This window comes from Oryzias latipes, chromosome 3, assembly GCF_002234675.1.
Source record: "Oryzias latipes chromosome 3, ASM223467v1".
NCBI classification, from domain to species: Eukaryota; Metazoa; Chordata; class Actinopteri; order Beloniformes; family Adrianichthyidae; genus Oryzias; species Oryzias latipes.
In genome coordinates, this window is record NC_019861.2 from 12,536,975 (window position 1) to 12,673,111 (window position 136,137).

Genomic DNA, 136,137 nt, shown 5'->3' on the forward strand with positions numbered 1-136,137 from the left:
ATTACATCTGAGCCGGGGGTGTTGGTGTCCCTGGGGGGTGGGTTCTGGTCCTTGCTCCTGAGCGCTGGGCCCCGCCTAACTTCCAACTGTGGCCGAGCCTGGTCGGGCCATATTTACAACACCCCTTGTGGGCCCTCTTTTTTCCCCGGGGTTCCCCCCTCCTGGGCGGGGGCGGCGGGCCCCTGCCTTGCTCCTCCCTGGACCAACCGTGGGCCGGGCGGATGGCTGCCTGGAGTGCGGGGCGGGTCTCCCTTGGGGGGTCCTGGCTCGTACCTGGGGTTGGGGCGGGGGGATGCCCGGAACTCCTGGGTGGTGGTGGGGTGCTCGTCTGGGGCTGTGGGCGTCCCTCTCCGGTGGGGCCCTGCGTTGGGCTCTCCCGGCGCGGCGGGGGGGCTGTTCTCCTGGTTGGGCTGGGGCGGCCCTCTCTTTCCCTCTGTGCCTCCCTGCTCTCTGGCTCTGGGGGGCCTTGCGGCGGTCCTGCTGGCCCTGGCCTGGGTGGCGGGCTTGGTCGCCCGGGCGGCGGTTGTTCCCTGCCGGTTTCCGTGTGGCGTGGGGGGGATTCCGGCTGCCGCTGCTGCTGCGGTGGGGGTCTTGGGGTGGGGATGGCTGGGCGCTCTCCTTCCTTCTTTACACATTCCACCATCCATATTAGAAGAACATGAGCACTCACCTGAGCACGGGTGTTGGCTCACCTTTGCACTGGCGGTTTGCGTGACTGAATGACTGAAATGTTTCACACTAGTTGGTTTTAAGGCATAAGTATGCGTGTGAGCACTATCTGTTTTGTGTACATGTCGACAGATGGACATTTTTGCAACTAGCAGGTGTGTTTGACACTTGGGTGTGTGTGTGGACAGGCTCCGCCCTTTTTGTACTGCATTTGAGCCTTACCATGGTGATTAACAACCAGTAAACTTGTTGCTCTATGCTGCTTCATGGTCTTATCCCCCTTCCCCTCCTACTATCACCCTCCTTCCCCCCCTCTTTCTAACGTCCCTCTCTCTTCTTCCCCTCTTTCCTTTTCCGTCCGGTCCAACACCAAAGATCTTCAAACATGTTTGAAATTAATAAAGTTTGGCCTCAATTACAAAAGGGGTTTATTCAGACATACCTTTGGTTTGTCTGAAGATTAATAACCCCTCTTGTTAAAGTAAAATATGTCCAACACAAGAGGCCCTCAGCTCTCATCTGTTTGCCCAGCTGTTGGACAGGACAAGGTAAAAAAAAAAAAAAAAAAAAAAAAAAAAAAAAAAAAAAAAAAAAAAAAAGAAAAAGCAGAGAATGAAATCGCCTGGGTGCGCATAGACACGCACACACACACAAACATCAAACACACACAAGTAGTTAGTCAATCAGGCTACCTGTCAATAGACATTCAGGTGCATTCCTGCACAAAAGCTGCAGGGAATGTGTCTCTTCACGTTGGTTTGAAGGGCACTTTCACACTGGGCTGTTTGGTCCACACTGAAGGTATTTCAAAGATTGACTTCTCCATGTGAAAAAGTGGGAAAACTCACCTGAACTTCAGGGAGAATGGGTTGAAATGCCGAATTTAACCTCAAAGAGGCAAATTAAGCTAAACTTTGAACAAACTTAAAATCTAGGGACACGTCAACCATTTTTCTGCTCACTCTAATAGAATTTGAATGCTTTTTGCATTTGCTAAAATTGTATTGCCTTTTGCTAAAGAGAGGCTAGAAAACAACAACAGCTTTCATAATGTCCATGTCAGGCCGGAGAGAAGAATCGATCTGACTCAAAAACAAAGCATCCACCTTCAGTCAGCTGTTGAAAGGAAGCAGTGATCAACCTGAGAGGACTTTAGGTGAAACTTCCATCTTCTTCCTCCTTTAGGTGTTAAAGTAAAATAACAAGCTTAAAAAAATGTAGATCTTGCTCTTTTACCCTTCTTCATGCAGATGGGTCATATAATCATCTAACCAGGAATCCTTCATGGTGCTCAAGCCAAATTTGTAAAAGAAATTCACCAGTCTTCCTCCAAAACTTGATTCCCAAATAAAAGACACACTTTCCTTCAGCAGAAAATAGGATCTTGATCAACAGTCCAATCTTCTCCTTCTCCTTGGTCCAGTTGAGACGTTTCCTCCATTGGCTCAGGCTCTGTTTTGGGCTTTGAAGCTGTTCCTCCACCTCATTCCACTCTTTCTGGATGTCTTCGGGTTCTTAAGTCTTGTCCTTTTGATGATCCTCTGAAGCCCATCGTCGTCTCTTTTGCTTGTGCATCTCCTCCTGTCATGTTTTGTCCTTCCATTAGTCTTTCAGTTGATCTGCTTGGACACGGCGCTCCGTGAACAGCCAGCTTCCTTAGCTAAGAACTTTTGGGGCTTACCAAAACTATGGAGGAGATCAATGATGGTCTTCTGGCTAGTTATCAAGTCGGAAGTCTTCCCCATATTGAACCAAACAGACAATGCTGCTTCTTCTTCTTCTGTGGTTTATTGGCAGTTGGCAAACAGCTTATTGTTGCATTACCGCCACCACACAGTCTGGAGTGTCCTGCAGAATTTGGGCAGATTTCTCCAGAGTATTTTACTTTTTTTAAATTCGGTTTTTGTGGATTTTATGAGCTGGAACCCCAATTTGTGTAAAAAAATAAGCAGATAAATACTGTAAATCAATGACGCTGTGAGCCCTTAATCTATATTCTATAAAAGTTTAATTCTTTTGAATGGAATTACAGGAATGAATTCACTTTTCCATGACATTCTATGGGGGGGGGGGGGGGGGGGGTTATGTATATTCATCTGGAGTGTACTCAAGGCTGATTTCAGTATCAGTTTAAAATCTCAGCATTGTTTGAGCTGAAGTCTTCTTTATGTGAATGAAGTTGCGTCTTTAAAATGCCTGGAGATGCATGTTGAGTGCTGCTTCAGAGGCACATCTTTGTGCTCCGTTCAGACAGAGAAGCATCGGCGAGGTCTTTTCACAGAGATGGAGCGTCTCAGGTCGCTTCCCTTTAAAAAGCAGGTTCATATATTATATTTGCTGCTTTAATAAACTCACGTGCACTTTAAATTTAGGAGTGGTTGAGGTTCAACATCATGAGGTGAGAGTCAGGTTGTGGCCTATAAGCAGAGTTTTAATGAAGCTTCTCTGTTCAAGGCTCCCTAGAGTTGAGAATGCAGAATTGGCCTTGACGCTCACAGAGTGTCTGGGCTCCTCTTCAGTGAACGAGGGTGTTGATGGCTCAGTGTCTTCATCAAGGACAGTGTTGAGGTGTCCTTGATGAAGACTCTGGACCCTCACATGGCTCCCGGTATGCGATGGTGACCATGAGAGTGCTGCATATGTATAGTGTGTTTAATAAGATAATAAGAAGTGCTGCAGAAGTGTGTGTGTGTGTGTGTGTAAAGAAGTGACACAGTGTGTATCAAGTGTAGACAAATTAATTTACCATTTATTTTTCAAGAGCTTTTCACAGGTTAAAGCACAAATTAATAACAAAGGACGAAGCAGATGTTAATTAAAAGTTGACTGGAAATAATTATGAAATGCAAATATGAGTGAACCCAGGACAGGAAGGTGCTAACAGGTTTGGGTCATTCGACAACACGGCGTGTAAATGTCAAAGGGTTAATGAAGAAAGCATCAATTTTCTCTGCTTTTAAGGCCGCGTGAGGAGTTGAGGCTGTGCCCTGAGGGCTGGATCCCATTTGTTAGGAAGCATCATCTGCATAGTTCCCTTATAGCTTCTGGAGTGGAGCCTTCACGCTAAGATTGGTTTCAGTTTCACACAGCACGTCCAGGGTTTGGTTTCGTTCATGGATCTGTAGACTGAAGTGGTGTTGCTCAGGCTTTGAGGAGTGACAGTCCATTTTGGCCCAAAATGTTTTTTTTTTATCATTCTGCAGTGGTGTCCTTTCATGCAATGATCATCAAAATCTTAAATAAACTCACTTTTTGTTATACAACTTGAAATTATTGAATAGAATAAAATAGAATTTAATAATTCCCACGAAGGGGAAACTATATCGTTACCATAGCTCTGTTAAAAAACCGCAAATAGTTAATAAACAACATATATTAATAATGGATTTGATTTATCTGCGCTTTTTCTTGTTGCTCAAAGCTCTTACAAATGTGTCCATTATTCATTCACTCCTCATTCATACTTGGTAAGTTACTACTGTAGCCTCAGCTGCCCTGGGGCAGACTGACAGTCGTGGCTGCCAGTTTGCACCTACGGCCCCTCTGACCATCGCCGGGACATTCATGCACATTCACACAGCAGTGGAGCCACTGGAGGCTGGGAGGGTGAGGTGTCTTGCACAAAGATGGCTGGCTGGGGGGAGCGGGGATCGACCCTTCGGCCATTAGACGACCTGCTCTACCGCCACCAGTTGTTGTCCAGTGTGTATGAGGTGTTGTAGAGTCTCAGTGAAGCCATGGTCTGACGCCAAGATGATGATGGAGACGACTGTCCATCCTTCACTAAAGTACTTCAAAATGTTCTGTGCCAGTGAGTTTACATACCAAGTCAGCTGGTTTTAAAATTCTTACGTTTGGGGTTTCATACGCTGTGCCTGGTCCAGAGTTCATCAGAGCGATGGCTCAGGGGAGGAAGCAGTCTTTGTGGCAGGGGGGGTGCCGTACAGAGCTCTGACGTACCGGCTCAAGGAGAGGAGTCTATAAAAGAATTTAGCCGGGGTCCGAGGGGTCCATGGGGATTTTACCAGCCTGCTTCCCAACCCTTGACCAGCACAGATCCTGGATGGAGGGTAGGTTGGACCCTATAATCCTCTCTGCAGACCTGATGGTTCCCTGCGGTCTTTCCTTGTCGCGTCTGGTTGCAGATCATGATTGATGAGGTCAGGACAGACGGGATTATCACAGAGTAGAAGATGATCAGAATATGCTGGACGTACAATCTTTGCTGGGTCTTCTTCTGGATGGAGTCTATGTGGGAGGTTCACTTCAGGTCCCCTGAGATGGTGGGGGGCCATAGGAACCTCTGTTGAGGGTTGTAAGTGGGGGTGGGGTTCCTCCCTGAAGTCCACCGTCATCCCCGGAAGATTTTGGGTAGAGAATCGGATGAACTGCCACATTTTCCAGTCGACAGACTGATGCACGTTCTTGCACTTCTTTTACTATCGTTGCTCCCTCCATCATCAGTCTGTGGTCTTTTATTATTGTAAAATATGTAACAGATAATAATAACAGTTTCTTTTTAACAAAAAGTCTAGACGGAAACAGTTTTTTCCTAAATAATCGACACACCTTTAAACCTCGACTGTGAACGTTTGTTCAAATAACTTTTATTTAACATGTTTTGTGCCAACAGACATAAAAAAAACGTTAAAAAAGGGGCGGCCTGTTCAGTCAGTCATTTCACAGCACTGAGGCTTCTGCTGCGCATCATTACTAAACAGAGACTCTGTGGTTTGAACAAGAACAAAATACGAGCAGGACACCAGACATGCTGTCATCAAGCTGAGCATTAAAAAAGACACACAAATGAGTCCCTCGTTCATAGCAGAATCATAACATAAACAATAATTCCTTATATTTTTTGAGCTAAATATATTGTAAATCTGTAACATTTAAGGCTAACGTGTTCAGGTCCACAAATCACATTTCAAGTTCACTTAAAAATGTTGTATTTGAAGTTTTAACCACAACCAGCAGAAGCAGAGTTCCCTGATGAGCTTCTGAAAGAGCACAGGACTGAAGTGCTCGACTTTGCAGTCTACAGCACACACACACTGTGTACCATTGCTGGATGGATCTCTGAAAAACATCATCGTTACAACTTCTATGTAATCAAATGATTAAAAGTGCAGAGAAAAGAAGTAGCAGATGTGAAATTTAAAAAACTTTGCTTGTTTTTCAATAAGGAAAGTCCTTCAAAAACAAAAAAAAAGTGTCATGATCATCTTCACACATCTAGCCTGTGTTTGGGTCTGAGACACATTTGGAAATTTCGTCCATCTTTTGAGTGATTCTGTTTTAGTTCTTAAGAGCTAGAAATGTTGAGATAGCATTTCAGCTAGTCAAAAGATGCAGTTCTGGGTTTACCTGAATTTAAATCTATTTCACAGATTAGATAATTCTTTATGTGCCAGCAGTTTACAACAAAAATGTGTCTCTTGATTCTTACACTACATATCATACCCCTCCGTTTTCTTTGTGAACCACATAAGTAATGGGATTACATTTGAATGAATTAGATTTCATTGGATGCAAATAAAGACCATTGAGATCTGTCAGAGTTTTGAATTTCCTGTAGCTATTTCAGCATTTAGCTCCTCTTTGGTGTACCAAGAATTTGAATTTTTGTTTTCGTTCTATTATCTGAAGGTATTTCAATGATTATCTATTTGCTTTACTTTCTTAGATATTTTGGGCACACTGTGAATGTGAAATATAAAAAAAATAAATATATGATTTTGGTTTTTCTAAACTGTCCTGTCTTTTTCTTTTATATTTAAAATGTTTTCATTTTCAAGGAAGAAATGAAGAGAGAAAAAAAACAGTTAATCTGCAAAAACAACAAAACAAAGTGCAACCCAACTGTAAACTGACTCAAAGCACATAAAAACCTCTTTTCATGACAACAATATACCAAGTGGAAGTTTTCCGTTGCGGAGTTCAGAAATGACACACTGCAGGTTTACTGGGCATCACACTGATGGTAAAAAAAAAAATGTAGAATTAGTCTAATTTTAGCCCTGTTGATGAGAAATCTCATAACTTTGATATTAAATATTTGCTCTGGTCCAGATGTGCAATATAATATCCCAATAGAAAACAGGAAAGCACAGGCTGATCATGTTGGATTGTCAGGTTTTGAAGTTGTGCACTCTTTTGGACCATAAATATTTATCTTCCTTCATCAAAATGTTCAGAACATTTCCGGGTTTGCAGGGTGGTACTGAAAATAATACTTTGTGCTAAAAAAAAATAAAAAGAATAGTTGATATATCGCATGTAATAACCCAATTTCTTGTCCAAAAAATACAGTTCTGTGAGGGTTTCATACAAGGAAACATTCTTGACTGTACAGGCTTTTGCAGACGTTTAAAGTCAAACGTTTGTGTCCATCAGAGGACGGTTGGAGGCATTAATGAGCCTGCTGAGTGCGCCTCTCCTCCAGAGAGCGGCAAACCCACATGGACACCACCTCTGCATTTCCATCATTAAACTGGATGATGAAGGGATGATCCTGCATAAAAAAGATAAAGAAAAGTTTGTCTTAAAAAAAAAGACAACCCTCCAAAATATTGTATTAGAATACTAGAAGTAGCAAAAACATTTCAATAACATTTGCTTTAAACAGATATTTTGTTTCAAGCCCAACTTTCTTTTGAATAGAGTTGGAGAATTAAAGGTTGTGTTAGAAATAAACATGAAATTCCCCATTTCAATAAATGTCATCTCCTCTTTATCTCTTTATATAATTGTATAAACAGCCATTATGTTGTAATGAACTTAATTGGTCATAAAAAAGCAAGAAAAAATTGGTTTTCTTAATAAAACAGAAAGTCCAAACAGCTATCAGTACTATCTCTATTCAACTTTAATATTTCGGTTTATTACCAAACAGATTGGAGCCACAAAAAAAGATGATACCTTTATGTTAAGAGCATAATCAACTCTACTTTTGAAAATAAATTTTAAAAATGAGTCACAAAATGACAATAAAATATTAATGAACCTAACAAGAATGATGTTAAAACTGGTTAAATATCCATTATAAACATATTTTGAACTATGATTTGTCGGAATTTTAAAGAAAAACAGAAAGCTTAATCATCTGCATGTATTAAGTACTAAATTTAAAGTAACCTTGATGATCTATTTTCCTCATAAATGAATGAATGAATGAATGATTGTGACTGATTTTGATTAGTTAGGTCCATAAATGAAACATGTCTCCATTTTGATGCTTGTCAGCATTGACTCGATGCAGAGATGGCTGTGCCAATCAAAGCAGCTATCTGACTGATTCCCAGGCCTGAGCAGGAGGTCAGAGGGCACACAGAGATCAAGGGTGAGCCAAGAGGAGGTTGTAAATGAGATGAAGCCATTCAGGCCAACAAGTATTTTTATTTAAGGTGTCTAGATGTCCAATTGGGGAACAAATCAAGTTTAAATGAACTTGTCAACACTAATTTCTGCAACAGCACGACAACGCCCCACAGTTTGGATCTGAGCGAGATCACAGGAGGAGAAACCATGTGTTTTTTGAGGTCACTTAACTACAGATGAAACAGTCTTTTGGCTAATTCTGGTTAGTTTATCATGTTTTTTTTTTTAAATAAAATGGCATGGTCCCCTTTTAATAAAGACATTTAATCTCAAAGAGCTACTCCCATGAAAACTGTGTTTCTATCATGTTTTTGTGGCTTTTATCTGATGAGGGAGGACATAATAATAATAATAATAATGGATTGGATTTATCTGCGCTTTTCAAGACACTCAAAGCGCTTACAGTGTGTCCATTATTCATTCACTCCTCTTTCATACTTGGTGACGGTAAGCTACGGTTGTAGCCACAGCTGCCTTGGGGCAGACTGACAGAGGCGTGGCTGCCATTTCGCGCCTACGGCCCCTCTGACCATCACCGGGATCATTCATGCACATTCACACACCAGTGGAGCCACACTGGAGGCAAGGAGGGTGAAGTGTCTTGCCCAAGGACACAACGACATTTTGGCTGGTGGGAGCGGGGATCGAACCGCCAACCCTTCGGTCATTGGACGACCCGCTCAACCACCTGAGCCACTGTCGCCCCAAATATATAAAGAATATATAAAGAAAATATAAAGAAAATGTCTGAATATTTCTTTGTTTAAAACATTGTGAATCAGGAGCAGACAAAAAGAAATGCTGTTGAGAAAAACTTGTAGTTGTGACACAGAAGCAATAATCTACAAAGTGGGGGCGGGCTTACTCCGTGCAAAAGGTCCCGTCCACACCTCAGAGGTGAGTTTTTAACAAACTCCTGCCGCTCTGCAGTAACTATGTCTTAGAAAATGACACAGGTTTTTTTTTATTTTGGCTAAAAACATCATAATCATAATTAAAAGACCACTGGGAAAGCTTTTGCAATAGATCAAAAGATGAACGGAGTGGGACTTTAACTCTTGGTCTCAGAGAGAACACTTCTTACTTTGATGCTTGCATGGTCATTTGTTAATCAAAAGGCCACACCCCCATCTGTGAGCAATTCCAGATCTCCAGAGAGTAAAACCAGTCACATGATGCAAATTCCCTGCCTGGAAGTTCCATCCTAACCACATAGATGACAGAACCTTTTAGAACCAGACCATGTACGGGTCTACTAGTTCTGTTGTACAGTTGCTTGTTGACTTGCTTGTATAAAACTGCCCTAAATGGCTAACTACTGCCTTCCTGGTGACCGAACCTGGCTTTAGTTCTGCTTTCAAACAAGCCTCAAACCAGATCAGGTGCTACCTGGTAAACTAATAAGAGCGATGTAAACTTGCACTGTCTTTAGTCACTGTTGTTCACTATGCCCTCTACCACCTTCATTTCACAAAGAAATGGCATTACACTTTTTTTAGTGTTGCCATATAATTACCGTAAAAAGGACAAAGCACATATTTTCCTGCTTTGGTGAAACCCGCGACATCTTAGAATTAAGAATATAAACTCAAAAGAAATTTCTTATGGCTTATTTATTGAGGTTTTTAAATCAATCATGCAAAATGTGGTTGAAAAAAGGCTACAAGGACAGACACTAAGAAAAAGAAAAAGAAAACTTTCAGAAATCTAGGAATATTCTGGCTTCAAAATATTTCAGAAGACAAAAAATAATTATTCCCCAAGACCTCTGGTCAGTGCTTCGCATCATTTCAAAATGTTAAAAAATATTTAACACAAATAGCAAAGTAGAATCTAAATAGACTAAAGACCAGTTTTGAAAATGTTAGACTTTTGAAGGAATTTGCAACCATGACATTAACATAGCCAACCCTACAAAGATCTAATCCCTTTTCACTCTTGAATGCCTTCTTTTTATACATTTTTTAAAAGTTTGCTCAGATGATGCTGACAGAAATAATCTCTTTATGTTTTCCGGTCAAATAAAGTACCAGAACAATAAGAACAATTCAACAAAATTGAGTTTTTTCCCATTTAAAGTCTTTAAAGCATTTTAAACATTTGCTTTTGGTTTATTTTTACCAAATGGTGCTGTTATTTGATGGTGAACACGTAACCCCCGCTGTAGCTTTCTTCTCTTAAACAAAATGCATTTCAGCTTGCTCTAATTATGCACTAACTTTACAGAAGGACTGGGGGAGACACATCAATCCTGTTGTCCTTCCATCGGGCAGCTACGGTTAACAAAGTCTGAGGTTAATTACTCTCAAATAGGTGCAGGCATGTGCGTGTCAGTATGAGACTGGTAGAGTGGATGCTCCTGGGTGCCCCTAAGAGCCGGACACCCATCTCATCAATCATTGTTCTTTGTCTCAGTACAAGCCGTACAGAAATAAAGAGTGAAGTCCTCAGTGATGGTGTTAAAATCAAACTCTGTAACCTCTGCTCCATAAATTAACCCTGACAGGCTGAGGCATCTCTGGTTATTTGACCTGGATGAAGGTGCTTTTCATAATACAGACAACTGAAAAAGCAGGACTGCTTTCAGTGATGGTTGTTGCCATAGACTATCGTTGGCTTCATCTGCTTTAGGATTTTTCCTTTCCATTGAGCTGATTAGAGGAAAAAGCTCTGCAGAGATGTCCTTCATAGGTGTGCAACAATAACTGTGGTTACTCAAAGTACAATAGTCATTCCATTCTATGTGAATAGTACGACCAAAGGTTGATTGTTGTTTGTCTGTAGATCCGCTGAAAAATACTTTTTACAAATTGTAGCTGCACACAGCTTTTACAGACACACATACAGTAGATGTTGCTACATGGTCAAGATCAAGTATATTCTGTATATTTGGTCTCAAGGACCAGGGTTGGCCAGCCCTGGTTTAATTGCTATAAGGACAGTAGATTTCTGTTCAACCTTTTATGACTGGAGCTTCAGCTCCAGTGTTTACATTCTTCCATCGACCTTTCAGCTATTTGTGCTGTTAACATAAATCCAGCGCATTCTGAAAGTACAGAAACGCAGCTTTGTGCTGATATGCAACACTGTACAACAGGAAAGTGCTTACAAAATCAACGTATATTAGCTGATTGTGTTGCAGAGTAAAGCAGCTGTGGGTTGTTCTGCAACACTTTACGTTAGTAATCTGTTGCATAACGGTACAAAGCTGATATGAAAAGTCGCTTTTCAGCGTCAGCACCAGTAGATTCACATTTATTGTGTAAACTGAACTTTTTTACAAAGAGGGTTACATTCTGTAAGGCGAAAATGTGTGAGGGCCGATCAATTAGCCTGAATACTTTGAACCCTTACAATATTGATAAATACAAATTAACTATTCAATGAAACTTTTATTGCAGTGGGACACTTTTTATTTCTTCAAGAGAGGAGAAATATATCAAATACTTGTTTACTAAAACTACTGTGAATTTCCCGTTCCCAGCTAACTGTAAACCTTGAACCTATAAATTATGTCAACAGGAAAGTTACACCAGTAGTTACCTAATTCAGAAAAACTAACCACTGTGACTTTCATCACAACCCCCCCCCCCCCCCCCCCCCCCCCCAAAAAAAAAAAAAAAATCTGTTTTTTTGGTTTGGCCCTTTGCAGCTGTGAAGTTCAAGTAGCAACAGGTTGTTGTCACAGGTTTACAAGAGCATATAACCTAATTTAGCCGATCACAATTAATTAATCCTAGTTGTAAAAAAGTGCTGGAGGCTGCATATTATTAATTTTATGACAGGAGCCTGGGGGCCAGTAGAAGTTTGAACGTGGGCTGCATTTGGCCCAGACTTTGGACATGCTTGGTGTTAATGGTTTAAGAGTTACAACAGATCAAAGAGCTTGTACTATTTAGGTGTTGCCGGCAACATCTCTGGTGTCGAGAGTTAAATACTGTTTGTGACATACCATTGAATCACATATTTACTTATGAATTACTAGTTCTTTCTCTTGATTTTTAAACTCCTGAATCAAAGGAGATAACTTTCACAACACAATATAGGGCCACAATATAAACAAAGTAAAAACTTGTAATGTAGGAATTAATCATGCAGAGTGGTTTAGTGTATTTAAGGGGTGTGACTTTCTGTCATGGTCATGGCCATGCAAAGGTAATGCTGGGGATGGCCTAATTTGAAAGTTGCATTAATCACCTTCTAGTCCTATCAAAGTGAGATCATCACCTTCAATTATTTCGCTAAAAAAGAAACCGCCTAAACCCTTGGGAAATCCTTTTTAACTCTTTAATTGGCTGAGGCCTTTAAAGGGTCGGTTTAATCCAAGATTAATTTATGCAATTTTAAATAACACAATGTATGATTAATGTTCAGAAAAAATTAAAAGGAGTTGGAGGCAATTATAACATAGCACTGGTCGTCACCTCATTAGAATAGAGTGGGAGGAAACATGAAGAATATGCACATGTGTGTGACAAGTGCAGAGAGGTAGACAGAATAACTAGGTCTTTGCAGATTTGCATGCTAATCATTAGCTCCCACTGGAAACTGGCTGGCACAGGTGCGTATGTGTGAATACAAACTGTATTTAAAATAAAAAATTCAACAAGTTAACATTTTTTTTTGTTTTTTTAACTTGTCCTGTCCAACAGCTAAGCAAACAGATGACAGCTGAAAGCCTTTTGTGTTGGACATATTTTACTTTTACAACAGGGGTTATGAATCTTATGATACACCAGATTTATATTTAAATAACCCCCTTTTGTGATTTCAGCTATACTTTATTCATGTTAATTATATTTGGAAGTATTCTTTTGTTGGACCGGACGGAAAAGAAAAGGAGGAAAGAAGAGAGAGGGATGACTGATAAGGGGGGGAGGGGGATAGAAGGGTGATTATAGCAGCGAGGGTAAGATCATGAGCGTCAGAAAGCAACAAGTTGATGGAGCTTTATAATCACAACTGACTGGTTAAGATGCATGGAAAATCTACAAAAAATAAAAATAATTTTCACTTCTTCCAAGAAGAAATTCAAGGGGATCTTCTTTTATCTACTCCTTAGCAAGAAGTATCACACAAATGTGTTTTCAACTGAGTTTGTTTGAGCAAAGGTCACAGCTGACAGGTTGTGAAATAGCCAATTCATTTTTCTGTTTTCCCTGCATAAAAGTGACAGATGTGATGGCATGTGGACAAAGTCAGAGCTTACTAACGTATAGCATCTCTCTGGGTGCATTTAAGGGCCAATATCGTGCAAAATGTACTTTTTTGAGCTTTTAAGTGTGGAAAAACCCCCAAAGTCGTATTTTGATCTATTCACGCATTTCTGAGTATTCCTCCAAAAACCTGCTCTCTGAGCACCAGCCCCTCTCTTTCCCCGAGAACGATCGGGTCCCCAGGTTCAAATGTATATTCTGGGGGGGGTCACAGCCCCTTTCAGGAAGAGTCTGCACTGCCAGCACCGCCCCAGGATCACACACACACCAACGTTCTCGGATGAGCTAGCGCTATTTGGCATAAAAACGCTTTCCTTTTATATGCACAATATGCACATCAACTTTGCAAAAGTTTGGATGTTGTTTGATTTCGTGGGCAAAACGCAGACACGCTGCCAACCGGCTCTAGGATGACGTCATAAAAAGTGCGGCGCCCACAGGGAGAGAAAGGCGGTGCCTCAGAGATGGAGTCTTACTTATGGATAGGAAAATGAACTCCAAAATTAACTCATTGTTCATAAAAAAACGTTCTTAGTATGTCAAAGGTAATATATGATCATATACAGTATATGGGTATAGTTTACTCTGAAAGGCTTCAGAAAAACATGATAGAGACCCTTTTTGAAGAGCTCAATATGAATTGTCGTATCTGAACTTATTAACTTTATTTGGTTTTTGCTGCTTTTGAACTGGAATTTTGAGGACATGATGAAAGTAAAAATTCTAAAAGATGTTCAGAGGTTTAGAGGAGTCACATCCATTTCCTGAACCCCTCTTTCCTTGCTGAAAAACACCCCCATGAGAAGAGGGGTTTCAGTCAGTCGCCAGTGGTCTGAACCAACTGTAAAGGGGAGCAGATTGACAGAAAAAGCATTTTTCCCCCTAATTCTGCCTCAAGTTGATTCATTTTTCATGAATTCATAACAAAAAAATCTTAATCATGTTTCGGATTCTTGCCATTGACAGTAAAGATGTAGCACTCTGACGAGGGGGGGCTTTTTTTTCAGCTCAATGCCAGCTCTGTAATGTTACAAAGGCACTTCTAATAAAGTTCCATACAAAGTGAAGTCATGACCGTTATTATATTTTTAAAACACAGTTTTTATAAATTTTATATGAACTAATTTTGTTGCATTTATCCGCCATGTCTTAAAGTCTGCTCCCTGAAAATATAGTCTGACTTTAAACCGGTCCGTGATCACATGTAGGCCAAACACAGAACAGCTCATTAGCAGAGCATAATAGCATGATGGCATCGTAGCATTAACCATTGTAGCAACAGCCTTTTAGCCATCCAAGCTTATGAAGAAAAGAAAAAAAGACACTTATACATGATGTCAGTTAATTCTGGTACTGGTACTATGATTCAATAACAAAATCCTAAATGTACAGGAGCATTTTTACAAGTTTATTAAGCTCCTTAGCTCCAGCACAGACACGATTATCTTGATAGAAAAATTACCAACTATCTTTCCGGAGACAAAAAAAGAAGCTGTTGCTCAGGCTTATGATGGGGCATTCATCATAAGGAGCCACAGGTGGGGATCAGGGTGAGACCCAGGACATCAGTGGAGGTGCTTATTACAGTCACCGTTATGTCCACTTGTTAAAGTTTACAATGCAACAAGAAACATGTCAAGGATTTCTTGCTGGTATTGGGGGATTTTCTAAGTCAAGCAGGTGGGGACCCTTCCAAGTGCTTCAGGAACACATTGGAACCTCAGCAGTTGTATTGTTTACACAAGGCTGATCTGGTGAAGTAGTTTAAGACCATCCAGAACGGAGCTGAGTTTGATGGCCATACCAAGACAGAGGCTGGGAGCCACTTGAGAATCTGGAAGATGAATCTTTTATTTTGATTTAAGATAAACTTAAGGTTGCATGCATGTTCTGCAACAGAGCTAAGGTGAGCTTTTAAACATGGGGAGGTTTCTGAAGTAAACTTCAGTGTGGACCATCAGCACAGCGTAAAGTTCCTCTAAATACAAATAAACAGATACTGCTGAAACGGAGTGATTTCAGCCAAGTACCACTTTCTACTTACCCTTTTTATGGTATTATACACTCCTTAGAAAGCCTTCATGAACAAATAATGAAAAGAGGTATAAAGTACTGTATATTGTTATACAAAAGCCAATGAAATTGTACAGTGTTAAGCTTTATTGGTTATGAAAAAAGCAAATTACTTATTCTCTCAATCAGATCTACATCGCAACAAAATTATGAACCATTGTTATGAAAAAGAGTTTGAAATAATTATTTTTTAAACATGTTTTTGATGGTTCATCATTGATTTGTGCTATTTTTTTTTCAATTTAACCATTTTCAAAATGGCTGTAGCACTGCCAACTGCAGTCTGGTGTGTGTAAATGGAGTTGACATCAATGAGGACCCAAGGGTTAAATGTGAAAACATTTGGCGGCAAAAGTGCTGACAGAAGAGATTAGGGAACATAAGACACAGACGATTTGGCTTCAAAGAAGTGCGATGATACGAAAGTGAGCATGTGAAAACCCTCTTTGCACATAATTCTGTGTGAGAAGACCTGTATTTCTAGTACGGTGAAACATCTACCAAAATTGAACAACCCAATTTAATATGAAATATTTTGTTGACATGAAAAAAAAACACATTACAATAAAAAAAATAATATTGTATGAGTCTCTAAAAAATGTGAAAAGATTTAGGGACGTCATAATAAGTCATCATTACAACAGTTAACTAAACTGCAATAACAAAACAAACAATTCTTTATAATGAAGACAACTTCCTCATTATGTCACCCATTACAAAAATGTTTCTAGTAAGTGACTTCAAACGACTGAGGTCAAAGTGTGGTTAGATGTCTCAAGCCTTCAATTTTATGCCCCAACAAACATTTACTGAGCTACAGGCACCTAAATACAAGCAACAGTGGGCAAGTCATAAAATTAATATTTCCTACTTTTTTGTCTTTAGGAGTGGAAGACTTTTTGTTGTAAAGGGTCCATTAAAAAATCTAAATCAACAGGGCTTGCATAAAAGGAAAATACAGTTTAGCAAAAATACTTACCGGTAAATGCATTGAATAATGTAGTATTTATCTGGCAAGACAACAAACCTCTGACGCACTGTTTAGGGATTTTTTTGTTAAATTTCTATCAAAAGTGTAACCAGAAATACTGGTAAGTTGTTTGCAACTTTGGAAATAATTTAGTCTCTGTATAAAGATTAAAATGCACTACTTTTAAACACCACAAATACTGATCCATGCTTTCATGTTGTTGATGCTAACTCATCATCCAAACGTTGCTTCAGAAATGGAGACTTATCAGGCCAGGCTGAAAAAAAATGTACGTTAACGAGCAGTTGGACCGGTTAACCTAATAAAGTGGCCAGTAAGTGTATATAAATTACATACATTTAAAACTTTTGGATTTTCTTGTGGTAAAATTAGTTTTCTGAAAGAGGGGATACTAAAGTACATCCATGCCAAGTGTAGTGCTTGTCCCCAGAATACCAAATTATTTTAACATCCGGCTCCACTATTGTGGACTGTGGAGGGAAATTGGAGAGTTTGGAGAGAACCCATACATACACAACGAGAGCAAATGTATAGTATTGATAGTCTTTAGGCTAAGCACAATGAAAAAAGGAAGTTGCTTGGATTTACCTATGGAAAAGTATGCCAAACCATATGAGCTTAAAGGACAGAAACTTTTTCTCTTAAGAATTCAAAAGATTGGATAACAGGAAATTTAAAAATAAAATCTGTACTAATAGTCCTGAGAAATAACACCACCCAACCTGAAGCGCAAACTATGAGTACTAGTCTGCACAGCCTTACTTGATAGGTCTACATTACTGAGATATTCTAGATTTGAATCCACAGATAACAAGTTAGTGGAAATGCAGTTGTTCTGCATGGCAGCAAGTGCAGGGAGGAGAGTGATGGCGGCTGCATTAACATACAGATAGAATAGGGAAAGAGTTTTAATGTACTCAGGAGGCTGGGGGGAAATGGAGAGGTAGAGTGTGGAGTAGGAAGAAAAGGAGCAGTGAGAAAGAAAGAACGGGAAGACAATCAGAGGGCTGGTGCCACAAAGGCAGGCATCCATGACCTTATATCTCAGTTCATCATGCAAGGAAAAAATTAAAAAGCCTGGAGAAGGACAAAAAAAAATGTGTGTACAGGAAAGACGAGAAGGATGAAGAAAAAGCACGAGTCAAAAATAGAAAAGAACTGTCAAAATTTGAAGGGAGCTTCAGGATTACAATGAAAAAAGTGGGACACTGATAAAAGGAGAAAAGGAAACAAGAACAAAGACAACAAGAAAATGTGCCACTAAAGGATCTGCAACGACATGACCAAAACCTGAACAGAGAAACATACTGAATGCCAGAATCTATCAATAAGTAGTTGAGCTAAGACTGATGACAATTACAAAAAACGACAACATAATGCAACAGACCCAATGAGAAAATACTTGAGTTATACATAGTAATACATGATATTTCTAATCTTTCTGATGTGAGTGAAAGAAAAAAAATGATTTCAAGATTCTAACTCTTCTATTCTGAGGTGCAAAAGTACATTAACCCTACAATCCTATGTTGGTATAGGGAGACAGGGTTGCTAGTGTTATCCTTCTGGGATAGTCCATACTTTTTTCCATTTTTATGAGTGTACAAAAAGTATGCTAAGAGAACCCTACAAAAGCTTTTGCCAGATGTAAAAATGGTGATGGTCAAGAAATGAATTTGAATTGAGCGCAGTTGGGAGTTTGTCTGATGAGACTCGTTAGGACCTTTATTGTTCAGCTTTGGTCAAAATGCAGAAAAGAAACAAGCAAACTAGCTCTTTCAGCTCATAGGGTATGCACATGTTTAAGACCCACTTCAATGAAAACTGGGTTTTTGGTGTTTTAACATGTTCTTGTAGCATTTTCTCATGATCAATGGCACATATAAAGACCATTAAGGTTAAAATTGTATTTATGAGTATTACTTTGATCAAGTTATTGTGAATAGGGAGCAGATGAAAAAAATGCAATCTCAAAAAGCTTGTAGTTGTTACGTACAAACTATGATCAGCTGGGCACACCCTCCCTGCTATGCTCCACTTTGATGCACACACTTGCAAAACAAATAGATGCATCGTTTTCCTTGTCTGAGCTGGCATCTGGCTCAATGTTGTATGGCTGGAATCTCAGATATTTCTTGCCATTTTGTGGCACTAGTAATGTTAGGCTGGGGTTGTGTATTGGCTGTAGAGAGAGAGTGTGAACAAAGAGACAATGGAAAATGACTACTGGTTGAGTACGCGTCAGAAGTCCCACCCACTACTTAGAGGTTAATTTATCATAATTTTCTATTTTTTATCAGATGTAAATGAGATATTAAAGGTGGGAAATCCTGTGGCAGACTGGCGACCTGTCCAAGATGTCCCCTGCCTTCGGCCACAAGTAGGCAGGATAGTCTCTGGCAGCACTGTGACCCCGAAAGGGATAAAATGGATTAGAAGATGAATGAAAAAAAGAAAAGGTGGGAAATGTTTGTGTTTTTGATTAGATTATTGTTACAGGGGGAGGGGCTAATCTGTATTGAAAGATTGCTCAGGTTGAGCGAAGCGAGTCCTGTGTTTTGGGTGGCCATTCAGTTAGTCTTTAGGACATTTTTCTTTAATACTTGGCATGTAGTTTGATTAGCAAGCAACAGCCAAATCTTCAACTCAGTTACTGGCAACTCTGCATTTTTGAAAAAGGCCAGGATTCAGTGAAGTTATTTTTTGGTCAAGATGGCAAAAAACCCTGAAAAGAAAACTGGCTGAAATTTGACCCAACTTTAACCAGTAGGTTTCTTGACTATAGATTTCGTCCACCCTCTCTATCTAGTCACTAATCAGCCATAACGTTCAATTGAAGAAAAAAAATCCAGCTGGTGTTTTAAAAAAAAAAGAAGATTTTACAAGGAGCTTAAAAGCCCATCTGAACCCCTCCTTCCAGGTGTGAGACTGAGAACAGAATATCTGTTAGCAGCTATGCATTTACACTCTCCAGCCCCATGTTCCCATGGTGCAAACTCTCCCCCCTTTTCTCTCTGTGGACACATAAGCTGCTGTCCTTGGTGCTAAAACAGTATCCAGAGTGTGTTGCATCTCTTAAAAGCCAGTTGGTGTAAACGGGTGGTCTTGTGTGCTAATGCTAGAAGTGAGAAAATTGTTAAGTGCACAGTGGGACACGTCGTCAATGCGAGGACAAATCTGTGCCCAGCTCTAAGTATTGCGCTGGTTTGTAGACTAAAACTGTGAAATGTTAATAAAATTTTAGACATTTCTTTTGTTGACTGACATTTCCAAAGTCTTTAAAAGTCTTATATATTTTGCCCTATCTTTTTAAGAAGTAACCTTTATAGCACACAAATATAGTTTCTTGGTGGATTATATAACAGGTGTCAAAATATTTATTTAAAATCAACGTTATTTTGTTTTATATGGTGTGCACTCCTAGGCTATGGGTGCCTCCATTTTAAACGAGATGTAAAAGAAATGCATGGTATTACATTTGTCAAACTACATTGGAAGTAAATTTTTCATTATGTTTTTAATACGTACGTCTACATTTATCATTAACATTTTTATTTAAAGTTGGTTCTACTGATTTGCAAAACCCTTGCCACACCAACTTTCAAATAAACAGATTCATTCAATGGTTGAATGATTATGTGTAATAAAAATATAATTTAGGAATCACATTTAAATTATCGAAAAAGACAAATCTATCTTAAACAAGCCATGCTTTCAATGATACATAGACAGAGAAGTTGATTTACATATACAGCACTGTTATGTTAAAATGCTAGATAAAACATTGCAGTTACATTTGTATTAGACATTTGGCAATATTTGCAAATTCAAGAGATGGGTAAAGTGAAAAGAGATTTGTTGAATAATTACAAACAAGAAAAAGGATGGTGAAACTCTAGAGGACCTGGGTTTCTTTCCATTACACGGACAACAGGCATGTATGTACGTAACTCATTGAAATTCGTTATAATAATTTCCTTTTGTCAGTTGGAGAAATTAAACAAGGTTATGAAACATAGTTTTGTAAACCAGAAAGACCTGACTGCACAGCTCGGCATGGTTAATTCTCTTCGGCTGGAGAGAATAAATGGCTTTCTCATGAAGAGGGTCTCAATTCTACCTCAAGGTTTCTAAGTGACATTTCTGACATTTTTCATTGGTGGCATAAAGTTCATTCCTTTTATTTCCACACAGCAATATCAAATCTTAGGGTCCTTGACCCAATAAAGCTCAATCACTAAAGGATGTAAAACTGAATATTACAAATGTTAAAAAGTTAACACCAAATTTTCTTTAATTGAATCTTTAATGGAATGCGTGAATATGAAAACCATCGGTACAAATTCATTCAGAACATATTTTGAGGTCCTTGGAAAACCATTTAATGGTCGATTCTGTTCAAAACTTACCATTAGGTTGTTGGGTGCAGGTCTCTCCTTTGGGTTTCGTTGCATACTACAAGAATGAAAAAAAAAAGAAAATTATAATGACAATAAGCGCAATAATGACGTTCTTTTAAGTGCCGAAGGTGTTTCGGTCCATTTATGCATACTTTTTATTTGTAAAGAAGTATATGTAAAGAAACTGCATAAAAATCCATTATGCCACAGAAACTAAAAGAGGCTGAGTACACATGCACACTCAATTCACTCAAGATAATGGGGGATATTTGAATGTGTGTGTGCGTGTCCTCCATCATGTGGACATCCACAATCTGCTCAAAGGTATTGCACAAGGGATTATATGCAGTTAAAAGCAAACACTTTATTTTTTGCCAATTTTTGGGCCATAACCTACTTTGTCAAGTCAGAGAAGAGAGCTAACTGCATAGAAGAAGAGCACCTGGGCCTCAGTCACTACAGAGGTGCCCTGTTTAAGTAAATACAGCAGTCACCAGGGATAAACACCAGCTGGGATCGTCTACTTGACACTGCTAAACACACACTATATTTACCTATGATTTATGTTTGCTTAACTGTAAAGGTTACAAGTGGCTAATGAATCAGATGCAAGCACAGGTAAACACTGCACCTGTCCTAATGCATTAGAAAAGCCAAACGTCTTTGTAAGAAAGAAAAGCTTCCTGTTCAATACCAGCATTACAGACCATCAAAACCAATAGCTAGAACAACCGCAATGCATTCGCACACAGGAGTAAATGCACTTTAAACCCATTATATAGACGGATACCTTTGATTCTTCCACAATAATTTGGTTTATCCATATCAATTGCAGCATGTGATCTCTGTAAGTGCTCAGTCTGGCAGAGACAAGTTTGCTGGTTGCACATACATGTAGAAAGAACAAATTATGGTCTGAACATGACCTTACAAACATAAGGTCTGAAAAGATTGGTTTTTCCATTAATAAATAATCTTTTTACAGCTTTCTACTTACCAGAGAGTGATGAAGTGAACAAACATTTCACTGAACTCTCCAACAGGAAGCACTGGAGGGTCCTGAAAAAAAAGAGCCCCCTAGTATTATTGTACTCAAATGTATTTTTCTGTGGAAAAATAAAAAAACAAAATTTAAAAAAGTTCATTACACCAACAGGCACATTTTCCCTGGCCTAGAGGTTTTAAGCAGTTTTCCACTGAGCCTGGTGGATGGCCTGTAAATTCAGAGGTATTGGTGGGTAATAACATAACCCAGAATTTTTATTTTAGTAATTATCCTCCAGTAAAAACGTATTAGTTCAACACCAGTGTGAGGATATACAGTAGAGTGAAAACGTGTTTACTCCTGTTCTGATTTGTTATTTCTGTCCAAAGTAAATGTTTCAAATGTTAAAACTACAAGTAAGTACAAAACTGAGGAGTCATCCAAACACCGATGACCTCGTGTGAAGACAACAATATTATGCTTTACAGAAGAAAAGCAATGGAAAAATGTAATGACACCAAAGGACAGAGGAGCTGGTGTGATGCCATCCCTTACTGAGTGTCAATCCATTAGAATAAAGGCTACAGTTTCGGAATGGCTGTGATAATATATAAGAGTTCTTCATCAAATACAAAATGAAAGAAAATGATAAACCACTCCTAATAAATTTGCAGAAGATAAGAGTCTAGATCTGCTTAGCGTCCCTGATAAGTCGGGATAAAATTAAGGTGAAAATGACCTTAAAATGTAAATACAGAAAGAGCAAAGGGAGGTGGCTGTTGTTGAACAAATTCTTAACACTCTTAGAACCTATATATGCTTCTTTCAAACACTTCAAATAATATGAGTGTGTGTGTTTTTTGTTAATGGCAGAAAAAAAATGTATTATCTATCAAATATTTGTGCCAGTGCATCATAAAGTAACTGGGTATGACCTTGTTCTTTTATACATAGTCGCTATTTTTTACTATTTGCAAAACTAATATTTCTAAGGCCGACCTCCTTCGTTATAATACTGTTTTTATAGAAAAGTTTGAACACCATTCACAAAAGCAGGACCTGGATTTCACTCTAGATTACAACCTTGAAACAAAAACATCAAATTTAAAGACCCATGGCAATCATTTATTGATCCATTGTAAATGCATTCCCAGTGGTCTTTTAATTACAACTATGCCGTTTTTAGCCAAAATCAAAAAACCTGTGTTGTTTTCTAGGACATAGTTTCTGCAGAGCGGCACTAGCTCATTAGAAAGTCACCTCTGAGTTGTGGGCAGGGCTGTTAGCAGAGAAACCCCGCCCCACCTTCCTCTCCAAGTTGCTGAGAGCTCAGAGCAGGGTGCTTGTAGCTCGCCCATTGTATTTTCGACGTCACTATAAGCTATTTTTCAAACTGCTTCTTTTTGTCTGCTCTTGATTCAAAATGATTAAAAAAAAGAAATACTCATAAATGTATTTTTTAGCTTAATTTACATATATACTGTATGTATATATATGTCCTCAATCAGAACAATGCCACAAGAACATGTTGAAAATACCACAAACACAATTTTCATTGAATCTAAACATGTATTTATCAGATAACATGAGTAGGTGTAAAAAAAAACATGTAAAAGAAATAATAACGTCTTCTCTATCATCAATTCCTACAAATGCAAAGGATTTATGTAGGAGTGAGGCTTTGCTGTGGAAATTAAAAACACCTCTGGGCAGCGTTCTCTATTTCTTGCTGCTTGGTACGGCAAAGCATGATGCATGAACCTATTTAAATTAACAAAGGAATGGCTTCCTTTTAATCTCATTGCACTTTCCAGTGCTGCCACCGCTTGGATGAGCAATATATCATTGCGCGTAGATAAACCTGCATCCACAAACAACTGCCCTTGAGTACTGCACATTAAAAGCCTCAACAGGCACACCGTTTGGACAGAGAAAACCAACACACTTCAAACTAGTTTATAGAAATAAGCGCTGACACCCCCCCGAAGAACATCTGAAACCACAATATTTACCGTGTTGGGTACACAATTTTTTGTTCTGGAGAAATCTGCAAAGCCTGTCTGTACTTTGCTCAAATTTCAACATTTATCTTTCTCCAGAAACACGCATTGTTCATGTATTCATGATTCCAGCTGAGGGAAACACTGCTGCTTTGATGTCGCAGCAGGGGATGAGACAAAAGACAAGCGAGCTGATGAAAGTGACGAGTCTGTTTAAATTATTCCTGGGGTTGTCAATGCGCTCCACCATGAGACAGCATACACATTACAAGGCTACGAGGGTACAAGTAAATATACATGTCATTGGCATGAAGCAATTATTTGGCGGAATTAGATCAGTAATTACAGGCTTGAAAAGAGAGTAGTTCTTTCTTTGAGGCGCCACAAGCTATTCAACAAATGAAAGATATGGATCAAAGATGACAGAAGGCATTCAACAAACAGGTGGAATACATTTGAGACTTTGGCTAAACAGGTTGAATTTGGTTCTCCATGTATATCTACCAACAAATCTGTGGACCCAAATTAATAATAGTGGAAACACAAATCAAAGATGCTAACAGTTGAACTTTATTAATGTAAAAGAAGTTCTTGGTTCAAATTATTTTGTTTTCTGCAAAATAAAATTGCATTTGCTGTTTTAAAACGAACTAAAACTAAAGCTTTGTAATTATTTTTCTTGATTAAAAAAACTGTGGTGAAGCTGTTTCTTTTTGGTTTTCCAAATAATTTTTTTTTTTTTAGTATTTCCTTAGATCCTCTTCAGCAGAGTTTGTCTCTTCACTGAAACCATCAGCGGAGTTAAAAAAAGTGCAGCATTATTTCACCATCAGCGATAAAACAGTTTTCTCTTGCCTCTAGGGAACGTCGTAAAGGGCATTGGAAAAATAATTTAAATGATTGATAAATCTAGCTGACTAATGGGTCGCTCAGCCCGGGTCAATCTATTATGGCTAAAAGAATTTAATTATTAATTGTAGCCAATCTATAGCAGTTAGGGAAACGTGACACTGTATGTTTAAAGTGCAATACGGCTGACGGCAGGGCACTGCTTTGGTTGTGACAGTGGCATTTTGGTTATTTTAAAGACTTTGACAGAAACCCTTAGGAAAAACAAGAAACGACAAAGGCTGTGATTGCTGTTTGTAATTAAAAAATACAAAGTATGCGTATATTTGTGTGTAAACACCAATATATCTGGACTTAAGTCGCCACATTGGAAAGAAAATGTTAATAAAATCTTATAATAATCTTATATCTTATAATAATGAGGGAATGCAGACCATTATTTATGTTACTACAGATTATAGCTGTTCTGAAGACATATATATAAAAACCTAAGGGAAAAATGTCCTGATGTGTTTATTAGTATGTGTGTATTTCAATAAAAACAAAACAACAAACTCAGAGATTGTTAATCTCATTACACATCGATTTACCCCAATCCTAATAGTTAAAAATTAAACAAAAAAGATAAAATTAAGTGGAGGATAAAACACATTTTGGCTGTTAAGATTTCCTCTTCCTCGTGTATTACCACTGACGACAAGACAAACCTCAACGGTAATGTACATATGTGTATTGCCTGAGGCGGTTGCGTAGGGCAAAGGGTTGAGTGAATGGGGAGCAAAGCCGCCTCAGTGGTTTGCTTCATTAGGAAACAAAATATAAGCTTTCCGGGCTATTAAGACTGACTTTAGATGCAAAAGCACATAAGACGTCGACTCACCTCATCAACGATGCATTGCAGTAACTGGAGAGGCTGAGGAAGAGTTGGCAGCATGAAAAAGAAAGAGAAAAAAACATTATTTTCAATTGAACATTGTAGTTTTTCTCTGCTCCCCCATACATGAATGATTGAAAACACTTTATGGGATTTTACCTAATAAAATACAGTAAGATTTAGCTAGATTACAAGGATAAGATCGGATGACAGAATCATCAAACACAATCAACAACAACAACAAAAAACCTCCTGAAGATATGTTGCCTTGATAGTTTTTCCAGTTAACAAAATCCTTAGAAAGCTCACTGCTGCTGCATGGCGCCAAAATTTGATTCAGACCTTGATATTTGGGTCACGGTTTTGTGTCAGTTCGATATATGATTTGTGTTTTACAAAACAACAACCAAAATCCCAAACGCCGCAAATATCCTTGTTTTAATTTGCCAATAAACAAGTAAATACGAAAAACCTTTCAGTTGCCGTTTGCTTTGTCTGGTGTCATGTAATACAAATTTAGAACTACATCTTTGTTTGACACTTTCAACGTAAACACAAGCAAATGTATGCAGTAGGGATGCAATGATTCACTTTCCCTATGATTCGGTTCAACAGTGTAACAGGCAGTTTTAAACAGAGAACTGCGGCACCCTTCATATTTGCTTGCAACACTAGTTTCTAAAGTACAAATAAAACAATGAAATATTATAGTTGTACTGTAAAATATAAAGAAATAACTGATTTTTATGCTTTAAAGCCTAAATTGTTATCACTAAAAAAAAGATGATTTAATTTTTTTTTAAAGATTATTTGCAAATCTAGCAAGTTTAGGCAAAGCCGGCATTCAGCTTATAACTTGATAATGGTAGTTAACATAATATCAGCATTGTGGGCATGTTTTATTTTGTCAATTTCACATTAATTTAAGTGCAGGCTGACAACATAAGCAACAGACCATTGACAGAGCAGGAAAATCTTTTCTTTTGTTCCACTGTAACAAAACTTACTATTAAGGATCCTTGATTTTTCTGAATCTGTAGGGCAAGAAAGAAAAAAAAAGAGACAAAAGGCAGTATGTAATTAGCGTGTCAGATCAAGACAATGGACTTGGACACGTTATGATCACCACGAGAAAATTATTACTTTCCTGTTGGCAGTTTCTCAGTATATACTAACCCAATTTACATAATGAAAACACACAAATGTTAATGGCCTTCCTCTCGTTTGTGGCGAATGGCGTAAAAGATCCAATGATGATAATTTTCTGAGCAGTACTTTATTCCTGCGCCTCAGGTTGTTTAGCTGTGCGAGGATGCAGAATAACTTAACAACAATGGGGAAGCAACTTTGCAATCAACAAATGGCTCAATGTATGGCTTTTACTGGTCTAAGTGTCTTAAACAGCCACAGAAGCAACCACTTGTTTTGCTGATAAAGACACAAGCAAGGCAGTTTATGTCTATTTTTTTCCTTTTTTTTACTTTTTTCCTCACCAGCTCTGCCTTACAAAGCCTAACATAGCATGACATCATTTAAAGCATTTTGTTTACCCCTTTGTGCTACAATCACCAGCATAATACACTTTCATTTTTTAAACAACGCTAAATGATTGAAGGTTAAAAACTAGTTCAACAGATTGCAAATTTCTCCAGGTCTTTTGCATGTGCATTAGAGCACATATTGATTCACTCAATTAAATACAGATTTTCACAGTCTTTAAATACCAAGAGACTTCTAAATGGTCTCTATATCCAGCTTTGCCTGATTCAGACACATTAAAACCAACTATGGAAAACTAATTTGTTCAGAAATAATTACTAGAACAAAATTGAACGCCGTTCATGGGTTGAAATTGGATCGAGGGAGACTAACCTTTTTAAAAATAAGTCAAGATGAAAACACCTTGATAGCCTCTAACACATATTTAAAGGAAGTGTCAATCTTTGCTGGTCTTAGCAGCATTCAATCCCCGTCCGCTGATGGTCTTTAAGGATTATCTGGATAGAAACAAGTTAGCTCTGTGAACATTAAACTTTAGAACAACTTTAACATCAGGAATATCGGAATGTTTTTTGTTGCTTACTCTAAAATGTATGCATAAGTCTGTGTTTGCAAGCGATTATGTGTGTGAAATAATGGATGCATTTTCCCCCCAGAAGAGCCACTAAATTGTGAACCTCGTCTTGTGACGTGAAATTATCACACAGAGCTCAGCATGAAAACACATCACAAGTCACAAAACCTGTTTTAAAATGTAAAAGGATTTGACGTTTTTTTTTTTACCATCTTAACATATTCTAAGGTTGCTGCATTTTCTAAACATTTTAAAGATGCTCCCATAAAAGGTAAAAAAAAGAAATGGTTCCCTTTATTTTTCAAAAAGAATTTATGGGACATTAATTGTATTTGTATCAAATGGGTGGGGCCGAAGTTATCTGAAAGTCCCACTCTGGTCATCTAGGGAGTTATTTTAAAAGCGTTACCATTTGGTCTTTTATTATAATTATGCCCCTTTAGACCAAATCAATAAAGCTGAGTTATTTCCTGGGACATAGTTTCTGCAGAGCGGCAGTAGTTCCTTGGAAATTCATCTGAGTTGTGGGCAGGGCTTTTGGAACAAAGCAACCCCACCCCCCTTTCCCACCCCGTTGCTGAGGTTATTGCCTGTCCAGCGTATTTTCTACATCACAAATAAGTTCTTTTTCAAACTGCATTGATTCCTCTGCTTCTAATTTCACAATGATTTGAAAAAAGAAATATTCAGAAATGCAATTATAAGCTTAATTTACTTGATATGTGTCTTTCATCATAAATAAAGGCAATAAAAAAACATGTTAAAAACACCAAAAACCCAATTTTAAGCAGAGTGGATCTTTAAAGGCCACTGACCCACAAAATCAACTTTTTTGTTCATTCCTCACAAAACAACCCCAAAGTGGGTTGCCCCATCACTATCAGCACCGCCCCCCGAGGCTAAGACACACTTTCTCCGCTGAGCGCTCAGTGATTGGCAAAAATGCTTTTATTTTATGTGCACGATATGCACATCCATCTTTGCAAAGGCAGGATGTTGTTTGTTTTCGTAGGCAAAACGCAGACATGTAGCCGAGGCCGACTCCAGGATGACGTCATGAAATGGGCGGCACCCACAAGGAGCGAAAGGCGGTGCCTCAGAGATCGAGTCGTCTTACTTCCAGGTAGGAACTGCCAAAATAACTAGTATTTCATTAAAGAATACTAGGTAATATAGGCCAAAGATAATATATCATCATATATATAAATGTAGTTTACTCTGAAAAGGCTTAAGAAAAGCATGATATAGGCCCTTTGAGTGTAATAGATGTGCCTTATGTGGCAAAATAAATAAAAATTTCTAACAGCAGAACACGTCATCATCACCAATTTCTCTAATAGTAACTTTGAATAAAACTTTGTTTTTAATCTCTTCAGCATCAAGTAGTAGAGTAGAGCTCTATAACATTCCATCACTTCAGGAGAAAAACAAAAGAAAACAGTAAAATAGAAAAAGCATCTCTCCCTCTTGTCAGATGCAGTGATGTGTAATAAAGTTCCAGAAAGAAAGGCAAACGAAAAGAGTGACATTGGGTTTCACCCTGAAATTCAATCATATGAGAGAAAAATAACGCTTAAAAAAAAAAAAAAATCAATATAAACAAAAGAGAAGAAAACCATCAGAAACAAAAGTGCTGGCGGCTGTATACTCATTACATCAGGCCTTTGTCTTCAAAGACTTTCAGATTAAGCTACATATAACTCCATTATCGCTTCACAGATACTGCAAAGAAATCTCCACATGTGCTGAAGTGGAATTAAAGAGACCATCTCTAATTACGACAAACGCAAGGTGAAAATAAAACAAACACACAAGAATGAGATCACAGCACAAATGTCTTAAAGAAGTAACAATAATAATGTTCCTAAAATACTGACAACGTTGAAGTCTTTCGAATTTGTGTGTCAAAAAAAAATCCTCCAGTTTTGATTTTACAAATTAACAGATGACACAAAGTAAAATGAAGTTTTATTTTCATTTTATTTTTCAAACTTCCAAAGCCTGTTCTAAACTATGTTTTACATTTGTAAAGAGGTGCAGGGGGGTTTGCATGGACAGCTGTGAAAGCAAATGGAAAAAAAAAACCCCACAGCTTGGGCCTGAGGATTTTGGTAGGCCGCGCTTGACGAGCTGGATCCGAACACTTTCGCCAAACAGCTCTGAAACAGCCTGCAGGTGAACTGTCGACAGTGCCAGATGGAGTTTTGGCAAAATTAACACAGAAGACCAGGAAACACTATATGACGGAGGAAAACACAAACGTCCGGTAGATTCAAAAAGTATCAGTTTTATTTGAAAGAAAGGCAAGTGGGGAAAATGGAAAAATTACATTTCAAATGCTTTACTACAGTTTATCAGTAATAGAAACATGGAAGCACTACTTTTAATTTTCAAAATGACCCAACCGTCCTTAATTTATCTTGGCTTTGACATAAAAGAGTGAACATTAAAAATAAAATAAAGTGAAAATCGTGAGTTGGGTGTTTAGGCTAGTATATGTGATGTACAGTCATGTGAAAAAATTAGGACACCCTATGAAAGCCTGTATATTTTCTCACATTTTTTATGTAATTTCTCACATTATATACACATTTAATATCAATTTAATATCAAAAGATGATTGGGATGGGACTTTAAATCTAGTAGTCAAGTTAAAGCCACGGCTAGCAAAAGTAAAGGGTCAGTCTGTGCCCCGCTGTTAGCTCTTATGAGAACTAAAAAGAGCAACGTAACTATGAGTAGGCCTGCAAAATAAATCCCAAATTAATCGTTATCGCAATTTTATGAAGCTGTATTATATGCATATCGCAAAAGACGGTGAAATTTGCAATAAATGGTAACCTTAAATACGCTAAAATGATCTTATGGCAGCTTGCAGTATTTAACGAGTCAAATAAATCCTTTTAGGCATTTGACCAATTTAATGTTAGATGTTCGCCTCCTTTGTAGACGAGGGGGCACTAGGAGTATAATTTCAGTTATGCTGACTCTTAATTTAACTGTTGCAGTAAAATGGAAATTATGTATTTAGTTGTTTTGCTATTTGTTCATGTATTGCAAGTTATATCGTCATCATAATATTGATCATTAATATCGCATATTGTAAGTTTCCTCATATTTTATTTATCCCACAGTGGGGAAATTCTTCTCTGCATTTTGACCCATTCCCTGGGGAGAGCGGTGAGCTGCCGACTAGCCGCGCTCGGGGGGGGACAGCTGGCTGGGGAGAGCGGGGATCTATCCGCCAACCCTTTGGTTGTTTGACGACCTGCTCTACCGCCTGAGCTACACTGCCACCTAAACTGCCAGAACACCAACATTGGAACGCCTTTATTACAGACTGGTTCTGTTCTCATGCTGCTCCCTCAGACTCTTATGCAGAAGTGGTTTGACCAAAAGCAGAAAATCAATTCAACCCGCGTAAAACAAATTATATAATTAAATATTAAAATGTTGGTGATAGTTTTGAGAAAAAAGGAATTTTTGGCTAATGTGCAAAATATAAAAAAAAAACACAAATGCAAAGCTTTGGAGCTGTTCTTGCACATATAGTAGAGCAAACCTGAAGCTGCCTCTAAACATTCGGATGAGGCGTGCAGCCAGCAGGTAACCTGAGGTGATCAGAATCAGACTGCTCAACAAGGGATTAGCCAGATAAACCCATCTTAAAGTACTAATTAAGACTTGATGGGATTGAGAAGCCACTTCTGTAGAGAGCAATTACATTTGAGCAGGATTCTGATTTAAACAAAATGACGAGGAAACAGTCCATCACACAAGTTATGCATTTATGGTTAATAATCAGTATAAAACACAACATCAAAGGAGTAAAAGCGGCATTTCACAGATTTAAAGTGACTACTTACTTGTGGATAGGGGAACATTCCCAGTGCCAGCTGTGTAGAGAGTAAAACAGAAATTACCATCATAAAATATTTTGCAATGTCTACAAACAAAATGTTTCTATTCTACTCAGATAAAGGCGTGTTTGCAGTTTGGAAAAAAAAATACATTTTTTAAGTCACATTCAAACACAAACACTTTAAATCTCCCCAGAGCCTCATCAAATATCAGCCCTTATTATGAGCTATGTGTGATTATGTGTGCATGCCTAAACAGCAGCATCTTTACAGTATGAAATTTAACAAACAAAGAAGCCACTGAAGCATGCAGCACTTTAGACTTCCTGTCTTAGAGGTATGCTTAGTGCCCACCTGCTGGTAACACGTCTTTATCAAACAACATCCCCTTTCAGTTAATATCCCCTCTACACACACATTTACCACCCGCTGACAACAAGATAGACAGACGAAGACCAAGAGGATAAGACTCCAAAGTTGTATACAAAGTGTGTTTGCGTGCTATTTTCGCTACAGGGTTGTGTTAAAGTCCCTTTCCTACATTTGGCAATTGCTTTCAGATGAACGATTTTCATTCTGCTGAAGTGTTTACCTATTAGAAGCTATTTAAAGGCCCAAATCCTCACCTTACTCAAAACATAGACTTATTGGTGGAGTACATAGCAATGATCCCTAACTAAGTTAGTTATTTTATCTCATGTGGAAGCAAGAGACAAAGAAACTCTGAACTTCCATCAATTTCCATCTTTATCAAACAAAACAGCTCAATAATTTTGACATGTCTGTGTTGCTGGAAACTCATCTATTGTTATTATAACTATGATGAACATAACATTATTGATAGGTGAGATAGTTGTGTGTTAGATTGCAGGGGGAAAACTGGTGAGCAAGGTCAATCGATAATAATTAACGAATAAAATGCCACCAGAAAACAAAGTCACTGCATGGTGAGTGATGAGAGCGGGAAAAGAAATAATGTAGATTAGAGTTAAAGGTTATTGATAAATAGCTTTACCTCCATAAAAGAGATCCCAACACTCCAGACATCTGCATGTATACCATACTGTTCTCCTGATATTCTCTCTGGCTGTGGGATAAAACAAGCACTATGAATAGAAAGCAAATAATTCAAATAACACTTTCAGAAACAACAATATAAAGTTACTGGACTTCAGAATAAAAGCATAGGATAACTCACTGCCATATATGCGTTGGTTCCCACATATGTCTTTGCGATGGAGTTTACTAACTGTAAACAAAATACACGTTTTAGAAAAGGGAGATTCTGAAAGGCGATAAATATCTGAACTATAGTGAAGGATTTTAAAATCATTTTAATCTGTCGTGGGATTAATAACAACACTGCCCTATAATAAAGACACTAAATATTGGGCAACAGCAAATTTATGTGACCTATATTTACAACAATTGCTAATTTTTTAGACTTTATAAGCATTATAGTCAATGTATTTTTGCAATGTCAAGCGTGAATTATACTACGTTTCACACTGGCCGTGTGACGCGTGTTCTTGAACGTGCTTTCAGCATATAGGGTTCACAGTGGACAAGTGGGGAGGGGTTCTTCTGTTTCTTTTTCTACTGTTTACTAGCGCATGTCCGCCACCTACAGTTGGAAGAGGCTTGATGCGAAATGTAGAAGAGCTGTAAATCTCGCAAATCTAGCTCCAGGCTTTTTGCTTTCGCAGCTATTCAGGAAAGACTTGGTGTCATGTAATCCTGGCCGGGCACAAACCTCAATTATTCATTCCTCCTTCATGATCAATTTTCAAACGGTTAGCACTTCCGTAAATGAAAAAGTACGTCATCCATTCGTCACGACCAAATCTGATTCCCCGATTCATCAAAGTTTGACCTGATTTAACTTTCAACAGGCATTCAATGGCTACGTGTTTTGTACGCAGAGCCTGAAAACGGTTGTAAAAACTAGCGTAGCAGAGCACGAATGCAAGAGTTCTGAACACAGAAGCCTGAAATGTGCATATATGCGCGTTTCTGTAGACTTTTTCTTTTCAAAGAGGTCCATGAACGTGCATTGCCGAGGGGAGTTTGAACGTAGCTCAAGTCGATTGTCGTTTCCTGGCTGGATAAGAGCTGTTGTCCACGAAGAAGCATAAGTGATGAACTCATCATCCACTAATGCATTTTTTAGAATATGAACAGAAATACAAAACAGAATGTTCCTGCTGCTGCTCAACTCAAGTTAGCACTCTATAAAAATAACTTCAGAACAATTTTTAAATTTAGAATCTAGTGTGCATGTTTCTGCTAATTTTGACTAAGTGTTTTCTTATTGCTGCGCTTTTATCCCCTGAATTTTTCATAAAAGCAGATACATTTAAGAAGGACAGGCATTTGCACAATGGACAAACCAAAATTGACTGAACAAAACTCAGAAATGTCAATGAAAAGGAAAATTACCTTGAAGTTTTCAGGCAAGGGAAAGTTGCAAGTTTACACAGAAGAGATGCAGTGTGGGCATAAACGTGTGCGTGCCTTGATAAGTGTGTGTGTGTAACTATGCTTTTGGGAATGGTAAAATTCTGTTCCTACATCACAAAACACACACACAGGTGCACACACACACAGACACTGAAAAAGGGTATTGTGTCTGCCACCCACGCTGCCCTCCAATCTCCTGAATACATATCAATGAGGCTTGGCGCTCTGTGTGCAGGTCATAATTATAGTGAGTAATTTTTTGCAGGCTGCAGAACAATGGAGGAGCGGGGGGTTAATGTAAGATGAAGACCCTTGGGATAGCACTGATGCCTTGAGATGGAAATGAATATTGTGATTGACAAGCTGATCATATACACACACACACAAGCCTGCACACACAACGCCACTGCACAGGACTGTAATCAAGCAGATTTAGCAAACTGTCCTTATTCCTGCCTTTCGTCTGACATTCTTTCCCAGTGTCTCATACAAACACATCGACGTACCTGTGTGCTGACACCAAAGTCACACAGCTTGACTTGTCCTCGGGTGTTCACCAGCATATTGGAAGGCTTGACATCTGTGGAGACAAACTGCTTGAGAGAACTGCAAAATCAGCACTCTGTTGCTTGTCTTTATCAACTCTGCTTTTTTTTTTTTTTTTTTAAATAACTCAACAACCTTACTCACCTCTGTGAAGTATCTTCAGGCTCCACAGATATGTCAGGCCTTTGACTACCTGCAGACACAGACAGAAGGATAAAAGATCAAATAGTTCAGCATCAATATGAGATGGCAATAACATTGAGGATGTTATTTCTGTGCATCAGTGAGATGTTTGAAACAGCCACAAAGAATGTCTTCAAACGCTACTGAATGACCCTCAAAACTTCTGCTACAAAATATTCCTACAAATGCAAACATTTCGGTTCCAACAACCGAAGGGTTGGCGGATCGATCCTCGCTCTCCCCAGCCAGCTATCGCCCCCCCGAGCGCGGCTAGTCTGCAGTTCACCGCTCCCCCCAGGAGATAGATGGGTCAAAATGCAGAGAAGAATTTCCCCATTGTGGGCTAAATAAAGTATCAATTATTATTATGATTTCTATACATTAAAGTCCCCTATGACAATTTTTCTTACGTAATAACGTTCCCAGTGGTGTTTTAGTTATAATTATGACATTTTTAACCAAAATTCCCCCAACTTAAATGTCTATAAAGCCATATTTCCTGTCTCTGAAACCTGTTTCTAAAATCTCCTCTACATGGGGGAGGCGATTGGTGCTGAGCTGAGTAGCCCCGCCCTTGATCCTCCCTTTCTGCAAGGTGTGTCTTGCAGGAGTGAAGAGCCCGAGACAATGGGGGGTGGGGGTGGGGGGGGCGCAAACGACACCTACTGACAGTCTCTATTCTCAAAAGTTTATCTTTAGTGATAAAGAAACGGTGAAAAGTTAAACCTTTCTGGTTCGAAATTGACACATTTTGAACAATGTGCGTAATGACAAAACAAGTGTGTGTACCAGACCCTGCTGTTTAATAAAATTACACACGAAAAAGAACTTTGATAAGTCCATGAAAAAGGCTACATTGCACCATCAAGCAACACTGGTTGTGGTTCAGAACACATTACATGTGCAGATTGTGGAATGAACTTGGACAACAGCAAATAAAATGAAATGTAATAAAGAAAATCACTATACACACATAATTTTACAAATATGTGCGACCAGTGCTGAACTCTTTTCCTGGCAAAGGGTACATTTAGAATTACGGGTTACAGTTAAGCTGCGTTCACACCAAACACGATTCACGCGGCAGAGGCGGCGAGTTTCAATGTTAAGTCGATGGTACAGACATGATCTGAGGTCCAGTGGTGTTATTTGATTGGTAGTACATTTCAAATCAAATGTAATATATCCAGGTGAGCAGGTTAATAAGCACAATATTTAAAAAAAACATTAAGACTTCACTACATCCAATCTTTAAAGTTTATCTGAATGTTGTGAACAAGACCAAGAGCCTTATTTTCAGATAAATTAAAGCTAACACATTAAAGACAGCTTTGGCTTGGGAATACTGTGGTTTTTAGACTTATAATTTCCGTATTCCCTACAGAAAACACTTGCATTCATACAATTCATGTTTATGCATTCTTGCCTAGGGACATATCTCCACATGGGGCAACTGGAAATTGAACTACCAACTATCTGGTTGAAGGACAACCATTCTACCCTGCTGAGCCAGCGGGTAAAGGTATCACTACATTTTCTAAAATGTTAACTTTTTCCACCATCCTTGGGGTGTGCAGTAGACTAAATCATTGTTTTTACATTAAGTGAGTACAAAAAGTTTACTATAATATTAATATTATTATTTGATTATGAATTAATGATTTTAAGTCAATTCTGTAAATGCTTTAACTTCGTTTGGTGCATTTTAAATACATTACACTACCTCACCCAAAAACAAACGTTTTTCACTGGAAAAGTGGTTACTTCAGTTATTGATGTGCTTTGGCTGTTATTTTGGTTTACATGAATTGATTTATAGGCTTACTTATAAGTTTCTTGGGACACAGTTTGATTAAGGAAAATATTTTATTTTAACTAAATAAAAGTGGATCTTCAATTAGCAAATTGTTTTCTGTGACAGCAGTAGCAGTTTCAAAACAACAGTGACAGAAAATGTTGAACTGACATAGCTGAAGTGAAAAAAACTTTGGCAGTGCAAAAAAATAAACATTTATTTCTACTGAATTACAGATTAATACTGATCTAAAAAAAAACCAGGGGTGTAACAATTCATTTTAACAATACGATTCATTTTATAATGAATCGTATTGGAACATTTGTGTTTTGTTTTGTTTTTTTGGGTGGGGTGGGGCAAATTTCTTCAAGCCGCAGCATCCGTTAAGAGAGAAATCTGACATTTGGAGCTGCGATACTATACAATTTATAGTCAATATTGGTTCATTTTGAACAATCTGATTGGATCTGATTGACTGACCTCAAAATCAATCCAGGACATCTTTAACCAAAACTTCAAACAGTGTGACTCAGAGATAAATACCTGGTACTGAACAGTGCAGCTGAAGTTTTCCAGATTTCTTGTATTTCTTACAAGATAATCAAGTGTAAATTACATATGTGTACAAGCAAACAAGTAAACAAGAATTAAAGGCAAATCCATTCATATTTTAGTTTCATAAAGTTCATTGATCATTTTTTGCTGCCATAATGTGTATTGTCTGCTGTGATGTACTGGGACATTTTTGTGTTATAGTTGGTATTTTACAAGATCCATTATGGATTGATTTATTTTATTTTGATAATGGTGGAGTTCGATTCGAATAACAACTTGCCTCAGACAGATCAATCTGATTGGATCGTACAAATATAAAGGGATTAAGTCGATTAATCATTACGCCCGTTTCAAAAATGTGTCGATTTAGATTAGGAGGACAAGATTCCACATTTTAGAGCTTTGGTGGGTTTCAATTATATGTTTCAAAACTGATGTTTGCAAATAATTTAAGCCAAATTTTTTTACATTTGTTTATTTAATATCTGGGACTTTATATCATACGGAGCCCGTGTCCTGACATGGTTTAAAAAAATAAATGACTTGTTCCCACAAAATAATATTTAATTCACATGAAAAAATTCATTTGTTCCCACAAAATAATAATTTGTTCCTACAGATAATAATTCACATGATATACTTGGACATACAGCAGAAACCTTCAAAGTTCTGTCTATGTCTATCTCCTGACAATGCATAGAGGAGATCGGTTTAGAGATCGGATTTATGTATGCCCCAAAAGCCACTTTCCGGCGCTACTTCCGTGTCTCACATTAATTCATAGGAGAAAAATAAAAACAAGAATCAAACTAGGAGATATAAATATTATTGTCTCAAAGAAAATAAAAAAATTTCATAAGATTTAGGAGGCCCGAGCTAGCTGCTTCTCCATACCGCAGCGGTTCTCCGTCTGCCGGCATCACGAGCAAACAAGCTCTGCTGCCTGGCGTAGCGTGCTCTGCTGCCGGAGATCGCTATGGCGCTCCGGCAGAAGACAGCGGCTCTCTGTCTGTCAGCCAGCCAGATGCCCGGAGTAGCGATCACCTTGCTAATGTCAATGGAAACATCAATGATGCAATGGTAAAATAAATGTTATTATTGCTTTAAACCAGTTATCTTATTTACAATAAATATGTAACCAGAAGCATTTAAGTTTATTCCCAGTTGAAAATACGGGGTATGTAAAACGTCACAAATATGTGTGCTTTTTGTTTATTTTGTAAAATTCCAGTGGCTTATGGCTTCCTAAATTCAGCTAAAAGGTCTTTAAAAGGATTTGAAGCCACTGCTTCACGAAACAAAGCTGATATGAAGACATTCCTGTTTCATAAGAAAGAAAATGAACACATAAAGGATGCATTTATTTATTTATTTATGTCTACCAATGTAAATCCAAAGTCAGAAATAATTCCAGCCTCAAGGTTCTCCCCAAACAGCGATAAAATACAACATCCAAGACAAGTTAAGAAAACAAAAGCACTGAAGTTCTTCCTTGGCCTGTCTTGAAAGGTTGTTGTGTGAGTAACACAACTGGCACGTGTAGCTTAACTCGTGCCCTCTCTGCTGCTTTTTCTTTAGTGATAATTAACATGTGTGACAGTGGCTAAGAGAAATAGCTGTGAATTTGAATTAGCACTGACTAAATAGCTGTCATTGTTTGATTACGGACAAAGTTAAAGGATAGCAAGAGAAAATGAGGGCTGCAGACAGAGGGAGGGTAATGAGTGTGGAGAAGAAACACATTAATCCACATCAAGGCCACTTCAATCAAAGCACTATAGTTTTAAATTAGGGGAAAACCAGAAAACACATCTGCTTTATCCATCCTGTATCTGTCCATCACTTCACCAAAAAAAACTAATAGAAAACTTCACACCTATTTTTGAGAAACGGAAATGGCTTTTTGCATGAAGCAAGGGCCAGTACAAAACAAACAGTAAGCCAAACTATTAAAGACGCGAGCGGCGTTGTATGGTCCGCAGGCGCTACCTGCCATAATTCATGTTCACCAGATACTAGTTGTAAGCAAATTTTGGTGAGTTTTTGAGTGTGTGGCGGGGGCGCAATTCGAACTCAAAGTCGCGTTAAAAGAAGAATTGCGAAAACAAAGAGGTCCTAGCTGTGGCTGATGAGAATGTGTACATAGACAATTAAAGGAAAACATGGTTTCCTGTGCTAAAGGCAATCCAACAAAAAGCAAAAAGAAAAATTATAGACCCACTCATAACTCAGTTGTGGGCGGGACTGTTGGCACAGAGTAAGCCCACCCCTACTTCCCGTCATCCATCTGTTTAAACTCTTTTCCTCTAGCTTACGGCTCCTCACTTTTCCTAACTAATATTACTGGTGCAACAAAAACAGCCGTACAGCTTTGAGTCAGATGTCAAACTCAGACAAGGAAAACAAAGACATACATGGATTACTTGTCTGACAGTGGATGCTTTAGAAGGAAGCAGAGCAGAGAGCTTGTGGCTTACTGTTGAAGGTTCTACGTTAAGACTACAAGCTTTCTCCAGCTGGATTTTTTTGTCTGCTCTTGATTCAAAACAATTTGAATAAAGAAATACTCAGAAATGCAATTTTAAGCTCAAGTCTTTTTCTATACAAGTCCTCCATCAGAAAAATTGCACAAGAAGAACACGTTAAAATAACCAAAACATGATTTTCTTCAGAGTGGGTCTTAAAAAAAAAGTTAATTTGTGTTTTATTCAATGTAAGAACATAATCTAGTACAGTCAGGAAAATGGTGGAATACTTCTTAAAAGGCTGCAGAGGCTTTTACCTGGTTAACAAACTCAATAAAATCCCCCTAACGGTAGGCAAAACCTTGGATCATAGTGTTTGCCCACTCAAGCACAAAATTATTGTCTATTAAAAGGTCAATAGTTGATTCACAAATGGCCATTTGCATTTTTTTAAGTCTTTCTATCTTTAATGACATTAGAGCTCATAAAATAGAACATAAAACAAACAAAAAGGAAACTAAAAAAAAAACCTCAAAAAAACTCAAACTCAATATTTAGATTTTTCTCTTCCACACTTAAAAATCCACCGTAAAGAAAGTTCAACAGTAATTATGAAAAAATGGGAGAACCAAAGCAGAATCAAAAATATGTAATTTATACATTTTTATGCACCTAAGAGTATTTCTTGACTTTATTTTTAACACAACATTCAGCTTTTAGATATAATTTAATGCAACTTTTCCTGTCCAACGATGTAATAGAGTTTGTGTACGTACCGCCACTGCGATCCTCCCCAACACAAGCTCTGGAATTGTTTTGTAGACATCCAAAGATCCACCTGTGTGAAACAAACTGAGCTGTCACCCAGGGGTCGGTGTAAAATTGATGTAGCTTATTATGAAGTCTTTGAAAGTATTGATGTTTTGAGAGCACTCACTGCATGATGAAGAGGAACTCTGTTTTTTCTACGCATTTGCGACTCAATTGTCACCATTTGAAGAACTTCCCAAAAGACCGGGCGTTGTCACTTGAAATTTAACCTCAATTAAATCTGTATATACTTGATCTTTGAGGAGGAAACAAAACCTGGACACGTGGGTCATACTAGTTATATTTTCTGCCTAACAATTGTGTGATGTACTTGTAAATTTTTGATTGACATTACGTTTTCTGTTTTTAAGGGATTTCAATAACAGAGTACAAGTCAAGGAAAGTAGCACAAAGGGAACGAGTTTGGAAGTTTAACAGACTTTGCTGAGATGCTGAAGAAGGTGTGAAACAAGGGAATTGTTGTGTGAACACACATTTGGACAAATGCATACCTGGAAACACACCCACTTCCACCATTCAAAGCACGCATGTACAAATACATCTACCAATGCACTTGAGTTAAAACTCATCACACCCTTGTAGCTTTTAACACACAGCCATGGTAAGCAGCTCACAGCAATCAGAGCTTCGCTTGATCTGCTGAAGTGTAAATGGACGCTCAGTGGAGTCTTTTCCTCACATCTAAAGGAAAAGATTAAAAGCTTACCATCCATAAATTCTGTGCATATGGATATCCTGTTCTCTACAAAGAAGGCACTGAAGAACGTGATGATGTACGGGGAATCGCACTGCAATAAGAGGAAAGTCTGTAATTACTGATGTGCAAAATCAAAACTTGCTCGCGTAAAAGCTGATTTAAATACCATTTTTTTACAATATAGCTACTACAGCATTCCCTAGTTTATCGCAGAGATAAACACGATAGATGATTACTGTGTTTTAAGTCTGTAAAACATCTCAATATGCACCATGTCATCTCTACTCAGATGTGAACATTTTCACACTTGTGTCTTTTGCTTTAACTCTCAAAGTTCAAACCTTCATAGAAAAATACGTTTAGTATTATATAATGAAAACAAGGAAACGGCTCACAATACAAGATTTTTGTAAATGTGGCAGACCAATCACAGTCTGTACAGCAGAAATGGCACAGAGGGGATTGATTGACAAGGTCAACAGTCAACAAGGATTCAGAATAGGTTACACCATTAAAAAAAAGCAAAAAGCATTCAAATTTGCACTGCATACATTTGCGAAGCTCCAAGACCACAAAAGGCGAACCACGGTATAACGATATAGCAAGGGAACACTGTATTTAGATTTAAAAACTTATATATAGTATTTAATGAAAGAAAAAAACATACCGTAGTAATGAAAGCAAACTAATAATGTTACATTCAACTGACACTCTCTTTCAAGGTATAATAACACGCTTTATGACAAGTATTAATATAATCTTAAGGGTCTGTGAAAAACCTAAGGGAAATAAATTTTGCTAAAATGTATGTTTGCTGTGTACTTAGAGGAAAAGAACAAAGGGTTTGGATAGAAAGCGACAGACTTTACTTAATCACACTAACCTTGTAAAGAATTTCTAATTCTGACATAATTTGCTTTTGTAACTCCACAGTAATATCCAGAGGAATGACCTGCAAAAAAAAGGAGAGAAATAAATATACCCTTCTAATTACCCATTAATATATATTTAAATAAGCAAATGGAGACATTTTATGAAAAAGTAAAGGATGTGAATTTAATAAAATAATTTATTTTAAATAACAAAATAGAGAATTGCTCACCTTGACAGCTAAAACCCGATTGCCAAGAACATGGTACGCTCTATAGGAACAGATAAAATGAAAAGAATAAAACTCAGGACAAAAAAGAAACAAAAACAGACTGACGCAGACAGACATTGAGCCTATGTGGATCCAGATGCTGGTTTGCATTCCAGGTATCACGAGAAGAAAGTAATAAAAAGAAATTATGTGTGAATGTGTAATAGAGGAAAAATGTACACACACATAATAGCTTACAGGGACATTTGCAGGCATGTTCTCACAACAATGTGACATTCTGCAAAACGTCACCTTCTTGGATACATCATTCACCAAATACCTTGTGATAATCTTTTATCATTTTTTAATTGACAGTCAACAAAACAGCGGTAGCGGAGCTCTAATTAACCTTTGAGTACTGAGAGTCACACTTAACGACATTTTGTAAATATTAACTAATGAGTCATTTTCCTGCTCTTCGACAATGGGATTCCTGGCTCTATTTTAGCCGGACAAAAATGTGTGACCTATGACAAAAACCTTATGAAAAACTTTTTGTAAAGAGCATTTTTCTTTTAATTAACCCCTTTACTGAAAAAAATTTCACAAATATTTAAAGTGTATGAATAAAATTTTTATTTGAATGCCAAACAAGAATAATATTGAAGGAGGTTTATTTAAAACATTTCTAACAAATCACTATGAAACATTAATTAAAAATTATTTACTTGTTTGCGGATTGATTCCTAAATAACTGGCGTTGGTTAAATAGAATTGTTTTTTTTATTTGAAAAAATAAAAAAGTAAAAGACAGGATATTTGTGAGGGATGTTAATTTATCCTCTTACCAATAGAAGTTTTCACAATACGTTTATTTTGAGAATTTATTTGGACCTTTATTTGGACCTGGTTAATTTTAATTTAAAACACATGACTACAAAAATAAGTAAACAGAAGAATACTCAACGTGGTGAACCTTCTTGTTCTTCTTTTCCTTTCACCTTTTCCCTTCAGGGATTGTCACACCAAATCATCTAACCCTGTCTTCGGCATCCTCCACTCTAACACCAGCTTCCTTTATGTCCGGGTTCTCTGCATCCATAAACCTCCTCTTTGTTCTCCCTCTAGACCTCTTGCCTGGCTAAACATGGTGAAGCAATTTCAATAAAACTCCTCTATTTGCCAACATTATTTTGATAGTTAACATCAACACTAAAAACCTGATACAGCTGCCCCCAGCTCTAGTTGTTCCAGACAGAGTTTAGAGTTGCAACCAGAGGTCACCGACAGGGCCCATGATGATTTAATTAGCCTTAATGCCAGGAGCCGGCTTTAGTTACCGCCCTTGAAGGTTAGTTCACAGTAGCAGTGACAATACCTCAAGACCTCTTAACATACAATCCTCAAGGACAAACACTGTCCAGCAGCTGTCAGGTGAAGGGAATAATGCTGGCTCACTGAACGTCACACAGACTTGTTAGCTGTTATGCCAATATGTGACACCCGAGTCCTTGCCTGTCAACGAATCATCCAGAGTGTGTTTATGATGCAAAGTGTGTTTAATATGGCCACCTTAAAAGGTTAAGTTTTTCCCTCAATGAGACTCATTCAAACTAGCTCGATCTTCAACGCTGAAAACTATTAGTGCTGCTTCTTGGCGCATGCTCACAATTCTAACCAATGTCTGGGTTAGAATTGGGTCCTTCTTTGGATATCTAACTGCTGACATGACTGACTAAGCATTTTGTTAGATTACAATAAAAAAGCAATCTGAAGTAAATATCCAGCCCCACGAGTAATAAGTGAAGTACAAGCCAATAGGCAAAGCCTTTTAACTCGAACAAAACCCATTTTTTGCTTCAATTTGTCTACTGCTTAAAAGGTTTTACACAGGTGATATGGGCACCCGTGGTGCAGCGGTAGGGCGGTCGACCAATGATCGTAATATTGCAGGTTCGATTCCCGCCTTGCACATCCATGTGTCGAAGTGTCCTTAGGCAGGACACTGAACCCCACCTTTCCTCTGGTGGGAGGTTGGCACCAGTGTTTGGCAGCGGAGCCGCCACCAGTGTGTGAATGTGTGTGTGAATCGCCACCAGTGTGTGAATGTGTGTGTGAATGTGTGTGTGACTGGTTGAATGGGTCTGTGACTGCAATGCACTTTGGGCCTAGTAGGTAGAAAAGCGCTACATAAGTATACGCCATAAGCATTTTTATTTGAACTCAAATGTTCCTGTTTTACAGCCAATATGCTCGAAAGATGATGGATGTCTTTTGTTTAAAATGAGGAAATAACACACATGACTATGTACTCCAACTGTTTTAACACATTAATAGTCTTTGGAAAAACAATGATCCCTAGATATGTTAAGAACGACCAGAAAAGTGTCTAAAAGAACAAAACAAAAGCATCTTAAGACATATTTTATGGCTGTAGGTGAGGAGTGACTTGTTGGTTACAGTTTCATTCTCACACTGTCCTTGACCACTCCAAGGCCAACTATCCCTGTATGAATTACAATGACAGTCTTGCGACAGCAGGAAACTTGGAGGCAAGGTTACATAGGCTCCCCCTGCCACTTCCCCCTGATCTGACCTCAGTAAATGTGCCCCATTGCGTGGATCTTATTTACACTCCAGCTTGTTCAGTAATAAAAGCTCCATCATGCAGTATTCATGGGACCTCTCTTGAAGTTAAGGCTATGGGTTACTGAAACTGGCCTCTTAGATAAATATTCATAATATAAAAGGCACAGTAATAATAAATTGCCTTTTCCTCTCCCTAACCTTTTCAGCTAGGCCATCCTAACCATTCTTATACTGAATGGAAAGCAAGTCAATATCAATTAATATTACATCTTAACAATTTTCTGTACATCAGGATATAATGAAGTCTGACAGATAACCAAATGGGCAAAAACCATCATTGTTTCTAAGGGGATGAAATCTTATGCAGTCTCTAGAAGAGTCTCAACAAAAATACACTTTAAGATTAAAACAGAAAGTAAGAGATCCAACTCTTTGTACCAGCAGATGTATAGAGTTGTTGCTACACAAAGACAAAGAAAAACAACACCTACTAGTTAATGTTACTTTAACTGAGGTGTTCTTTCTTTTCTTGTTCCAAGTGGTTAGTAAAAAAAAAAAAAACTGCACGCCGCACGTGAACTACAGTAACGTGTCATTTAAAGTTCCACTTCAATCATCTTTTGATTTATCGTATTTTAAAGGCGTTTCAAGTGGTCTTTAATTATGATTATGCTGTTTTTTAGGCAAATTTTTAAAAACCTGTGTCTGTAGTCTTGTTTCTGTAGAGCGGCAGTAGTTCATTAGAGTATTGGGTGCTACTACTCAAACATGAGAAAAATGGTTCTTTTAGAGGTTGCAGACCCCTGGTTTAGCTGTAAATAAATTAATTAATAATGTAATTTCAAGTACACAGACAAACTCTTTAAACATTTACACACTGTATATGCGGGCAGTGGAATATTTACAATTAATCCATATCAGACTTTAGCATCTTGTCCACACATGTCAAATGAAGCCAAAATTAATATTTCCAAAATATTTGAACTGAATTATTAGTTAAAAAAAAAAAAAAAAAAAACAGAATTTCAACTATTCTGATGCAGATCTCAGCCCATCAGACCTCTGTGTGATTATTTCCAGGATTAAATTAACTCAGGGCTGGCTTCTTAGAAGTTAATAAATATAAAAAGAGCTACATGAGCCCGTCGTTTAAACGGCTCTTTGGAACAAACTGATCTCAAAATTTCCGTCTGTCCAAGGGTCTATGGGGCTGGAGCGATTACGCTTGTCACGGAGCTCGCTCAGACACATCTCTCCCAGCAGAAGTGAAGCTCACCCTACCAGGCGAGTCTCTGAATGATCTTATGAACCCAGACATAGAGACGTGACTATCGATATCTTTTTAGAGCTTCTAAAAATAAATATATCTGACCTTTAAAAAATTTTGTGTCTTCCATGCATTTTAAATGAGATATACACAGACACCGCTCCATGTAGCAATTAGGCTAAAAACAATTGGCAGTAGCTCCCCCCACGTGCATCTTGGACGTCAAGCTTACGAACACATTTTTCGACTCGCCTCCAGCAGCAAAAAAGAGGCGTCCGATGCAAATTTGACGCACGAATCGCGTTCGCTGTGTCACAGTAAGTCGATGGGAAATTGCTGTGTATCTTCAATCTCCACCAAGGGAAACTCTCAATTCTTTTGCACACATAGAATTTAAAAATTGTAAAATAAGTATTAGAAGAAAAGAACTACGGAAGAGCCATTAAACTGCAGACTGGTGTCTTTTTGATTGAGTGAAAAGAAACATCTAAGGATAAAAAAGGTAAAAGATACAGACGTAACTTCTGTGGCTAAGTAGATGCAACCACTGTGGTAGCTAAGCTGAAAGTCATGTTTGTCTCGTTGTCCTCTTTTATTTGCTCTGCCAGATCCATGGGATCCACAAAAACACTTTTCGTGTCCTTGTTTCTGTATTTATAAACCATTGAGCCTATGAGATTGGTGGACACTTGGTAGAGACAGTGTAATAAAAAACAGCAGTTGACTTTGATGGATGGTTTAGAGAACATGAAGAGCTGCACTGCTGGTAGCAACCAATTGAGTCTAAATGGCTCTGGGTCATAAATGGGCCAAGAGGTTAAACTGAGGCAGGATTCCATGCAGAGAAACACTGACATTCTTTGAAATTCTCTGAAATTACACGAAACAAGTTCACATTTTTTACGATGGAAAGGCAACAAAGCAAAAGTATTTATTACACGTGGTTTCTTCTCTAAAATTTGAGGTGTTTCTGACTGACTGTTTAGTCATCACCGAACAGTTCTCAGCTATTTTCAGGACTGTCACTGTGTTTTTTCCCCTCAATGTTAGTATCCTTTTTATGGTTTTATGTGTATATTTGGTAATGATTTGTAATGCTGGCCTGAGTGAGAGATGTTTATGGTCCTTTGTACAATCAAGAAGTACTAGAGTTTGTCAACTTTTTGTGAGCACAAATGGCTCTTGACTTATTTTTGTTCATAATTTGTTTAAGGATTACCAAAAGGAAAACAAATCAGATTGCTTGGTTTTTTTATGTCTAAATGCATGAATAACATTCCTTTATTGGTGCCAAAAACATAGTAAAAGATTTTGCTCCAGGACAAAAGGTGGTGATCTTTTGTAAGAGAATCAAAAATTATATATCAATGTAGTAGGTTTATCAAAAAGTACTATGCTGATAACAGAAAGTCTATATCGTGCAGCCAAAAGGCAACAACAGTTTCAGTGTTTTTGGTTCAGCATGTTATAATTTGCTTACTTTATCTTTTCAGCCAAGAAACTTCCTTTGTCAATACACATGGATTTTGTTTTTGCTGGGCTAAATTGACTGAAAAGTTGTTGACTTTGCGATATTGGCTTTCTTCAGTGCAGTGTAACCACTTCTGGTGCCAAACTGATGACCAATCTTTTTCTGTCAAAACTATGAAAGGCCAGTGCCTTTATAGTACAATTTTTAAATCATAAAACAGCCAGAAAAGTACAAACATAAAAATATGAGACTTTGCTTTCGATCGGCCATAAGATATTTACTAGTTTTACTGGGGACTGTCTGATGAAAGCCACTCTGTCAGGTCAAGGCTAGTCTGAGCAGTGATCAATACCTCGATCTCAATAAAAGAGCTAAACAGCAAAGAATTGATGGCAGGAGAAAACATGAGATAAGAAAAGAATGATAGAAGGATTAACACAAATGCCAGCCTTGTCATAACGCTATAGCAGGTCAACAATACATTTGTCTTTAGGAAGGAGCTCTTCATGGTGGCAGGTAAAGGGGTGAGCTATAGGACGATTAAGTCATTGGCTGTCACTTCTTATGGTGCCAAATCAATATTTAATATGTTTGCAACCTTCAAAGCAGAATAAATAAATGAAGGCACACGCACAAACCAGCCTGATAGATGTCACATCAAACAGAAAGAGACAAATGGACCACAGAGGGAGAGGTGGAGAACAGAGGAGTCTTTAGAGGAAGCTTTCTGTGGAGTAATGGGACATTTGGTCAGAGATTCTGACCAGAAAAACTCAAAAGGTCCCACTCAACCTAAAACTAACCACTGCTCCAGTAACATTATATTATAACCTTAACTTCCTATCTGTTATCATAGGTATCAACATCCATTGGTGTTTGGTTGGTGCATAAGCGTCAGAGCCAACAAATGCTTACTTGTAAACTGTGCCTCCATTTCCATGGCCAAGCAGCTCTTGATAGTGGATATCTTGGGCATTTATCTGCTGATCAACAAATAAGTGTAACACAAGAGTAGTTAAGTAATAGAATGACATAACCTACTCAACTTCTGACCTGCATTTGTAATTTAAGAACAATGACATACAGGGGGGTTGGAACATGGCTATCTGCAGGTATAAATAAGTCAGGCATTGGGTCATCACAAGTTCAGTGTCACAAAAGAGAAAAAAACAATATAATAAAACAAGGAAATCTACACAACTCTCGCTCTCTAATTCATAAAAAAGGGTATTGTGTTTTGGTGAGTAGAGCAGCGACTGATGTGGAGCATAAAAGTGATACATCCATTATTTTAATCTACATCACTTTGGATCAAAAAGCCATTTCATTTAAAGTAATTTAAAAAAAAATGCTTGTAGGTCATCTCTTTTTAGAAGCTCTGATCAATATGTATGTTTAAAAGACTTTTAATTGATTCATTTATTTGTTCAAGATTTAGGAAGAAGAATTTTACAGTTAAACTAGAAATCAACAGTTCTTCAGGTCAAATCGCAAAACATGTGTTCATATTTTTTGGAATGAAAAATATATATTTTTAAACTAAATATCCAAGCTGTACCTCAAACTAGTTAAAATATTTGTGATTTCCAAGTCATCTTCATGAAATGCATTATCAATAAATATGATGGAATCTCATGCGTAGTGGAGATGAATGGGTGGAGAGAATTGTGTAGATGATTAATGGATCTGGAAGTAGTTTTCCTCATTATCAAACTGGATTTTGTAATTTGGTGCAACAGTAGCAGAAACAAAGCAACCCCTAAACATGTAGCTTCCTAAAAAAGGTAACAATGGTCATTCTGGCAACTTAATCTTATTTCCACTGCATGTCTTCAAAAATGGAGGGCTTTGCCCATGAGTGCTTTTTCAAAATTGTAACTTGGTAGTCATTATACTGCTGCTGTATCAATGGCTTCTTCCTTGTAGAATGGCCTTTCAGACCATTTTGCCACTACAGTAGTTTGAAAGCGATTAAATACATCCTCAGCAGCTTATGCCAGCATTAAAAAAAGGCTTCTGTTCTTGTTCATTCTCAACACCACATTCCGTTCCCTAAAAAGTACATCCAATGAGTCTACAATGTATGCAAATGTTGCAATTAGTATACGAAAAGCCTCCAAAGCCAAGACTGTCATCATAATGTCAGTATTTTAAGGCAGATGAATCTCAGTGTGGAAACTTTTCATACTGAATTATGAAACAATGAATAAATATTGAGCTTCTTACTTCGTACAATTAGCAAAAAAAAATATTTTGGTCGACCTGACTAACCTAAAAATAAAAAGATTACCTTTTCATTTAGTGTATATAAGTTCAATCATTTAAAAAATGTGCCTCATAATTAAACAGAATTTGAATAGAAAGTAATTAAATGTTGATATATTTAAAGATGAGCAGACTCATTTGTTTAATTATTTCAGTTATATCAAAGAATGTAGTGTAAATAATACTGCTCTTTAAGTATGTCCAGTATCTTGAACCAAAAGGGTTCAAGGACAGGGTATAAGGAACTTCTTTTTAAATGGGTAAAAACAAAGTTCTAATGAATAAAAAACTCTAGTAAATTGCACAAATAGCTTGCTTAGCATCCAATATAGAATTTAAGAGACAATTACAACAAAAATACAAGTTTAGCTTTTAAAACATAAATGTGAGCATGTTCAAAAATAAGAATGGTTACATAACTCGCTCCAGTACAATAAATGTGACATTTTTAACCGAAGACTATCAAGATAAAGAGAATGAGACTCACTAACCTGCCCGTTTGTCAAGATCTTCTTGAGTTCAGCTGATGACTTTTTTAAGCTGAAGAACAAAAAAATACTTAATAATTGTTCCAAGAATAACATGAAAAACAGACAAAAATAATTTCCCTATCGTGGGATTAATAAAGTCCATCTATTTATCTATGCAAGTTGCAACATTTCATTGAAAAAGCAAGTGGAGAATTCACCTGTTGTTGGCTATGGAGTCAGATACAGCATGAGTGCTGTCACTTTCAGGGTTGGGTCTAGTATTGACCTGAAATAACAGTCATTCATTTGAAATTATATCAAAGGCAAGACACAGGCAGAGAGAAAACATTCGATTTCTGATCGTAAACAAAACCCGTGCTTTTCCCCATTGAATTGAATCGCACTTTATTTTTCTCACAAAGTAGAAATTCACCAGTCATAGCTGCTCAAGAGGAAAACAACTAACAATACAAATCACATATCAACCAAACAAGTAAATTAATGAATAGATGCATAAATAAATAATTTTGATGACATAGTTACACAGGTAAGTTGTGCAGCCTAAGTAGGAGTAAAAAGAGTATAATGTAACCCTTGTGCTATCCTCGGCACTTTAACTTTGGGAGTGGGGTCATCTAGACCACACAAGACAGTGCCCTAAACCTTTTTTCTTCAATGATTTGTGATCTTCACTGGTTTCCATGGATTACATGAAATCCTCTTCACCTTTATCCACCTTTGTCATGCAAGTCATAACACGTCGATGTAAGGTTCGGGTCATCTGAAACCCATAGGGTAGCACAAGGGTTGAGACAGCTGTATCTACACATAGGTAGAGCAAATTACAGCTTTAACAGGAAAAAAATGATAGATATTGGTCACCAAGAGCTCAATGGTAAATGAAAACATTCAAAATTTGATCAATTACTAAAGACTCCTATCCTAGATCTATTTCTTCTGCATCTATGTTTACTTCAATGACCTGAATACTTATCCCAGTTATTGAACACAAATTAAGAGATGAGACACTATAAAAGAAGGTACTAAAATAACTCTAATTGAGGTCAAAAGTCCAATCTGTTGGGTCCAAAAAAGGCAAAGAGATTTTCTCTTTAATTAGTGCCCAGGAAAACCTAATTTCAATGGAACACTGGGCTCCCCTAAGCCAATTACGTTGGTATTAAACCAGGAGAAAATAAGAGGAAAATCACCAAAGAACCAAAGGTTTTTCAAAGAACACCAACTTTTATAAGTGGACCTTTGACCTTAAAAAGCTGAAAAAATAGGGAAAAAGAGAAAGCCCACAATGAAGTGGCTGTAACCAAGGCTCCTATGAGAATACATTAAATAAAGTCATTTTGGTATTTCTGTGGGGGTTGATTTTATCATTGAAATGCAGATGGTTATAATGTGGATCAGTAGGAGAGACTGAGAACGTGTCAAGTCATTTAACCCATGATAATTAGCAACGGCTTTCAATAGCAACATATGCCAAACACAACATGGAAAAGAATCAGTGAAAGGCTATTTGGAGGCTTGTAATGACAATTTCACAGTCGAACAATGACGTGCTCTTTACAGCGCAATCTTTCTCCAGTCAATGCTGAAAATCCCCCAGTGGTATGGAATGAGAGAATCCTAACACTGAAGGGGAATCAGATTTTCACACAAACACCCCAAACCCAACTGACAATCCCAGAATAAGAACCAAGAACACATAGAGACTGAGCAGGAGGAGGGAGAGCGAAAGAGACAAGCCCCAAGACATGAACAGATAGATATCCCCTTGCATAAACATAGATGCAGAGAACAAGAGAATGAGTGAAAGAAAAGGAGAGCCTTGACTTCAATTGACATTTCAATAAGTGGAACACAGCGTTACCAATCCATTTGACTCAACTTCCCATATCCCCTCCCCTCCTTCCCCATGTAAGGCAGCTGAAACAATTATTGTGATACTTACCTTCAGGCCATGTATGTTCCGGATCCCTGGAGTCTTGCCGGCTGAAACAGTAATTGACTAGATTGTAGAGCACATCATTGGACCTTTTACAAATATGTTGAAAAGAAATCTGCTTTTTATAAATAATAAGAAAAAAAATATTGAAATAAGGGTTATACTGAAATTAGTTATAGACATGAAGTGATTGAGATGCAGGGCTCTTGAGACAGTTGATGGAAGGAGACAAAAACAGCCAAATTTAAAAAAAAAAAAAATAATAAAAAGAGGAAAAAAAACAACAAACTAGAAGGAGTTTAAGAGGGGCAAAGAAACATTTTTCATGCTGAGCGGGCCACAAACTATAAGTCAACATTTAAATTATGCATTAAAAATGAGATTCATATTAATCCACTTTAAGAATAAAAAAAAAAACAAAAAAACAGTGCAGGAGTTAAGGTGATGGATTAGCCAAAGAACAAATCTGGACCTCTGATGTCCTTGATGCGAAAGGTTTAAGCTAACACCTTAGCAAAGTAATCATACTGTATTTGTCTCTTGTGTAATGATGCTGCCGCATATCAGGAAGAGTCACCGTACCTCTTGGAAAAATTTGTAGAGGATCTGGCAGCAGTCCATTCATGCGTTGTTCATTTACTGTGTTTAAGTACTAAAGGGCAAAAGGAAAGAACAATTCAATGCGGTGTTCTGCATCTATTTATAAAACCAGTTTAAGGCTACTTACTACAGCCATTCAAGCTGCTACACATAAACACACAAAATAAAAGCAGGTACCTCCTCGCCTTAGTCTGTGGAGGATGATCTGCAGCTCTGATTGAATGTCAACACATGCAAAATGATTATTTCACGCGAGTCAACATGGAGCCACAGCTTGAAAAAAAAGGGAATTTTGAAAATCTGTTACTGGTTGAAAACCCCATGGGCTTGTTCTCCAAGACTCTTGCATTAACCCTTTTCTCTGCAGGTCAAGAGCTCACCTAACACTCATATTCTACAGGACTAACACAGACACACACACTCTCAGGCAGCCCAGCAGCCTGCCAAAGCAAACCGGTAACTGATGTTTCAGTTTCCCGAACCATCTGTTCCAACTGCGAATGTGTGTGAGCACGTGGTAAAAACAGGCCTCATACGAGACAAAGACACTTAAGATGTAGCGTACACATACATGAGTTAATTGTGTTTAATTTACTGTCCAGTGTGTACTACATGTGCATGACAGCATTATGCAAATGTGCGATCTTAGATTGGGGGGATGGAAGAAGTGGGGGGGACAATGGGACCAGGTATTGATCAGAATGGCTACCCAAGTGGCACAGCTGTTATTAAAAGGTCTATTTATCACTGTCAGATCCCCTTCTTCGCTCTTAGCTCTCTGCCTTCACCCTGCGGCACTTTCACTTGGCTACATTTGTACAATGGGAGTAATACTTAAAAAAAAAAAAGGGAAAAAGGAAACCTAAATGACACACTGTGTGTGTTTGCGGTTGCAGGAGTGGATCAGGCTTCACATACATTTAATTTTACGCTCAGCTAGCTTATTGATTACAGCGGCAATTACCACCTAATCTGTAGTAGGTGTGTTATTAAAAGAAAATTTCCATTCTTGGCCAATAACTAAACAGCGTCAGATCCCAAATACCATCACTCAGCCTTAAGGGACGTGTGAGAGAACAGCGAATGCATGAGTCTCCCCATCATTTGCACACTAAGGGGAAACGAGAGTAAAAGAATGGTGGATTCAGAACAACCATCTCCAGGGAAGCCGGTAGAGAAAGAGATGAGGTCATGTTTTTTTTAGCACCTGACATGGAGCGGTCTTTAACTTTGAACAGGGGCGTCTGTCTTTCAAGGCATCGAACAATGATTATAGATGCCTGGAAGTCTACCTGGTCTCTCAGGATCACAAGGCAATCAATGTTTTTTTTTTTCTTTTCGCACTGATGGGGAGGCCTTTCACAATAAATGCCCTCTGTACGCTGATGTCAGTTAGATGCTGAGCTGGTGCATTAATATTGTTCAAACATCACTGGCAAAACTTTTTGGTAACGCTTCCTTTTACAGTACAGTACTTACAGTGTACTTAATTGGTATTTACATGGTACTTATAGTGTAACTACTGGGTACTTTCAGGGTACTTACATGGTACTTTTTATGGAATTTACTGGGTACTTACAGTGTGTTTACATGGTACTTTCTATGGGACTTTACTGGGTACTTACATGGTACTTTTTGTGTCTACTCTGTACTTACATGGTACTTACTGTGTATTTATATGGTACAATTTGGTTCATACCTATGTGGTACATACTGGGTATTTATAATATTCTTACTGGGTATTTACATGTTGTGCAAAGGTGTCTTTTATGGTACTTACCACATGTAAGAAGAAGGTAAGTACAAATAAAGTACTTTGACCTTTAGGTCTGCACTCGCTGCATGTTTCATGGTATTTACCATGAATTTACCACAGAAACTACCCCTTAAGTACACTGAAACTGTAACTGTAAAAGAAAGTCAGCCCTATTTCCACTCAACTACATGGTACTTTCATTCCTAAATACTGGGTATGTTCACTTGAATATTACTTGGTACATACCCCTTAAGTACAATGAAACTGTAACTGTAAAAGAAAGTCAGCCCTATTTCCACTCTATTACATGGTACTTTCAGTAGTAAATGCTGGGTATGTACACGTATTACCATCCCGTACAGTGTACATACACACTTGGTCTTCTGACCTCACCACATGAGACAATGCTAACCTGTTGGTAAGGGTAAAGTAACTACATTGTAAAAACATATTCTGGCCTGATTACTTCTTGTAACATGAGGCAAGTTTAAAGAGAAACAAGACAGCAGTGAAAACAACAATCTTTAATATGATACATGTCTGCAGCATACAAAGTGTCATCACAATAAAATAGGTTTTAAGTACAAAACAGTGCAAAGGAGAATTCTAAAAAACACATTATTGGCCTGAGGGTCGTGCTTTTTGTCCATCAAAATTCTTTCAGCAGAGTTTGGTAACGGTGCAGGACTTCTTCAGGGTTTGTAACTGCAAGAAAATTCACAATATGAGCTCAAGTGAACATAAAAAGCAGAACGACTTTGATGAAGTACAAAATATATTTTACTTATTTAATCATTTCTGTAATGAGTTTGATAAATTTCTGTGAATTATTTTTCGCTTTGACTGTAATGCTTGAAATTAATCAATTATCCTCATTTATGAACATGACAATAAATTATTCACAACTTTATATTTTAGTTACATAAACAAGAACAACAAATAAGAAATCAAAGAAAAAAAATCAAAATTGCCATAAAAAAATCTAATTTGTTTAGACAAAGAATGACAAAAGCAATGTTTTAATTGGCAATTGCTGTGTGTATTTCTTCTTTATAAATATTATTCGCACCTACAATTTGCATTAGCATGAAAAACATTGCAGTGTAAAAGAAAAGAAAAAAATAAATAAATAGGCAATTTCAAATTCAACACAGTTATTCACAAAAATATGTTTTAATTTTCAAACATTTACATTCACTGTTGGGTGGTATTGTTGTCTCTATCATATTTGAAAATAAATAAATAAATAAAAATAAAATAAAAACGGCGAAAGAAAAGAAAATGGGGAAACGGCATTTAAACTCTTCATTAATGTAAATAATATGTCCACTTGGTGGATTTAGCTTACTTTAGCTTACTCTCCTGTGGCTTCACGGATTCGTCTGGAATGTCTTCTTCACCATAGCTGATGTAAAGCGGTAAAAAGACGGAAGTACGTCATCATTATTTTAAATAAACGCCTTTCTTTGATTTTCCCAGAAAGACGTGCGCTCAGTCAAACGAGCACAGGACAACAGACGTTATCATTTAGGCTACGTGCTTGTTTTACAGGTGCCCCTCTCCTGGTAAGTAACAACAATGTTTGTAGATTTTCATTACAAACTTTGAAAATGTATACACAAAATAACTGAAATTATTGCAGTAAGGTAGACAGGCTCTTACGTCACGTTTCAAACACAGAGATAGTGGCTTGAAATCACGAGGTTAGCTTCTTTATAAAGTTTGATCAGTTTAAATATTTACATGTAATTTATCCAATATTTAAAAAAAAAAAAAAACACTGGCTTACCTGCCAGATGAAGAGAAATTCAAACTGTTGCGCGCGCCTCGAGGCTCTCCGGATTAATCTGCACGTTCACTTTGGGGGTAGTTGTGCTGCATTCAAGTGCCCTGGGAATTTGCAACTTTACTTCCCCTGCCATACTTAACAAAAACACACACTCGGGGTGTTTTTAGTATTAAAACTAATTATTTAGCCTTGTTGTTTTACATATTTTCCTGACACTATATAATATATATTTAAAAAAGTTCATTTTTAGAACAATATTTAAAAAAAGTTAAGTTTTGAATAATTTATTATCATGTTTTTAAATGAGGATAGTACTTGATTAATTTCAAGCATTACAGTCAAAGCGATAAAAAAATTCATAGAGATTTATCAAACTCATTACAGAAATGATTAAATAAGTAACATTTATTTTGTATTGCATCAAAGTCGTTATGCTTTTTATGTTCACTTGAGCTCATATTGTGAATTTTCTTGCAGTTACAAACCCTGAAGAAGTCCTGCACCTTTACCAAACTGTACAAAAAGCACGACCCTCAGGCCAATAATGTGTTTTTTAGAATTCTCCTTTGTACTGTTTTGTACTTAAAACCTATTTTATTGTGATGACACTTTGTATGCTGCAGACATGTATCATATTAAAGATTGTTGTTTTCACTGCTGTCTTGTTTCTCTTTAAACTTGCCTCATGTTACAAGAAGTAATCAGGCCAGTATATTTTTTTTACAATGTAGTTACTTTACCCTTACCAACAGGTTAGCATTGTCTCATGTGGTGAGGTCAGAAGACCAAGTGTGTTCATGTACACTGTACGGGAAGGTAATAAGTGGCATTTACTACTGAAAGTACCATGTAATAGAGTGGAAATAGGTCTGACTTTCTTTTACAGTACAGTTTCATTGTACTTAAGGGGTAAGTACCAAGTACTATTCAAGTGAACATACCCGGTATTTAGTAATGAAAGTACCATGTAATAGAGTGGAAATAGGTCTGACTTTCTTTTACAGTACAGCTTCATTGTACTTAAGGGGTAAGTACCAAGTACTATTCAAGTGAACATACCCGGTATTTAGTAATGAAAGTACCATGTAGTTGAGTGGAAATAGGGCTGACTTTCTTTTACAGTTACAGTTTCACTGTACTTAAGGGGTAAGTACCAAGTACTATTCAAGTGAACATACCCAGTATTTAGTAATGAAAGTACCATGTAGTTGAGTGGAAATAGGGCTGACTTTCTTTTACAGTTACAGTTTCACTGTACTTAAGGGGTAGTTTCTGTGGTAAATTCATGGTAAATACCATGAAACGTGCAGCGAGTGCAGACCTAAAGGTCAAGGTACTTTATTTGTACTTACCTTGTTCTTACATGTGGTAAGTACCATAAAAGACACCTTTGCACAACATGTAAATACCCAGTAAGAATATTATAAATACTCAGTATGTACCACATAGGTATGAACCAAATAGTACCATATAAATACACAGTAAGTACAATGTAAGTACAGAGTAGACACAAAAAGTACCATGTAAATACCCAGTAAAGTACCATAGAAAGTAACATGTAAACACACTGTAAGTACCCAGTAAATTCCATAAAAAGTACCATGTAAGTACCCTGAAAGTACCCAGTGGTTACACTATAAGTACCATGTAAATACCACTTAAGTACACTGTAAGTACTGTACTGTAAAAGAAAGCGTTACCAACTTTTTTAATAGAAAGTGTTAAATCAAGTGTTAAAAGAAAAAAACCTGTTTTATTATTTGACAGCATGACAGTACATTTATAATCAGAAACGTACACAGACAAAACCAGCAGCACACACAAATTGACAGGCTAAATAATTCATCCCATCTTTCACCTAACATGCAGGTTCCCTTAATTCCTATTAATTTCACATAATGGCTGTCTGCTCACCTGGAATTAATATCACTGATGTCAAAATCCACTGAGGTCTCTATGGAGGCCAAATGACAACTACAGCAAACAACCACAAATAGAAAAAAATGCATACAAAGTAACTGACTAGTTTAAATTATATTCCAGCGGGTTTCAGTATTTTCCAAGTGATCAGCAGCTTTTTATTTACTTGGCTGTCCCAGGAGAAGAAACCCATTACAGAGCTCCTGGATTTATTTGACAAAAATTCACAAATGGATGTTTTGAGGGTGTAAAGAAATGCAGAGTTGATACAAAATATTTGTTCATGGTACAATGAATGTGTGTCAGGGTCGTACATTAATATTCACTTCAGACATGTCACATGATCTCATGTAGAAAGAACTAAGTGCTGCGATGTGGAACGTTTCTCCAAATAACTGCCATCAGCAATTATTAATAAATAAAAAAATAAGAAAGAAATGAAAACCCCCAAAAGGATTAAATGATTTGTATATTTGTGATGTTTGGATGTTTTCAATTATTGTTCATTTCACCTGAGATCCATCAGAAGGAAAAAAAAAACATGGAAAAGTGTGAAAAAAAGAGCTGAGGTCAAAGGTTTTTGTGTTTTCATTTTGGATTTGCAACACTCAACACAACATCTGCCTGAGTTTGCGCAATAACCCCGCCACCCAGTGCTACTTAATGATTAAAAAGCAACCACAAGTGATAAAACGGTCAAGAAAAAAAACAAAAAAACAGAAGAGAGTGTAAATTATGCCTGTGGCAGTAGCAACATCATTGTGAGCTGATGGGGGGTAAAAGACATCCATAGCTGAAAGTAGATTTTGAACAATTCTGGAGCCTGGAGGGGGGGTTGCTCTTTAATGAGGCAAAACTTTAAGTACTGAATAATAAATAATAAAAATTGACAGTTCATTTAGTTTTCAGTGTACCTCATAAAAAACCTCATTACATGCCATTACTCTTACTGTCCATGACATGATCAGTAAATATGGTGGAATATTAAAATAGATTGCAGTACCCAGTGGAGATTGAATGGGTGGAGAGAACTGTGTACCGTAGATGCTTTAGTGGATTTGAAAGTAGTTTTCCTCATCATCAAACGGAGTTTTGAAATACGGTTAACATCACTTAGCCATTTTCAAATTCTACAGAAACCGAGCCGACACAGATGAACACAATTGTTGTCCGAGTCCAGATGAGCTAAAATCACTTTTCCAAAGCAGAATTACAGCCTCAACTTCAGTTTTACAACAAACTGTCAGCATTAGGGCTGTAACGATACGCTAAAATCTCAATTTGGTTTGATTACGAATTCCACAGAGTTCGGTACGTTTCGGTTCAGTACTGTGTTTAACAAAACTGCCTGATATGACTTGCTATTTTATGAACTATTATTTTATTGTTATTTATTGTGTGTGTTTTGCTGCCCCACACCTGAGTTTCTCCCTTGAGGTATTAATAAAGTTTTTATCTATCTATCTATCTATCTATCTATCTATCTATCTATCTATCTATCTATCTATCTATCTATCTATCTATCTATCTATCTATCTATCTATCTATCTATCTATCTATCTATCTATCCATCTCTTTTCTGTATTTTTTCAGTACACAAAAGGCAGAAAAAAATTACTTACAAAATGCATTTATTGGTTTCACATAACAATGAATAAAATTGAACTATGTAGATGATCTGCTCAATGATCAAATAAGAAAAACTATTAGCTGCCATGAACGAAAAACTTTGGATAGTTAACACTGGCCTGAAAAAAAACATTTTAACTTGCACATTTTTTTTTCTTGTAGACCCGGTTGTTACAGTCGGGTGATGCCGTTTTAAGTTCGTTAACAGATTAGATGTGTTACTGTGGCATACGCTATCTTTGTGTAACAATGTTGACACACAGCATTGGACTTATCCAATTGTCTCTTCCCTTCATGGATGCTGACAACAAAGCCAAAGTGTTCGCACACAGAAGAGCGTAAGGAGATGGGGGGGGGGGGGGGGGGGGAGTCATCTCTAGCCTCACGTCTGCATTAGCCTTATGTTTACATGCTTACTGTCCGTCACCTAATTGCATCACGGAGGACACTCATGGCTAACATTACTTCCGCCCGACGACCTGGGGGTTAGCCCTGCCTATAGCCACTAAGACTCATGGGAAGTGTGAAATCTTGTGTGTTGAATTCTTCACCATCACTGAGAGAGCTATGAAGAGAAGTGAGGTTCATGTTGTGACGCTGTTCGTGTGTGTTCTTAATAAATGGATTTTAAACCCGGAAACGACAGTCAACGCAGCTAGTTAATCAGCAGCTTGGCTCTCGTTTCCCTGCTACGAGTGACAAAGCAGCTGGGACGTTACAATGCATATATAGGAAAAAAAAGAAAGAACGTACCGAAACCGTACAGAAGTGAACCGAACCAAAACTGCCGTACCGAAAAGGTTCGGTTGAACTCTGTGTATCGTTATACCCCTAGTCAGCATCTATAAATCATTTTTCCAAATTAGAATGAAGGCAATTAATTTTCATTGTAACCTTTCTGGATTTAAGAAACAAATACCAGATTTTAAAACTTAAAACAAAAAAGGGTTAAATAACATTAAAGGCATTTTCATCCTCAAAGACGACATTCAGGGCATGGATTTCAATGTCAATTAAACAACACAGTGCAGAACGCTGGAAAAGTATATTTTTCCTTCAAAAGTAAATGCGAGAGTGAGATGTGACCTACATGTGAAAGTCTTTTCCCTGACCTTCATTGATGTCAAACAAAGTCGAACTGCTTCAATGCTAAAGTTTTACTGTCTGGAACTCCTAAATTTAACGTAGTAATTGAGGCATGTGGAGTCTAGTTCTTGTGTTTTCTTGTAGTTTCTTTGACCTTGATATGAAGTTGCTGAGACATGTACTCCTGAAAAGACCATGTTGAATACTTTCGCTTTATAACATCCTTGCAAAGCAAAACAATGATCCTAAAATTATTTGGGAATGCCCTTGTGCCCCTGCCAACATGGAATGGAAGGTAATAGTGCTTCACCCCTCCTTCACATATCTCAATTCTTAAAAGGTAAGAAAAAGAAGAGCTTTTATGGGTCACTATACTTGCTGATGGCAAGTACGAAAATATTGAATTCAGGTACTTATCTGTCTCAAGTGGTGTAGAGTAGAAACAGCTTTCTGGCCCTTTATAATTTCCATAAAGGCTATATATTTTATAACGTCAAGATTTGTAAAACTCTTCAAATAAAAAAGAATTTCTTTGTCAAGTGTCTCTACTTACTTTATTATTCAAAAAGCAGATGTTCACCACACAACCTCTGAAAGTTGAATGCATAAAAACACAATAATAGAAAAAAGTACTTACGTATGACAACATGGCTTTGAGTTCTTCATCACTTCTGACCGTGATTCTGTCTCCCACCTCATCTTCATCTTAAAAATTAAATGAGAAAAGAAAAGAAGTATTACAAACAGTAAAGCAAATAACCCAAAGCTCAGGCAACCTTGTGAGATTCAATGAAGCCCATTTTTTCATCCTGTCAAAAATGGAAAAACTCCAAGCCAATAAAAATACATTTATTGTTTATATTTTTAAATATCAATAGCTATAAGAGATTTATCATCAATAACCTTGATCTTTAGACAAACCAAAATTTATTAGATGTCAACTAGATTAAGCTGGAAAAAAGAGATGCATCACTATGTATGCAATGATGAAATGCTGCAGCGCTCCTTCTTCTTATTCTATGCTGTTAAATAAGGACATTAACTTAAATTATAATACAGAAATCAAACAGGTGGTCTTTTTAAGTGAAAAGCTTGTAAATCAAGGTTACAAATACACACCATCAATAAACTTTTGTCAACCACATTATTAGGTTTTTTTTGCGTTACTATAAAAATGCTTTTTTAAGGTTCTTTTTCTGTCTCTGATTAAGTGAATCTGTTTTGTTATTCTAAGTAACTTCTGCTATCTGTTGTTCAGAACTCTTCTTAGAAATATCAGATATTTTGTTTCGCTAAGGCAATGTAATGTTTTAGTTCATGTTTAACATGGAAAAAATGAAATAAACAAACAATAACAAACAGATAATTTGTGTTGTGTAAATTGTTAAAAAAAACAAAACAAAAAAAAAAACAAGAATTAATGATGGGGGAGTCCCACAGAAACTGTTCTTGTTTCTGTACAGTAACTGAGGAAGAAGAACTTACATTCAAATGCCGTGACAGTAGCTTCTGGCATCACATCCCTGATTGCGACCTGAAGAGTTTGGTACCAAAATTACTTAATTTATCACAAACTCAAAAGCAAACATTGCAGCGGAAATACGTGAACACCTGGAGGGAGAATGACTTAGTTTTATAGACATAAAATATAATGTTCCTTCTTAAATAAGACATTTATGTCAAGACTAAAGAGATAGTTAACAAAACAACTATGATCTCTGATTGAATCTCTCCAGCTTTAAAACTCACCATCAAGTCATTGAAGTTCAGAAGAGATGCAGAGTCCACGGACGAGTCCATGTCTCCCAGCGGTGTTTTTATGCGGATTACTATAGCCTCGTTGTCCATTTCAAACATGCTATTTGAAATTAACATATATAAAGAGACGCAAGCCTCATAATACTGGGTTGACTCTCAAGGCTAAGCTAACTTCCTGTTGTGTTTTGCTAGCATGCTAATTAACTTTGGTGATACGATGACACGAAAACTTTTCCTTCTCAGCTGAGTCACTTCAAACTGAGATGTCACGCTATAACCACCCAAGCTGTTAACCGTAAAACCTGAATGTATTTCTGCGTACACTGTTATGATAAGTTTTACCCGCTGTAATTTATCAATGTTTAGCTGTGAAGCTAGCTCACAGGAAATTGCTGTCGCGGTGTTCACATATCAACATCCGCTTAGGGAATTTCAAAACAAAAGACATTTACTGTTTCTCGCTCATTTCAAAATATAAAAATGAAAACTGATTTGTTTTAATAAACACGGCATTTTCTGCAAACATAAATTTGTTTTATGTTGTTTTAAAAAATTAAGTCAAAGGTCTAAATTGATTTAAAAAGTGTGCATGCATATAAATAAAAACATGTGTTTTGTACTAAATGTCTTTGTTTAAAATAACAAGAACATCATTAACTTGTACAATTAGACTTTGGCCAAGTGTATTACTGTTGACAAATACTATTTTACTTGTTTGATCATTGACATTTCTCATTTCTGCTAAAGAAAAAAAAAAGGGGGGGGGGGGTTGTAATATTCGTCTATTGCAAAGTTTCATGTTAAAAAAACTTTACAAAGAACATTTCACAAAAGCAGCATTGGGAGACAGTTTTAGATATTCTCACAATAACTACTTCTGTGCTGAAATACATGTATTTCCACTCAATTTACCATCAGAAGGCATTGCTCTGTCCTGTACAAACTTATAATGTAAGATAATCTTTTATGTATACTGAATCCCACCTCACAGATACAGCTTTTTGTAAGAAAACAAATTCTTTTAGGTTAACATAAAGTATAGAAAAAAGTAAGATAGAGATTTTAAAAGGATTTCAAATGTTCAAGTGACACATGCTGTGTGCTTACAAATTGTTACCTTGGATTATGGATGTTTAATAGAGTTTCTACATTCTACTAGTGATTTTAACAGTCTAAGGTTTTTTGGTTTCCACAAATATGTTTTTATTTTAAAATGTAATATCTAGACAAATAATATCTCCTGCTAATATCAACAAATTTGACACCTGAGTGTGTTTGCGTAAACTATGTGTGATGATGCGATTCAATTGAATCGGTTAGTTCAAAAGGGGCCCAAGTCCAAGAAGTTTGTTTTTCCAGGAAATGATTTTAATTGTATAGTTTAAAGGGAGGCTACACCAAATGATTTAATACTTTACCCAGATTTAGCACCAGTTCATAGCTTATAAATGATATAATATGAAGCAACTCACTTTTATAATTTCAAAGGACTAGCAAACTAAAATCTCTGGACTTGGGCCCTTCTTGAATTAAACAGGGGCGCTGCCATATTGGATAACTAGTGCTGCCATCTATGGGATAAACCATAATGCATGCTAAATGTCAAGCATAGTCAATACATTACAACAGACTTGGGACTTTTTTGCACATAATCAGGTAGCTTATCCCTTGAAGACCATAGAACAAATAATATCTCTATTTTGAAACTTTTGAACTAAACGATTCAATTCTACTTTTCCACAATATGTATATCCATACAACTCAGAATGAAACAAAGGAAAACAATACAGTTAATGGAGGCAACGCTTATATTGCCAGTGTCAGTGGTCTTCAAAAGAAGCATTTAACCCCCCACCCCCACGTCCCCACCCTGACCTCAAGATGAACTCTTTGTATCTTAATCTCTTTTAAGGCGTCAGCTAAACATATTGTGTCGGGTTAACTCCAGCTGTCCCTGCAACTCTGTGTTAAACAAATAAATATTTACAGAGAACTTACATGTAGAGAGATACTTACATGTATATATATGTATATGTATATATATATATATATATATATATATATATATATATATATATATATATATATATATATATATATATATATATATATATATATATATATATATATATATATATATATATATATATATATATATATATATATATATATATGACTGATCACATCATTTACAGCTGCACCAATAGCTGGGCTGGGTTAAAGACCCATTGATTTTCATGTAATGCTGGAAATTATTACTTTTCCTAATTGTTACAGGAGTGTAAAGAGGAAACAAAACAGGGCTGCCGGGCGTTCTGATTGATGCCTCCGCCATACCTTCTATCAGATGAAAAGCACAGGATCTATACGGCACTTTGTCAAACATACTCTCCCAGGGCTTGACGTTAGGTCCTCCTGCTTTAGGGGCAAGCAGGATGAAGCCCAGTCAGCAATCCTCATTATCAGAAATCAAACTCCTGACTTAGCTGTGAGGAGAAAGTGGAAAAGGTAGGCCAGAATTCACTGTCTGGTAATTAAGAGCCATTTTATAAGGCCTCCTTTCTTTCTCCACACCTTTTTTTCTCGTTATTGACAAGCTGCTTAGCTCAAAGTGAGACCAGTTTGACTCTAAATATATGAGGCTCACTTATTTAACTTTCTCAGCAAAGACATAAAAGGGAGTAAACGAGGCAGAAATGATTCCTCACTTAAAGATTGCCATTTTTTACTCCATTATAATTTTGTTTGTGGCTGCTTGTTGTGTGTCGCTAATTCTCCTTCTCTTCTGATGATTATTATTTCATTAGTCCAAGTCAAATGTATTGGTTGGCTTGTTGTGTTTACTGATTAATGAGCCAAAGGCTATGTTGTCTTCTTTCACTGTAGGGCTGCTAAAGACGATCTTGAAATGCTGTTTGTCTGCTTGTAAAGGATTGATCAATCCCTTGGAATATTGATTCTTGCTTTGCAGCTTTCCGTCTATTATTCCCCTTAATAGCAAGAGTAATTATTCAAGCTCAAATGTGTGAGCGTGTACAGTTTGAAGACTTGTTTACCTTAATAAATCCTGTAATAGGTGGAAATATCAGAGGATCTGAAACTCCAGTTCAGTGAAAACCTGTCCCACCACCTGTCTGGGGCCACATGTCAACCCCTGTATTCAGATGCAAACCCTCCGGTTGAAATAGTGATATGTCTCATCAGCCTTGAGGCCCGAAGCTGGTTGTTTATCGGTGCTGCCAGAGTCTAGGATCAGATCGATACTATACCCCCTCACACGGGCTCCAAATAGAGGTCAGGACGTGTGGAGGGTTATGGCACTTCAGTGGATATGAATTGCCAGAGCCACCACTGTCATTTGTTACGTCTTCTTTTAAAGTTCATCTCAAAGTTGACCTGTGATAAAGCACGGGGAGTTTGGGAGTCACTCGCATAAGAGTTATGTGGAAATGTAGCAGCTCATGGACAAGCTGGTTGGAGACAAATGGATTGTGTGAGTAACTCTCAGGTCTCTGAGCAGCCTGCTTTTGCTATCGTTCCAAGTGTTTCAAATTCATCTCAGAGGTCCACTTTATAGCTGCGCATTGTTCCTAATAAAACAGAAATATTGCCTCCTTGCTGACCTGCTCATATGGGGCCACAGGAAAATTTATGGAGTGTGTCTCTTCCGTGGAAGCTGGTTTTTAACAAAGCCTCACATAAATAGTACAATATCAGATCATCCAGGCTCCGGTCAGATTGCACTCCTGAAGTGATTAAGTTAACTTTTGAAATGTTGGATGTAACCATTAGACCCATTGTTTAGATTCATCAACTATTACAAATAAATTTTTCCCATGAAAGCACAGCACTGGATAGTGTCCAGTCCAGTAGTCTGATCTTAAAATTATGATAAAAATGAGTTCACAGCTGATGGTTCTCCTGAATGCTGCTGCTGCTGCTCAGTTCTTGTAGGATGAAAACAAAACATTATATAACATTAATTACGTATTTCGTACTCCTGACTCTTCATTGTAATGCTTCAAATTTGTAGTTTTATTTTTGTAGAGACAGCATACAGTATCTCTCCAGTTTGTTGTTTCTCTTACACAGAAAATGTGTTGTCATTGCCTTTCTCCAAGTTCGAAATCTGTTTTTTTTTTCAAGCTCTTCCAGGCAAAAGAGCCCTTGAGAGGACAGCTCTGTGGTTGGTCTTTTTTTGTGATTAAATGAAATTCCATCTCCACCAGAAATGCTCCTAGGTGATGCACAGTGATTCATCTTTGCGTAACTGTCTGCATGTAACCAGAGGATAAACCTTTCACGGTTAGTTTCCCCCATTTTCTCCTTTCTGATCTGTTTTTAGATAATATTTTAGCCCCAACTCCGTGTAATGTTTTGACTTATGTGAATAAAAAAAAGCCGTTCATCACAATGTTTTGCCACCTCTAAAAGTGGATTTTGAGAAACTCAAGGAAATTTTAGTAAATTCTGGAAGGATTGATTGTGGAAGTGAAATGTTTTGTACTGTTTGTGTGTTTTCTTTTCTTTTTTTTAAATTATTACTATTACTGATAATACTTATGAGGATTGTCAGTTATAATCTGACTTTTTTATTTAACCCTTGTGCTATCCTAGGCACTTTACCATTGGAAGTTGGGTCATCTAGACCCACTAGACAGTGCTCTGAACCTTTTTTCTTGAATGATTTGTGATCTTCACTGGTGTCCATGGATTACATGAAATCTTTCCACCTTTATCCACCTTTGTCATGGTAGGAATAACACGTCAATGTAAGGATGGGGTCATCTAAGATAGCACAAGGTTTTAAAAAAAAACATTTTTTTAATAAAGTATTTAAGAAAAAATTCCAACAGCAAGAGAACAGCAGCTCTCTGTACGCACACCTGCACATGTGCAGCACTGCATTGAAGACATGTAAGCTCTTTTCAGCCACACGTGGCTCAGGAACAGAGTGTGAGGTAGCCTGTTTGTCACCTAAAATATTCATCAAACAGATCAACGGAAAGTCTGGGTGTTCTCTTCCAGCAGCCTCGACTCAATTATTTATGGGGGGTGGTTACAGTTTTTGTTTTTGTGTTTCGGTCAGTCTTAAGGAAAACGCAGAAACTGTGAAGGTGAAAATTTTACATGTCTTTTGGTCACATTTCTTTGATTTTTAAAAAAATCAAACTGTACACTTTCCTTGAGCTGAAATGGGATAAAAGAACATTTGTGATCCAAAAGAAAGTAATAAAATGATTGACAGCATAAAATGTTCAGACAAAATATTCTTGTAAAAGGCACAAATGAAAATTATTTCCAGTTGTAAGCAGGCCAGTGTCACTTAAGTGTGCTTAGTCTTTAATTTAGGATGCAGAGCATACCTGATACTGAGGTGAGTCAGCGGAAAGCTGTGCTGGTCCGTCCTAACAGACTGCTCAAAGGACCACTTACGTTTTTACCTGTAGCTTACATAGGTACATAGATGAGTAGAAGAACATCGTTTGAAGTGACTCCAGAAGTGGATTTCTGTGAATACATTCTTAATAATAAAGAAATCAAAGTTAAAATTTAATAGAAACACTTTTTTAATTTGGTAATTTGGTTTTTCTGCTCTGCCTTGGAGTCTTTTGGACCACATTTATACCTACCTTAATAGAACTATAGCATTTTTTTTAAATTACTAGGCTGATGTGTCCATAAAGTGTACACAATATTCCTGCATTAAACCAAGTGAAAATAAATGTAAAAAATTTAGAGCTTTCTGAATCAATTCTGATTGGTAAAACAGTGCAAAAGCATTTCCATGATACAAGTCATGATTACTTAATTAATTGAGAGCTTTTTCTTTAAAAAAAAAAATGCTGTTATATTACATTCACTTTGACAAAAATGATGAAATGTGCAATCTGTTGTTTGCATAAGAGATCACACTTGTTAAGAAACTTTCATTTTAAATGTTAGGTGAATTTCCTGTAACACACGATGAATTTGAATAGGTTGATCATTATCTACAGCAAATCCAAAAGTACTCTAAAATGCGCGCTTTATACTCTACATGAACATTTCTGCAGTGTACAAAATTGGATGTGCTGGCCAGTGAATAAGTTTGGGTATTTCATTATATGCTTAATTGAGGATTTCAATATATTTAATCTCTTAATATAAAAAAACAGAGTTTTTGAGACCATCAAGGCTGCATAAAACATTTGCTCCCCTCAAGGAAAAACTTGAGTGTTTGTCAGCCACAGCTGTAGCTGTGATTGTTGGGTTGAAAGTGTGTGTGTGTGTGTGTTTGTGTGTGCGTTTGTGCATGCAAGTGTCCCCACTGTCTCATTGTGAGCCATAACAATGCCCTGGAAACACAACCTCTAGGGGTCTTACCTGGATGTGGCGGCCCCCCACTTTTTCATTAAAAATCCCCATCCAGCAGCTGAGGCTCCGTTACACCACAATGTGACAGAACCATACAAGGGCAAACATATGCGACCCGCACCCAACCTTCAATGATGCCCCAATAGATAGATCTTTTGCTTCTGTCTATTTTACAACAAGTTTGAATGCAAATTAATGCGGAGCGTTTCAAAAGATAGTGTGCAGGGCATTGTAGTTGGCCTTGGTGAGCTGTTTTCACAAGATCACTTGTTTAAGTATGAAAATCACTTCTTTTTTTTCTACAAGACTGCCAAAGGGTTTTGTATTGGGGCTGATAATTGTTTAAATCAAATTTTTATTTATGTCTCCTTTTGGTAAAATTTGTCTTACTTAAATGTGCTCACTCTATTGTTTACTTGTCAGGCTTTTTTCCTTTGGCAGAAACGCCTTCATAATCCTTTTTTTTTTTGGTCTGCAAAAGCAGAAATATTGAGGTGAGGTTACTGAAGTGTCCAACCCGCTCTGCTGAGATTTGAGAGCAAAGCGGCAATGTAATTACAGGTCACAAGTTGGGCACCTTTGAGCAGAGCTTGTCAAACGCTCTGACATGCACACATAGACACACATACATCATGATATTTCCATCAGACTGACGTATAATTACAAGGTCCCCTCCTCCTGAAAGCCACTTTGGAAACCTGTGACACTTTTTTGGCAAAGAAATGTTTAATCGTAACTCATCAGTGCTTGGGTCTTTAAAGTCACACTTTGATCATCTTTTAATTTATTTTAGAAGCATTCCCAGAGGTTTTTTTAATTATAATTATGGATCTTTTTATCTACAAGCGGATGCATCAGAATGGAGCAGAGCAGGGAGCTTGTCACTTGCCGTTGTAGGTTCAATGTCACAGCTACCAGCTTTTTCCAACAGTGTTTTTTTCATCTGCTACTGATTCACAACAATAAGAAGAAGGAGATACTCAGAAATGCATTTTTGAGCAAATTTTCTTTACATCATGAGTAAAATGCCACAAGAACATGTCAAAACCCCTATTTTCATTGGAGTGGGACTTAAAGTTGGTCCACAAAATTATATAATCCAGTGGTCAAAGAAAGAATGACGACAGATTGTCTGCTTGAGGTTACATATTCATAGAAACCTTTAAATTTGCACATGGCAGAAACATTCTCCACATTGCACCCAAAAACTCTCCCTATATGCTGTTTGCATTTCACCTACACATCTTTTCTGTCGTGTAACTGATCCAAAAGGTTTCTGAGCCGCACCCACCCTCAGCCTGGTCATTTGTTATCACTTGCTGGCTTGCACTGTGCAATTGGCCCGGACTTCTGAAGGGTGAAAGGTTAAGCTTTTAAAAGGGAATTACTTCATTGACACAATAAGAGATGACATTTTATTTGACATCTTACCACCGCTTTGCTCCCCTCCCACACCCAGACCTATGCTGCATCCTAACTGCTCCCCAGGGTGCATCTGTGTGAGGATAAGGGTCTCCGTGAAGAGTGCATCCTTGGTCTTTTTTATGTGTTCACACGACTAGTTTTCTGATTCCCAGTGTCCAATCTGGGTTTTAGTGGACATTACAGTTCAGAGGTGGATGCTGTAAAGGTGTTTTACTGACATGAAACAAAACGTGTACAATTATTTTGACCAGTACTTTTAAGATTTGCAGTGAGTGTTTGCAGAGTATTTATTATTGCACTCCTTTCATCTGGACTGAGAACCAGCCGTCTGCAGTAAGTAGTCATGATTCCAGCAGAGATTGTGTGTCTGTTTCAGTTTTTGTGTGACAGTGAGTGAGTGACTGACAGCAGACACGCGTGTCAAACCCATGGGAGATGCGTCCAGGCCCTGCAGCCAGCCTGGCAGGTCATTATCAGTGTGTCACCAAGTTGCATGACGGCTTCTTCCTTTGAGACAAAACCCAAAACAACTCTTTCCCTGAGTCAAGGAGGAATGCCTATCCAAGCCGATCAATTAGGCAATCAATCGGGGACCAACTGGCAATCCCCGACAATCAATGCAGCCCTTGTTGTATGGCTCCAGAAATGGCACAATGGCTGTGGCACTTAATGAAGTTGTTAATTGCTGTGTTAAGCTTTCTCAGGTGCCCTCCCCAGACGGTAATTGAGAGTGGCTTGACAATTCAGCTATCGGCAGCACTTTGTTAAATTTAATCACAAATCCAAGTAATGGCACAGGCTGTAATGTGAGAAGCCAAACAGTAGCAATGGTGTCAGTTTTTATTGAAGAGAGGCAGCATGTCCTGTAGCAGTTTGACTTCTTAAAAAATAAAAGAAGACGAAATGCGATGGGTGGAAGGAATATTTTAGTTGTTTGAGCTTTGTTCTCAATTGATCATTTTAGCTACAATAGGAGGGTTTGTGCATTGTAGACTGTTCTCTTATTTGTTACTATTTTAATCTGTGGTTAAGTCTGTTTTACTCAAAACAATTATTAAAAACAATACAACATTATTTTATGACAAAAACAATTTATGGTGCAATCAAAAGCACAATTACAGACAAAAAAAAGGTAAACAATGAGAGATCGTGAGAAATCGCTCTGAAGAAACTTTTCTAAAAAAGCAAACACAGTGTTCAAGTGTAGCTTTTCAAGGCTGTTTTTTTATATTCAAACCAACCACAAACAAATAGTTTCAACCACTTTTGTTCTTTTATGTCAAATCTGTATCTTTCAGTCTGATATTCTGACAGCATTGGGAATTCAAAAATTCTTAAATTCCCTCTCCGATCCTTTGTTTACACTTTCTCCCACTATCTTACAGCCCCCTACAACCCCAGTCTTAAATTAGCAGGGGAAACAAAATGAGCTGGAGCTATCTAGCTGTGCAATTTTAGCTAGACACCAGGTCAGGCGAGGAAAACAGAGACATACACGGATCTAGTCGTCTATAAGTGGATGCATCAGAATGGAGCAGAGCAGGGAGCTTGTGGCCTGCCAATTGTAGCACCTACGTCAATGCTACAATCTTTTTCCAACTGCATTCTTGTGTCTGCCCCTGATTTACAAAAACCTGAATAAAGAAATATTCAGAAATCCTGTGTTAAAAATTTTATTTCTTTTTGAAATGCCACAAGAACCTGTTAAAAACACCAAAAAAACCACCAACAACTTTATTGGAGTGGGTCTTTCATCCTTCAGTAGTCACTTTTTCTCCATAATGGGACCTCGCAGTCACTTCCCACAATGCACAGGTGGCCGCCTGCACTGAAGGATGCCACAATTCAGCTTGTGACTGGATCACGCTTCAGTTTAGAGAAAGATTGGGGCTGAATTGCACTGAAGTGTAATAATACTATTCTCTATGAGGTGTTGTTAACCTTCTGTACTATGTAATCTTTTACACACAATTTTACTTCAATTTGTTCTGAATCAGGATCAAATGGAAAAGTGCAGTTTAAAAAAGACTGTTTTGTGTTTGAAAATGCGATGAATGGGGCGTGAGCTCCCTGCTCCGCTCCATTCCACTTTTAGACGACCAGATTCATGTAAATCATAATTAAAAGACGACAGGGACCGCTTTAAAAAACATTAAAAGATGTTCTCTTAGATCTCGCTCAAGACTAGGTCTTTAGTGATGCTTGTAGGTCTCTAGCGAGATGATTTACTGATTGTTAAGATGTCTTTGACTCTCCCAATGAACTTAAGAGGGTTCAAATAGCTGACCATGCAGAGTTTAAAAATAAGTAAAAATAGAAAGAAATTGACAAAAACATTTCATTTATTTTTTTTTCTGAGATTTGCTCACGTACTGAGCTGCCTTTTGGTTTAAATAACTTGTAAAGACAATAAAGTAGTCATAAAGCCTGTCTATACATGTCCTTATAATCAATTGTGAAGACTGTGACAAACGTAACCTCCTTTCTACAGATGTCTCATCTTGCAGTGACCCTTTACAAAAAAAAACCATGAGTTTAAGTTGTAAAAAGAATCAGAGAAAAAGTGACATGACACCCTTCAACACTCCTGGGTTTGGGGGAAGTGGGGACAATAGCTCCCCGGGCTGAGGTTACAAAGAGTATAGCACCACGGTGGTAGCACTTTTTTCATGAAGTTCTCATCTCCTGTCTCAGTATAATCTGCCTTTTGTGGCCTAATTCTCTCCCTGTTCGGCACTCAAATAGATTTCAGATGATGTAGGGAGTTCTGTTTTAAGGAATAGCTCCACACAGCAGGCTTCAGCACTCTTATCGTGCCATGCTGTGAAATTAAAAAAAAAAAGTATGGGGCAGGAGCCAAAAGCGTATCAAATCATCATGAACAAATGGGACCCTTTCCCAGGCTCCGAGTGAAAACATTTCCACGGCTTTCGGAGAGAGCTGAGAGTGCTGTGCCGCTCTTCAGAGATTTGGTAAGAAGCGCTGGGGTGTAGTGGAGCAGGAAACGTTGAGCTAGCAGCAAGACAATGAAAAACAACCACTTCTGCTCTAGGCTCTGTGAACAGGCTTGCCATTGATTAAAACAGCAAGGTGTGCAATAAAGCGCAAGGCAAAGTGTTGCCTTCCATATGGACCCTCAAACCCTCGGGCTCTGGCCACCAATTGAGCCTTTCTGTCCGCTGCTGTTCCCCCTTTTCCTCTCTTGCCTCCCTTTTTCTCACCCATGGTCCCCAGATGGTATAAAAGCGATTTTTCCAGCCCTCCGTCTCCATGCGCTGCCCACACTGTGCTACCACAAAAGGCCCTGGCCGCGATTCAGACATTTACTTCAGTAATTAACAGCACCCACACCACAACAATTACGACACTGCAGCTCTCTGGATGCAGTCTTGATGCTCACATGCAGCGTTGACCGAGGCTCAGTGTGAGCTTGAAGAAGGAGGGGAAATAAAATTAGACTAGTATTAACAAAGAGAGAGGGGGGGACAACATGCTGGCTCTACAGCAATGATTTCCTCATAATTAGATGAGACAAAGCTCTCTGCCTATCTAGTGGCAAACACTGTAATTAGTGCCATGACAGAAAATCAAAGGCTACTTTGTAAGCAGCAGGAAAAATTAACATTTTAGGCCCCGAAGCTGTACGTCCTGATTAGAAACATATTAAATCAATGCGTTGCTAACTGCTGGACGTAAATACATCCCCTACTGAAGGAGGCCATAATTGCGAGAGCAAAAAAAAAAAAAAAGTGGGTTTCAGTATCACAAAGCTGTGGCATTTATCGTAACAGCGGCATTATGTGGGAAATGTGCACTCATTTTGTTATTTGATGATGCACTTAAAGCGGGGGCTCCATTTCCAACGTGCTCCTGAAGTGAAGATCAGAGTGTGTTTTACACAGCAATCTCATGACAAATAGACTTAAAATGGTGAGCTTTTCATCTAGGCAGATGCCACAATTTGTGTGAATTGTGCTCCACATATGTGGGAGGGAGGTTCTGTATGTGTTTTCTTTTTTTTTTTTCATTTTGCGTTTTAGTTTTTTTTTTTTTATTTCCAGATGAAAAATTAAACCATAACTGTAATTTAACCTATAAACAAGTCCTTGATGTTTTTTCATGAACCACCAGTCAACTAGTGAAATCAAAGCTGTAAAAGCTGTAAAAATAGGAAAGTAGCACTAATCTTAAGAAGAAAATCACTACAAAGTAGTCGAATGATCTGTCCATGCAGCAAGTCATTTTGACTCAACAGGAAATTCTGGAAAAATATATCAAAATCTGGAAACAAGGAGTTTCACATAAACATTCTAAAAGGGAAAAAAAGCTAACTGTTAGATAGAATTACTTCAAACTGAATCTTATATAGTGCCATAAATATATATAGCTGCAAATATTTTTTAGTTTTCATGAACCAATTTGTTGTTTATTTTGATTACGAAGAAAAAAAACTAAAATAATAAGTGGAAGTGACTCATTCAAGAACAAAATATGAACAAAATGAGAATATGATTTTGAGTTGGCCCATTTTAACAGATCCTCCTAAAGCTAGAGAATAAAACTAGAATTTTTTCTTAGAATATACATTTCAATTTTTCTTTTCAAAATAATGGCAATGAAAGCCAGTCTAATTTGTCAATATTTATTATACTTTAAGATAACATCCTTAAAATTAACCAAAAATGACAATACAATTGGAGATTTTGTATCGTAAAGAGTATGGAGTAAGGAGCAAAAGCATTTTGACACAAAGAATTCTCGATTGAGATTATTTACAGCAAAGCTCGGAAAGGTGCAAAGATAAATTAAACCAACTGAAAACCTGGTAAAATATGTTGAAGGTCTAAAATCAAGGTCAACAGTTTGCAGTGTAGTACATGTTAAAGTTGTTTATTTGAACGGAAAACTAGTAACAGGTTTCCTAATATCCAATTGACCTTAATACATAGAAAAATAAATCTGTCTCAGTGACCTGACCCAGCAGAAATCTCATTTCCAAATATTCCCTGATAATGTTTCATAATTATAAAATAATTTGTCCAAAAGGATAGAAAAGAGTGTGGAAAAAAAAACATTGATCAGGATTTTGGCATTAAACCCACACAACCAATTTAAATATTGTATTTTTATCCACTATTAGTCAAAATTATTGGAAGTTAGAAAAGTAATTTTCGTGTTTAATAAGCCACACGTGGCTTATTAATTGTGAGAATTGGTAATGAAACATCCTTTGAACCTTTTTTTTTACCCATTTTAAATTGATCAAGGTCATCTGGAAGCTGGTCTTCTACCAGCAATCAGTTTAGGAGTGTGGGTAACCCTGGACCTCACAGACTAACAACCGCTCCCTCCACACACCAAACCCACAACAAAGAGAGTACACAAACACCTCGAGGCCACAGTTTGCCTCATTTTGGAAACCATCAGTAAATATTTTTTAACTGCCAGGAGAGTGTGAGCTTAGTGTTAATCACAAAGTCAGAAGATCTTTCCACTTCATAATTTTCTGAGTGTAATTTCCTGGCCTGCAGGTTGGACACATGACGTGCTGAACTCCTCATGGGCTGTGACCCACCTACCTTCAGCTCCTGTTAAAACTGATAAAAGCTGCTGTTGGGACAGCAAGCTGATCCCCGCCATCCTTAACATGCCCGCCATTGGTTCCCTGGGAATGCAACTAATTACTGCACATCTGTATTTATTTGATCCGGGTGGAATTCTCCCGTCTGTCACTGATGCATGGCTATGCCAGCTTTGACTAACAGTGATTTATCTAAGTGACACTTCTGGTGCAGATTCACATCAAAGTGGGGCCAAAATCAATAAGGGAAACGTTGGAATGACAGGGAGGAGGATGTCTTTTTTTCCCCTCAGCAAAACTGTCCTCAAGCATAAATAAAGCACAGGAGTACAGGTTTGCTAAATCAGGAACGGCAGAAATAAGACATACACTGTTTGATCATGCTCGCTTAAAGAAACGCGTCCACTGCCACAACACAGGATGGAAACTTCAGCTCAACACCTCAGTGGAAGATCTCATAGAGAGCATGCCATCTTCATGCAAGAGAAGCTTCTAGTGACCTCTGCTGGTTGTTAGTGGAACTGCTTATGTCTTCACCTGGTGTGGACTGATCTTTTTAGGATCTTTTTTTTAATTTTAGTTTTTAACAAGGACATGCAGCTTTAGAGTCTATATTGTTATGTTTCCCTGCTGCGGACAAATTACTATGACGCTATCCCTATGCCTCTAAACCGAGAAGAAAATATTTAAATTTAAATTAGAAACTTGCAAAAATGCCAATTGTTTGATCACTTCAGTTAGCTTCACTTTACACGAAAGATGCAGAATAAACGTGAAAATGAATAACTGTTCAGGATTTTAAAGTGAAGTTTATTAATTAGATTCAATATGACTGAGACGCTTCAGGAACATCATGATTATTAGCACCTAAACCTGAAATGGACTGAATGGAATGGATATAGGTGTTGCAAAATATTCCAACATGATTTACTGCCTTTGAATCCAAAAGTCAAAAAAAAAATGTTAAAATCTAAAGGTTGGCTAAATCTGAAAGTTGGCTGCTTCCACCATAACACCTAAAATGGATTTAAAACAAACATACATCACAGTCTTGAGTATTTAAAAACACAATTCTAAAAAAAACTCTTTTGACTTCTTAATTGTTTTGGTTTGCACAGTATTTCTTGTGCTGTGTTGCCTTAAGTGCAGATCAAGTCTCCCATCTGTTTGTAATTACATTTAAATAACTTCAGTCATTTTGACTCTTCATGTTGATGGTGTTTTGTGTCAAAACTGTTGCAGAAATGGAGTCAACTTCTAATCTTTGCTGTAAATCCAATGAATTGAGCTTCAAAACAAAGATTGGGAAGTATAGAAAAGCTGTTTTACCAAATCACAACCTCTACAGCCAATTCTCTGTTCCCTTTATTATAATATCGTGGAGCGGGGAGCTTTCTTATAGCTCAATTGATGCTTTTAAATCTCCAAATTCCACAATTAAATGACCTCTGACACAAGAAAATTTAAATTCCTGTCATCAAGCCTGATCATGTCATGTCTCCCTGTGGTGTCCACAAAATTGGATAAGCATGCTGCATAGCAGGCTACTTCAATAAAAAGAGCCAAGAAACGTCACAATACTGCCTTACTGCGTCTCTATGTTAGCTAATCGACATTATGAACCCTGGGGCCATGGTGAAAGCTAATGATGGGAGGATGATGGCAACACAGCGTTGCAGTGGAAGCCAATTTCCAGTGGCTTGCCAGATGTTAGACATCTAAAAGTGCATTGATCAATGACAGGATGGTCCATGGAGGCTTCTTCGTTTGCCTGAAAGGCCTGTCTGCAGCCAGTTCAGCACGAACTGAGTGAAGCATAAATGATATGATCCTAATTAATTACACATGTTAAAACCTATAGTCCCAATTAATTCAGCAGGGCTATAACATGATTCCATGGTGAAGGGGTAGATAAGAGGATGTAATTAACAGAAATGTGGACACACGGTGAGTTGACAGGAAAGTTTTTTTGTTTTTTTTTGGTGTTTCAGTGAACTAGAGTGATCTGTTTTAGATACCCAATCAACTTATAAAGTATTTGAATAATGAGGTTTTTTTTTTAAAGTAAAATGAGACAAATTTTTGTGCATAAATGCCTCTGAACAGATTCAAAATTGTTATCACCTCGGCTCCAACTTTTAGAAACAACTTGAAAACTTGCTGCATTGGAATGGACTGTGAATGACACTGAAAGCTCCTATGAGGGGCACAAAAAACAGTGGGCTGAATTTTATGTAACTGCAATGTGAATGGATTTGCTATTCATTCTTGTTTACTTGTTTGTTAGTTTGCATATTTAATTTACACTTGATTATCTTGCAAAAAAAAAAACAAGGAATCTGGAAAACTTGAAGCTGCACTGTTCAGTATCTCTGAGTCACCCTGGTTAAAGTTTTGGCTAAAGATCTTAAACCAGCATTTGCTGTGAAGCTTAGCTGTCATTTAGCAGGACAGGACAGTGTTCAGGACTGTTGAATAAGGTTGTTTAACCGCCTGAAGTCAGAGCTAAGTCACTCATTTGTCTCTAGATTTAACATCAAGCCTTTTATTACCTCTCGACAAATATTTCAGTGACAGTCGTCTATATTTTTGAAAATAAACAAATAACATCAATTCATCAAGTCTAAATTGATTGTTGAGCAGCAAAACAGATCACAACTCTCAAGCTGATTCCGAGTTTTGCTAAAGATGACAATAAGTGACAAGGCGTCACCCAGCTAACACGAAACACACTATCAACCCAGCTATGATCACGCATCCTCCTCAGAGTTTGCTGGTTCTCGCATTGCTTGCTATTGTCCCGGTTTTGGAGAGAACACATGGAACATCTGGTGCCAGCAGACAGGGGCTGGCACTGCATGATGGGAGAACAAGTGCCTGAAAGCTTCATTATTTCCCAGCTGTTGGGCTTTCTGTTGCTCTCAGCAAAACGGCTCCGACAGGCGGATGTTACTGGCAAGCAGGCTGCCGATGATTGGGAGCAAAACTGTTTTATTGCCGTATTTTACAGAGATAAAGAGAGATAAAAGAGAGCAAGTGCCCCTGGAGCTCTTTAGTGACCTTCAGGGAAGAAAATGTTCATTTAAGGCTTATATGAAGGTTTTAGGAGCACTCGAGTCCCACTGAGAAGACTAGAACTTTCCTAATGGTCAAGCTGTCTAGCACTCAGTTGAGTCAACCAAAAGAATGTCATTTTCCCTTTTTTGGCCACAAGAGGGCTGGTTCTTCAATACGTTGGATCATTCAGGGTAGGAATACAAATGCTGTCATTTCTTTCTTCCAAAATTTGCCAGAAAAAGTGGTTCATTTGTATGTGCTTATGTAGAATTTAGCTGTAGACATGAAAGGTTGATCAGTCCACACCTACTACAGACAATAATAATGATGATGGCCTTCTCTTGAATAGCTTTCATGTGTTCTGAGGGATTTTGTGTTACTAGTTTGGCAAAAATAAATAAATAAAAAGTCGGAAGCTGCATACTTTTCTTGTTTCTCATGTTTTAAACTTTTCTGCTTTCCCTGTTTTCCAGGTCCAGCTTCACAAACTCTCTCAGGTTGCACAGCTTGTTCAAGTCAAATGCTATTAGTTCTGGGTCAGCACATGGGCTTTCTCTACACCCTAACAACACCTTTTTCACCAGGAAGAGATTCCTGCCGCCATTAATCAGACCGCTGACAGCCCATGGATGTCAGTAAATATGTTTCCCTCTTTCCCACTTTCATGATTGCTCCTTTTTCTTTTAGTTCTCTCGGGTTTACCGCTGACCTGCTCCATCTTCACTATTATTGGCAAACATGCAACATGATAGGCAGGTAAACAAATATATTTATGGCTGCAGCTTTTGGAAGCATGCTGTCGGGAAGCTGGTCAAAATTAAACACTCCATCACAGCCAGCTGATCATTTCAATGCTTGTTTTTCTGACTGAAGACGAGCGTTGGCCAGGGGACAGCTCCTCTCCTGCACGGATGATTCAGCTGACGGTCAGATGAGTGCTGGCCTGCACCGATGAAACTTCACGTGAGAAGGTAACGTGAAGGCAGAGAGCCAACAGCAGCCAGCAGAATAAAGCGGCTGCCCAACTTGGTTGGCGTGCACGTCAACCCAGCTGTGACACAATCAGGCGGGTTGCTCGCTACTGAATGCTAATAGTGGTGGAAAATAAACCCACGAGGGCTGTTTTTGGGAAGCTCAGTAGGGCCAAAGCCGCATAAGTAAAAGTGATGGAGGCGGGGGTGAAGGATGGGTAGGTAAAGGGAGGATGAAGAGCAACACGGTGAAAGAGGATCGATGACCTTTTGCAAAGATAGGTTTGTGAACCCGCACATCTTCCACCCTCACCATTTTCCCCGGACAGACCTTCACCACTCTCTGTCAGTCGGTCAGGCAACAAGGATGATACATTTCTCACAGCAGTTCATGTGAAAGTGCTGGTGAGATTCAAAAAGATACATTCACTTCTACACACGCATCCCAAAAAAGGCATTTTTTGTAGTACTTCAGAGTAATGGGTTAACCGAATGCAACTTAATTATAAGCCCCTGATGTCAGCATGTCTTTGTAATCATTATTTTAATTAAAACTTGGTCATCTCAAGTTAAGTTTTTAATTACTCTCTTATTTCATTGATGTCAAGTTAATGGATTTGTTTTGGGGTAATTTAACTGAGCTTTATACTACATCTTTTTTAGTTTTTTAAGTGTAGATTTAGGAGATTTGGATTTGAAAATGGTTCATGTCAAGCAATCAAAGCAAAAATAAAACTAAAGAAGACAACAAACAGAAATATTATCTACTACTACATACAGAGGTAAATCAAACTTAAGACAATTAGTCAAGAATTGATTCATACATATGCATACATTCACATAAAATGAGGAGATAAATACAAGGGATTTCTGAAAAAACTATTGGTCCAAACCTGTTTGTTTTCCAAAACAGGAAAACATGCTAAACGTTCAAAATCTGCTCATGTTGTATTCCTGTAAGTATGAGTAATGTTTTTTTTTTTGTTTGTTTTCTTTTTGAGTTGTCACAGTGGAGTCACATGGCATTATCTCTTTTTTATTGCTTATCTCCTATCAGGTCATGGGAGGAAAAGTCTGAGCAGAAATCCCCAGATGTCTCATGCCAAATCCACCTTCTGGAGCTCTGAGGAGGCCTTTCCGGACCAGCTGAGAGATAAAATCTCTCCGGTTAGTGTCCGCCTCAAGGCCTCTTCCCAGTGGGACGAGTACAGCTAGAAGGCACCGCATAGGAATGATAACCAGCAACACAACAAACAATACAATAAAAAAGATTTTGATTTATTTTGTACACTTTTTGTCCCCATACTAATTAAATAATGTCAGTCTTTTTGGATGTTGGATGACTGTTGTGCATCACTGTGCAGCTTTTAATAGCATGAAGTCATTTAGGAAAAGAAGGAACTTTAAAACACTTTGAAACAAAGAAAAGAGGCATGAACATGGACAACATTCTCAGACAAATGATCAACATTTATTGTTAATTCAGGACAGAAGAAGAAAAAAACAAACTTTTAATGGAAAATGTATAAAAGAGGATTGCTACAAGAGTTAAAAAGATTCAAAATATATTATGATCATTATCTTTTGAATGGGGAAGTTATTACACTCTGAAGGTGTTTTATAAAACTCTCTGTTCCGCATGAAATGTTTGCATATTTCTTTTAGAGTGGTAGTCAAAACAGGCATTCTTTATGCATCACTTCATTTTAGGCAAAACTTTATAGATGCAATCAAGGTGCCAGTCCAGACAGTTAAAAATGCTGTGCAGATCTATTGACTCTTCTTTTTCTATTGTTGTTTAAGTATATATACATTTAGCTTCACCTGAATAGGTGTCTGAATAGACAAGAAAAGAAATTGCATACTGATTACCGTAACTCAGCATTAAAGCATTTAGGGTTTCACTGCTGAGTTAATCAGCATTGAAAGTAATCCAAACGTTTTGATGAATTTACTCTTCTGTTAGTTTTTACCCTTAAAACATCAAATGCATTAACTGACTTATAAATAAAGCACCATAAATTGTTTAGAGACAGGAACTTTTTGGTGTAAATCTATCAAAAATCTGCAAAACTGAGCAAAAACAACTGAAAAGTCACACTGGGTTTGTGCAGTCGATTCCCTTGTTGTCCAACAGGTGGAGGTGTTGAGCTCAAAACAAGTCACTACAAGTTGACTCGGGTCAAGAGCACAGAACACTGAAAGAACATGCAATACTGCATCTGCAATGAATCAAAGCTGAATTATACATGTAGGAAAGGTAAAGCATTGCAAAATTAAAGAAGTGGAAAAAATATTGTTGTTAAAACAGTTACATTTACTACATAAAAATTAAACACTGTTAATAAAATACAGATCAATGCTTCATGGACATACTGTCTGGAAAAAATGCTACTGTAATATTAATATAAACAGATGCTGTTGACCATAAATATCATCTTCTTGCAGGAGTTTTTGCTCTTGCGGAGGCTTATCTGGTATCCACGCTTTGTAGCCTCAGTAAATGATTCATATTTGGCCAGTATTTGACTTTCATGCAGACCAGAGTTAATTATTGAAAGCTTGTCTGGGGGTGAAACTCAGGCAGAAATCATCCAGGAGTCTGCGGCACGAAGAAGGGTTCATGGTACGATAAGAGTCGATCCCTGAGACATCAAAAAAGATGCGTTGACGAAGTCATGGTTACATTGTACAGGTTTGTAAGAACTGCAGGATTACTAGCTCTGCACGGTTTGAACCCATAAGAACCCAGGCCCATTTTTCCTGAAAAATTAAACAATGTAGAAAACAGCACAAACCAAGTGGACCATTAAACACATATCTGATATTATTCTGTTACACTGATGCCCCCATGGGTTCTTATGGCTTGATTTAATTTAATCAATAATTTTAGCGATTGTTTTCCTGTTGTCAGACTCGTTATTCCAAATTTTGTAGCTTTGAAAGAAGGAAAGAGTGATGCATCAAACCCGTGTAACATTAAGGGTTACCACAGAAGCAAACATTACTATTTGATATAAATGTGTGGAGCATTCATTCATTATTTACCTGTCCTTTACCATCTGGTTTCATTTCAACGTGTGGTCTTTGTGAAGCCTAAACTCTCTCAGCAGATTCTATCACACTGCAAAAACAGACACTTAGAAATTAGTCAAAAACTCTTATCTTAATGGCAGATTTTCTTACAATAAATCCGCCATTGGGATAAAAAAAAATGGCTTACAGACGATTTATTTAAAAAGATTTATAGACACTAGACATATTTTCTCAAACTAGAATCTTACAATTAAAAACTTTCTTGATGAGATTATTTTTCTTGCAAGACAGAAAATAAGCTATTCTTTCTTGAAACATGTTTTTTTTTACTTTCTAAGGATTCCATTTTTGCAGTGCATATTAAATGAAGCTGCTTTTATTTAGTTGGATAGGCTCCTGCACCAGTGTGCCAAATGTTCACTACAGAAACTCTAACTTCTACCAAGTATTTGTGTAGTTTCAAGTTTTTATTTGGTATAAACTTAATTTAACACAAAACTACCTCATTAGTTACTTTTCATTAAGATGTAAACATTTGTTTGCAAGGTAATACATTTGTAATATTTTGTGGAATTATTTGACATTTTATTTTGAATAAAATTTCTACTTGGCTTATTTGGGAAACTGCAAAGTTTCCTAAACTCATTTAAGGCCATTTATCTTAAAATGGATGATTATAGTATTTCACAATTATGGCCTAGAAATAAGGATTTGGACACTTGTAGCTCTTTAAATGGGACATATTTGGGAGAAAGGTGAATAAATGTACACGCTTTAAAAAACTAGTTTTTTTGAGCAATAAACGTTAATTTTAGGACATCTTCTTTCTCTTTCGGCTTTTCCCATCAGGGGTCGCCACAGCGAATCATCCTTTTCCACCTCACTCTATCATGAACATCTTCTACCCTAACATTAGCCAACTTCATGTCCTCTGTTAAGACATCCATGTATCTCCTCTTTGGCCGTCCTCTTGCCCTCCTGCCAGGCAGCTCCATCTCCAACATCCTTCTACCAATATATCCACTATCCCTCCTCTGAACATGTCCAAACCATCTCAGTCTGGCTTCTCTGACTTTGTCCCTAACACAGGCAACATGAGCCGTCCCTCTGATGTACTCGTTCCTTATCCTGTCTACCCTAACCTGGTCACTCCTAAGGAGAACCTCAACATCTTCATCTCCGCTACCTCCATCTCAGCCTCTTGTCTCTGTCTCACTGCTACCGTCTCTAACCCATAGAGCAGAGCTGGTCTCACCACTGTCTTGTACACCTTTCCTTTGAGTCTTGCTGGCACTCTTCTGTCACACAACACTCCTGACACTTTCCTCCAACCGCTCCAACCTGCCTGCACTCGCCTCTTCACCTCTTTTCCACACTCCCCATCACACTGAACTGTTGACCCCAAGTACTTAAACTCCTGCACCTTCTTCACCTCAGCCCCCTGTAACCTAACGCTTCTACCTTGATCCCTCTCGTTCAGACACATGTATTCTGTCTTACTACGACTGACCTTCATGCCTCTTCTTTCCAGAGCAAACCTCCACCTCTCTAGCTGTTCCTCCACCTGCTCTCTACTCTCACTGCAAATTACAATGTCATCCGCAAACATCATTGTCCAGGGAGATTCCTGTCTTACCTCGTCTGTCAGCCTGTCCATCAACATAGCAAACAAAAAAGGACTCAAAGCTGATCCTTGGTGTAGTCCCACCTCCACCTTGAACTCCTCTGTCTGACCTACAGCACATCTCACCACCGTCATACTTCTCTCATACATGTCCTGAACTACTCTGACATACTTCTCTGCCACTCCAGACGACCTCATACAGTACCACAGCTCCTCCCTCGGCACCCTGTCATACGCCTTCTCTAAATCTACGAACACACAATGCAGCTCCTTCTGACCTTCTCTGTACTTTTCCATCAACATTCTCAAAGCAAAAATGGCATCAGTGGTGCTCTTACGGGGCATGAAACCATACTGTTGCTCACAGATCTCCACCTTCTTCCTAAGCCTGGCTTCCACTACTCTTTCCCACAGCTTCATTGTGTGGCTCATCAACTTTATTCCTCTATAGTTGCTGCAGTTCTGCGTGTCACCCTTGTTCTTAAAGATCGGGACCAGAACGCTTCTCCTCCATTCCTCAGGCATCTTCTCACTCTCTAAAATCCTATTGAACAACCTTGTTAGAAATTCCACTGCTGTCTCTCCTAGGCACTTCCATACCTCCACAGGTACGTCATCAGGACCAACGGCCTTTCCGCTCTTCATCCTTTTCAGAGCCTTCCTAACCTCATCCTTTCCAATCTCTGCTACTTCCTGCTCCACAACAACCACATCTTCCTCCCTTCTTTCCCTGTCATTTTCCTCGTTCATCAGCTCCTCAAAATACTCCTTCCATCTTTTCTGTACACTCTCTTGGGTTGTTAGCACCTTTCCATCTCTGTCCTTAATCACCCTTATCTGTTGCACGTCCTTCCCATCTCTGTCTCTCTGTCTGGCTAGCCTGTACAAGTCCTTTTCTCCTTCCTTTGTGTCTAACCTGTCATATAGCTCATCATAAGCTTTCTGTTTGGCCTTTGCCACCTCTCTCTTCACTCTACGCTGCGCTTCCTTGTACTCCTGTCTACCTTCCTCAGTCCTTTCTACATCCCACTTCCTTTTAGCCAACCTCTTCCTCTGGACGCATTCCTGTACTTCCTCATTCCACCACCAAGTCTCTTTACCGTCTTTCCTCTTTCCAGATGACACACCTAGCACCTTCCTACCTGTTTCCCTGATAATTTCTGCTGTAGTTTCCCAGTCATCTGGAAGCTCATCCTGACCACCCAGGACCTGTCTCAACTTCTGCCTAAATTCCTCACAAGTTTCTTCATTCTGCAGCTTCCACCACTTGGTCTTCTTTTCTGTTTTCCCTCTCTTCTTCTTCCTGACCTCCAGAGTCATTTTACACACCACCATGCGGTGCTGTTTGGCTACACTCTCTCCTACCACCACTTTGCAGTCATTAACCTCTCTCAAATGACCTCGTCTACATAGGATGTAGTCCACCTGAGTACTCCTACCTCCACTTCTGTATGTCACTCTATGTTCCTCTCTCTTCTGGAAGTAAGTGTTGACTACAGCCATTTCCATCCTCTTCGCAAAGTCCACCACCATCTGTCCCTCCAGATTCCTTTCCTTCACACCAAACCTGCCCATCACCTCCTCATCACCTCTGTTGCCCTCACCAACATGCCCATTAAAGTCTGCTCCAATAACAACTCTCTCTCCTCTGGGAAAACTCTCTATGACCTCATCCAACTCACTCCAGAATCTCTCCTTCACTTCTAAGTCACAGCCAACCTGTGGCGCATACCCACTGACTACATTCACCATCACCCCTTCAATTTCTAACTTTAGGCTCATCATCCTGTCTGAGACTCTTTTCACCTCTAGAACACTGTTTACAAACTCCCCCTTCAGAATCACTCCTACCCCGTTTCTCTTCCTATCAACACCATGATAGAACAGTTTGTATCCTCCTCCAATACTACGTGCCTTGCTGCCCTTCCACCTTGTCTCCTGCACACACAGTACATCTACCTTCCTTCTCTCCATCATGTCTGCCAGCTCTCTGCCTTTCCCTGTCATTGTGCCAACGTTAAGAGTCCCTATTCTCAAACCTATGTTCCTGCCTTTTCCCTTCTCTCTCTGGCAACGGACCCTTCTGCCTCCCCTCTTTCTTCCACCAACAGTAGTCAAATTTCCACCGACACCCTGTAGGTTAACAGCATCGGTGGCGGTCGTTGTTAACCCGGGCCTCGACCGATCCGGTATGTCTAAAGTGTTGTGGATGATTCGCATGGTTATTTTGGCAATTTTTACGCCGGATGCCCTTCCTGACGCAACCCTCTCTATTTATCCGGGCTTGGGACCGGCACAGAAGTTACTGGCTTGTAACCCCTGTGGCTAGATTGTAAATTTTAGGACATATTTACAATTATCAGAGCAAAAGTCCAAAAAATGAGTGTTTATAGCTTCTTTCAAGATTTCATTTAGTCATAAAAGATTGTTTTTAAAGAAATCTTACAAAGTCTAATTTATCTAGTTCCACTGGCAGCTTTTTTCTCTTAAAGCAAAAAAAAAAAACCTTGAATTCTGTATTTTTCAACTTAGTTTTAGGAGGACATTTTTTCCAGAGTATATATGATAATACATGCTGGATACAATCCTTTATACTTCAAGACTTTAGAATCCAAAGGCACAAAAACAATAAATGATGGCAAAACTGATTTGAAAACATAAACTTTTTTTGTACTTTGAGGAGTTGTGTAAAAAAAAGAGGTGAAATTATTTTCAAAGTGCAAATTAGTGTGGTTCCACCTAAAGCGAATTACAGCAAATTCAGCTCCTAAATGTACAGAAACGGGCCGCTGTGACAGCAGCCATGCTTATGAATTCACTCGCTCATCCTGCAAACATTAGCGTCTGCAGTGGGCTTGTTGTAATTACAGCAAACATGCAACATGACAGGCAGGCAGGTAAACAAAAAAAGGGAGGTGGAGAAAAAAAAGATTCACTGCAGACGAGGAAATACTTTTAAGACTAAAAAACAGACCGGTTCTTCACGCTAACATTTCTTCAGAACTATCAGTTGCAAGTTTAGCAAACAAAGCTTGTTGAACCATAATATCCAGTTCAGATATGGGGTTTTTAATGCGTCTTTTCAGATTAAAGGCTCTAAAAAGAAAATGATCAAAGAAAAATGATGAAAAAACTAAAAAAAGTTGTGACCCACACAAAACAAAGCAAAAGACAGTGACATATTTTAACCACAGGTTATATATTTTATTAAGAGACCAACATTAATACACAACATAAGCATTAACTTTTTTAGGCAAAAACTATCTCACAATCAAAATCTAAAAAAAGACAAATTCAGATCGGAGAATTCCTGACTACCGGTGATCAAATGAAACAAGGAGAAAGAAAATGAACACTATAGACTTAAAAAAACGATGAAGTTGTCTTTCCCTACAGCCATGCATGGGCGTTAAACATCCCATCATCAGAGCTGCTAAGTTTAAGGACACTAAAGCTGTCTGACTGATAGATATCTGCAACCATTGGACATCCTTTAAAACAGACGGACATGTGGCAGGATGCCAGGCTTTTGCGGTTACTCCAAACATCTTATCGCTCAGCAATGGTGGGCTGGCAAAAGCATCAAGAGAAGAGCTGAGACCAAAATACACAAAAACAAAGGAATCAAAATGTTGTTGGTGTTCACCCGCTGAGTGTTCGACTGAAGCTCAGACCAGAGGGAAGTCGGTCCACTTCCACCGCAGCAGGGGGTCAAAAGGAACAAAGCCGCCACTACGGCTTTCTATTTCAGTGACGGCTTTTATCGCTGCTTTGCTTTATTTTTGACGTCCTGCTTGGAAAAAAAACCTAAACAACAAAAGGTTTTTCTTGTCATTTTAAAACAGCTGCTTATGTACAAACACTTGTTTCGTTTTTCTTATAAAATGGAGACGTTAAATGTGATTTAGCAGATTTTTACATGCATGTATGAATCTATAAACAGTTCCCTTTGTAAAACACTGTGCTTTGTAGTCATCAGCCTAACAGTAGAAAAGCAGCCAGCGCTGATTCACCACATCATGCATAAAGTGGACTTGGTGAGGACAAAGTTCTCATCTTACTTTATCAGAAAAATACTTTGCAGCAAAGCACCTCCGTTAATTCATTGATCCTTGTTACTACTGGTTTCCATCTATCTATTTTTCCAATTTGTTTTCTTTATCCTGTGTGTAAAAAGTCAGTATGGCTTACAAAAAGGATCAACGTTGTGATGACATCATGTCCACACGTGTGTGCTCATTATCACATGTGAAAACAATCAGAATAGTACAATATGTGGTGTGCTTTTAAGTCCTTTTTCAAAACGTTCAATATATTATATAACAAAACCATAAAGGACAGAAAAGGTATTTTGTAAATCTACAAAGCTTCTCTTGAAATGAATGCAGGCTCTTTTAACGAACGCCTGATGAGCCGAGCGCTTCCATCCACTGGGCTCTGACCAAAATCCGTTTAAAATTTTCCCCATCAGGAGGACATTCTCCTCCTGGTGACTTTTGATGAATTCCATCAACTTTAAATACTCAATAAAGTACTACAATCAACTACACTTCCAGCGTAACATTTTTGTTAGTTCAAATTTAAACATTGTTTCCTTGATTTTTTTTTTTTTCCTGTTTAATTTTATTTCTTTAAAACACTAACCTGTAGTGAAACATCTGGCTATTTTCCTTATCAAAGTGACCCTCAGTCCTGTTTAGATCACAAATGTAATCAAAGTTTGCAGTGAACGCTTTTATACAATATTTAAAAGTGAAATTAAAGTCTTCCTAACCAGTCAAATCCCAAAAAGACAAACAAAGTCAAGTAAACGTTCATAATTACATGGGTTTTAAAGGGAACAACAACGCATAAAAATGTCAACAATTTATTTTTTCTATGTTTTTTAAAGATAATTGAGTGTAAAATGTATCCAACAGCTATAAACAATAAACAAGACATTAAAAAAAAACAGGAAATAAAAAAATAATTCTGCCTTTCTGGCTATCAGATGCCAAAAATGACAATGACCTTCAAAAAAAAAAAGAAAAAAGAAAAAAGACCAATATGCTGAGATCCTCCTAAACTGATACTGCATTAATGCACGTGTCCCCTTTTTGCAACTAGAAAATAAAAAAAGTGCTACTGGCAGCGAGGAGGGACAAACAGTGGCTGGATGAGAGGCGTGTCATCATGTAGTTCTCGGGCTGCTCTTCCTATCTGTGTTTTCAGTTTCGTGAAAGGGGGGGGGGGGGGGGGGGGCAGGGAAGCTCCCCCTAGGAGACACTGGAGCAGTGGATGCTTGGGGAGCCCATCTGTGTCAGCACCTTGTCGAGCCACTGCAGAGGGCCGTTCAGGTGGAGCTCGATCCAGCAGGGGGTGCTGGTCACTGTCTGCCGCCTGGGACGCACACACAGACAACAGATGGTGAGGATGCAGAACCAGCCGCTCTGCCTGTAAGTAAACACATCAAGTCCTGGAAAAACAAACACCTGATCGATTTTAGCCCTGATATTTGGCATATGCAATCAAACTGGATCTATTCTGAGCTGCAGCTGAACTTCCTGCTGTTTAGTAAGACGAGGCTTCGACTTTTCTGTGAATTATGGCAATTATTATTGCACAGCGTCATAAAACTGCTTTAACAAGACGGCAAGGTTTTGTTCTGTCTGGCACTGAATCTGATCATGGAAACAAGATAAGATGTTTTTCACATTCATAGAACACTTAAAACTAGAGTCACTGTCTGAAGCTGTTTTTTATCCCTTTATTTATATAAGAGACACCCATTGAGACGGAACTCTTTTCACCTGGGAGATACCCGGGTCAACCTCTGTTCACGGAACAGCTCCTCTTAAGAGCCTTGCTCAAGGGCATTACAGCAGTGGAGCAAAGGCTTTTTTACTTTACTATGACTTTTTCAAGTCAGAATTGGGACTTGAACCAATGACCAACCAGCCAAGGGTTCATGTCAGTGACCAGTAGGCCAGCCCTCCACACACATCAGCTGGATTTGTAACCCGTGACTGTTGATTTTCTTTCTCCACGTCAAAGCGCGTCTGCAGCCTCTGTCAGGGTTACTTAAACAAGAGTTCAAGAACAGAACGTTTAGCAATTTCTGAGAACTTTCGTTCCAAAATGACCTATTGGCAGACCCACTCTGATGTAAATTGTGTTGTGTTTGTAATCATGGCGAATTAGGAGCAGAAATACAGTTGGCGAAAGCCTGTAGAGGTGACATACAAGCTATAATTAGTGGGCAACAAGCTCCCTGCTCTGCTCCATTCTGATGTATCCACTTGCAGACAAATAGATCCATGAACGTCTTTGTTTTCCTCGTCTGAACTGTTATCTGCTCCAACATTGCTCCCCGTTTTTGTTGCATCTGCAATGTTCGGTTGGGGCTGTAAGCTAGTGGGAGAAAGTGTAATCAGATGGATGACGGGAAATAGGGGCGGGCTTACTTTGCACCAATGGGGTTGCCCTCAATTCAGAGGTAAATTTCTAATGAACTAATGTTTTATTTGTTTTTTTTGACTGAAAATCCTCATTAAAAGAGCAGTGGGGATACTTTTACAATAGATCAAAGAGGATTGGAGTGGGACTTTAAATGAGGCCGTACTTTGACCAATAAGGCAGAAAGACAAAAAATACGATTTGAAGCTTGATCTTGAAGCGTCTTTTGTCAAATGTGCTACATTCAAAGTGGACTGATCTTCATGTCTTTTACATTTTTTGCTGTATAGCTGTTTATATTTGATATGCTTCTTTTTCTAAACTTTCTCCTTCTTGAATCTTTACGATTCTTTTGTTCTCTCTGACCTCAGAATGGACAGGACAGACTGGAGCTGATAACGAGAACAGTGGGATTGAACTTTGATGATTCAGGGTTTGGATCCAGATGTTTCACATTTTTAAGGCAGAAATAAAAAAAATTTGAACAAAGGGATTAAACTGCTGGCTCTGTGTTAAAAGTCTCATCAAGCTAAAGGATGCAGAAGTTTTGGAATCAACTGGACAGCAGCTCACCGGATACAACACAAATGCTTCCCAATGTCGGCTCCTTTAAAGTATTCATTCATGTGAAGCAGTTTTTAAACTGAATGACAAAAACGTGGAGGGACAAAGGAGTTAAAGCAGATCTGTAGTGAAAACAGAGAAAGGTAGGTGGAGGTGGAGTGGAAAGAGGCCTGTCTGATCACGTAACCTGAATCCTGTTTTTTAAGTGTCTCCACATGTCAGCGTCTGGTCTGGACAGGAATGAAGAGCAGCCGCTTGCAGCACAAAACTCTCCCTTGTGGAAATCTCTCACAGGCCCAACTTTCGGGCCGATCCTTCGCTTCTCTTTAATTACATTTCCTCCTCTCGTACTATCAGTGAGTCAGACGGTGCGAAGAGTCAGACTGTGTGGAAAACAGAGCGCCAGAAGAGGGAAAGTCTGACATCTTTTTGACACAAAGCATGTGTGTTTAAAAATAGTCTGTTTCGACAAGCGCGGCTTGTCTACTGAGGAGACTTCCCTGACGTCAGCCGCTGGATTCACCAGAGTGTGAGAAGGTGCCCGTGAGCGAGGGCGGCAGTATCTTGTCTGTGTTTACTCAACTGTTCTCTCAAGGGCCTCGTCTTTGCTCATCAGCACCGTTTAATGCTGAAATTGCAAAAAGGTGAACGGCTGTCCTGCATCCCACCTGTATTCGGCTCCCCAGCCCTTGACGAAGCTCATGCGGATCGTGCACATCCTGGTAAGCTGATACACAGCCTCAAAGCCCTGGTTGACGGACTGAGCCAGGAGGGCGGCAAACTCCTGGTTGTTGAAGATCTTCAGGTTACATCCTGGAGGAAACACAAGGAGCATTTCTATCATAAACAAAACTCCCTCTCACTTCTGAAGCTTTTGATCATATGACAGTAGATAGAATTGTGGTTTCTAAACTTAAAAAACCCAAAAACAAATCAACCAATAAAACAAACAGACCACTGTGCAAAGGGAAAAAGATGTGTATTTTCCCCCCACAGTGGATGTTAACAAGAGAAACCGGCCTCAGTGTAGTGGTGCGGTAAGTGATGTGGGCTCCTCCAGGCACAGTTGTGATGACACAACTAGAGCACATATGTTCCAAATCATCCAGATTACACAATCAACTTTACCGTAATTATTCAAAATTTAGAAAAACTCCCAGCATTCCAAGTTTCATCGTAAATGTATAAAAAAAAAAACTTTCAGGATGACTGTTTTAGGAGGCAGGTATGTGAGTTTTTTCATAACTTTCACTCCTCTTATTATTGTGTTGAATATTTATCTCAATTCAGGCACAAACAGAACCGACAAACTGTATTTTTCGGAGTAAAAGTTGTTTTGTTTTTTCCCCAAACTTTTGACAGGAGTGCGACTTGTATGTGATTTTGTTTAAACGTAAATGAGGCTAAACACTGGATGGTGGCTCCTCCCACACATGACCAGAGCATCTAGTTTATGAACACATTTTTGGACAAGCATTGAGGTAATGAATTTGAGGCAGCAGACGCAAATTTGAGGCGTGAATCGCGTTTGGTGTGAACGCAGCATTACACTGGGCTTAGCGGATTTGTTCAGAAGTGTCGCATCTTTCTTCTAAAAGTCCGACTTATACTCCAGTGCGACCTGTATATAATTTTTTTCTTTATAATGCATTTGTTCGCTGCTGCAACTTATACTCTGGAGCGCCTTATTGTCCAAAAAAATATAGTAATCATTCAGGCACAGACCTAACCACCATAAATGCTACAACAAGGACCAATCTTTGCTGCTACTGTTCTGAATGAGACAACATTCCTTCTTTGGTGTTGACCGAGTTATACAGTCTATTCTAATCATAAACAGTCTTATGTATTAAAGAACACGGTCTGGTCAGTGATTCGTGCTCACATTACGTCACCCTAAGCCACAGAGATGTATCGAACAAGCCAAAGCATTAATCATCACTCTTAGTCATAGTTCTCCTTCCATCTAAAAGTGTTTTCTTTTTTGCCTCCAGTCACCAACACGTTTTCAAACATATTATTACTACTCCAGCAAGATGTAAGCGCGAGGGAGGCGCCCACATTTCTGTACTGTTATTTTATACTGAATTATGCATATTTTGCTGAACTTTTTGGGGGGTTACAGTGACCATTTATTACGTCCATCTGTTTATCATTATTTGCTTAACGAGTCACTCCAATGAAAATCGTGTCCTTGGTGTTTTTAACAAAACCTTGTCACATTTTTCTCTTAATGGATGACCTGTATAAAAGAATTTAAGATTGAAACTGAGTTGCTGAATATATTCTTATTTAAAATCGAGTTGGATCAGGAGCAGATGAAAACCGGATCGGAATCTTATTTTCTCCACTCCAATTCTAAATCATCCACTTGTAGACAAATAGATGCAAGTACATTTTCATTTCCTCGTCTGAGCTGCCATCTGCCTCAAAACTGTATGGCTCCATAGCTCCAATATTACTCACCTTTTTTTATTTGCTACACTAATGTTAGCTTGTCACTAACGGAAGAGAGTGTAAACAACGGCATGCTGGGAAATTAGTCCTGCCCACAACCCAAAAGCAAATTTCAAATGAGCTACTCCTGCTCTGCAAGAAATGTCTTAAAAGAGACACAGGCTTTTTGATTTGAGATAAAAAACTTCCTAATCATAATTAAAAGACCACTGAGAAGGATGTTACAATTGAAAACAATATAGTTGGAGTGGAACTTTAAAGGAAGTGTATGACTGCGGATGAGAGAGGTACAAACTTCTTTAAACTTTCCTAACGCTTCCTTATGCTCCCTTTCCCCTTAGTTTCTGCCTTCAAGTCACAAACCTGGAGGGATCTTGCAGACTGTGGCGGGGTGCCAACCATAACGCTGATTACAGTTGGGGCTCTGAACAAATATAGCGCTATCACTGAGACACTCCGCAAACACTTCTCCTCCGATGTAGTACAGCCGCACGCCCCGGCCTTGGAGACAAACAGGGAAACAACAGAAGTGTGAGAGGAAAGCCACGCCACGATGACATCAGCAGCAGCACAGACGTGAGAGTTTGATCAAATTTGAGAAAATAAATAAAAACCTCTGGTCTGGGTATGGGGCCTTACCAATGTGTCTGCGCGTTAACTCCACCGCCGCGTTGCGGTTGACGTTGGACAGTAAACCAAGGCAAAAGCGCTCAGAGTTGGAGGGGTCTGTGAATCCGTCCACTGTCAGGGAGGGCTGTGAGGCGTGGAAGGTTTCTCCAACTCGTTGGTTTAGTTCGTAGTAAGAAATAGAGCACCAAAAAGCCGGCTCACAGTATGTCACTGGCTGAAGGTCTTAGTGGGAGAGACATACGTACAGTTGGTTTACATCAAAGCAGAACAGAAGAAAGGCTAAAGAAAACTGACTACTGTAGGGATTAACATTCAAAATGTAAAAGACATCTGAATGACAGGCAAATTATATGTTAATAATAAACCACGTGTGCATCACACACACATGTGAATGAAGGAAGGAAAACTGAAAAGAAATTACTACAAAGAAGAGGTAAAACTAGCAAAATACGGAGAAAAAAGAACCGAAAATAGAGGATGTGTCACAAAATGTTACACCCATGTTTACCCGAAACCTTCAGCAGACAAAAGGAGGGAAGTCAGTCACTGATGGGATGCCAGAAAACCAAATAGCTGAATGAAACGCTAATCTGTGGCTGTTTTCACTAAGTTCAACTGGTTCTGGTCATTTTCTCCGCAGCATGGAACAATCTTTAATGACTTCTCCATCTTGCCTTTGAAGTCCAGAGGAGAACTCGTGTTTTTGAAACCGGAGACTTTTTGTTACTTCGTCAGAAAAGTCTCTTTGGAATTTTCCCATTTTAACAGAATAAGCGCAGGATCTTGTTATTAGTGTTAGTGTGGGTTAAGTGGTGTCTTGGCCTGTTTAACAGCTCAGATGGTGAGCGGGAAGACAAAGGTTTCATTCATTACCTAGTTTCCTCTAACAAAAACGATGCTAAACCAAACAAGAGAATTCCCACTGGGGAGGAACACTCCTGAAAGATTTTCCACGTAAGTAAAGACAGACAGGTGGAAAAGGAAAACACACGTCAACACATTCACACAGTTACCTAAATTACTGTGTGTGGGTGAAACAGGGTTAGGGGACAGATTTGGGGAGCTTGTGTCCATGCTGTGGGTCATCTGGTGATCACTGGTCTCCCCATCCTCGCTGAGGTAACCTGGTGGTGGCGTTTCTGAAACAGACCAAAAACCGCTAGAACACAAACAAGGATAAAGTGCCCACATCTTTTTAGACACATCTTCATCTCAGAGACCTGATTGAGGTTTATTTTGTACCTGGATGACAACTGAAAAAGTAACACAAATTTTAATATTGGGCTCCTGCATTAACCAGGTTAGCAAGTGTCAGAAAACGAGAACGAGGGCTTCTAAGTGGTACATGCAAGTCATGTTGGATAAAAACAGGTGACACACTGAAAGCCTGAAACCAAAATCATTTCCTGTCTGTGTCAGCAAAAACTCACTTCCCTGATTTGATTTTTTTAAACACAAAAACATTGTTTAATTTGTAAAAGAAAAATCATAGAAATCAGTCCTAAAAATCAATCCAGGCCAGTAATCAATTACTGAATTACAGAGTTCATTTTGATGAAAATTACTTAGAAGTTTGAACAACTAAACAAGAAGAGAGGAACCAAAATACACATCATGCACTTCTCTCTTTTTTAAATTGTTGCACAAAATTTTCTGGGTTCATGCAGTTCAGCTGCAGCTGGTCAGCAGTTGTTGGAGTTGTTTTTTTTTCCAACACCAACAGTCACTGCTCTCAACAGCCAATTGTCCTCATTGCAACTTTTAACTAAATCTAGCTGAGAGTCAGATAAATAACAAAGGAAACAAATTGAGAGACATTTAAGTGATAATCATTGAAAACCAATGTAAAATATATTAATATATCTGAGGATATCACTCATTCACTCTGCCTTTTGAAGACCTTCTGTTCATTAAACCCCACTCGTGCAGCTTTTCGGATCAGATCTTTAGCCTAAATTGGACAAACGTGATCTGACAGACTTTAGACGGGACATGACCAGAGATCAGGTACCTGGTATGTAATTGCTTTGGGGCTCGATGCCAGCAGGGAAGTTGGTGTTTTCAGGGATTGAATGGCTGTAGTCATCCAGAGGAGGAAACTCACTGGGGATTTCAGTGTGTCTGGGCACGAGCACCGGGGGCAGAACTGTGGCAAGGACAAAAACACGGACATACGCTGAATTCTATCCACTCTAAAATGTAGTCATGAACTTCAGTGCAAATAATAAAATAAAAAACAACCTGTTTAGAAATAATACAAACAAAACTCTTTACATGAAAAATGGGCACTAGAAGGGGATCAATTGTTATTTCTTTTGAAAGGTGATGAAAATGGCTCTTGGCGTTTTCAGATTTCCTTCTGAAAATAGCATCAGAAGAAGAAATATTTGCTCCTGAAGTTGTCATACCTGGTGTTTCTACCCTTAGGTAGTGGTATGGGTTAACACACACTTCATCTTTCTTTGTGTGGAAGGCGTATTCGCACAGCTCCACCGCTCGCAGCTCGTGGTGAGACTGCAGATCGGGCCAACGCCACAGTCGGCAGTAGATGACATGAGGTAGACCTTTTCTGTGGGAGACCTGCAGACGACCATCCAAAGACCTTCAGAGAGAAGAAAAAGGGGGAAAAAACACAGCTGGTCAGAATCACCCTCTGTTACCCTTTCACTAAAAAAGTCTTGATAGTTCTACTTTTCATAGTTTTCCTTACATTATCTTAAGTATTTCAACTTAAACACACAGCCCATAGGAATTTTAAAATAATATGAAGGTCACCTCCTTCAGAAAAAGCAAGATGACTTCCAACAGTATTTTGTGCAACACTGACAACTTTTAAGTGGCAACCTTCTTACTTATTTTTCACAAGTTAAGGCACAATGATTATGCTTAACCGCCTACAGCATTATTTCTTTTAAGACTATTAAACCCCATCTTTTTCTGATCTGTTTAAAATCTTCCCAAGGACAAGCAAAACATAAGAAAACACTTTTCTCCGGAAATCTTAAAGTTGAATCTGACATTTACAGTGTTAATAAATTCTTTCCCTATTCTCTTGAGTTGCTTGTTCTGTAAACACCCTGAAAAGAAAGCTGGAAGGCTTACCTAATTTTGCCTCAGCCAATAAAAAAAGAAGTGCTGTAGTGATATTGCCTTGTATGTTAAGTGGAGTGCTGTGACAAAGTACTTGTATGAGTTCCCTTAATTTAAGCCTTGATTTTAAAGAAGAACCTAAACATTTCAATCAAGATTATGCAAAATGCCCACACTGTCCTCCCAAATGTCTCAAAAGGTGTGCCTATGTTGTTGGATATGGGTTCAGGGGCTGTGAGTGCCCTGGCTATCATATCCCTTCAAAATAAATCAGAAATTTATCGATATGGCGATATCAGCTTGTGCGATATGTGTATTGCAAAAGACGCCGTAAACCACAATTTACGGTTACGGTACTTTAAATGTTTACACGCGTGCCTTGACATGGAAACCTTTTATTTTTCTTTAAAGCAAAGCCCAACTGCACACTGCCCACATTCTTCTCAATTGTTGTTTATACTAGTTTTGGCCAGTAAAACCAGAAAGGCAGATAATGGCTTTTTGGTGTGTTTCCCCAACATACAAGTTCTTATCCATCTCTTATTGAGGTAACTTGTAGTATAATTTATGTTGACTTTTCTTTAGATAAAATTGTTGCAGTGAAATGGAAATGATGTATTAGTTGTCGTCGCAATACTGATCACTAATGTTGCACATCGCACGTTTTCCTCATACCGTGCAGCCCTAACCTACAGGAAACGGGAAGCAGAACCAAGAGAATCTATTCTACACAGTTGACAGTCCTGGAAGATTCCTTTTTGGTTTTTCTCATCATACTTTCAGAAGTGTACTGGAAACTGGAGAAGACCAGCAACTGTCAACATGTGTTGATTTTGTTGTATTAGAGGTCTTGAAGGAGAAAAAGTAAACATTTAACAGTTCCCTGCGTGCATAATTTGCAGGATAGAAGTTCTGGGCGACATCAATGATCCTTTTGTTTGTGCTTCATACCACGGTACTGTGAATCTAAAAGCCTAAACAATGTTGTTGTCAAACAAAAGTATAAAATTACCCATTTACCCTTAAAACACACTTATTTGCTCACAGTTGCTATAGTTACTAATATACTCTTACTAATTACTTATTACTAATAAGTAATAGATGTTTTATACCAGTCCAGCATGCAGAGAGGAATTTAGACCTCCATTAAAGATAAAAAAATAATAAAATACATTGGATCAAGATATGCTCTTTAATAGCAACATTTTTATGAGTCCTTTAAAGCAGTTTGTTTTTTAAATGTATAAAAGGATTGCCGGGCCAAATAGTCTAATAATAAACAACTGGAGATTAGACTGCACAGTCCATAACAGGGATGTCATTGTGTTGTATAACATCAGTCCTCATCTGGCATTAAATGTTCCTGCTGTGATGATTTAGGTCAATGGACAGCAGTGAGTTCCCGTTTACATCACAGATTGACAAAATGGGGTACAGCTTCTAATCTGGAACTACAATGACCCAACATGTATTAAAAAAAACTCAACTCATTATCTTATGCAAGAGTCAACAGACACATATGTCCCTCCTATCTGTCTGCCTCACCCACCCACTCACACATGAACATAAATACTAGCAAAGGGTCAAAGGCTTAAAGCAAAGCCCTTTAGAAGGACAAGTGTCTTTATGAATAAAACCCTGGCCGTGTGCTGTTTTACTGCTGAAGTTGTCTTTATCTGGGTCAGCCATGGTACATCCAGCAAAGTGCTACTTTCATTTAGAATGGCAGTTGCTCTCTGTGGCTTTTCTTTCACACCTCTGGGCTGCATAAATTGCACCATCGTTTTATGGCAGACCAGTTTTCTTCTGAATTTGTTGAGCCTATGGATATTCCTCGAGACTTTGTATAGTCTTGCATGGAGGCGAAATAAACAAAGTGTGAACTCAATGACCAAACACAATCACCATGATGGAAGAGCTGTCTATCAGCTGATTCTTTCGTCCCGACAGACACTTTACAAGTTTATGGCACTTATGCGTTGTTACACCCTACAGCTCTATAAACTGATAACAGGAAGAGCTGTCGTTTCACAAGCACCTTTTTTTTTTTAGTAATATACTGACATTTATGCTGACTACGTATAACATTTGTCACGTGTTATAACTAAGTAGCTTTATGAGAGTTAGCGTTTGTATTAAAAATACGATACATATTTTATGCGCATGACAGTGTAAAGAAATGAAAAACTAATATAAAGATTAAGTTGAGATCATGAGCCATTTATTTACGTTGTGTTGAACATCTCTTCTTAGAAAATCACACAACATATGACAAAAGAAACCTCGCTTTTACAAGAGTTTGCTAAACTCATCTGCATCTTTGGTAGGACCTTGTTTATTTTAAAACGGCTACATTTACAGAGGGAAAAAGCAAGGAAATTTAAACAAAATGAATTATGGTAACTGTTTGTGCAGGTGCACTTGTGACCAGAGTTCCTCTTTTTTTCTCTTGCAGCTTTCCTGTGTAGGTCACAATTTTTCATGACCAATTGCAGCTATTTCCTTTCACGAGATTTCTTAATACCAGAACATTTCTGACTGACTACTGCAGTCATTTAAACATTCCTTTTCAGGAAATGACCTCGGAAAATGCTTTTAAATGAAGCCACGTTTTTACTGTGATGAAAGTAATAAATAAAATTTAAAAACTCTGTTCTATCAAACTGAAACAGAAGTTGTGTACTTTGAAAGAGTTATTGTACGTAATCCAAGCATGATGATGATTACAGGAGGGAAACATGTACTGTGGTAACAGTAATTGCATGCAGATTTATTGGAAAGAACTCACATTCATTTTATCTCAGCAGTAGAATTGTATTGATTCCGTTAAGCAATAAAATTTGTCAAAAGAGAAAATCTAGTCTAAATCTTGCAAGTCGTTTTACTTAGTATGACCAGAAAAAGATGGTAAAAATCTACAAAAAAGGGTTTGTCTGCAGTTTCCATGGTTGCCCCACCTGTTTGCCCACACTGGCTTAAGTGGGCACTCAGTGGGCTCGCTACGGTAGCCAGCCGCCCGGTGGGCAGAGTAGCTAGTACTGCTGGTCCCTAGGTGGTGCCGCTCGTTTGCTCTGCCAGACCCTGGGCGGCGGGGCTCGCTCGGCTGTCCACCGGGCGGCTGGCTAGCATAGCGAGCCAGCCCACTGAGAGCCCACTTAAGCCAATGTGGGAAAACACAGGAAAAAACTGCGGACAAACCCCTTTGGGGGCCACATTTTCTGCCCATGTTTAAACCATATGGGGCCCATTTGGCCTTGCTGGCTGGGTTAGAAAAACAAAACAAAAAATAATTGTATGTAGATTTTTGTTTTACTATGGGGAAGTTGTGTCATTGCCTTTGTGTTCTGTGACCCAAAACAGATGCTTAATTGACCTTACGGCCAACCAATATATGTATTGGAAATGGGGCTGGGGAGAGTGAACAGTGAGTGTACAAAGATATGTCTAAAAACCCATGCTACAGAGGATAACATAACTTTACCTGACATGCAGTAACAGATTAGGTATTCATTTCAGTAAATGGGTTTTCTGATAAAGGACCAGGCATGAATACAGTTTGTGATGATTAGTGGGTATATCAATTGTAAATAAGTGTGCTTTTGCCTGACACACTAAACAGACTCAGACAGAGCAGATTGTGCTTCACTAAGCTAAGAAGGGGGGGCAAATCAAACACTAGGAGGTATGCTTAATTTACACAGAGACACAAATGCAATGGATAGAAAAAGGTGGTGAACACAAACTTTTTGCCTCTTAGAAAATAATCTTACTGACAGATGAGATGGAACTATCAGACAAATGTAAAGTGCAAATCTTTCTAAAGTTTCCCCAAACTATCTCAATATGTTTTTATGACATCACAATTAGTTTTGAATGTTTTTGATACTTTAAGGTAAACACTGGACATTTGTGACAACCCGTGCTTTAAACGTAAAACGAAAAGACTGTGTAATGGACAAAGAAAGGGGTTGCTGCCCAACAATAGGTCTGGAGAGCTCAAGGCACCTTAGATTGAACCCCTCAACCCCCCTTCCCCGTCCTCTGTCTGCTCCACCGTCCTTCTGTTCCCACTGCCAAGCCTCCAGAACTGAATGACGGCTGGGTTGTGGGAGGGTGGGGCAAGGAGGCTGACATAGCCTTTGTGCTTTTCTAAAAGTCTGTGGTCAGTTGGTCAAGGGATTGCTGAAGGCTGTAATCACATAAGATGGAGTGGTGAACTGCGGCCCTCCAATAACATCACTTTAAAATAAAATAATGTCAGATTTCTGTCATTCTTTTGCTCTTATCTTCAACAAATCTGACTAATTTGGGGTTTTTATTGGTTGAAACTGGTCAGATCTTCAAATATTTAATGAAAACTATTCTGGAATGCCATTTTAAGGTCTTGACTCTCAGGTTATGAATGAACTCATTTATATAAATCAACTGTTGGCACAAGACTTACTAACTACGTATATTCTATATTATAAACTATATTTGTAGCTGTGTAATTGGCAATTGTGAAAAAATAAAGTGTCAACGTCAGAAGACTCTACTCAGCAAAAAGCTGAGGAAAATTTTAAAAGAAATTATACACTTATTATTATTATTATACACATGCCCCGACATGATTTTGCAGAAAAAAATAACTATCTAAAATATCTTTTAGGTAAAAACCAATAGAATACAGACAATGGGGGAGGACGGATAGATCTGAACTTCCTGAGTTTTTCCTATTTCTACTTCAAAATATAAAATAAACTTTCTGCAAAAACCTTTCTATATTTATCTTCTGGTTTAAGTATCACATTTTCTCCTATAATAAGGATCTGCAGTTCTAAATTGAGCACATATTTTAGTCAGTGAATGCACTTCGGAAGCAGTGAGGCTCAGACAAAGAAAGATCTTCCATACACATCACCCACTCTCTCTGGAAAAGTCATTAGACTTCTCCCTTTCAACAAAGGTGGAGATGGGAGGGGGGCAACCATTGCATGTGAGAGAAAATAAGGTTTCACTATATGGCATGTTGGTGATATCACACAGGGCTGAGGTGTACTGGGACCAGTGAAGGAAGGACTAATGTGAAATACAAAACCAGACCATCAGTTAGGCTAGACGACGAATAAGACGGATTGGACTCAAACTAGGGGAAAATGTAGGACTGGGAACCATTAGTTTTACTGCTAATAGTTAATGAGCTAAGCAGCATGGCTCTCTGAAAAAAAAGAAATGATCAAGAAAAATCAAGATTTAGGCCACTGAAACTTTCTGGTTTTTTTGTATCAATCTTTGTACCAAGCAGCCATTCGGCTGCTGTTCCCACATCATAATGCTGTACATTAATGGGCATTTGCAGGCAAAAAAGTAATTTTGCTGAGTAAAATGAGATGGCTGGTCCACAGTAACAAATCAAAGCAAACAATTTACTTTCATAACCCAACTGCTCACATGCAGAGTGTGCTCAGCTTTTGTATAACTTAAAAAAAAACTATACAATACAATAGGTTAAACAGATGCCCTAGCAAAAAAAAAATATATTTTTTTATATTTAAATGGCACAATACAAACGGAAAAAAAACCTTAATTTGAAACAATGTTTCAATATGTGACTATATCGTCAAAACGTATAAACTGACCAATGTGACCTGTCAAACACAGTTATGTGCCACGAACTCAAACACACACAACACTTAAAAATAACATAAGATGTGATATAAACTAGATATCTGCAAACAGTGAGTGAAGAAAAGATGGACAGGTGCTTCAGTCAAATCACCATTGGTTATTTTGAGTTGATTTGAAGCTAGCTTGAAGATTCCTGGTCATTGTCAACACTGTATCAAAGAGCTGTGACCTTCCCAGAAATGGGAAACTAGGTGCAACACACCTGGCATTTCTACCAATACAAGTGTCCACAATATGTTTGGGAATCAGAGTATCTTGGAATGAATTATGGTATGCGATACACAGCTCACTATGCAGAAATATTATAACACAAAAATTCAATTAAACCTGATAAACTGCAAAACAAAACGTAAATAGAGATAAAAGGAAATCGTGGCCAAAATGTTTAAACAGTGTTAACTTCATCCATTTAGATATCTATTTGAACATTGCAATTGCCACAATACAACTGTCTTCCTGTTTTTTTAGTGCAGCAACATGCAGTGAAAAAAAAAGCAAAATAAAAATACACTATTTCATTGGGCAAGCGCTTTGGATTACTTGGCCAGATCCCTAAAGCAGTTCAACTTATTTATTTTGAATATTAAATTAAAAAAAATACTTGTAAAATATGGAAATACAATTATAATAAAAAAGAAAACCCAATTAGCATTAGCTTCTATTCTCATATTTTACATAAAGGTTGCATGCACGACTGCACTGTGGTGTAGCGGTTACCACCCTCACAGTGAAAAGGCCCTGATTCAAATCTCAGCTTAGTACTGTGTGGGTGTTTGTGTGATCTGTTTGTTCATATGTGCACAGTTTAAAATCATGCTTAATAGATTCATTGATGAATCAATATTGTCCAATAGGTGTGAATGTGATTCTGTGTAGTTGTCTGTCTCTATGTTGCTTTGTGATGGACAGGAAAATTGTTCAGGGTGTGCTCCAACTTTGCTCACCAGTATTGGGTAGGCTTTAGCAACCCCAAGACTCCGTATGACAATTGAGAAAAATGGATGAATAATACATAACAAACTCTATACATGAAATAATATATGAAAACTCTATGTATGATGCTTTTATGTATATCCAGTCCATGTGTGATTTGTGGACTTGGTGAAGGCATGTCCCTCTGGATATCTTGTGGGGGGCATATGATACATGAGCTGCTGTCGAGGGACATTCCTATACTAACAGAGCAGTGGCTTAGTTTGCATAGCTGGAAGAAATTCAGACTGGTATTGGGGTGTAGGTTGGACTCTGCCAGCCATCCTGTTCATAGCTTTTATAGACAGCATTTCTCTGGGGAGCAATATGTCAGAAAAGTTTGGCTTTGGGAAATGTACAATTCCTTCTCTGCTGTTTGTGGATGATGTTGTCCTATTAGCTACATCAAGCAATGACACACAGTAGTGGTATGTAGATAAATGTGAACCCCCAGGTTGGGGGGACAATCTTTTCAGCCAGCAAAAGCAGGAATGTCCCCTCTGGTTAGGAATTATTAACGTCCAAGGTAGAGAACTATAGTGACTGGGTGTTCTGTTGGGGGTGGGGGTGGGGGGTGGATGAGGCAGCATCCACATTACTGCAAGTTTTGTACCAACAAAAGACAGAGCTGTGTCAAAGGAAAAAAAAACGTTTTCTACATTCTCTACATTCTTGCCCTCACCTACGGTTGGCTGAAAATACAGTAGAATCCCTAATGCAAGCTCCAAAAAAGATGTAGCATCCATTCAAAAGGAACTCTGAGTACAGGTGATACTTCTCCATGTCAAGAGGAGACAGTTGAAGTAACAATAATAATAATAATAACCCATTTTATTTAAAGCGCCTTTCATGAAACCCAGGACACTTTAAAAAACAAAAGTTAAAAATAGACATTAAAATCACAAAAAATATAAATGACAAAATCAAAAGTGAATCAGGATGGGAAGGAAGAAGTAAACAAACATCTGGTGAGAATGCCCCATAGACCTCTTTCTTGGGAGGCCTTGCAGGCATGTCCAACCAGGAAATGGTACCCTGCCGGATTTAGGATATGCAAGAGAGATTATGTCTCTGCTGTCCTGGGAAAGCTGTGATATCTTCCCAGAAAAACTGGAAGAGGTACCAGAGACAAGAAAGTTTGAATTTCCTTCCTGAAACTGCTGCCTAGATACCCCCAGAAAATCAGTAGATCAGGGTTGCCCAATCCTGGTCCTCCAGCTCTCCCTGCACTAATGGATCAGGTGTGTTTTGTCAATCAGAATAAGGAGACACCTGAGTCAGCTAATCAGCAGAAAGCAGTGCAGAGAGAACTGAAAAACAGGCAGGGTAGTAGATCTCGAGGAGCTGGATTGGGCAGCCCTGTAGAAGATAACAGATGGATCAGTGGTTCCTTCTTAGTAAAGATCTTTCATGATACATATTTCTGCTTCCAGTACATAGTGGGACACATTGTGCTGTTGCATAGCCATGATGATAAGAATAAGTGAAGTCCAAGCACATGTGATAGCTCACTACCAGAATATATACCCTGTTGAGTAAGTGTTAGTAAGCACAAGAAGCAATGTGATGTCTTACAAAAACCTTAATATAAAAAAGGTAAATGATTGTTTATTTACCGGTCTTACTTGCAGCTAAAAAAATATAAGGAAATCAAATCATCAAATCAGCCCCTGCCACATGATCACCCAATGAGGTCAGGAAATATTGAACCTAATATGCCTTTTACCGAGTTTCAGTACATCACATTCACAAAAACGATTTAACTTCTAAGTGTCACAAAACTTGTATAAATTAAACAAACCATTACTTATTCTGTGTATTTAGATATTCACTTAGAGTTGAAAAAAAAGTTTCCTTAAAGTCTCTGCTTCTTCAGATAAAGTTGTTTTCCAATCCACATTCAGCAGCAGTCCCGCACATGCCGCAGTAGTGTTGGCCGTAGCAGCCACTTCAACACAATGGAGTATTTGTTGTCTGGTGACTGTGTGTGTGTATGTGTGTGTGTGTCACTGCGTTTAAGTATTTTTGCCTAGTGCGTGTGCACTCCCCCACAGATAGTGAGACGTCCAGGGCCAAATAGAGGCAGAGGTTTCTCTAACCCCTCCACCCGTGGTGCAAGCCGCAAACCAAACAGCAGCCCACGCCCTCCTCAAAGCCCCAGCAGTCTGAAGGAACATTCCTCCGAGCTGACTAACCACATGCATCTGCACACACTTGCACTTACACAGGAACAGAACCATGTACAATGACAGAAGATGAACGTTTTTTTAACTTGCAGACTGTTCAAATATACCAAAAATTGCGCTCCACTGTTTTACGTAAAAATTGCTGGTTGCTTAACTGTTCAGTTTAAATAATAAAAATCTGCAATAAGAAAAGAGTTTTATTGTTGCAATGAAAACTGTTCAGTTAAAAGATACTACCTTCTTGTAGTACAAACAAACAAAAGCAAGAACCTCCCCAGCTTTAAAGCCGAGTAAACACCCAATACGGGAAGTATTGTCTTTAAAAAGACAAGAACACGTACAGACTGTTTACATATCTGTACTGCTTCACTGTTGTTTGCTCTGTTCTAAACAAATTAAACAATGGCTCGAAATCTAAATCGGGCAGTAAAGGGCAAACTAATTACTGTCACTAGAACACCAAGTCTTCCAGAGACAGACAACCCATATGAACATTCTGTGACCTGTCTTTGAGGACTGTCCTAGCTGAACAATGCTGTCTTAGATGACTAAGATATGACACATTTAATGCAGTCTGTCCATGTTAATGAGTGCTAAAGCATCAATAAAAGCAGCACCCCTGCTTTGAAATGAAACAGTTGCAGTTTCAAAATGTAATAAGTGGCCCTTTTTAAGTCCACAAACTTTATATCTTCTTTGGATTTAGAAATGATGATTATTACTTCAGTATTTTCACTCATTTTAAAAGTTTTATTAGAAAATTGAGAAAGTTATTAGTAGATGACATGACAATAACTATTATTTTTCTTTAAAAATATTTTACAGTGACTAGCACACATACCTTTGAAAAAACTGTTTAAAAAAATCCTAATAACTGGGCGTTTTGGAATTCTGTAAAGTTAATATGTTGTTTGCCGCTGGAGCATCTGACGTATGTTGCGGTGCAGATAAACGCAGTGTCTCTTTGGCACAGTAGTTGTAGTGTCTATGTGTATTTAGTGAAGTTTGTCATCCAGACACAACCTGACATTCTTCTTTTGAGTGCTGAATTAGTGTCTAGTGAAAAAAAACAACACACCAGTTCTATCACAGTAATTTATTTCTTCTGTGGTTTGTTTAGATTTTTTGCCAACAAACCACACAAACTACATTCCTAAATGGCATTCCAAGATGCTGCTCCTAGCCTAACTGTCTGCTTCATTCCTCTCTTTTATCGTGACCCTTGCCTTTCCGGTTTGACTTTCCCAAATTTCAACACTTTTCTCACATGTGTTCATCTTCCTGTATTTAGTCTGTCAGTCTTTATTAAAACAACGATAAACCCAATATAAACTAACGTTCTCCACCCTATTATACTTTGATTAGAACATCATGTAGTCACCCCTAGATCCAGACATAACAATGGGAATCCCCAACTCTTCATCTACCTTCTGTCCTGCTAGTATGATTTTCTGGAATTTTTTTGCTCATTTTAATTTCATTTCTTTGTTAATGGTGGAAAAAAATGTGGTCTATTTTTGCTAGTTGGATTTAAAAAAGACTATTATATGTAATATGTAAGATTATAAGGAAAATAGTAGTTTCTTCAAAATCACAAAAAAAAGAACATGGATTGTAGATTTGGCACAGATTATATATATGCTGATGTAAAAATGTTTCAAAATCGGCCGGTGTTAAGCCAAAGTGTCAATAATGTCTCCCACAAATTAATAAACAACCTAATGTACTAAAACTACAAAGTAAGAAACAAAGTATTAAAGAATGTCTTGTAAAAGTTAGGATCAGGTACTCTTTCATCCTATCATTCTGTCATTAATCTGTGTTCTCTCATTTTTGGTCAACTCGTCATTAATGTCAGCTAATTTTCGTTCTTCTTCACTATGTCCTGCCTCAGCATGCATCACTCTAAATCATGCAGTCATTTAATGCCAGGGGAATGTGTGTACACACAACAAATGCAGACAGGGGTATTGGCTTAAACCCAAAGTATGTTCAAGAAGGTAGCCATGAGGAATCCACTCCCACTGGCTTTGTAAAAAGACATTCACATTCTGAAAATTTAATCCCTTGACACAGAGAGCATTAGGCAGTATAAAGTAGGGTGGAGTATCACCAAAATTTTATAATCGATTTGATTGGATTCACAAGAGCCTGGATCGATCCGATTCATGATTTTATTTATTTATTTCCATCAACTCGATTCAATTCTCAATTTTAAATGTACACAGTTTACACATATTAATATTATTATATAATATTATATTATTATATATTTGTACAGAAATCCATTAATAATCTTTTTTTTTTTTACATATTCTGTGAGTAAATAAAGCTGTTAATTTAGTCAGCAATGTATGTTCAGGTCGACCGAGCATTAGCTTTAGCTGTCCTATGAGAAATTCCAATACATGTTAGCATCAAGCTAGCAGACAGGTTTTACTGCTGCGTTTGATCACTGGAAAAGAAAAGGCATAAAAGATCAATCTCTACTTTTAGGGATCGATTATTGATCTATTAAGCTTGTATCGATTCAGATCGATTAATCGATTTTATCAACCCAGCCCTATATAAAGCATTGGTTATTATGACATTAGAAAAAGATTTACTCAATAAATATTTTACAACTTACTGTATATAAAACCTTAGGAAATTGACACACATTGTTTTGAGATTAAGATTATTTGGGACCAACATGACTGTCTTCATTAAGTGTCTTTAGTATTACTTTCTGCTTTGGTCACAGATGGGCACATTAAATATGTGTTACTGTTGTTTAAAAGCAAAAGAAAAAAGATGTTACTTTGTTACCTTATAGAGTAACATTAAAGCTTTCACAATCTACCGGTACATTTGTTTAATTATAAACCATTATTTACTCCCAAATTTACACACCAATGTTTACAGCTAAAGTTACAGCATAGGAAGCCTTAACCAAGACTTCAACTTGATTTAAATTTCTAGCTTTCATTTTTCTAAAATTAGTATAAATAATCAAAAAGGCATTTATAACATGAACACCAACTCACTATTACGTCTGGCTGTCACACATTTAAATCAATTCAGTCAAAGAAGTGTTCATTGGTGATGTGTGTGCTAATGATCGGCCTTCATCGTTTTTGTTACATAACATTTTCAGTGTTTTTTGTTTTTTTCCCTGCGCGACAAAAGAGCTGCACGATCAGGGGTGCAGGAGCCCCCACAGCGCCACCAACACCCTGGCAGCAGACGCGGGCCCATTTCACTCAGCGTGGGGGGCAGGGGACAGGGAACAGAACATTTTCAGTTTCTTTAAATTGAGTGATATTTTATAAAAGTGTAAACACTCTAAGTAAATAGTTACAGGTTTTAAAGAAAATCGGAAAAAAACTTGATCTATCTTGACTGTATACAGTATCATCTATTAGAGTAGCGTCTGCAACCTTCAACCCTTATAGAGCCAGATTTTACATGGACCGAAACTGGTATGAGTCACAAATTCTTATTTCACCTTTTAAAAAAGGAAGACAAAAATTTGTATTTTTGACATTGTTATTATTATGATAAATAATAATAAAATATTGGTGTCTTTGGCAAAGATAAAACATAAATAGAAAACAGCCTTTTAAGGGTTACTGGCCGACGAAGTGTGCGTTATTACTTTTAACGCACGCCGTGGAAGCCTGAACCGTCTGACGCGAACCCGTTTATACCATGGTCACTTACAAAAGCAATACATATTAACCAGTTTTTAGTCCTTAACTCTTGTTTTTTTCCGATTTGGATCGCTTTTCTCACAAAGAGATGCGCCGCATCACGTAACAAATAGTCCGCGTCGCGCCGCACCACTGCTGCAGTCAAGATTCTCCGATATATATATATATATATATGCTGATCTTTCTGATGGGTTGAATAAAGCATCAATTCAGAGAGAAAGTTCACCTCTTACCGCTTGTTTTTGTCCAAATGATGAAGCAAAAGGTTGTTATAAAGAAGCCGGCGCAGTGATACAAAACATTTAAGATAGGTGACCGGAACTTCTTTTTTCACGTGCGGTTATCAGGTTTTAACGCACACCCAGCAGCCAATCAGAATCGAGTATTCACCCGGACCATGGTATAAAAAACAGTTAAAAACTATTGGCAGAGGTTCACACATGACTCATCTCAATGTAGAAAATCTAGTAGTAGGTAGTGTGATGTCAGCAGTAATAATAAAAATAACACTACTTCATTTTAACATTTGTGGGACATCTCAGCCAGAATTTCATAAATCTAGTGACCTCAAATTAATTTAGAGCTAATTCAGTGACCCTTGCCATATTTTGGAACCATAACGCATACTTCCAGTAAAATCCTTGAATTTTTTCAGAAATAGAAAATCCACTTCATAATCTGGTGTGCCTTAGGCATGAATTCTGATTGTGTTTAATGACCTCAAACTGATTTTCTGTGGTACACAGAGCTCAAAAATCTGTCATTGTTATGGCACAACTTTGTTAAACTATGAAGGATTGATGGATTGTTGGAGAATTCTGGCTACCGTAGTCAGGAACCTCGTGGAGTGACACATACTGTCCTTTAGCTTTTTGTGAATGAGTTGAATTACCGGTACGTTAGTTATCTTACATTACTTTTTTCAACTGTCTTTTTATGTTACAGTTGATCAGTTCCATTAAAAAGCAACAAAAAAATTGTAATGTTTTCAAGTTTTACAGAACAAACATAAAATTGACAAACATTTTTATCAACATCTTTAGAACAAGGTAGGAACTAAAAGCAAATTCTGAGAACTTCTTCTAGTAGTTTAGACCGTTGCTGCTTTGCAGGTCTTACCTTTGTTGTTTTTGCTGGATAATCCTTGTTTATTCCAGTCTGAGATTGAACATGCTTGGTGGTACTGCTTTAGGTGATTTAAAAAAAAGGTTGGTGGTATTTTCTGTTTTAGAAGGAAAATGCTTTCTTCACAATTTGCAGTGCATGTTACTCTGATTTTTGTCAGATTTGAAATAACTGATATACCTCCACACAGGGGCCAAAATTTTAACCCTTGTGCTATCCTATGGGGTCCAGATGACCATTGACGTGTTATCCCTAGCATGACACAGGTGGATAAAGGTGAAGAGGATTTCAAGTAATCCATGGACACCAGTGAAGATCACAAATCATTGGAAAAAAAGGGTTTAGCGCACTGTCTTGTGGGTCTAGATGACCCCACTCCCAATGTTAATGTGCTTAAGATAGCACAAGGGTTAATCTAAAAGGATACACAACATATCAGTCCTGCTTTTCCGCCTCATCAATGCACCTATTGACCCGGTCTATACACAACACTGCCTTCTTTCCACTCTTACCATTGTGGCTAAGTATCATCAAGCTTGGTAGCTGTGAACCTCAAATGAAGGTTTATGTGTCACAGAGATTGGAGCTGACCCCTCTAGAAACAAGCCGGAACATGCTGGCAGCTGTTGTCAGCGAGCCAGAGAAAAGGAGAATTAATAGAAACAGCAGATCTCCAGGGACAGTGTTAGCTCAAACTGACAGTCCGATCTGATCTGGGGTTGTCTTAATGCACTGCACCTCTTCCCCTCAGCATTAGTGATGGGGAAATATGAAACCTAGATCACGGCAAACATTATTTAACCTTCCGGGTAGGATTTGCTCTGAATGCTGGCCCGGACTTGCAAAAGCTTGTGGCAATCAAGAATGAGGGAGTGCTCTGTTAGGGGTTCCAGTCTTTTTTCTGACACGGTGTACTATTAAAATCCAAACAGCCCACCCAGTTAAGTAAGTTTCAAAGCAAAAACAAAATATTCATCTGACTCATACAAAAATGCATTTTCTATGTTTTTTTCTAAATACTATTAATAAATAGCCTTAGTTGAACAAAAAGTTTCTTATCAAACTCAAAGATTGTGTTGCATGTTTGCAAAATTATACTTATAACCTAAAAACAAAAGATCAAGCACAAAAGAAAGATTTTAGTTGATATGAACTTGAACATACAGGCCATAAATACTCTGTAAATCATAGCAACATAGTCCTGTTCTCCAAGTTACAGCATTGCTTTAAACTAGGTCCCACTAAGATAATTTGATTTCAAGTTTATGTGTTTTTGCTAAAAAAAAACCATCTAGAATTTGATGTAGCTATATGCTAAACCTGTGTGGTCAAAGTCCATGGTGGCACCAGCTAGAATTGTCATGAAAAGACAAGGACTTAATCTCGGTTAATTCTATAGAACAGGGGTCGGCAACCTAGGGCACGCGGAGGGAAAGACAGTGGCACGATGGGGTGTGACAATGAAAAAGAACTTGATCTGTCATCCATTTGTATTTTTCGGATTAAAAAAAAATCACTTTTTTCGGATTTGAGAGATCCTCTCCCCTCACAATGATCTTTTTTCCCCATAAGGAAGGGCTCCAATCACGCAGAGCTGTTATTGTGACCCCGCCCACCTATACCCTATAAATAATGCCACTTTTCTGCGTCATGAAAGGGCGATTTAAGTGCATGCCGTAGTGAAAAAAAGTTTGCTATGGCAAAATGAAAATGCAAAAATGAACCTGTGATTTTGAAACTCTTGCTGATGACAGGTGGGGAGAAATGAACGTCTGTGGATGGAACGTGATCGCCCCGTGTGCCCACCTGGTGTTTCTGGTCATGTTTTTGGCGTCACAGAGGCTGACATTTATTTCATTTATTTCATTTATTTCAAACAATTTTATTCAATTCTGTGCAACTTACAGTGTGTTTTCAATCAAGATTTGTGGCATCCCTACTACTTACTAACACTTGAAGTCTCTCTACAATCACTTTTTGATCTATAGTAAAAGCGTTCCCAGTGGTCTTTTAATTATGATTAGGACATTTTTAGCCAAAATATAAAAATCTGTGTCATTTTTAGGACATGCAGTACTTTCTGAAGAGCAGCAGTGGTTCATTAGAAATTCCCCTCCACCCCACTTCCCATCATCCATCTGTTTACACTCTCTCCCATTAGTTTACAGCCCGCCACACCTCCAACCTAACATTACCAGGCCAGCAAAAATGGCAAACAGTTTTGGAGCTATCCAGCCGAATACAGTTTTGAGCCAAATGCCTGCTTGGACGGGGAAAACAAAGACGTACATGGATCTAGTCGTCTACAAGTGGATGCATCAGAATGGAGCGGAGCAGGGAGCTCCTAGCTCGCCGTCTGTACTGTACTGCCTTCTTTTTCAAGGCTGATTCACAACAATTAGACCAAAGAAATTATCAGAAATGCCATTTTAAGCTTAATTTTCTTAATATATGTTGTCCATCATGAGAAATATCTCACAAGAACATGTTAAAAGTACTTTTTTTTTATTGGAGTGGGTATTTTATGAAACCTTTTATTTTTTTTATTTTTTAGAAAAGCCCACCAATAGAGATGGCTTCAGATGAATTTTTGAAAAATCAATTCAGCTTTTTTTTAGCCATTTAGCAAACACTAAGCAGATGAATGAGCCAGCACACAGAACATTTTATTTTTATATTTCGTTTTGCGCTCTTATATCTTCTACATTTATATAGCTAAACATCACACATTTGCTTTAGTGGAGTTCATATTTCCATGTTGTTGTTTGACAAACATATGTGTCTCAAATGTAGTTTGACAGCTTTGATGGTGTCACCCTAAATTGAATTGGTCAATATTCTAAATACAAAGTATAAATAAAGCTCTGTCCGTTCAACCTAATGACCCCACGTGCCAACATTTTGGGAAGGTCTTTCTGAGCATGTGCAGCTGTGTGGAGGGAATAACTCCTGGCAGTGGCAGCCTCTGACTGCGTGACAGAGCAGAGCTTCTGAAACATACCGCAGCGGTTGGATGTCAGCCGTCAGTGTTCCGAACGAGGTGCTGATAGACAAATAGCCGCGCAGGAGCACTGACAGAAAAGAGCCTCACTCGCCTACGCACTCGCAGCGCTAGAAAGCGCCCTAGATTAAGGCCAAGTTATATAACTTGGACTACATTGCTGCTGCTTTCACATCGCATGCGGTGTGTTGTTGTTGGCTATTCGCTGCACCGCCTCAGACGTGGGTTCACAGCAACAACTAAAAGCTAGAAAGTGCTATGATGATGATGATATAAGTCGACGTTTGGGGAAATGATTTGCTAGCTTTGCTCAGAAAACACCGTTAGCTCGGTTCATCAGCGGCCAAAATATGCAGAAATAAAACGCACAGGAAACCAAAGTTTGACATAATGATGCAGGGAAGCAACTAGAAACTTTCTGTCAAAAAGTGATGCCAGACAACAACACGACAGCTCAGACTGTGGAGGGCGGGTTGCAGTTTTCTGTAATAACTGAGTAACAGCAGAAGTTGGGATTTATCTAGCTAGAAATGCTGCATTCACGGTCAACGTTAACAGTCGCCATACCTTGGTATAGTGATGCATTTTGTGTTGATGCTCTGTGTGGTGATAGCTTTCTCGAGTTCATCCAACTGCCCCGTCTTCTTCAGCTTCTTCACCAGACTTTTTACCGCTTTTTCACACCACTTCTCCTCCTGGCCGTTCTGTTCTCCCTTCTTCCAGCCCAAAAGTCTTTTGACGATGGGGGGAGTGAAAGGCAAAATTGACATCTTGAGTTCAGTTAAGTAGTCCGTCCAGTGTCGAGGAATCCGCTGGTTTGGACAAATAAACAAAAACAACTTTGTCCACGACGCTCCAAATAACGGTGCTGCGCGCGTTATAACACTAAATATGAAATATTGCTCATTAAAATCCGCGCACGAGCATCTCTGGGTCAAACACTTGAAGCGCACTCGTCGCCCTGACTCGAGCTAAGCGCCGCACTGCGCACCGGTAGTTTATTGTTCCGTACTAATCCGCCACAAAACCTAGTTCCGTCTCAACTTTTTAAATTCAGAGCAACTAATTTTCTTTCAATATCAGTGTCTAACTGTTTTTCCTATTTGGATACACAATATACAGTAACCGCACTGTGTTACGTTTTCCTCGATAGTTCAACCGTTGAACCATAAAGTTTGGTAAAGTTTAAGTTCATCCGCGGTGCTGTGGCTCGCCGATTGAAGTCTGCTGAAAGTCTGCATCAAATGCAAATGCCGGAGCTGCTGCTGGCACTCTATTCAAGCTGCAGACTGCACAGCAGACCTCTGACAGTCCGGCCCGAGCAGCTGGCCAAAGGGCTTGTGCTGATATGACACAATCTAGGCCTGCTGATGCATCGCATGTGCCAGAATAAGCTGTCACATTCAAACAGACGCACTGCTCCTTCGATTCAGTTATGAAACACAGCTTATTGCACGTGGCTAATCTTACAATTCTTGAAATAGTTTTGTGTAACAGAAATGTTCGCTTGTAGAGTAAGATGTTTAAAAGTTGTGTCAAAATGTATTTGTACCATATTTTCGTGATGTTTTTGTACTTCAAGTTATCATCAACTTCGATTTCAATTAAAATAGGTTTCCATGAAAACAGTTACTTGAAAATGTGTCTGTTTGTGTGTTTATTTAATTCATACTTTATGCTTTTTTTTGTCTTTACTTGAAAGAGCTGCTACATTAAGGTGATAAGAGCCACTGCACACCGGCTCACTATCTACAAACCTGTTCTAACTTGCTTGATTTACAAACTGGTACTCAGGAAGGGTGTTATTTAAGTTGTGGCTTTGCTCTTCCCCCCCTTCCCCAAAACTGGTTCACAGTCAGATGCATCTTTCAATCTCGAAAAGGCATCTACAAGTCCTATATGACACGCAGGTTTGTGCACAAAGCAAAGAGTCAACTGCCAGATTGGCTGTGCACTGATGTGGAGCCCACCACAGAATGTGAAAATGGTTCAGGGTGTGATGTTGCTTTTGTTCTTTGGGCTTCAAAAGCAAGCGTTTACTGTTGTCAAGTACACCTTCCAAATCTGGGAGTCTTATGTCCTTGCAGGGTTGTAAAATTTGCACGTCTTGGTCAAAGAATCTGGTGTCTTGTGTTTTTATTTTCCTCCTGTTTCCTTCAGAGGCATCATTCACAAAAGAGTCATGATTTAGGTATGAGCGAAAAAAGTTCCACAAATGGAAAATAGAAGTGGAGGTTGGCGATGGTATTTAAAGAAAAATACATTAAAAGAGTAGAACTTTAGCTCCGGGTGGATCCTGGCAAAACCCAACTGGTGCGCTGTGATTGGGTCGTAAATTGAATCGTGGTTGTGTCAGAAATTCGTCACCTCTTAGTGCGCTATATATTTGTCATTTTATTGAGCTGTCTGAACCTACTTTTCCAAAATCAGTACCCTAAAAATCTTCCAGAAGATTGCAAAAAAGCTGTGCATTAATGCTCACTAGATTGACAAATAAAGACCACAATGCATTGTGTTTAAACAAATGTTTTCTTTGAAAAAAAAATGCATTTAAATTATTGTTTTGATAATCCATTCAAGTTTTAATCATTAGAACACAGTGGATTCATAAATAGTCTTTGCAAAATGTTCATATTTATTAGGTTTTTTTACTCCAGAAAAAAAATCAGTTGTGCAAACTGCTTTTCAAATCCAGGACACTAGATAGTCCGGCACTATAGAGATTTTAGCTATTGGTAGGAAGGAAATTCAGACATAACCTGTGTCTTTGTGGCATTTTATACTCCTTTTGGACTTGTGGTCTCTATTTTGGCACATTTAATGCCCTCTTGCAATGCACCGAGTTTGTGCTAAAATTGTCACTGACTTATCACCCAGCAGGACAAGCAACTTTCCTTTGATCTATTTGTTTGCACAGAGTTGTATATTTTTTTTTATTTGCTTAAGATGTGTCAAAGTTCTTTCTATAAGTAAATGACCTTTAGTGCATTGCAGTTTAGAAAAATTGTTCTAAACTTGTGTGGTAGTGTTTGACGGTCTTCTTTGGTTTTTCTGTAGGAAAGTTTAAAAAATAGCTTTTGCACAAGTAATCAATAAAAGCTTGCCTGCGGCAATTATCAAGACTGCAGCTGTAAAATGCAGCTCTCTCTCCCCCTGTGGTTGTGTAGGCAGATCGGAGGAGAAGTCTGGAGGAGTGTGCTGCCATGTGTCACATGTTGAGGGCCTACAGCATTCTCGACACCTGTTTATGCCCCCAGGGACACGACCGGCCAGGACAGCTGGCTGTTTTTGTGGAGAAGCCAGAGACGGAGCATATCTGGGGGTTCAAGTTGGGGGAAGGGATTACAGATGGGTCGAAGTAGATCAGGGAGCGGGACAGACTTTTCAGGGGGAGTTTGGGGGGTTGGGGGTGACGGTCATATGGCTTCTGTGGGAAGGACTGCTGAGCACAAAAGGCACGTCTGCAAGACTGAATGGGCAGTGAGCGTGTACAATCCGATGGATGGTAATGAAGTTGGGCTGGCTGGGCCTTGGGGAGGGTGGAGGGTGTTTATCTCTACATGAGTGATGTCAGCTGGTGTCCCCAGAGATAAGAAAGGTCAAAAAGAATGGAAATGGGTCTGTGGATGAAGAGGATAAGGAAGAACACACTACGATGTGATTACCTAATTATAATGACATTTTAGGACTTTTTTGAAGTTGTCTTGAAAACCCTCATGCCCTAAAAAAAGCTTCTGTTTTGATTGCATTTCTCTCTAGATATTTTGTTCTAAAATGTTAAATTATTTCCTTTAAATAAAACAAAACTTAACTCAAAGGGGACTTCTTGGGTCTTTGTGTCTTAAGCATATTAACAAGCTAAAATGCTGTGTGTACAATAAACATTGTGTAAAAGGTCAAAATGTACGTTCTTCTGGGTACGTTTTGCATTAGTTGCTCCACTCCCACCCTCTGAAACAACCCAGTTTGATTTGGTATCCTTCTTTAAAGTCCTACTCCAATCATTCTCTGATTAAAGTCCCCTGTGGTCTTTTATTCATGATTATGCAGATTTTTATTAAAATAAAATAGACTGTGTGATTTTCTAGAACATTGTTTCTGCAGTAGTTCATTAGAAATTCACCTCTGAGTAGTGGGTGGAATTGTTGACACGAAGTAAGCCTGCCACCACTTCCCGTCATCTATATGTTTGCACCCTCTCCCACTAGCTTATAGCCCCTGACAACCCCTAGCCCAACATTAACGATGCAACAAAAATGGCGAGCAACGTTGGAGCTATCCAGCCGTACAGTTTTGAGCCAGATTCCAGCTCAGACGAAGAAAATAAAGACGTTCATGGATCTATTTGTCAACAAGTGGATGCATCAGAATGGAGCGATGCAGGGAGCTTCCAGCCTGCTGATTGTTGGACCTGCATCACTGCTACAAGATTTTTCCAACTGCATTTTTTCATTTGCTTCTGATTGAATAAAGAAATACTCAGAAATGCAATTTTAAGATTGTTTAGTATTAGTCGTTTTAGTCAGGCAAGCAAATCAGAACAGATCTTTATTCTCAGTGTGGGTGAGACATCACCAACTCTCAGGGTTAGTCAGAGGAGATAAAAGTGGAGGAAAAACTATTTTTTAAAATTATTTTTAGGTCTTTAAAACTAACTTAAAAATAAATGCAACTGTCAAGGTATGACGTAGACAAGTCTGAAAAAAAATAAAAATCCGGTAATCGAAATCATTGGATTACTGGGAAATGTGATGATTGTTCCACCAAAAAATTTCTGCAAGTGTTTTTTGTCTGCTTTTCAGCTGTACCTGCTTTAATGCTGAGAAAGGCTCAGAGGAATCCCCTGACAAGCAGGTAAAAGTGTTTTTACAGATCTGCTTGGCAATAACAGATCCATTTTGTTCTCTGTTCGCAGCCATCAATCGTTCAGCAGCTCCTGACAACTCCTCCAGGGATCTTGGAGCACATTCTGTACTGGTAGCTTCTCATAATCGTCCCCTAAACATGCACACACACACACACACACACACACACACACACACCCACACACACACACACACACACACACACACACACACACACACACACACTCAATAACAGTTTCTTTCTCAAACATCCTCCCTCCCTTTCTCACTTGAGCACTCTTCCAGTGACAGTTATTAGCCCTGAATTCCTTTACTCTGCATTTGTTTGCACTTCCTTTTATATTACATTCATTTGTATTCATTCATAGTTGATCCTTTTTTATTTAAATAACACAGCAGAACTTTGCTTGGGTTTAAGTCCTAAGTGACAAGTTGGAGAATTCAAGTGGTTGCACATCCTACTCCTCTGTCAATAACAGACAGAGAACTATTTTTCATCTTGGTTTAATTAATGCTCATCCAGCAAAAACTCTGAGGCAGTTAGGAAAATGCAAATCATTAAATACTTGACAACTTTTTTTTTCTTTTAACCTTAAAAGACCAGTCTGCAGAAGAATCTCATGCTTTTGAGTTTTTAATTTTTAATTTTTACTTTAACTGATGTTTTCACATTTACACATGTGGTCAGAAAACGGAAACAGATTTCAAACAAATGCAAATATGACCCGGGACAGATTGTTTTTGAAACTTTTAGATTTTAAAATGTCTCCTAGTAATATCTATAATCTCTATAATATATTTTAAATATTTGAGGAACACCTTGGATGCTGGTACTAGTCATCTGAAGTGGTGGTTGTTTTAAGCTGACCAGTAACAAGGTTATATTTGGAGCCTTGAATGCTGCATTGGACTGATTAACCCTTGTGCTATCTTAGATGACCCCACCCTTACATTGACATGTTCTCCCTACCATGACAAAGGTGGATAAAGGTGGAAAGATTTCATGTAATCCATGGACACCAGTGAAGATCACAAATAATTGAAGAAAAAAGGTTCAGAGCACTGTCTAGTGGGTCTAGATGACCCAACTCCTAACGTTAAAGTGCCTAGGATAGCACAAGGGTTAATGGTAGGGTCTGGAACATTTGTATTCTTTTATAAGTGCTGAAAGCATATGATATGACAAGAATGTTTCTACTCCGACATGGGTGGCCCAATTTAGTATAACTTAAACTATATCTTTTTAAAGTTCTGTTAAAGTAAGTTGCTCTAAAAAACGGTTTGATCCCTCTAAACAACCTTTGAGGGTATTTGAGTTGGTAAGATTTTAGTTTGGAGGAGAAGGGTGAAAACTGTACTGAATTTATGCAAGATGTTCTTTGAAAAATATGTGTTTGGGGGAAAAAATGTTGAGTCTTTAAGGAAACAGATGAGGTACCCTGGCACTTTGAACCTGTGATTAAACAAAATGCCAACACCATCAATGCATTCTGGAGAAAACTGTGCTGCCAAGTGTCAGAAAGCTTAGTTTGAGCTGCAGATATGTCTTCTAGAAGACAAAAGACATTGGACCATTCTGAAGTGGTCTACAATGAGCCCTAAATAATTTCACTTGAAGGAGCTGAGATTCATCTGCTGGAGAAGAAACCCTTCGAACCATAGAAGTGGGTTTAAAGCAGTTAGTTGTAAAGAAATGAACAAGATTGTCTAATGACAGGTGGAAATGTCTCATAGATGGTAACAGAAATTTTTCGATTGTTGACATTTCTTGCAAAAGTTGTAAAATAAAATGACTTAAAAGTACTATCATTTTGTCCAGACCTGTCGTTACAGTCTATGATTCTGATGAACTGCAGTTCAAAGAAATGTCTGATTGGTTGATTACTTTTGTAGATTTGACGTTTCAGTGATGGCTGTGGGTTTTCCTTTCTTTACTTACAATTTTGTTTGTACAAGTGTCAGTGTGTCAAATAGAACAGTAATACTCTGCAGAACCAACCACAGACCTCAGAGGGCAAACATATCAAAAAAATTCATGGATTTACCCCTGGATTTGTAAAACTTCACAGAACATTGATAAAAGTCCATACCATTGCAAAGCTGGATTTAAAATCTTTTACTGTTGACGGCCCAATTTCTTTTTTTTTCCATTTGTTTCCTGATGCGTTTACTTTTGTTTTTTTCAAAATCAAACAGAAACCTGATCTCATCTGACCACGGACCACATGTTTATTGTCCATGCGTCCATCTGAGGACAAATGTTTGTACAAAATTGACAAATAGGTTCCTCTTTGTGTAATGTAGGGTCAGGTTTATTTCTGGTTTCAGCATGGACGGTGCTGATGGACAGAGGCTTTCAAACACCCTCAAATGCACATGTTGCTAAATTTAGCTGCCTCTTCCGCAGTGCTTTTTGGGGGTTCAAGGGTCAAGAAACAGAAACAAAAAACTTTTCCAGTTATGAACAGAATTCAAGAAATAAAGATCGTCTTTGGAATAACTTTTTCTGCAAGAACATTGTGTGCTGTTATGACAGACTGGTACGGGGGAGTCACACGCTTGTTGCTCATCAGCACAGACTTTGCTGACTTCTCCCCCATGCTACACAAGCGGACCAAACAAATGACTCAGTGAAAGGCTTTTCTCTATCAAAGTCACCATGAACTGACTTTTCAGAGATGCAGAAACAAAGTTTACCTCCAGCTTATCTTTCCTGAGCCATGACTCACCGTGCCAAAGATCAACCCCAGTTACAGCCACACCTCCCACTGAGACTGAAGTTTTTGGTTTTTTGTTTTGAGTCTGAATCCGTGCTGCAGTGACTTACCTTTGAGTCACTTATCACTATAAACGGCTGTTGGTTGAACCCTGTGAGAGCAAATTTCCTGTTGTTAGCATGCTTTCTTAATCTCATTGATAGGAGACAGGATATTGAGTTGAGGTCATGCAGGATGAGAGGATGGGTGAAAGCGAGGCGTACCACAACCACATGGGGAGGTTTCATGTCAAAACGGAAGCTCTCAAAGTGCTTGCATGAAAATGTATGGGATATTTCAACAGCTAAAAAAAATAAAAAAATAAATAAAGTTATATACTTTTTAAAGACTTTCTTTACTCTAAGTTTTGTTTATTTCATTTCAGATTATGTTTATCTAAATTTGTCAAAATTCTGTAAAGAAACAATAAGCTTTGGTCTTAAAGTGTCTACTCAGTTTAACCCCATTAATTAAAAATAGATTAAATAAAAACTTTTTATCTTATTAAAACATGTATAAACAGTTTTTAGTGGCGTGAACTTTTGGAAAATTAACAAAGTGTAGCTATGGTATTAATTAAGTCAGGCAATCACGAGATTTGTGGATTCTCCCAGGGAAATTGTTGGTTCTCTTCAGTCTTTCAAAAACAAAAAAACATGTATGCATTTGTAATTCTGAACTACAGGAGTCGGAGAATGGATGGAAAGCCTGAACTGTTTAGAATAACATTAGAAACAACAAGAAAGACATTTCTGAAAAAGAAAATTAAATCTTGTACAGATTTTCATTCTTAATTTATTTTGTTTTGAAATCATAAAATTCCGTATGCAGGTATTCTACTGAGGAACCAAAAAATACTTGCATAAAATAAAAAATGCAACATTAATTCAGTTGTAATGAGAGAATGACAAAAACATAGTAATCTGAATATAATATTTTTAGAATAGGGATGGCTGGTGTCGTCTGCAACACAAGTTTATTTGCACCACCCAGAGGAAGCTTTGCTTCATTACAACTTTTTTGGGCTGTTGTTGCTTTTTCCAAATTATTCATTTTCCACCCTCCATGTGTTGCATGTTCACACTGTCAGGGGAGGCAGATCTACACCCTGTACCATCCTAAAAGCAGCTAGATATAACAACCTAAGTTCATACTTAGTTATAAACCCTTGAGCAAGCTTCTTTATTTCATCATAACTCTTTATAGTTAATATCATTTTTCTTTGGAAAAGTTCTGCAGCAATGTAATTTCTCTGTTGTTTTCATTTTACAGTATAAAAGGAAGATCCTTGGGCTACGACAATACCAGCGCAGCTGAAAAAGCAATTGAAAGAAACCTTTTTGTGGTCAGGAATTTTCATCAGACTCAATAAACCTTAAAATAAAGACACAAACTAATTCCTTTGACTCAACTTTAACCCAACAACGAGAGTTGAAGTATTTGGACAACAAAAAAAAGCCTCGGATGCTTGACATCTGAAAAATAAAAACCTTCTAGTGAGTCATTTACATCACACTTTCAAAAAATCATACAAAAACAGACACAGATTTAAAATAGGAACAACAGCTAATTGCTAAATTAAACTAGACAGACCCTGGACATCCCTGCCCTTTGACCCTCCTTCTCTTAAAAAAAACAAAAAACAAAAATAAAATTGTGGATCAAAAACCCTCAAAGGTTGTTTAGAGGGATCCTCTACAAGGACAGACAGGCGATGTGACTGTTAAAGAAGAATTAGCTTATCTAACGCTACAACTACATGGTTGAATAGTGTAGCAGAGGTGGAACTGGGGGACAGCTGGGGGGCACAAGATGTGCCAGAGGCGAGGTCCACAAGCCAACTGGAATCTGGAATTACTTCCGAAGGGGAGTGGGAAAGAGGGACAGTACATGAATCGCACTGCACCAAAGAGAGGAATGGAGAACTGAACGATAAATTAATGATCAAGAATAGAGGAGAGAAGGAGAGGAGAAGCGATGAAGAATGTATTTGAATGTGGAAACTGTGTCAACCTGGGAGCTAATTCCATAAGACTGGGGCTTGGTGGATAAAGGCTCTACCTCCAACTGTACTTTCAGAAACTGCATTACCATTTAACCCTTGTGCTATCCTAGGTACTTTAACATTGGGAGTTGGGTCATCAAGACCCACTAGACAGTGCTCTGAACCTTTTTTCTTCAATGATTTGTTATCTTCACTGGTGTCCATGGATTACATGAAATCCTCTTCTCCTTTATCCTCCTTTGTCATGGTAGGGAGAACACGTCAATGTAAGGGTGGGGTCATATAAGATAGCACAAGGGTTAAGGCCTTATAGGTTAGCTGGAGGATTTCGAACTTGATTTAAGATTCATATGGGAGCCAGTGAAATAAATCTAATACAGGAGTAATGTGTTCTCTTCTGCTTGTTCCTTCTACCAATCTTTCCACTGCAGTGCAAATGGAGCAATTCTGAGAAAGACAAAAATATCCAAGACATCAGAAAAATATTTTTATGACCACGTGGTGGCAGCAAAACCCTCCTGGCTTTCAGTGAGACTGAAAGTAATAACCATTTTCAAGGAAACAAAACTAAGCTGATCACAGTGCTAAAGAAAGCTATTTTTTACGTTTTTTTCATTTTATCAGACATGAATTATGATTTTTATTCATACACTTTTTAAAGAGTTCACATGTATGACATTTCCTTTTCAAAAATACAACATTTATAATTTGATTGCAATTGCTTTCGTCTGTACAACAGACAGAGTTTGACTTTAATTTGTTCCCAGAGATTTAAGCTAAAGTGCTAATTATTTTTTAATTACATAAACTGCTATTGTTATATGTAAAGCTCACTTGCACAGTAAAAAGCAATGTAGTTTCCTCATAAATCAAATTAGGAAAATAAAATATGAATCAATTTATTACATCCTTTGGTCTGATCTTTATGTTAAACAAAGCAGTACTTTTTTTTAGGTTTGACTCTGGTTTATCTGTGAATGTTTACAGAAATTAGAAGACTTGCAGCAAATAAAAGCATAAAAGTTCATTTTTCCTACCACTGGCTGTAAAAAAATATCCATCTAAATAGTTAATTACTGTTTGTAATAAAAAAAACATGTTTTCGCTTTTATCCCTGTTAAACTTCACATTAAAGACTTTCTGCTGTTTTAAACAGGTGAAATGTATTTGTCTTTGAATCTTTACATAGTTTGGCACCTCTGCACCGTCTGCAGCTTTCTGCTCCCTCAGGACCTCTTAGATCATCAAGACAAAGCCTCAAGTTCAGAGGGGACCACTTTTGGTACATCTTCGGCGCAATCTGCCCTCTCGTATAAGACGAGCTACAGTGCCATCTTCTCTTAAAACTCATCTCATCTTACTTTGAGTACCTTGTAAATCAGAGATTATGTATTCAGTATTATCTTTTATTCATTTTATTATCTTAGCCTCATCTTATCCTAGAACTTTTTTTTTGGTGTCATTTGTTTAATATATCTGTTTATCATTCTATTCAATTACTTTATTACTTCTGTTCACTGTTGTGTCACTTGTTCTGTCTTAAAATTTTTTTTGTTTAGGCTGTCTTTTATCATCTGTCTTGGCAGCACTTTGTTATGGTTTAGTTTTTTTAAGAGCTGATTTGTGAAGCTGAATTGGATTGGAATAAAATGGCTTAAAGTTTTCATTTTTACAGCATCATGTGAACCCTGTCATTCTGCTACTTTTGCACACATTTGTTGCAAGAATTTCTTTCTTTTTTAAAAAAATCTAAAATAAAATGTAAGGGTAAAAAGAAAAAGATAATAAAATAAATAAATAAAAAAGAATGATCCTAAAGCAGATTTTAAGGCTAACGCCAGTACTGCAGGGCCTGTGTTGACAGCTCCTTCAGTAATCAGAACATCAGTAGTAGTGATGCTACCTTCAGGGATCAGGCTTGTACATGCAACACAAGTATGCTGACAGGTTGACATGTTTTCTCACTTCCACCTGAGTTTGATTGACAACCTTATTCAAAAGCCAGAAAAAAAAGCCTTATTAACACAGCTGAGCAGCCATGATCCAAAAACCGGCTTTGAGACTTTGATTTCGATCTTACAGTTCACTCAATCAACACTTGACTCTTTGAAAGGTTAGCCTCTAATTGGTGCAGGAAATTCAGGGAGTTTTTTTTCTATGCTAAAAAGAACAGTGTAAAATTGTGTGTCTCAGTTGCTGTCAATTCTTTCCTGTCCAGTCTAGCCTTTAATTTTTGTTATCAACTCATAATCACAAAGATGGGGACCCAAAAATGCTTCTATATGCATCAGACTGGTTCAAGAGGAGGTCACAAAGTAGGTCTTTGTAGCTTTGGCCTACCACAAAGGTTCAATAAAATGCTTTGCTTTTAGGGAATATTGTCTGTGTGTGTCAAAGTGAAAGAAAAGAAGAAAGAGAGATGAAAGAGTCATGTTTAACGTCTCCGAATGTTGTTTGAGAAGACGGTCTTGTTTTGCTATTTTGTCATGTTTGTGAAAAAAGGAGACAGGACAGTTTAAAGGGTTCATGTATGCTGATCGCTGAATTTTTGTGGGATTTCTGCAAAAATCAAAGACAGGATAGACAACCTTTTATCGCACTTTAATATTAATATTTCCCACAAACTAAGTTTTAACACAATAACATGTCATTTTTATTGACTTCCAATCAAAAAACACCTATAAAATATTCTGGGTGGCATTTTTCCATTGAGGTATTGCTGTTTGTTCATTTAGAACAGCATCAGCTACAAGCACTTCAGAAATCCAAAAAAAGGGGAATGGACTAATTATGTATTAAAAGTTTTTATTCAATCACAGAAGATGCTAAATTAGATGTGACAGCCTACTTTGGAACATTTGGAGCTCTTACCCCCCAGCCAATGCATCTAACCTGGAAAATGTAAGCATTTGGGGTGTGTTCCAATCTGTTATGAAGTGCACTTCAAAGACATTTTTCTTAAAGACCCACTCCAGTGAAAATTGTGTTTTTAGTGTTTTTAACACGTTCTTGTGGTGTTTTTCTCTTGATTGAGGAAATATAAACAGAAAATAAAGATTGAAATGCATGTCTGAGTGTTTCTTTTTTTCCAATCATTGTGAATTAGGAGCAGATAAAAATTCCCTTTGGAAAAAGCTTGTAGCTCTAATGTAGGTGCAAGCCACAAGCTCCCTGCTCCCCTCCATTCTGATGCATCCACTTACAGACAGATAGATTCATGGACGTCTTGGTTTTCCTCGTCTGAGCTGGAATCTGGCTCAGAACTGTACGGCTGGATAGCTCCAATATTGCTCGATAGTGCAACATTTTTGTTGCACCGCTTATGTTAATTTGGGGGTCTGAGGAACTGTAGGCTAGCAAGAAAGCGCGTCAACAAAGACAAATTGGGAAAAGAGGGCCGGCTTACTGCACGCCAAAAGTCCCACCAACAACTTAAAGGTGAATTTCTAATAAACTACTGCTGCTTAGCAGAAACTAAGTCCTAGAATAATTAAATTAAAATCATAGCTAAAAGACAACTGGGAACGCTTTTACAATTGATCAAAAAATGATTAAGATGGACCATAACAGGAAGAGACAGGATGCAGGATGTCAGCTCATGTGTTACAATCAAAATAGTTTGAGACACAGTTTCTACATTGTTTTACCATCTGACTTAAAACTCGTTCTCGTCGGCAGGTTCAGTGTGGTCTTTTGAAATACTGTTTTTCATTTTCTTCCTGTCCAATTTCCTTGGATTTCCCTTGCAGCTACTTAGTATGAGACTGAATTAACTCCATAACTTTGCACTATTAAAATAATTTTCCTCTACAGCGAGTAGACTCATTGGCAGTCTGAATGATCCAGCTTCAAAAACCTGACAATTTACAGTGTTACCGTGTTCTTAAGAGTTTAGCCAAAGGCTCATTCTTTAAGATGATTTCCATCTGCTTAAAATGCAGCACAATTCAATTTAAAAACATGTGACTGCTAATGAGCCCAACCCAGCTCTGAAGAACTTGCAGTGACACCAACTAACAATACTAAAACTGATTTAATTGGCTCGATATCCTTCCTGTCATTGCGTTTTGTTTTTCTGCAGACGCCACCAAAAAGAAGAACTCTACACACGATAAATAATCCCATTTCCCCTAGATCTGAAATAAACAGATTGGCCAGCAAGGGGGAAAACACAGCGTTCAACTGAGGCAAGAGAATGAAGAGAGGCGGACATTTATGAAGCTTTCCTGAGTGAAAGGAAACCTGAGGAGGCCCAGTACTGTGCTGAAATCGACCGCACTTTTAACTTTCAGAGCCAAAACCTCATTCTGGAAGTTTGGAAAGCAGAGTGGAGTGACAGCATCCATTTGGAACCCCACAACATAAAAACCATTTCAATTTCTGTAAGGATAAAATTGAGTCATGCATCGGCCTCATTTAATGTATTTTTTAAATGTTATTTCACTCGTTAAGCAAGGGTCCCATTTCTGTGAAACGCAAGATCTGAAAAGGAAACTTTTTATATGTCAACAACAACAAATTGAAAACAGAAGGCTTGTTGGTTTCAAAATGGAGTGTGTGGTCTTCCAGCAGAATCGGTCTCCGTTATAAAATTGTAAAATAAATTACACTTAAATTTCTGCAAAACTGGTCAAACATTTTCTGTGAAACCACTGCTAACCGCAGCTGAACCACTGCCATGCGCTCTCTGCATTCAAATAATTTCCAAAGCAGCAACTCCATCCATTTCAAAATAATCTGGAGGAAACATTTATCACACTTTTACCATAAACTTTCATCAAACTGCATGACTCTGCAGTTAAGGACATTTATTTTCTATATGTTTAGTCGCTGAAACTAAAATGTACCAAGAAGACCTTTTTCATTTTTCTCCTCTTTGTCTTTCCATCCCTACTTCTTAGGTGGAACATGGATCGAATGTTGGCCGAGACAGACTGTAAATCACAGTAAGGGTATGGTTGAATTATTATTTTTGAGCCGTTGCCATAGAAGCCCCAGATATGACCGCAGTTTCATATTTGTCTGACAAGGAAAAAAAAGGAAAAGTCTGTTTATGTGCTGTTTGAATGACTCAGCAGCAATTATCCCGCTTTTGCTGTGTGTCATTCATTTGTGTTAAAGGTTTGTGACAAGACATTTTCCATGAGCAAACATTTCTTCTTTCAACACGGAGCCCAATTAAAAGGAATAATCAGGTTTTCAATTTATAACAACATTGAATGGCTGAACTTTTATCCATGAATAGGACATTCAGCAACTGCTTTGTGTTTATATTCTAATATAGACAGTGTGGTGGAGCTGTGTAAGCTTGTGAACATTTATTCAGATTCCAGGGGTGGTGCAGGGCTGGAGGGGTTGACCTCTGATTGAAATATCGCAGGTTCAGCTCCCGCCTTGCCCGCCCATGTGTCGAAGTGTCCTTGGGCAAGACCCATTGATCCACACGTTGCTTCCGCTTTGTTTTAGGTTGGCGCCAGTGTACGGGAGCCGCCATCACTGTGTGAATGTGTGTTTGCATGGGGGAATGAGACTGTGACCGTGAAAGTGCTTTAGGCCTAAGAAGCTTGTAAAGCGTTATGCGTCATTTACTATTCTAGTAAAACATATTTATACAGTACTTAATAAAAAATTGGTAATGAACCATAAATGGTGGTTTACTGCTAAACCTTGATAAATATGTCTGATGGCTTTTCTATAGAACTTTGAGAAATGTGTTACACAACTGCGATGCTGATGAGGCGTGACAGCTACATCTAAGCATGTGGTATTTTTATTCATTTACTTTTGAACAACTCAATTATTCTTCCAAACCTTTTCTGGATTGTTGGCACCTCTGACGTCAGACGTCTCCGAGGAAATTCTTTTGATCGATTTAAGGCAAAACAGCAACTTTTCAGGTGATGGAAGGGGTTAAAGAGGAGCTTAAGAGTCTCTTGGCGGTTATTCAAGAGGCGAGTGGCTTCAAGCAATGCTGGTCGTGGCTCACAGCAGCTGAAAGAGAATGCTGTCTCCAGACCCAGCCCCCCCCACCCCTCCTGAGTCTGTGTCTCCATATAATTACACTACGGCTGACAGACATGGTGCTTAAAGTAACAAAACAAAGACGGACTGGAAAATAAACATCAGCTCAGACATTCACTGAAAAGGAGTGTGTACATTGCTGAGTCTCATGCTAATAGCTTAATGGAGATGGGAAATAGTTTTTAGTGAAAGCAAAACTGTGTCCTTGGAAGCCATTAAAAAAGACAGTCTGTCTTGATGCTCATTTCCATGCATTATTGAGGGAACAGGAGGCCAAACTGAAATTGATATTACACTTGTTTTTGACAAGACACAATAGTTCTCATTACATCAGTTTGCAATAAAAACGTTTTATTTTTTGTTTTCTTAACTCATTTTTTTAAATGAAACTGGCAGTGATGTGTTCATTTTTTAAGGGAATGAGCCAAAAAATGGGAAAAAAAAAGGAGTCTCAATCAGTTTAAAATATAAACCTGTAGAATAATATTTAACACTTTTTTTGCTCAAATTGAAATATAAAAAACCTTTTCTACAGAAAAACAAACAAAAAAAAAAAATCCAAGAAGGAATGTGCTCGGGTTTTGTTGTTCTGACAACAACTAACACTGCAGGGCCTGGGTGCAAACCTCTTGCTATTATAATTTCTGAATACAACAGGTACATGTCCACGTTTTCTACATTTTATAAGTGCCTTAAATTTTTCTTATCAAGTTATGAAATATAAAAAATCTATAATGATTAAGACTGAAATGTTTCTACACTTTTGCCATCAAATTTAGAGATTTCAATAAACTCACACCTGTGTGAATTACTTAAAAAATGTCAGGAGATTACTCAGTTTTTCCACACTTTTTAATACTGAAAGGAACATACGCTTTCTGAAAATTTAATTAGAAAATGATGATGTGATGCAATGAATGTAATTCATTTTGCTCGGTAAAAAGGACAGAGATAGATAAACAGAAACAGCTTCAGCCCAAGATAAAGGAGCCACGCTGCCAGCTATTGTTTGATGTTACAATTACAGACACAACAAGCACAATGAAGAAAGCTTTTACTGGTTAGCAGAGGTTCTGCGGGACCAAGAAACAAGCAAAGGGTTGAGCCATGAAGGTCTCACTGCTGATGCTCAGGCTCAGATCTTACCACAGTCCATACCTTTTGCTCCAACCTGATGTGCTGCTGCTCACCTAAAGACAGGAAACACTACGGTGTCCAGGAGAAGACCAGTTTTCTCGTTTAAAGCTTCTGTGGTTACTCATTGTGGCATTTTTAAGGGGTAAACCTGTGTGTGTGTGGACTGTGTGGAGGAGAAAATTTCTAAAAGTGAAAACACATTCACACACAGGTACACAGTACAAGAGAGGGAAAATAAGCATTGAAAGAAATAAAAACAACAACAGAAATATAGAAATGAATAAAAAAGGAACTATTAATAATGCAGAAATTGTGGGTATCACCATGAGGTGATTGTTGTGACGATACAGGCAGTGGAAGCTTAACTGGTGAGGAGGAGCCCGATGAAGAGTAAATCTTATTGTAAAAAATCATTCAAATTGTAAAAATTGTCCAAAGTTTCATGAATTTAGATTGTAGAGGGCACTTCATACGCTTTGGAGGCTGAAAAGTTTTGCATGCATTCATGGGATGATTACTCGGTTGAAATTTTTTTGAAAAGTTCTCTGTCTTTAAACCACTTTGTTTGCTGACTCATGTTTTAAGCTTCTGCCTCACTCAGGTGCTTATGATCACCTATGAAAATTTTACACAGGATGGCAACAGGCCATACAGACATCAATCTCGTTCTGGGCAGAACTTAGAAACTATGGGCACCCATCTACAGTGGTACCATTCAGGTTTGCAGGACAACGCCTCTCTGCTGAGACTCTCTAAAACATGGATGAGTGGGGAAATGAGGGAGAGACATCCATGAAATAATGCGGTCCAGCATCACCATCATCATCACCTTCATTTGGAAAAGCATGGCTTGGCATCATTTGAAACGATTTCCATGCAGACGGATATGTGGGTGCGATTCTGCAATCAGCGATAATCCCATTTATTCATAATGGGAGTGAACTCTGTACTTTATGATGTGGAAGAAAGGAGAGGAGGGAAAGATTTGTGAGCAGTTCCACCCACTCAGGGTGGAAGCCTTTATCTGCCTGCACTACATTTACATTTCCACAAAAATATGATTATTATTTTGTGTCATGTCACTAATATTATACATTAACTTCTACATTTATATTTACTTATTAAAAGATTTACACCTAATGCAACATCTATTTTTCATACTGTTTAAAGTTTGGTTTTTTTAACAATTGTGTTGACAAAAAAAAGAAAAAGAAAAAAAACCTTCCTGATCTTTTTCAGCAGGTCAGCTGGTATGTTGGAAATATTTGTGTATCTTTCTAAGAAATGTTGTACCCTCTGAAAGGAACTTTCCAGATGTATAAGATTTATTCCCAGGAAATGTCACAACAAAAAACATTAAACCGAAAAAACACATCCTCACTGAATGCCCTGTAGATGTTTTCCACCATGGAAACAGTCAGAATATGGAAACAGTTTTACAAATGGAATTGCTGCTAATAGATTTTTGAAAATTATTTTTTTGTGGTAAAAAAGAACTTCATGGGAGAAGTTTACGTAAAATTAAATAGATCATTAGTAAATACAATATGAGGTAATTGAGGGACATCAATTTTTCTTCTGGAATCAAACTGATATGGTCGAGGACTTTTTTGTCATCACTGCTTGCTTGTGGGGATGCCCTAAAATAAATACTGATATGAAATTGTCCATAAAACCAAAGCAGACATCAGAGCTGTCTGTGGTTTCACACACATAAAAACCTCGGGAACAGTGGAGTTACTGATGACCAGCAAAGACACTCACTGCTGACATGGTGATGATAAGGTGAATTTCTAACAAACTATTGCCTCCCTGCAGAAACTATGTCCTAGAAAAGGACACAGGTTTTTTGAACGGCATAGTTATAATTAAAAGACCACTGGAAATGCTTTTAAAACAGATCAAAAGCTGGTTGGAGTGGGACTTTAAAGGGAAGGGAAAAACACAGTCTTTGAAAAAATGGGAAACATTGCTTCAGGGTGAAGAACAGATAATGGGCTTCTTCTTAACAGAGTGCGTACATGTCAAGCTTCAAACTTCTGTTCCTTATTGTTAACTACTGCTAGAATCATTATTTCAACAGACATGTTTTGAACGTTTGATTTTCAAACAGGTAGAGATGTAAATTAAAGCTAGTTTATAGACATTTAGCTGCGATATTAATTCATTTTCTAAACCACCCTAATACCCTTCAGGGTTATGGGGATGCTGGAGCCTATCCCAGCTGCAGAGGGGCAAAGGACGGATGGTTTACCACTCACATTCACACCTAGGGGCAATTTCGAGTTGTCAATTAACCAATGAAGCATGCTTTTGGACTGTGGGAGAGGCAAGAGAGCCTGGAGAAAACCCACCGATACACAGAGAGAACATGGAAATTCGACACAGAAAGGCAGCAGGGTATTGAACCAGGACCTTCTTGATGTGAGGCAAGTAACCACTACACCACAGAGCTGCCAGCAATCAGGGGGAATGAAAAGCTGACAAGTCTGTGCTCAAATTCTTAATGGGGCAGGTTGGAAAACATTTGCAATTTTTAAACTCAATGATTCAAGTGTTTTTTTTTTTTCTTAATGGGAGGTTTGCTGTCAATGAAAAAAATGCATGACTCAGGAAGTGAGAATAATCACTTCATTTGTCTTTTTTTCTTTGAATATGCTTAGATCAAAACTTTTTTTTCTTTCTGTTTTCTGCTTTAGTGTTCACTTTCACACTGTTTATTCACTTTCAAGAGAAACGTCTCAGTGTTGTCTTCTGAAATGGGTGATCTGCCAGGAGTTGGTGGTGTAGGACCCAACCTGCAGAAGACTGTGCTTGGTGGCAGAAACCTCAACATTTAGTTAACTTAGACAGGACAAAATCCATGGAGAAACAAAAAGGTAACGAGCAGATGACCTGACAAGAAGAACTGAAAATCTAAAACTGTGACTGACAGAGGGAAAACAGCAAAAACAGCACGAACAAAACCAAGAACACAACTGAAAAACCAAACTAAAGCATTCAATCCTCACATTACCAACCTCAGATAACTGTGAATGTGGATTTCTACCTCTTTTTTTTTGGTTGAATTGAAACTTTGATTTTTTTTTAAATAAGTTTAAATATTTTTAGTGCAGCTACAAATAAAACTCCACCTACATGATGCATGGGGTCTTTTTCTGTAACTGGAAACTATTTATTCTGAATGCAAAGTACACATTATTTTCAGTTAATGAAATACTGAGTGGTAGAAACCTCTACGGGGTCCTTAGAGTGATCATTCATCTTGTCTGCAGCAAAAACAGAAGACGTCTTCCATTAATTACCCATGCCTCGTGTACTCATTAAAATAATTATAACTTCATAATCTGTACAGAGATAATTATACAGTGATGGGGTGGAGCTCCAGAGCAGTGGCAGAATTAGCCAGTTTTCCTTCAGTTCACAGTGAGGTCAGCAGCCACCACAGCTCTGCAGAAGGGAGCCAAAAAACCTCCTCCAGCACTCAGCGCCTGGGATCCATTTTACCGTCTTTATGAAGGTTTGAATGCTCGCAAAAACAGAAACGACGAGAAGGCTGGAGCTGGCGGATCTCAGTTGAGGGAAATTAAAAAGAATTGAAAGAGAGACATGGGAGCGAAACATGTTAATTTTGTAGATGAGGCCTGCCAACAGCAAGTCTCCCACCTCAGCCCCTCCTCTGAATCCTTTCATTGTGTCCAAACCACAAACCCCACTTTTTGCCTGGAAAAGCCGAGAGAAGACTCGACTAAAATACACTTTGGAATTTTTTTTCTCGGGGGTGTTTGGGAATGCCCAGTACTTTTAGAAAAAGCTTTATCAAAGTTGTACAAATAAACAAGAGTTTCAAGCCCGGAAAGCTGTTAAAAATGTCTCTGGTTTTTGTGTGAGCTGTGTTGTGAGCTCTATTATAAGCTTTGACTGAACACATGCTGTAACCCTCGAGAGATTTCTGAACACTGTAACTGTGTTGCAACTTTGTAATCAGCATCTCTTTGCTTTTCAGGCTAAAACTAATTACAGGTTTCAGCAAGCAGCCTGCAGAAGTTCAGGGTCAAAACATAAATGGCTGCTGCTTCTTCCTCTAAACATATTCCTTCCGATCTTTTTCTTGGATTTAGGTGTGTTTCGTTTATTTGCATAACTATTTCATGTTACGGTTCATGCTCAGATAGTATTTGCCACAAATAATTGTGTTGTGACTGTGTTTTAAAGGTGGAACTGCCATTCTGTGCCTGAGCGCCCTGCTGTGGTTGGATGTGTAATCTCTCAGTTATGCATTCTTTTTTTTTTTTTTTTTTTTTGCCACTGGCGCTGTTTTCCATCACTACTGATCCTTTTTAATGCCAAGAAATGAGATGGAACTTGATGACAGTTTGAACACGTTTTTCAAGAGTATGCAGTGAAGGAATAATGAACGTTTTTTATGAATACAGACAATAAAGAACCCCATTCAAGTTCATTCTTGAATTTCAAAAAAAGCTGAATCAAATTAAGATGGGTTGAAAGAGCATCGCACTTCTTGGAGCAGATATCTTTCAAGATAACCATTGTAGAATGAGCCACTTCCTCATAATCAAAAGCAGCTAACTTGACTTCTAAGGCGCTTGGCCTTTGTCGCAGGTTGCAAAAGTTATTTTTGAGACAACAAATGAGTTTAGATTCTAATTCTTAAAGTTAGCACTTGACTTGCTCTGAGGGATCTGGCAAATATCTATATTCTTTATATATATTTTGCATAAAGTATGAAGCATTTTAACTCTACAATTATGTCAATGAGTTTTTAGGCCTCAGGGTATTTTCAGTGAGATAGATGTATGGATTGCATTATAAATAGACAACCTCACAGTCATCCAAACCCACAGGCAGAAAACCCACACCATCCACACATTTCCTTTCGATGACAATTGCTTGTGCAACGATGGATCAGAAACTGAAAATC

At 38.1% G+C, this 136,137-nt stretch overlaps 2 protein-coding genes across 3 annotated transcripts; both read right to left on the reverse strand.

The window, feature by feature from the left end:
* Positions 1 to 5,252: 5,252 nt before the first annotated feature.
* map2k5 (mitogen-activated protein kinase kinase 5) lies at positions 5,253 to 62,963 on the reverse strand. 2 transcript variants are annotated; one of them, XM_004066963.4, is made up of 22 exons: positions 62,533 to 62,963; positions 62,269 to 62,317; positions 61,421 to 61,488; positions 52,586 to 52,655; positions 52,010 to 52,050; positions 50,265 to 50,332; positions 50,068 to 50,116; positions 48,227 to 48,291; positions 42,006 to 42,045; positions 41,787 to 41,855; positions 40,913 to 40,994; positions 40,152 to 40,213; positions 34,522 to 34,570; positions 34,338 to 34,411; positions 32,570 to 32,620; positions 32,387 to 32,458; positions 31,378 to 31,407; positions 26,445 to 26,471; positions 25,444 to 25,476; positions 21,727 to 21,788; positions 20,739 to 20,784; positions 5,253 to 7,183 (listed from the first exon to the last, which is right to left on the reverse strand). In XM_004066963.4, exons 1-22 carry the CDS (start codon positions 62,656 to 62,658, stop codon positions 7,082 to 7,084), a joined length of 1,335 nt encoding a protein of 444 aa, XP_004067011.1. In that variant the 5' UTR covers positions 62,659 to 62,963; the 3' UTR covers positions 5,253 to 7,081. The 2 variants fall into 2 exon arrangements, with proteins under 2 accessions (XP_004067011.1, XP_011486502.1); XM_011488200.2 differs by having other exon boundaries at positions 48,227 to 48,294.
* Positions 62,964 to 87,772: 24,809 nt separating this feature from the next.
* LOC101169523 (mothers against decapentaplegic homolog 3) lies at positions 87,773 to 115,695 on the reverse strand. The gene is made up of 8 exons (XM_023953094.1): positions 114,979 to 115,695; positions 97,087 to 97,280; positions 96,690 to 96,824; positions 95,692 to 95,817; positions 94,688 to 94,900; positions 94,412 to 94,549; positions 92,260 to 92,404; positions 87,773 to 89,971 (listed from the first exon to the last, which is right to left on the reverse strand). The coding sequence occupies exons 1-8, from the start codon at positions 115,179 to 115,181 to the stop codon at positions 89,848 to 89,850; spliced, it is 1,278 nt and encodes a 425-aa protein (XP_023808862.1). The 5' UTR covers positions 115,182 to 115,695; the 3' UTR covers positions 87,773 to 89,847.
* Positions 115,696 to 136,137: the final 20,442 nt, after the last annotated feature.

Bases quoted from the DNA above. Each gene is read 5' to 3' on its own strand.
- map2k5 (XM_011488200.2), bottom strand. From the start codon at position 62,658: ATGTTAATTTCAAATAGCATGTTTGAAATGGACAACGAGGCTATAGTA. The intron at 50,117-50,264 runs GTGAATTCTCCA...TTTGTTCTTCAG, and splicing joins GACTCCATAGCCAACAACAG to CTTAAAAAAGTCATCAGCTG. The intron at 34,571-40,151 runs GTACGTACACAA...CTGTGTCTGCAG, and splicing joins TGGGGAGGATCGCAGTGGCG to GTAGTCAAAGGCCTGACATA.
- LOC101169523 (XM_023953094.1), bottom strand. From the start codon at position 115,181: ATGTCAATTTTGCCTTTCACTCCCCCCATCGTCAAAAGACTTTTGGGC. The intron at 94,901-95,691 runs GTAACTGTGTGA...TCTCCCACTAAG, and splicing joins ACCCACACACAGTAATTTAG to ACCTTCAGCCAGTGACATAC. The intron at 89,972-92,259 runs GTGGGATGCAGG...TGTGCGTCCCAG, and splicing joins GGCTGGGGAGCCGAATACAG to GCGGCAGACAGTGACCAGCA.